The sequence below is a fragment of the Panulirus ornatus genome, chromosome 4 (genome assembly GCF_036320965.1).
Source record: "Panulirus ornatus isolate Po-2019 chromosome 4, ASM3632096v1, whole genome shotgun sequence".
Lineage (NCBI taxonomy): Eukaryota > Metazoa > Arthropoda > Malacostraca > Decapoda > Palinuridae > Panulirus > Panulirus ornatus.
The window spans coordinates 88,019,349-88,163,527 of record NC_092227.1 but is presented as its reverse complement, the minus strand read 5'-3'; the positions used below and the strand labels follow the sequence as shown (position 1 = coordinate 88,163,527).

General features: G+C 42.2%; 1 protein-coding gene and 1 long non-coding RNA gene across 2 annotated transcripts in view; one reads left to right on the top strand and one right to left on the bottom strand.

The window, feature by feature from the left end:
* Nucleotides 1-30,509: 30,509 nt before the first annotated feature.
* Nucleotides 30,510-84,979, top strand: LOC139764608 (uncharacterized). The gene is made up of 3 exons (XR_011716422.1): nt 30,510-30,660; nt 83,061-83,379; nt 84,405-84,979. It is a non-coding gene; the product is annotated as an uncharacterized lncRNA (long non-coding RNA).
* Nucleotides 84,980-109,937: 24,958 nt separating this feature from the next.
* LOC139746185 (uncharacterized) overlaps nt 109,938-144,179 on the bottom strand; it is a 248,172-nt gene continuing 213,930 nt past the window's right edge. Inside the window, exons 6-15 of the mRNA XM_071657107.1 lie at nt 142,370-142,514; nt 134,477-134,597; nt 133,272-133,450; nt 132,063-132,168; nt 129,186-129,326; nt 127,505-127,763; nt 120,769-120,881; nt 120,482-120,599; nt 116,640-116,764; nt 109,938-113,044 (exon numbers count right to left, since the gene is read on the bottom strand). Of these exons, the coding sequence (XP_071513208.1) occupies nt 111,296-113,044; nt 116,640-116,764; nt 120,482-120,599; nt 120,769-120,881; nt 127,505-127,763; nt 129,186-129,326; nt 132,063-132,168; nt 133,272-133,450; nt 134,477-134,597; nt 142,370-142,514 (3,056 nt within the window). The 3' untranslated portion in view covers nt 109,938-111,295. The remainder of the gene's footprint in view (nt 113,045-116,639; nt 116,765-120,481; nt 120,600-120,768; nt 120,882-127,504; nt 127,764-129,185; nt 129,327-132,062; nt 132,169-133,271; nt 133,451-134,476; nt 134,598-142,369; nt 142,515-144,179) is intronic.

Below are 144,179 nucleotides of genomic sequence, written 5' to 3'. Positions count from 1 at the left end.
CTGTCATGTGTAATGCACCGAAGCCACAGCTCTCTATCCACACCCAGGCCCCACAGACCTTTCCATGGTTTACCCCGGGCACTTCACATGCCCTGGTTTAGTCCAATGACAGCACGTCGACCCCAGAATACCACATCCAAAACGCTTAATTTCTTCCGATTTTTCTCCATCCAATCTCACACCCTAATGACCTGACCCTCAACCCTGCTAAACCTGATAACTTGCTTTTAATCACACTCACCTTTCAACTTTCTCCTTTTACACACTCTTCCAAACTCAGTCACCAACTTCTGCAGTTTCTCGCTCGAATCGGCCATCAGTGCTGTATCATCAGTAAACAACTTACCAAATTTCCAGTTCCTCTCATCCTCCGGAGGCTGCATACTCGCCCCTGCCTCCAAGACTCTTGCATCTACCTCCCTAACCACCCCATCCATAAACAAATTGAGCAACCATGATGACATCACACATCCCTGCCTCAGACCTACCTTCACTTGGAACCATTCACTCTCCTCTCTTCCAACTCGTAAACACGCCTGACACCCATGATAAAAGCTTCTAACTACTTCTAGCAGCTTACCTCCCACACCGTATATTCTTAAGACCCTTCACAAAGCGTCTCTATCCACTCTATCATATACCTTCTCCTGATCCATAAATGTCACATACAAATCCTGTTTTTCTAAGTATTTCTCACACACAATCTTCAAAGCAAACACCTCATCCACACATCCTCTACCACTTCTGAAACCACACTGATCGTCCCCAATCTGATGCTCTGTACATGCCTTCACCTTCTCAATCAATTCCCTCTCATACAGTTTTCCAGGGATATTCAACAAATTCATGCCTCTGTAGTTTGAACTCTCACTTTCATCCCCCTTGCCTTTATCCAGTTGCCTTATGCATGTATTCCACCAAGCCTCAGGAACTTCATCATGATCCATATATACTTTGAAAATACTAACTAATCAACAACACAGTTATCCCCTTTCTTAATAGATTCCACTGCAATACCATCCACTCTAGCCGCCTTGCCAATTCTCATCTTAAGCAGGTCTTTCACCATCTTTTCCCTCTTCACCAAACCACTCTCCATGGCTCTCTCACTTCGCATACCGCCCTGACCAAAACACCACACATTAGCCAGTTTATCGTCGAACTCATTCAACAGTCCTTCAAAATACTCACTCCACCTCTTCTTCACTTCATCACAACTTCTTACAACTTCCTCTTTTGCTCTCTTTTTTCGCACATTACCTCCTTCCAAAGCATCTTTATTTTTCCCTAAAACGAATAAGAAATAAGAGGATAAGAGAGAAGTGCGATAGTAAGGGTATTATGTATAAGGGACCTGAAGAGGGTGTGCTGAAATGGTTTGGACATATGGAGAGGACAAGTGAGGAAAGGTTAACTAAGATGTACTAGATAAAAGTGGAGGGAAGAAGGAAAAGTGAGGAACAAAGACCGAGATGGAAAAATGAAATGGCGACCTCTGAAGGTTCGGGGTCTGAACATGTAGGAGGATGCGAGACGTGCAAGGGAATAATATGTTGTCAATGGACTGAACCAGGGCATGTGAAATGTCCTGGTGAAGCCATGGACAGGTCTGTGGGGCCTGTATGTGGATAGAGAACTTTGGTTTCGATGCATTGCACATGTTAGCGGATGAGGCATTTCCTTGGTCATTTCCTGGCGCTACCGCGTTAATGCGAGAAACGAGGAACAAGCATGAAAAAATCTTTCTTTGATACAAGTTAGCCATTTCCCGTGTGAGATAGGTACTACCACGAGTAGAGTACTGAACCGTGGAGAAAAATTTTCCCTGGGTATTTCCTGTTTTCTTTCTTTTGGAAAGTAATAATACAGAAGGGGAAGATTTCCAGTCTCCCGCCCCAACTCCTTTCGATCGTATTCTACAACACGTGGGAGGAAGTACATGGGTAGTATTCTTTCTGCCATGTAACTCTACACACACACACACACATAGTCACACACACGATATCACAACACTTTATAACCCTCACTCTCGACCGTTGGACGTGGCTAGCTTCATGAGTGCTGCAGAAACATCATAAGGAGAGAAGAGACTCCTGAGGTGCAAAGTATATGTATGTATGTATGTATGTATGTATGTGTATGTATGTATGTATGTATATCCGTATGTATGTATGTTTACTGAAAACCACGAAAAACAATGAAACACGCCAAATCCCGAGCGCTGTCGTGTAATAAGACATCACCAGGGCAACGTACAGAACGCAGAACAAAAGTTCAGTTCACAGTCGATGTAAACAGACAGAGGAAATGATCAGTTTCCGGTCACATGCGTCTGGTGGGTGGCAGCAGCAAGAAGAACAACGCGTCTGTTGTGAGATGATATGACGCGGTCAAAACAAGTTAAACAGTTGACAAAATTTGCCTTTACTATCATTCACATTATAAGTCTTTGTATAATTGATGAAGGAAGGTTTAGTAATATTTCTATTGATAACAGAGTTACGAGGTTTAACAGAGAAAGTATATTTGTCCACTCAGTACTCGGGTCGGTATGTCTGACGTGTACAATCACGTTGCAGGAGGCCTGGCCTAGCCTGGCCTGACCTGACCTGACCTGGCCTGGCCTAGCCTGGCCTGGCCTGGTCTGACCTGACCTGTCCTGGCCTAGCCTGGTCTGGCCTGGCCTGGCCTAGCCTGTCCTGGCCTGGCCTGGCTTGGCCTGACCTGGCCTGGCCTTACCTGACCTGACGTGTCCTGGCCTGACCTGGCCTGACCTGACCTGACCTGACCTGGCCTGGCCTCACACACTGTTGATGTTGTTTAAGTCTACCACAAACATCCTCACCAGTCAGTCTATCCTGTATATATACACAACATGTAACACAGTCTCACACACGCTTCTCTGTACACACAGCCAACTGTATCATTGTGTCAGTAGTCCTAACGCTACCTTGCTAATGCGGGAAATGGCGAATAGTATGAAAAAGAGAGAATATATATATATATATATATATATATATATATATATATATATATATATATATATATATATATATATATATATATATATATATCACTTTCCTTTTTTCCTCATTAACATTCCTCACTAATAGTGTGCAGTGACGTCGATAGATACGTCCCCCACTGGGTGTGTCTATCGTGGGCGGAGTGCTCGAGCACTCTCGCCGCCGCTATTGTATAGTTTATCGACCTATTTTGCCATCTGAGGAGTGCCCTTCCCTCTGACGTCACCTAGAACTTGCCTTGTGACATCACGGTGACGTCAACATTGTTTTCCTCATGACTTGCCCAGTGACGTCACCTTTATATTTCTCAACTGTTTCATTGGCGTCACTGTGACGTCACACCCGTCCGCCTCTTCTACCTGGCGAGATCAGTCTGACGTCATATCTTACAGCAATAACCTGTCAGTTGAAAGCTGTGATAAGGTGGGCAGGGCTGTCAGCTCTAGCCACACGAGAGCTCGGGTTCGATCCTTACTCACGGCTCCACAAGGAACTAAACTATCTATCTATCTATTTGCTTATCTATCTATCTATCTATCTTTCTATCTGTCTGTCTGTCTGTCTGTCTGTCTCACTTGTGACGTAAAAGTTTTACTACACAACAAGGTAGCAAACTATCTATCTATCTATCTATCTATCTATCTATCTATAAAAGGATCAGTCTATGCTTCTATTCATTCATCTATCTATCTACATAACTGTCTATCTATCTATTTGTCTATCTATCTATCTTTTATCTATCTATCTATTCAAATATTTATCATTCTATCAATCTATTCATTCCTCCATCTATCTACTTATCTGTTTATCTACATAGCTATTTTTCCCTCTATCTATTTACCCCTACATCTGTATAACTATGTCTGTCCCTCTATCTGTCTATCTATCAGTCTATCTATCTATCTATCTGTCTATCTATCTATCTATCTATTCAGCTGTCTATCTGTATAACTATCTGTCTGTCTCTCTAATTATTTATCTCTGTATCTATTTATCTATCTCTTTATCTACCTACCCATCTACCTCACCAGGGACACAGGCCAGCCTCAGATCCCACAAGTCCAGGATCCAGTCAACAACCCAGCCCTCACAACATGACGTCAACAACCCAGCCCTCACAACACAACATGACGTCAACAACCCAGCCCTCACAACATGACGTCAACAACCCAGCCCTCACAACATGACGTCAACAACCCAGCCCTCACAACATGACGTCAACAACCCAGCCCTCACAACACAACATGACGTCAACAACCCAGCCCTCACAACATGACGTCAACAACCCAGCCCTCACAACACGACGTCAACAACCCAGCCCTCACAACATGACGTCAACAACCCAGCCCTCACAACATGACGTCAACAACCCAGTCCTCACAACACAACATGACGTCAACAACCCAGCCCTCACAACATGACGTCAACAACCCAGCCCTCACAACACAACATGACGTCAACAACCCAGCCCTCACAACATGACGTCAGCAACCCAGCCCTCACAACATGACGTCAACAACCCAGCCCTCACAACATGACGTCAACAACCCAGCCCTCACAACACAACATGACGTCAACAACCCAGCCCTCACAACATGACGTCAACAACCCAGCCCTCACAACATGACGTCAACAACCCAGCCCTCACAACATGACGTCAACAACCCAGCCCTCACAACATGACGTCAACAACCCAGCCCTCACAACATGACGTCAACAACCCAGCCCTCACAACATGACGTCAACAACCCAGCCCTCACAACATGACGTCAACAACCCAGCCCTCACAACATGACGTCAACAACCCAGCCCTCACAACATGACGTCAACAACCCAGCCCTCACAACATGACGTCAACAACCCAGCCCTCACAACACAACATGACGTCAACAACCCAGCCCTCACAACATGACGTCAACAACCCAGTCCTCACAACATGACGTCAACAACCCAGCCCTCACAACACAACATGACGTCAACAACCCAGCCCTCACAACATGACGTCAACAACCCAGCCCTCACAACACAACATGACGTCAACAACCCAGCCCTCACAACATGACGTCAACAACCCAGCCCTCACAACACAACATGACGTCAACAACCCAACCCTCACAACATGACGTCAGCAACCCAGCCCTCACAACATGACGTCAACAACCCAGCCCTCACAACACAACATGACGTCAACAACCCAGCCCTCACAACATGGCTCAGCAACCCAGCCCTCACAACATGACGTCAACAACCCAGCCCTCACAACACAACATGACGTCAACAACCCAGCCCTCACAACATGACGTCAACAACCCAGCCCTCACAACATGACGTCAGCAACCCAGCCCTCACAACATGACGTCAACAACCCAGCCCTCACAACACAACATGACGTCAACAACCCAGCCCTCACAACATGACGTCAACAACCCAGCCCTCACAACATGACGTCAACAACCCAGCCCTCACAACACAACATGACGTCAACAACCCAGCCCTCACAACATGACGTCAACAACCCAGCCCTCACAACACAACATGACGTCAACAACCCAACCCTCACAACATGACGTCAGCAACCCAGCCCTCACAACATGACGTCAACAACCCAGCCCTCACAACACAACATGACGTCAACAACCCAGCCCTCACAACATGGCTCAGCAACCCAGCCCTCACAACATGACGTCAACAACCCAGCCCTCACAACACAACATGACGTCAACAACCCAGCCCTCACAACATGACGTCAACAACCCAGCCCTCACAACATGACGTCAACAACCCAGCCCTCACAACATGACGTCAACAACCCAGCCCTCACAACACAACATGACGTCAACAACCCAGCCCTCACAACACAACATGACGTCAACAACCCAGCCCTCACAACACAACATGACGTCAACAACCCAGCCCTCACAACACAACATGACGTCACATCTCGTAGTACTGACGCTGACATCAGCCTGACGTCGACCCTGGCTGACATCTGGCTGACGTCGACTCAGGCTGACCTCAAGCCGTGGAAGGTGACCCCATTCACCGCCGTGACCTTCACTTTAACAAAGACACAAAAAACTATCAAATCACAACATCGTTCAATAATGAAGTTGGTTATTATTCTTTTTTAATCAAGATGTTTGACTTGTGAAAACGATGAGTAATTAATGAAATGTAGTTCACCTGTTTTTGAGGTAGGTGTGACCGTGAACAATTGTTAGATTAAGATAAATGAATTTGACTCAAGTGATGATCAGCCCATACGTCGTCATTAAGGGTCGTACTGTCCTGGTTAAAGGTCGTACCGTCGTGCTCAAGGGTCGTACCGTCGTGCTCAAGGGTCGCACTGTCGTGTTCAAGGATCGCACTGTCGTGCTCAATGGTCGTACCGTCGTGCTCAAGGGTCATACCGTCGTGCTCAAGGGTCGTTACGTCGTGCTTAATGATCATAGCCACATCTTTAAGGGTCGTAGCGTCGTGCACAATAGTCGCATCTTATTTCTCATGGGTCGTAGCATCGTGCTGAAGAGGTCGTACCATCTTGCTCAAGTTAGCACATTCGTACATAAGATAACCAGATCTCACGTTCGTGTTGCTCTATGTAATGGTTACAGCTGGAGGACGTGCTGCTGTCATTGTCTCGATGTGTGTGTGTGTGTGTGTGTGTGTGTGTGTGTGTGTGTATGTGTGTGTGTGTGTGTGTGTGTGTGTGTGTGTGTGTGTGTGTGTGTGTGTGTGTGTAGTGTAATATCCTTCTCATAGGATTTTAAAGTTTACTATGGAAGATAAGAATTATGATTGACGAATAAGTCATGGGTGATTCTCTCTCTCTCTCTCTCTCTCTCTCTCTCTCTCTCTCTCTCTCTCTCTCTCTCTCTCCACCACTTCAGTGGCTGTCGTGCGCCATTCCTTTTATTGTGGGCCCAGGTCGCAGAATGATATACCTCCTTCTCCCACCCACACGTAGGCAGCTGGTGGCTCCACACACCATCACGTCACGCATAACAGGTGGCCACACGTGGCTGGCACGTTCCGTTCCCCACATCCCCTGACGTGGAGTGAACACACATGGAGGCGGAACGGACCGAGGAAGACTGTGTTTCCATGATGGTCTTGCTTACGTCTTTCACTGTGGACTTTATAAGGTCAGGTTGCCATGTCATCCGAGGAACTGACGTAAGACGAAGCCATAAATCTACACAGATATATATATATATATATATATATATATATATATATATATATATATATATATATATATATATATATGGATGGGGTTGTTAGGGAGGTAAATGCAAGAGTCTTGGAAAGAGGGGCAAGTATGAAGTCTGTTGGGGATGAGAGAGCTTGGGAAGTGAGTCAGTTGTTGTTCGCTGATGATACAGCGCTGGTGGCGGATTCATGTGAGAAACTGCAGAAGCTGGTGACGGAGTTTGGTAAAGTGTGTGGAAGAAGAAAGTTAAGAGTAAATGTGAATAAGAGCAAGGTTATTAGGTACAGTAGGGTTGAGGGTCAAGTCAATTGGGAGGTGAGTTTGAATGGAGAAAAACTGGAGGAAGTGAAGTGTTTTAGATATCTGGGAGTGGATCTGTCAGCGGATGGAACCATGGAAGCGGAAGTGGATCATAGGGTGGGGGAGGGGGCGAAAATTTTGGGAGCCTTGAAAAATGTGTGGAAGTCGAGAACATTATCCCGGAAAGCAAAAATGGGTATGTTTGAAGGAATAGTAGTTCCAACAATGTTGTATGGTTGCGAGGCGTGGGCTATGGATAGATTTGTGCGCAGGAGGATGGATGTGCTGGAAATGAGATGTTTGAGGACAATGTGTGGTGTGAGGTGGTTTGATCGAGTAAGTAACGTAAGGGTAAGAGAGATGTGTGGAAATAAAAAGAGCGTGGTTGAGAGAGCAGAAGAGGGTGTTTTGAAATGGTTTGGGCACATGGAGAGAATGAGTGAGGAAAGATTGACCAAGAGGATATATGTGTCGGAGGTGGAGGGAACGAGGAGAAGAGGGAGACCAAATTGGAGGTGGAAAGATGGAGTGAAAAGGATTTTGTGTGATCGGGGCCTGAACATGCAGGAGGGTGAAAGGAGGGCAAGGAATAGAGTGAATTGGAGCGATGTGGTATACAGGGGTTGACGTGCTGTCAGTGGATTGAATCAAGGCATGTGAAGCGTCCGGGGTAAACCATGGAAAGCTGTGTAGGTATGTATATTTGCGTGTGTGGACGTGTGTATATACATGTGTATGGGGGTGGGTTGGGCCATTTCTTTCGTCTGTTTCCTTGCGCTACCTCGCAAACGCGGGAGACAGCGACAAAGTATAAAAAAAAAAAAAAAAAAATATATATATATATATATATATATATTAGGTACAGTAGGGTTGAGGGTCAAGTCAATTGGGAGGTAAGTTTGAATGGAGAAAAACTGGAGGAAGTAAAGTGTTTTAGATATCTGGGAGTGGATCTGGCAGCGGATGGAACCATGGAAGCGGAAGTGGATCATAGGGTGGGGGAGGGGGCGAAAATCCTGGGAGCCTTGAAGAATGTGTGGAAGTCGAGAACATTATCTCGGAAAGCAAAAATGGGTATGTTTGAAGGAATAGTGGTTCCAACAATGTTGTATGGTTGCGAGGCGTGGGCTATGGATAGAGTTGTGCGCAGGAGGATGGATGTGCTGGAAATGAGATGTTTGAGGACAATGTGTGGTGTGAGGTGGTTTGATCGAGTAAGTAACGTAAGGGTAAGAGAGATGTGTGGAAATAAAAAGAGCGTAGTTGAGAGAGAAGAGGGTGTTTTGAAATGGTTTGGGCACATGGAGAGAATGAGTGAGGAAAGATTGACCAAGAGGATATATGTGTCGGAGGTGGAGGGAACGAGGAGAAGTGGGAGACCAAATTGGAGGTGGAAAGATGGAGTGAAAAAGATTTTGTGTGATCGGGGCCTGAACATGCAGGAGGGTGAGAGGAGGGCAAGGAATAGAGTGAGTTGGATCGATGTGGTGTACCGGGGTTGACGTGCTGTCAGTGGATTGAATCAGGGCATGTGAAGCGTCTGGGGTAAACCATGGAAAGCTGTGTAGGTATTGCTACTCCTTCCCTTGCTCTTGTCCTCTCACTAACCCCTGACTTTACTCCCCAGACATTCCCAAACCACTCTTCCCCTTTACCCTTGAGCTTCGTTTCACTCAGAGCCAAAACATCCAGGTTCCTTTCCTCAAACATACTACCTATCTCTCCTTTTTTCACATCTTGGTTACATCCACACACATTTAGGCACCCCACTCTGAGCCTTCGAGGAGGATGAGCACTCCCCGCGTGACTCCTTCTTCTGTTTCCCATTTTAGAAAGGAGGGGAGGATTTCTGGCCCCCCGCTCCCGTCCCCTCTAGTCGCTTTCTACGACACGCGAGGAATACGTGGGAAGTATTCTTTCACCCCTATCCCCAGGGATAATATACATATATATGTACATATACACATACACACACATGCACATACATACGCACATATACACACACACACACATATATATACATATGAGAAATGTAAGAAACAATTTAGAAAACTGAAACTTCTAGCTTGAAATGAATGAAAAAAAAGGAATGTCACATAATGGTTCAACCTCTGGCTATGGAAAAAAGGAAATGTATAATTTATTTACACAAACGTCAATAGCAGTTCTCATCAATTTAACCACTGTATCAATAAGCTTCAATGTCTAAGCTACATTTTTCTCCAATTTCACTATTTTCCTTCACATTTTCAATTGTGTCTGAAGGTTCTACTTCAAGAGTGATTGTTTTTCCAGTAAGGGTCTTCACATCTTGGTTACATCCACACACATTTAGGCACCCCACTCTGAGCCTTCGAGGAGGATGCTTTACTTGTGGTGCTGACTTCCCTCTTTAAATTTGATCGCCGTTTCCCGCGTAGTTCACTTTCTGTAGATGATATGTATGTCTTGGTAGGAATGTAGATGCAGCTGTAGAGGATGTACTGCTCCACACCTGTTTCATCATCTGGCCTGCGCTTCGATCAGCACCAGGGGGAGGATGGTCTCCGTTCGAGTGACCAAGTTTTTCGGCGGGAAATCCTAGTTGTGGCAGGCGTGTCCACCATCATCTCTCGTTAGTGGCTGGTGAATAATACTGGCTTGGGAGGCGCAAGTGCCCGGGCGGGACACTGGCTCATCACCACTCGTCACAGCCACCTAAGGCATCAGGAGGAGGTGGTGGTGGTGGTGGATGGTGGGTGTCACATATATATATATATGTGTGTGTGTGTGTGTGTGTGTGTGTGTGTGTGTGTGTGTATGTATGTATGTTTGCGTGTGTGGACGTGTATGTATATACATGTGTATGTGGGTGGGTTGGGCCATTTCTTTCGTCTGTTTCCTTGCGCTACCTCGCAAACGCGGGAGACAGCGGCAAAAAAAAAAAAAAAAAATATATATATATATATATATATATATATATATATATATATATATATATATATATATATATATATATATATATATATACGCTGATGATACAGCGCTGGTGGCTGATTCATGTGAGAAACTGCAGAAGCTGGTGACTGAGTTTGGTAAAGTGTGTGGAAGAAGAAAGTTGAGAGTAAATGTGAATAAGAGCAAGGTTATTAGGTACAGTAGGGGTGAGGGTCAAGTCAATTGGGAGGTGAGTTTGAATGGAGAAAAACTGGAGGAAGTGAAGTGTTTTAGATATCTGGGAGTGGATCTGTCAGCGGATGGAACCATGGAAGCGGAAGTGGATCATAGGGTGGGGGAGGGGGCGAAAATTTTGGGAGCCTTGAAAAATGTGTGGAAGTCGAGAACATTATCTCGGAAAGCAAAAATGGGTATGTTTGAGGGAATAGTGGTTCCAACAATGCTGTATGGTTGCGAGGCGTGGGCTATGGATAGAGATGTGCGCAGGAGGATGGATGTGCTGGAAATGAGATGTTTGAGGACAATGTGTGGTGTGAGGTGGTTTGATCGAGTAAGTAACGTAAGGGTAAGAGAGATGTGTGGAAATAAAAAGAGCGTGGTCGAGAGAGCAGAAGAGGGTGTTTTGAAATGGTTTGGGCACATGGAGAGAATGAGTGAGGAGAGATTGACCAAGAGGATATATGTGTCGGAGGTGGAGGGAACGAGGAGAAGAGGGAGACCAAATTGGAGGTGGAAAGATGGAGTGAAAAAGATTGTTGTGTGATCGGGGCCTGAACATGCAGGAGGGTGAAAGGAGGGCAAGAAATAGAGTGAATTGGAGTCATGTGGTATACAGGGGTTGACGTGCTGTCAGTGGATTGAAGCAAGGCATGTGAAGCGTCTGGGGTAAACCATGGAAAGCTGTGTAGGTATGTATATTTGCGTGTCTGGACGTGTGTATGTACATGTGTATGGGGGGGGGGGGGTTGGGCCATTTCTTTCGTCTGTTTCCTTGCGCTACCTCGCAAACGCGGGAGACAGCGACAAAGTATAAAAAAAAAAAAAAAAAAAAAAAAAAAATATATATACACACACAGTATAAGGCCAGGTGGTAATCATACTCCGGAATAGTCAGGTCATCCTCCAGTAAGGTGATGCCGTCGTCCTCAAGTGTTTTATCTTCGTCCTCAGGGGGTCGTGCCGTTGCCCTTCAGGCTCGTACCACTCAAGGGTCGTTCTACCAGTCTCATGGGTTGCATCATGGTCCTCAAGGGTCGTTCTGCCAGTCTCATGGGTTGCATCATGGTCCTCAAGGGTCGTTCTATCAACTTCGAGGATCGTACCACCGTCCTTAAGAGTCGTCCCACTAAGGGTCGTATCACTTTCCTCAACAGTTTAACAGACGCTATGGGTCTTAACACCGTCCACGTTTTATACCACTGCCCTCAAAGGTCGTACCATCATCATGAAGGATCGTGTCACCGCCCTCAGTGGTCGTTCCTCTAACCCCAGGGGTCGTATCAACTTCCTCAAGGGTCGTTTCAGCATCGTTGCCACTTTCAAGGGTCGTACCACCGTCCTCAGTTCCACTGACCTCAAGGGTTGTAAGGTCTTCAAGGGTCGTAACGTCTTCATCAAGGGTCGTACCGTGAACTAGAATGCAACTGAATATGGAGAGAGAGAGAGAGAGAGAGAGAGAGAGAGAGAGAGAGAGAGAGAGAGAGAGAGAGAGAGAGAGAGAGAGAGAGCCCTAAACAGGCACGAATATGATTTTATGGTCTGACCACACTATTGAACCCCCACATGTACACATGGGAAAGGCATGCACAGAACCCCTTTTTAGGATTGAACGCGTATACTGGGCCCGTTCGAAGTCTCTCTCTCTCTCTCTCTCTCTCTCTCTCTCTCTCTCTCTCTCTCTCTCTCTCTCTCTCTCTCTCTCTGGGGTAGTATATATCAGTGCAACGTCTTCCGTTAGCAGTTGACTTACCAAGAATACAAATTTTTTGTGATACATATTCTCCAGTATAAATACTCTCAGTAATATCTATTCTCCTGTATATAAATTCTCAGTAATATATATTCTACAGAAGAATTTACCAATGCATATATTTTCTCCAGTATATCAGTTCTGAGTAAGATATATATACCCTCCAGTATATAAATTCTCAGATATTCTCCAGTATATAAATTCTTGGCCATGTACATCATCCAGTATATAAATTTTCAAGAGCAAGGTATCGTTGTGTGAAGCCTGAAGCCCGTGTAGTGAGCAGCTGGGGATTAACTCACCAGGAAGCATCACTAGACACACTTAGAATCGTCTCTTATTAAACACATATTCATACTTCACCTTCTAAAAGCTTCTCTTTATTCAAATACATATATTTAACTTTGCCTCTTCTATTTTTCCTTCTCTCTCCTTTATATTTTCTTTATCACTTATATAAGAATTATTCCCAGATAATGATGTGATATGAAGACTTAAAGATATATTAGGCATTCGAAGCGCAGTGACATAATCCTGTATTTATTTCCACCTAGAAATCCTTAATCTTATAAGTAGATTATATTCATTAATATGTTCTTATTGGTTGCAGAATTGAGTCAAATACTCGTTTATTCCTGCGCTTTGAGAAATATGATGAACGATCATTTCTGCACCAGCCTAGTCTTGACGAGCAAACTCACACAACGCGTCGGTTGGGACGTCTCGTATATCATCGGTCATATCGTTCATTCCCATCACATTTTCTTCCATACTTCCAGTCATTACTTCGTTGATGACACCGTTTGCTGTGTTTCTGTTTTCGATCACATTCTTCACAATAGCACTCATACAAAGTTACCTTGATATAGTGGATGATGTGATTCTGAATTCCTTTTTCATTTTCATATACGTTAAAGAAAAGGGTTGAAACAAAGAGACCGTTTAAGACTGTTGTAAGTTTGAAACAAATCGCGAACCGAAACAGAAAAGATTCGTCACAAACCTACAAAACACACACCATCGAATAAGGCGTTATAAACATTCACAAATGCTATATATAGTATTATTTTATATTTTCTTCAAGAAAACATAATAATTCTCATTTCTCTTGCAATAGTAATGCCAGACTGTGTTATGCTCCAGTTCATACCAGTTGTGAAATACTAAAGCCGAAGCTTCATATGTTTCAAAACAATTTTTCAAAACAGTTTGCTTCATTAACGTTTGAGTTGTGTACAGTGTAGAGTGTGTTGACGCGTGTGTCTTATTATAGTTAACTCAAATGAACTGTGTACATTTACGGTAGCACAGGACAATGATGTATATTCTTGAACTTAAGACACGTGACAAATGAAGTGTGAAGAGGGTTATATTTGTCTTGAAATAAAGAAATGAACCGACGGCATTTTTATGAAGACAGATGGGGCGTTCCGCTCTGACGCTCACAGCCACACTGAGGTAAGGCGTCCGTCTGCCTGACCGATTGTCACAAGTGCTGGTAGGGTAATGAAGAATGATACACATCCATCCCGTATGTAGGTAAACGCCTTTCAGGAGGCGTTCACATAGTTTTGTTTATTGAAACATTACCAGTTTCACGGAGGAAATCTGCCTCATCAGTGTAAACAATTCACAAAGTTTCAGCTCCCGACACCATCACACAAACCTGTACATCCTCTTACCGCCATAATAAAGTAGGAACTGTCTCTCTCTCGCCGTTAAAGGCAAAATAACTTAGCTGATTTAAGACAGGTGTTATAAAAATGTTTTTGATGTAGCTATACATTATAACAATACCATCAGTAAGACCTTAGTTAAAAGTAGGCCAATTTATTGGAATATTGGGAGTGTTTACGCCTTTAGATGTTGGGTATATAACGATGTATACATTGGCCAATCAGGTAAAACAGTGACTGAGAGATGCTATTGGCACCGTCATTCAGTACGCAGGGATGACCACAAAAATGCGATCGCCCAACACTTGTCATGAAAACGATCACCCTGTTGACCTTAACTACCCAGTCACATTGTTATACCCCTCATCTGATTATGCTCCCTGTAACGCCAGTGAAGCTCGTAATTGCTAATATCAGTAACTTTAATCTACTTCCGTGTAACTTTAAAGCACATCCTATTATCAACCAAATCACCATGAAAAGAATTATCAAGAAACAATTTTTTTAACATAAGAAGAGCAGCTGAACACGCGTCTCGCTACCTATGCCAACCTCCCCTACCGGTTAGTGGGCTGGTGTTGGGAGATGAACCTTTGTGAATTGTTTACCCCTGATAAGGTGGATTGCCTCCGTGAAACATGTCGTGTATTGTAAGTTTCATAAACTAAATTACCTGAACTCCTACTGAAGTGCGATTACCCCTTCATAAAATTATTATGAACTTGTGTGATCGTCATATTATTATATTATATGTTATATATATATATATATATATATATATATATATATATATATATATAGATAGATAGATAGATAGATAGATAAATAGATAGGGGGAGAGAGAGAGAGAGAGAGAAACTTAATGTGACTCCGTTTTGTTGTTATTAGTTACAACCTTCAGTTTATAAGGAAATATAACATAAAACCTGATGGCATCCGATGTAAGAACTTGAGACCAACAAACAACCTAGGAATTTTGTAATAATCGAATCGAACTCAACCTAACCTAACCTAAGCCTTAAATGTCAGGTCAAAAGCCAGACCACAGTAACTGAAGGGTCGTACCGTCGTGCTGGAGAGTCGTACCGTCGTGCCAGAGGGTTGTACCGTCGTGCTGGAGGGTCGTACACTGTATCATCATGCACTGGGTTAGTACCATCCATTATAGGACGGATACAGGACAAGCTGTAACTGGGACGGGATTATCTTACAGTTTCTTATGCTTCTTTCCAACTAATTTGTTTTTAGTATTAAGATCCTTCAATTGGTTGCCTAAAATAGGAAAATATGTTGGCTAAAATCATCTTCAGTGGAGAATGACATATTGATTATCGTTCTTCAATCAGATGTAACGATAAATTTAACTTTTTTTTTTAATTAGTACTCCCAAAATACAAGATATACCTTCAAATTAGGCTTCATTTTATGTACAAAAGTCTATATCAAGGGCAAGCCTTATTTGAAACGTAAAGAGGTTAATTAAAGGAAAAAGAAGAGAAGAAAAAGATTTGCGAGTTCTGAAGGAAGTTATAAACTTGACTTTTGAAGTGTGCCAGGATACAGCTGTTTAGAAGGACATGAGAGGATAGAACTTCAATTTCAAGGTGTTTGAAAAAATAATCAAAACCATCCTAAGATTTTCAGGTAGATTAGATATATTAAGTAACTCCTTTTATGTAACCAATAATTCAGTTAACCCACACTGAAAAAGTATCAAGGACTTAAAACATTATATGATCGTGTATGGTTTACTCATTATTCTAAACATAAAAAGGGTGTTCTTATAAAATCACGTTGATGGCCTTAATGACTTAGGCAGTCGATGATACTAAAACCTAATAATCACTAATCAGTAAATTATAAACTTAATGCTTTGGGCAGTGTAACTGCATCAGTAGGCACCGTTAGCAATATATTACACTAAACATCAGTCATAACTAGGCTAGATTTGCAAAGGCACGCAGCAAAATGTACGTAAATGCTTTCAAAGTTCATTATATTTTTCTCCCATGCTGGGTCCAGCCTAGCTGGAATCTGCGCATTCTTTTCGTGCCCTCATTTTTACTTATCTATTTTAGCCTTACACACAAATGCAGTCGTTTTCGATCAGAATTCTAACTGGAACGATGACGACAAAAAATGCGGTATGAATGGTAAAAATGAGAACGAATAAATTCGGAACGAGTTAGGAGAAAAATAGAGCAGGTTTGTCATACGACTTGAGAAAAATTATTTGTATCTTTCATATCACAGCGTAGTGGGAACGTGACGACGTAAACTTGGCACATAAGACTCAAAATAGAGGGTTGTCCACCACCTAACCATGGGTCGTACCGTCGTGCTCAAAGATGGTACATGAGTACATAACTCATACTTGCTCAGATTAAGGTTGCTTGGCCAGCACAAACCTCGTTTATGGAGAAAGATTATCTGGAAAATACAACACAGTTGAGACTTCAAAGTGGAACTTTTCGATGAAATGCTTTCGCACATCACTAACTGTATCGTGTTTATTCCTGATATCGTTAATCATTATCAATAAGTAGATTGTGTGAAATATTCAACTTGTATCTTACCTTATCTTGTATGTGTAGATAAATATACAGTGCTGGGAGAGAATCCAATGTGGCGAGGTCCTAGGAAAGAAAAATGGTCATGCTAAAAGCACAGTTTTTTCTTTTCATTTTGAAGTAAGGCGAACAAAGAATCTCAGGTTTCGAAGCCAAAGAATATGATGAATTGAAAGACCGATAACGATAAAAAATATTCCAAAAACTCTTCAGGTTAGAATAGCTCTTTGTGGTGCATCATTCGTCTAAGCTGAAATCCATCTATTTAACTGCCGTGTTGCCCACTAGAGCGTCAGGTTTTCTTGTTGATTCTCCCCTTCAGTCGTTAGTAACTTTAATCATTGCAAGATCTAGTCGCACTCGACCTCTCAGAGGAGAGAATAGAAACACGTAATTGCTCGTTCTTGCCCAAAACCTACAATAGTGTAGTTCTGATCTTAAAGGTGAAAATCCAGGGGCCTTAACGAGTAATCATAGAGCCAATCTCTCCTTCTCCCAGGATCATCTACCTCGTACATGGTGGCTTTCACACCCAGTGATCACTAACATAGCGAGTTATCAGATCTCTGTCATCGTGTCTCGGTTGCGTATAGAATGGCGAGTTTACCACAGGTCTGACTTGGAGTTACTGATGGCTGGCACCGACGTACGCCCAGTATCCAACCCGGTCATAGACCTCGAGGTCCACCTTGACGAAGCCCCCGGACCGAAGTGTCGCCTCCGCCCCTTTCCGGGCGTAGTCGCATGACATCACTTCCTTTCAGATGTATTTTCATATTATAACAATGACATGATGCAGCACTATTCATTATCGACAGGCTTTATCAAGAACTCAATATTAGAGTCCAATTATCGTTATAAAGAAAGAGGGGGGGGGGGTTGTAGCGTCATTGTTGCGTCGTCAACATGCATCAGTTTACGTCAAAGACCTCTCACTAGCGCGATGTCACTTACCTAAAACACAGATAGGTTATCACAAATTTACGAATTACGGCCATATGATGTTAACCACTCGTTCGACAGTAGCCATTTTGATATCAGGAGACAATCCTCCTTCTGGAACCGTCATCAAGATATCAGACACAGTGATGATGACTCAGATAATCATGGATGAAAAACGATGATATTTTAGTTTGTAAACGTATCGTATTCTGCACGCTCGACACAGCCATAGACTACATGAAATTCTTATATTTGCGAATCAGCTTTCAGCTTCATTTCATATGCACGATCTGACGATTTACACGAAACAGTTTAGGCAGAGATTTAACTACTAAACATAAAGTATAATGTCGCCAAAATGATCAGTCATTTTACTGTAAACTTTCAGAGTCTCCCACAACAATGTGATATGGCGAAGCGTAGTGCGATCTACACGTATAGACCCAACTTACTCTGGACGTCACATAATATTTACTGGGTGACTACAAACGACAGTGGCGAACTTAGATAAAGTTATATATTCATATATTCTAAAACGAATACTCGCATACAGATCAATTTAGTCATCATGCAAATGACACAACAGTAGGTAAAACCTTTGTTCTAGAACGAACATTAGCCATATAAAAAATATTTAATTTTTTGATACAAAAATCAAAAGATTGTCATAGCATAGAAAGATTTCACGACTTTTCGTTTTATTTCACCAGTTGCCATCACGCGTATGATAACAAGAGTACGAGGAAAGCCGTATTCATGTGTACAAATCAACCATTTTGAATGGAAACAGAAAAATAAAAGTTATCTGCAAATGACTTCCAACAGTAACATAAGGGAATCGACCAAACAGTTTCCAATTAACTGAGTGTAAAGTATTCACAAGTGAAAAGCTTTACTAAATTCATGATTTTGAACCAGTAGACGAAATTGGACATCCCTGTCTGTCACCAGTAGAATTATATACACGAGAGTTTTGTAAAATATAATTATTATATTTCAGTCTTCATAGAAATCACTCTCTTATGTAAGGAAATGTGAACTGTGCTAACGTGTTCTAAATAAGCGATATGTGTGGAAATAAAAAGAGTGTGGTTGAAAGAGCAGAAGAGGGCGTGTTGAAATGATTTGACATATGCAGAATGAGTGAAGAAAGATTGACAAAGAGGATGTATGTGTCGGAGGTGGAGGGAACAAGAAGCGGGAGACCAAATTGGAGGTGGAAGGATGGAGTGAAAAAGATTTTGAGCGATTGGGGCCTGAACATACAGGAGGGTGAAAGCTGTGCACGAAATAGAGTGAATTAGAACGATGTGGTATACTGGGGTCGACGTGCTGTCAATGGACTGAACCCGGACATGTGAAACGTCTTGAGTAGACCATAGAAAGGTCTGTGGGGCCTGGATGTGGATAGGGAGCTGTGTTTTCGTTGTATTACACATGACAGCTCCTATGTGGATGTGAATGGGTGTGGCTTTTCTTCGTCTGTTTCCTGGCGCTACCTCGAAAACGCGGGAAACCGGTCAAAAAAATGGTAATTCTGGATTTGTGGGGGTCTGCAGGTGGGGTCAAACTGAGTTATAGGTTAGATTAGGCTAAGCTTTAGCAGCTTAAGAATATATTAGACATGAAGATAAGCTGACCATGTTTTCCATACACTTCACGTCTACAACAGTACGACTTCTGGGCAGGACGGTGCGACCCTTGGGTATGGTGATGTGGCATTTCTCGTGGCCCTTAAGGACACGGCCAGCGTATCTAAGGGTCATACCGTCGTGCCCATGAGACGTGCCACCTCACTTGAGTTAAGCCTACTTTTTTACCATTGTAAATATGGTTATCTTTCTCCTTAAGTATTTTGCGCAACGTAGAGGAAAAAAAAAAGGGATATATCGCATTGGCAACTGTAAATTTGAATCTCTTCCGTCCTGTGTAAATAATTTACAATGTTTTAAATCATGTAAAAGTATTTCAGGACCGTGAAACGTTCTAGGATGTAGTGATATTGATGTGATATTGTTTTGATGTAAATTTTGTGCGCATACAGTTGCAAATAACATTAACGAATATTTATCGTAAATTGCACAGAGATGTAATTGCAAACGACATCAATTTTACAATAGCGTAGCTATCGTTGCTAATAAAGCAAATATATAATATTGCTTCTATAAAGCTTTTCAAGATGCCATGATATTGTTGTTTGTGTAGTAAATGTAATGCATTAAATCTTTCCCTTAATGCTGTATGCACTGTTGATTATGCTGAAAGGTAAACGAATGCTGCATATCTTGACCAAAAACTGGTGTAAATATTTCAGTTTATGTTTTAAATATAAAGAATAAATTGCTGAAAATCGTATCCCTGTTTTATGCTGTGAATATGAAGCATTCTTATAGATTTGGTTCCTATTATTTTAGCTGTTTATGCTGCAAATGTGATAAATGATGTTGTAAATCCTGCACTTGATGCTTTAAACAATGCTTTGAGTACGAATAATGATGCCTTAAATCTTGCTCTTAATGCTTTAGATAATGTTGTATGTACTGTGATTATGAAAAATAATGCTGTAAACATTGCACTTAAGGCTTTAAACAATTCTGCATATTATCACATTATGCTGTAAATCTTGTTCATGATGCTGTTAGTGCTATAACGCTATGCTGCAATGCTTGCAATTCATCCTGTATAAAAAAGCAATTCTCATGACTGCGAATATTTTACTGTTACTTCTGAGACATTTCGGCGTTTAGAGATGTAAATCCTATCCTGTTGCACGTGAACCTCGACCCTTTTAGCGTTATTATCGGTTTAAACGCCTGACCTACTGAGAGCTAACTCGGCCCGAGCTGGGGCGCGTGTGGAGAGAGGCACGTGGTAAGTCCTGTGAGGCGAGTCGTAAGTATGCAGGAAGCTTAGGTCGTTCGATACGACCACGTGTGGCCTCCTAGGTCACACACACACATACACACACACACACACACGGTAAAGACCCAAGTACACATATACAAAGTCAAGAGACGGGGCGAGACGAGTGTACAACTCTCTTGCTCCCAGTGATAAACATTTAGTGAAGAATATTCCTTACTACACCTTACCTTAACACATAAAGATATGGAGATTATACGAATATGTTTCACGGTACACCAGCTGGGGAAGGTGGTCATGTTATGATTCAGTTTGATGATGTGGTAAATAAGGACATTAATAAAGGATCAGGGTTGAAACTATGCTCAAAGAGGTGTTATTGTGGAAATTATACAGAACTGAACATTTTCTACAGTGACATGAATTGGGGAAGCGGCGTTCAGAACCAGGTCGCTGTAGTGGAAGTTTTCGTGGTATCTTCAGTGGTTTAGGTACATGGGTATCTCCCACTTAAGATACCGAGGGAAGGTGAAGAAGGAGGGAGGTGTGGCTCAGTGAAAGATATTAAGAAGCGAAGGAACTCAGTGATGAGGTGTGGAAAAGCAATACGCGGCCCTCCAGCCAGCCAGCACTTGTAAGGTATAACAGAGTAAGGCTCGAGTGTAGCAGGATAAGGAACGAGGAACATGGAAGCTTTGAATAGAATATTGTAGACAAGTTAGGAGGAAATCCAAAACTTTACCTTAAATGCATCAGGATACTTTGTAGTTAAAGAGCAGCCCACAAGATGAAGGGATTCATAGGATAGATGGTTCAGGATGAAGTAAAGATATGTGAGGAACTGATTAATGATTAGTTTATAGGTGTTTACACAGTGGTGGACACTGTAGCCACAACACCAGTGAGATCGAGTGAGGAAGAGATCTTGGGAATCACTGAAATATTCAGAAAAGACATAAACAAAATTACGAAAGGGTTTCAACCCATGTAAGGCTCTTGGTCCTGATGAAATTTTCACATATGCTGAAGGTGTGTGCAAGATACACAAGACAAACCACTGGAAATGCTCAAGATGTCACTGGAAAAGGGTAACGTGCAATGAAGACTGGTTAAGGTCATCAATGGAGTGCTGCAGGGCTGTGTTCTTGGACCATTACTCTTCTGGATCAAGTGAAACACTGGCTAGGACTAGGATCCGAATGCGTCTGCGGAAGATGCTGAGGTCATGTGGAAAGTATAAAGTGAGGTATACCACATCACCCTACAAGGTAACCAGGGAAAGCCTCAGAGTTGGTCTGATGCATGGTTGATGTGAAGCTCAACTGAAGTAGGTGGAAAATAATGAGGACTGAACACAGGTAATGAAAGCCTTTGTGAGAGTGACATGAAGTAGGACACAAGGCTGCGGGAATCTCGGCAATAAGAGGAATTTGGGAGATGACTGGTCTCCTAACCAGTGACCACAGTTCCGTCTGTAGAGAATACTTAAGAAGACAAATTATGGGCTGGAAAATATCAGAACTGCTTTCACGTATACTGATCACGAAATGACCAGACAGCTGTTCACATCCTACATAAGGCATTAACCAGAATACGCTTCTTAAGTTTGGTCACCGCACCTAAAGAAACACAAAGAGCTAATAGAGAAGTTCCAGAGGAGGTCATCAAAGATGGTACTAGAATTTAAAAAGCTGTGTTACAGGGAAGGCCGGAGGCCTTAAATTGGCCCATCATGGAAGAGAGAGGACTGAGGGGTGACCTGATCACAACCTTTAAGTTTTTAAACCAGATCGATGACGTGGACAGTGAACAGTTCTTCTGGAGAACAACCAGAGGTTATAACATGAAATAAAGCAAGACACTTGTGAAGATATAAGATGTAGAGAACCACTTGCCCAGTGTAAGAATAGTGGACGAATGGAACTGACTGACTGAGGATGTGGTTAATGCAGACATCATACTTAAGTCGACAATGTTCAACGTATGGGGACCCACGAGTGTGGAACTCCCTCCCCGTATTGTACAAATAAGTGATTACACACACACACACACACACACACACACACACTCACACACACACACGATGAATCCCTTAACATAAATTGATAAAAATAGACAGTCGAACTGACCTATATCTGTGCTCCTCTCCTTTCCCACGTGCTCTCTCTCTCTCTCTCTCTCTCTCTCTCTCTCTCTCTCTCTCTCTCTCTCTCTCTCTCTCTCACACACACACACCAGAGGTGTGGGCTGGAGAGCGGGCAGTCCCTGTGCTCCTTCACTTGGAGTGCCATTTAAGGCCACCATTCTCGTCCTTCGCTATAAATAAGCCTCTTGTCGCCGTAGAGCCGCCGTGTTGTCGTTCAGGGACCAGAGAGTGTCGTGGTCAGGCTGGGGGGGAAATGTCGTTTAAGTTCATAACGAGATGTATTTCAGGAAGTAGGAAGGTAGAGAGATCTTCAGTTAAGACCTGTAGAATACACCAAGAATGACTTTGACTTCCTCTAAGAATATCGATACAAGGTATGTCGAGATTACGTCTTTAATTTCTTACCTGGGAAATGATTAATTTGGGAGACAATTAGAGCCAGTGGAGTAATTAACTTGGTCGGTGCTCTGGTATACATTACAAGAACAGGTTTGGTCGATACGGTTTGGGTATGAGAAGCTGCTAAATCCCAGGTCATATATATATATATATATATATATATATATATATATATATATATATATATATATATATATATATTCATTTATATATTATCCCTGGGGGTAGGGGAGAACGATCACTGCCCGCGGATTCCCCAAGTATCGTAGAAGGCGACTAAAAGGGGCGAGAGCCGGTGTCTAGATATCCTCCCCTCCTGTATTACTTTCCGAAAGAAGGAACAGAGCAAGGAGCCAAGTGAGGAATTTTCCCTGTAAAGCTCCGTCATCTGTTCTTGACGCTGCCTCCTTCACGTGGGAAATGCCGTTTGAGCACGACGGTACGACCCTTGAGCATGGCTGTACGACCCATGAGCACGACAGTACGACTCATGGGTATGATATCCTAGCAGTTTGACCTGATTTAGGTTTTTCGACCATTTTTCTAAATTTAGATTCACACGTATGTGTGTGTGTGTGTGTGTGTGTGTGTGTGTGTGTGTGTGTGTGTGTGTGTGAATATGTTTGCTAGTGAGATGAATGTCTGTGTGGATTATCTGAGTATACTCTTATCGTACAAAATAGATATATTTCTATACTGGTTTGTGGGTAATGAATGATTTATGCTGTTTGACCAGACACATCAAGATGTCCTGTGTTCTGATAGGCGTCTGACTCGCTGCATCTCTCACCTGTCTGAGTTGGGAATCAGATTACCAGAATCTCTGATTGGCAAGCTTCTAAAAGTCTAAAAGGTTCTTATCCCTTTGTTGAGATGATAGTCTTGTGTCTGGTCGTCCAGATTTTCCCTCAAGCACTATATCAGTCGTGGCTGAGACCTGTATAGTCGCTGGAGTCGATGAAAAGATCATATATTCACATGAGACTGATTGGTGGTGCTGCTGAGTGACTAAAGAGACTAAAGACCCACTCAAGGGAAGGTCTTTGTCTGCTGAGGGTCTGCACGTGTGGACCGAGGACGGACCTTTGTGTCGTTGTGTGGGAGGTCGGGTTGTGTGGGAGCCTCGGGTTGTGTGGGAGCCTCGGGTTGTGTGGGAGCCTCGGGTTGTGTGGGAGCCTGGGGTTGTGTGGGAGCCTCGGGTTGTGTGGGAGCCTCGGGTTGTGGAAGAAGTCTCCTGCTTGTGTCGGGGAGGCGCACTCCTCGCCAGGATCAACTTTCACTTTGGGTGGCTTGGAGGGAGTGTAGTAGAGAAGGCCTCGTCTCGTGAGATGTCTTTTGTTGAGATAAGAGAGATAGATAGGCAGTTACCGCCCTGTGGACAGTTACCCGAGTCAGTACTGACTGACGGTGAGGTTTGGCCAACATGCAGGGCTGACGTGCGGCGCTCACCACACGTCAGCTGTGCTGTGCCTCTCCGCCTCCAGCCTGCTCAAGGAGTCATCAGTCATGGGTTGCAGAGAAGTCATCAGTCATGGGTTCCAGAGAAGTCATCAGTCATGGGTTGCAGAGAAGTCATCAGTCATGGGCTCCAGAGAAGTCATCAGTTATGGGTTCCAGAGAAGTCATCAGTCATGGGTTTCAGAGAAGTCATCAGTCATGGGCTCCAGAGAAGTCATCAGTCATGGGTTCATCTGGAAGTGACTCCATTCTTTCATCTATTGTTCGTCATGATTCTGTCTACTTACTGAGACGCGTTCAGGCTCAGGACAGTATTCATGATGTCGTCAATTCCCCGCCGAACATAGAGAGTATCGTACATGTTTCTGTCTCTTCTGTGTGGACAGTAAACATCCACTTCTTTCATTCTCTCACGACAGTCCAAGTGTCTCATTCCTTCTTTCGTTGGTGACTTTACGACACATCAGTACTCCAGTTTTGCTTTGAACATATTCACTGAACATTTTCCTTCATTATCTCTCTGTCTCATTACGTCTTCGCAGTGCTACCTCACCAGTGTGGTGACGTCTGCCTCACTGCTGGGCCATGGTAGGGCGTCACTGTTATCCTGGTAACCTCACCAAGACATACTTTCTCAAGTTCGTCATCATCAAATCACATCAGGTTTGGTTCTTCCCATCTGGAGATTCTAATCAATTCTTTTCGCACTTCTTTTTTCTGTGTTTGATCCTATCATTTCACTCCCTCTCGCGTCATATGGAGGAGGAGAGAGAATGTAGTACCTACTTATTCAAGAGTACCTACGAGAGAGTATCTACCAACATACGAGTACCTACGACGGTATTTTTTGCCATTAAGCGTGGGTGACGCGTGGCGCTGACCACAGGAAACAAAATCTAGAGATGATTATAAAGAGTCGTGTGAGTTACGTGTTGTCCAGCGTTATGTGTGAGCTGGAGAGGTCGTGTGGGTGAGGCAGGAGATAAGGGCAACAACCCGGGCCAGGGAGATAGGAACTTGAAAGCCACAGAAGTGCTGCCTCATTGCGCCGCAGCCGTCTTTAACCCTCTCGACACCCAGGCGCGATGGGGTGGTGGTGGGGGTGGGGGGGGGGGGTACCGGTAATATACCTCCCTGGTCGGTGGCTGCCTGCCACCTACCAGAGAGAGAGAGAGAGAGAGAGAGAGAGAGAGAGAGAGAGTGAGTGTTGAAGTGCATCATACATTGTACATTGTCGGGGGCAGTGTATAAAGATAGGTACGAAAGTCTTAGAAAAATGAAATATGAGAGCAAGAGAGAAGATATGGCAGTGTGTGAGGAAACGAGACACCGCCTGGTAAAATATATACGGGCGTGGGAAGATATATGAAGGAATGTTAAAAATTGCAAGAGCGTGAGAAAATATGAAAAATCCTGATATAATGTTAAAAAAGGGGCGAAAAAATCTGGAAAATCCTCTGTTGCCCTGGCAATAAGTGAGTGAGGGAGAGAAATTCAAAACTGAAAGTCATTACGTTAGCTGTAGAGTCTGGGCGTGCGTGGGAATTTGCATCCGAGCGTGGGAGAATCCTGTGCAGCGTGGGAGTCTCTGACGCAAGGCATCCCTGCAGCATACGTCAGTTTGAGTTACGACTCGCTTGCACATTCCTGTATATATATATATATATATATATATATATATATATATATATATATATATATATATATATATATATATATATATATATATATTTTCTTTCTTTCTTTTAAACTATTCGCCATTTCCCGCGTTAGCGAGGCAAAATTTGTAAACATTTCCCTTTGTTGTCCACATCAAGATTTTATGACAGTCATGATGTCAGACACGAACACCACCATCTGGAAAATCTTGTTTACCAATGACGTCTGAGCTCCGTCTCTTCCTTGTATATCAACTGTCTGTTCTACGTCTTGTATCTCATTCCTGAATCTCCCCCGACGATGTGATCATTACACGAAAGTGCACTTGGGAACTTACATCCCAACTAACTTTTCCCTCAGCCCTGCTGAACCTGATAACCTTGCTCTTATCTACATTTACCCTCAACTTTCGCCTTTCACACACTTTTCCAAACTTAGTTACCAACTTCTGCAGTTTCTCACTCAAATCAGCCAGAAGTGCTGTATCATCGGCGAACAACAACTAACTCACTTCCCACGCCTTGGCATCCCTAACAGACTGCATATTCGCCCCTCTGTCCTGAACTCTTGCATTTACCTCCCATCCATAAATGAATCAAACAGCCATGGTGACATCCCACGTCCTTGCCGCAGACCAACCTTCACTGGGAACCACTAACTCTCCTCTCTTCCTACTTGTACACATGCCGTACAACCTTAATAAAAACTTTTCACTGCTTCTAGCAACTTAACTCCCACACCATATACCTTTAAGACCCTCCACAAAGCATCTCTGTCATCCCTGTCATATGCCTTCTTCAAACCCATAAGTGCCACATACAAATCCTGTTTTTCTAAGTATTTCTCACATACATTCTTCAAAACAAACACCCGATCCACACATCCTCTACCACTTCTGAAACCACACTGCTCTTCCCCAACCTGATGCTCTGTACATGCCTTCACCTTCTCAATCAATACCCTCCCATATAATTTCCCAGGATTACTCAACAAACTTATGCCTCTGTAGTTTGAACACTCACCTTTATCTCCTTTGCCTTTGTACAATGACACTGTTCATGCATTCCGCCAATCCTCAGGCATTTCACCATTATCCATATATACAATGAAAATCCTTACAACTAATCAACAGCACAGTTACCCCCCTTTTTTGATAAATTCAACTGCAATACTATCCACTCCAGCCGCCTTGCCGGATTTCATCTTCCGCAAGTCTTTCACCACCTTTTTCCTCTTCATCACACCACTCTCCCTGACTCTCTCTTCGCACACCACCCCGACCAAAACACCCTACTTCTGTCACTCTGTCATTAAACACATTTAACACATCCTTCTCACTTCATCACTACCTGTTATTACTTCCCCACTTGCTCCCTTCACCGATGTTCCCATTTGTTCTCTTGTCCTTCGTACATTATTTACCTCCTTCCAGAACATCCTTTTATTCTCCCTGATGTTTAATGACACTCTCTCTCTCCTAAACTCTCATTTGCCAGGTGCCCTTTTATCGACAAACCTGAAGGGGAGAATGAACAGCTAGGTAGACTCTGGGCCAACTGCTGCAACCAGGATTCGAACCTATGCGCTCGACCCTAGGCGGCCCGTGATTGCGTCATGGTCAGGGGTTTAGAGAAAGATCTATCGTGTGATTTAGAGATATATTGAGGAAAGTTACTCGTATATCAAATGTCTTCCTTTTTTATGAATTTCACAATGAGGGAGAGTGTGTGAGAGCGAGAAGGAAATAGACATAAAGTGTAAGTGTGTTACGATTGTCTCAACATAATTACTTATACTTTAAGAAGTTTTCTCAAAACTCGCTTCACTACTCTGGCTGTTTACTACACTACCAGACGTTCTCTTCCCAGTATAAACCCAGGTGATCGTGACGTATTCTCAAATTTTGTTTCGTAAAAATAACTGAAACTATTTTATCTGAAGTATCACTGTCACCGTTGTATCTTATCTCTTATCTAGTGTGATGACGAAGATGGAACTTCCAGCAAAACTTCTCGCTATTTCTTTTATTGTACGAGAATAACTGAAGCGGTTACAAGTGATTAGAAAGATAGTTAACAATAAATGTGTTATCATACGAACTTTGGGACAGGTACAGCTTAATCAGGTACAGCTTAATCAGGTACAGCTTAGACAGGTACAGCTTAATCAGGTACAGCTTAGACAGGTAAAGCTTAGACAGGTACAAGATAGGCAGGTACAGCTTCGAGAGTTGCAGCTCAGGTAGTTACGGCTTAGACAGGTAGAGCTTAGGCAGGTAAAGCTTAGTGTACTGGTACAGTGGAACTTCTTTGCAGGCTTCCTGTTCCACGTTCTTTCTGATATTTGGAATTTTGTCGCTGGTGTAGAGGAAACGACTCTTGAGGAAGGGCGTGTCGTGCAGTGAGGTCTGGCCTCACTAAATTTCTTGGGAATAATTATCCTCAGGCATCGAGGCGGAGGTGCAATGGCTTCCAGCCAGACGCTCCGTGAAGATGGGGTTCTCCAAGGAGCCGCTGGATAGAGTTTTCCCCTTGATTACGATGGTTCAGTGACGCCTGGCTAGACAGACACACACATTCACAAGAGTCCTCAGGAGCCGAGTCGTTCAGCATTTTTCGGATATGTGTTGTTGTGGGGACGAGGCTCAAGGTGGAGTGGATGTGGGACTGTCTCTGTGTCGTGGTGATGGTGGACACACACACACACACACACACACACACACACACACACACACTCCCCCTCCTCAACGACCTGGAACAAGTAATTAAACATGCTACCCGAGTCCCCGACCGTCACGATCATTGACCTCGTCTTTTACCACTGAACCTGCTGCCCGCTGTGCACATGCCATCTCTACCCCTTCCGGATCCTCCGACCACAATCTTGCTCCTACCACTTCTGAGTGGACTCATCCATCCTCTACCCAACTCCTCCTTTGAACGCTAAAACTGGAACTTTGAAGAGAGTTCAGAGGTCGTCCCTGGGTTTATTTTTTTTCTTCTTTCTTTCTTTTTATTTTGACTTTCCCTGCGAGGAGTCCTGCTTCGCTAGCCAGGATGCCTCTAGCTGTGCTGATCGTATAGCGGAGGTGGTCTTGGCCAGGAAGATGTCCTGCGTCCCTGCCACCACCAGATCTTCCCTCCCTCCAGCCATGTTGTGATCCCTTCTGCTGCGATGCCTGTCGCACGAGCGACGGACCACGTACGTCGGGTCAGGAAACTCATCCTTCTTTCACCACTGCTCGGAATCACTACGAAGCTGTTTTTCGTAAAGTCAGGCACACCTTCATGAGGCGAGTGTGTGCTGACCTGACTTATTCTACCACCGGCTGATGTTTCTGGTCCTTAAACAAAAGTGCTTCTGATAACCTCCCCTCACCATACCTGTCATCCGACCTAACCAATCTATAGCCAACTGTCCAGCTGATAAAGACGCTCCTTTGGTTACGTTAGTTTCCTCCAGCTCAACTTTAGATGAGTGTGCATCTCCCTCTCCCGCCATCTCCCATCCCTCTCACTGACCCTGCATCGCCTCCTGTATTTTCTTTGCTCAGGATCATCTCTCATCTTTCCCGACGCCACGTGAAAAGGTGCATGACCCAGACTTCACACCCCTATATCTCTTTTTGTCACTCGTTTCCTTCTGTTCATTTCCAAAAACACCACAAGTCAACCCCTGTAATGATATACATACTTGTTGGGCATATGGATGGTGTATCAGTCCTTCTCATCCTACTGTCCTCACTGATACGTCGGTGTGGGATATCTTCCTGTATACACTCTAAACACTTGTGTTTCCATGACTTCCTCTCACCATGAGAATCCAGATCCCCCCTTCCCCCCCCAGTCTGTCTCTGTATACCTGACATCCCTCATCCTCAGTAATTCACCATCTCTGAGAAGTGAGTCCTTTACAGCTTCATGTACCGTCCTGACTGTTACTTCATTGTTATCATTGTATATATTTATCCTGGATCGTCACGGTTCAGTGGATGATGATATGATATTAACAACAATCTCCACTTATTTCCTATAGTTTCTCCTCCCATTATTTACCGTCTGAGTGGGCCATCCTCCACTATTTCCTGAAGCTTAAGGCTATCTTTTATCATTAGGGACAGATATACTGCTACTTTATCATCTGTTTCCCTCCGTACTACCATGTGTTATCGTGTGTGTGTGTGTGTGTGTGTGTGTTACGGGGAGAGTTGTACATTTGTGTTGCCTTGTTGTGTTTTTATCTGATTGGTTATGTGTTTCTGTGTGTGTTGCTCTGTGTTGTTACAACGGTCATTGACCCAACGAAGGAATCTAATATGAATTCTGTTTACCTGTTTCGCAGGCGGCGTGAAATTGTGGGCGGAGCCGCTCAAAGACCGGGAACCAACAGACGCCCGAGTTCCCTATGATGTCATCACCGGGTTTCTTAACAGGACAAATCGTCTCCCTCTCCTCCCATGACGTCACTGCCTCCCCTCAAGGAGGTAGCGAGCGGCCGGAACAGGTAACGTCAGTATGTGTTTGAGAGAGGAAGGTGGATGACCGTCGCAGGGTTTAGAGGCGGTGATGTGTGTTGTTGGCTGGTTAATGTAACTGACTGAGTATAACGAATTACCTCATTTAGCTGGGTATAACTAGGTATGATATAGCGGTATGACTGGGTGATGGAGCTGGCACTATAGCTGGCTGGTATTATAGCTTTATGATCGTATAGCTTCATAAGTCTACAGTGAAGTGATCAATTATTCGGTTTTCTAAAAAGATTCGAATGAAATATTGATATGAACAGTAGCGTTATAGCTATATCTGTCTTCCCATCCATGTTTGCTCTTTCCCTTGTAGGCGAGGTAGCGCCTGGAACAGACTACTTCCAGTAGCTGGGAAAGGATGGACTCTTGCAATGATATTATCATCTCGACAAGACCATATTCTCTCTCTCTCTCTCTCTCTCTCTCTCTCTCTCTCTCTCTATATATATATATATATATATATATATATATATATATATATATATATATATATATATATATATATATATATACATATATATATATATATATATATATATATATATATATATATATATATATATGTATAATATTCGATAAAGTTCCACATCCAAGGTTACTAACAAAAGTAAAGTCACGTGGTATAGATGGGTTGTACTTCAGTGGTTAACGAACGGGTTGACTGGCCGTAAACAGTGTAGTGATGAATGGTCAAGCCTCAGAATGGTTAGACGTAACAAGTGGTGTGCCACAAGGATCAGTCTTGGGACGTGTTCTCTTTCACACAGATATTGACGAAACTGATAACAAGCTTCAGTTCGCAGATGATACTAAGTAAATGATAATTCTACAAGAGTAACTGAACGTTTGCAGCTACACACCGATGTAGACAAACTGATGGAATGGGCTAACACGCGGCAAATGAACTCTAATATCTATAAGTACAAAGTTATATATATATATATATATATATATATATATATATATATATATATATATATATATATATATATATATATATCGCTAGTAAAAGTTGGAAAGGCCAGCTGTGTTGTGAACCTGATCGAGCTGCAATATGTGAGTGAGGTAAGGGAGTTGGTGGTGATAATGTCAGGTGACCTTCAGGTCAAGCAGCAGCAGCGGACACACACGCAGGAAAAAGGACGAACAATGTTCTTGGATTTATAAGAAGGACTTTATGGATTTAAGTCGCAGGAAACTATCCTCACACTTCACAACTCACTGGTGCGTCCTCATCTTGAATACTGTGTTCAGTTTTGGTCAACCTCCTTCTTGAGGAAAGACATAGACAGAATGGAGAGAGTACAGAGTCCAGCTACCAAGATGATTCCCGGACTGAGAAACCAATCTTAGGAGAGTCGATAAACGATTTAGATTTATTTAGCTTAGAAAAGAGAAGGTTGAGAGATGACCTAATACAAGTATTCAGAATCATTACAGTCTACTATAATCTTGACCTCGCTGCTACTGAAGGATATATTCGTTTGGTTTCACTGGTAGTAATGGTTACAAACTCGTGGACAAACGTTTTACCTCTAATGATGTGGAGTGCATTATCTTCAACAGGATTGTTAATATATGGAAGGAATTGCCAATCAGTGTAGTTTCGCTTCAAATCCACGACTGACCTTGTCTGCGTCTCTGTAGATCCGCAGTAACTTTACACGTCTTCCTCTGTAGAAATATCTGTTTGTCTTCCTACTTAATGATCCAGAAGTTTCTGTTATTTACCATTATCACAAATAACCTCGTTAGGTCCTGACTGTCTATTACTGTTTTAATTCAGTTACATTCAGTTCTATATACACGTGTGTGTGTGTGTTATTTGTGTTGCCCCGTCTCTTAACCTTGTATATATGTTCCATGTCTTTACTCTTATACATTTATTCACACACACACACACACACACACACACACACACACACACACACACACACACACACACATACACACACACACACCAGCCTAAACCAGGTACTCATTTATCGACCAGCCCCGAGGGGAGGATGAAAACCTGGTATGGGAGTAGGCCGACTGCCATGCCCAGGATTCGAACGAATGAGTCCATCCCGGACGTTAACCACAACACCACGGAGGCCTGTGTGAATGTATTCTTATGCGCTCGTGTTTTTGTTTGTATGTGGTTGTGTTTATGTGTAAACATTCATATGCAAAGGAATGCAAACAGCAACAACAAACAGAGTGCTGGATCCCTACAGAGGCCTGTTTGTGATCGTAGACGAAACCAGAAGCATAGATATTACCGTGGCGAGAGAAGGTAAGCAAACAGACGACTGAAGGAGAAATACCTGCGGGTATTATACGTCAATATGTAAAATGAGGACAAACTAGTGAATCAGAGAGAGAGAGAGAGAGAGAGAGAGAGAGAGAGAGAGAGAGAGAGGATGCAGGTCCTCAGACCTGAATTCGAATGGCCGACCTTTTGAAGCCTAGATGTTTGGTCGTCTCTTTTACAAGCTTGGACGCGATGCTTGTTTGGATCTGGATCACCAGAGAATATCACACCAAGTTCGTTTTCCTCCTGTGCCTCTCGTAGCGCGGGAGGATTCCTACAGTAGCTTGACCTGCTCGTAGCGCGGGAGGATTCCTACAGTAGCTTGCCCTGCTCGTAGCGCGGGAGGATTCCTACAGTAGCTTGACCTGCTCGTAGCGCGGGAGGGTTCCTACAGTAGCTTGACCTGCTCGTAGCGCGGGAGGATTCCTACAGTAGCTTGCCCTGCTCGTAGCGCGGGAGGATTCCTACAGTAGCTTGCCCTGCTCGTAGCGCGGGAGGGTTCCTACAGTAGCTTGACCTTCTCGTAGCGCGGGAGGGTTCCTACAGTAGCTTGCCCTGCTCGTAGCGCGGGAGGGTTCCTACAGTAGCTTGACCTGCTCGTCTTTACCACCATTTCTCGCTGGCTGATATCAGAACCCACTTGCCACCTCTGAGCCCAGTCTATTCGTTGTCTATTTCAGCCTCGCACGTGTGTGTGTGTGTGTGTGTGTGTGTGTGTGTGTGTACATACAGATGGTTGCGCTAGTGTGTGTGTGTGTGTGTGTGTGTGTGTGTGTGTGTGTGTGAGGGAGGGGGGGGGGGGGCACTCTCCATCACGCCACCTGTCCAGAAGGATGTGTGTCAACCGCGATATCTAGAAGCGGAATCTAATTTTGTTTGCGGCGAAACAGACCCCGCGTTTACTACATACAATATGTGCCCCACGTTTACTACGTACAATATGTGCCCCGCGTTCACTACGTACAATATGTGCCCCGCATTCACTACATACAATCTGTGCCCCACGTTCACTACGTACAATCTGTGCCCCACGTTCACTACATACGATCTGTGCCCCGCGTTCACTACGTACAATCTGTGCCCTGCGTTCACTGCGTGCGATCTGTGCCCCGCGTTTCATCATCGCCCTCCCCCACGCTTGTTAAGTCTCAACAACAATAGCGATATTCTAGTCTGTTTGGGAGGTTATGTATGTATATATGTATGTATGCCAATGTATGTTAACATGTATACGTTCTTGTGTGTTTGTTTGTATGTCTATGATTCTTTTGTTCAGGTATGTTTTTTCCTGGCTTTTTACTTATTGTTTTCGCTGACATGTCTGTTTGTGTGTGTGTGTGTGTGTGTGTGTGTGTGTGTGTGTGTGTGTGTGTGTGTGTGTGTTTCTTTTCCTCTTTGAATAATTCATCGTTCGTTCGTCCGTCTCACAACAATTGTTTCGAGTCTTCACCACTTGAGGACGACAATACGACCCTTGTGCACGACGATACGACCCTCGAACGACCTACAAGCACGATAATACGACCCTTGAGCACGACGGTATGACTCCTCTGCATGACAGTACGACCCTGTAGCACGAAGAGGCGGTTTTGTAATAATACAACATGACCCTTGAACATGGCGGTACGACCCTTGAACATGGCGGTACGACCCTTGAACATGGCGGTACGACCCTTGAACATGGCGGTACGACCCTTGAACATGGCGGTACGACCCTCGAACATGGCGGTACGACCCTTGAACATGGCGGTACGACCCTTGAACATGGCGGTACGACCCTTGAACATGGCGGTACGACCCTTGAACATGGCGGTACGACCCTCGAACATGGCGGTACGACCCTTGAACATGGCGATACGACCCTTGAACATGGCGGTACGACCCTTGAACATGGCGGTACGACCCTCGAACATGGCGGTACGACCCTTGAACATGGCGGTACGACCCTTGAACATGGCGATACGACCCTTGAACATGGCGGTACGACCCTTGAACATGACGGTACGACCCTTGAACATGACGGTAAAACCCTTGAACATGCGGTACGTCCCTTGAACATGACGGTAAAACCCTTAAACACGGCAGCCTAACCCTCGTGTACAGGACGGTGCGGACCCTGAGATGGTTCAGTAATTAATAGACCCACGACCTTTCGCTGTTGGCGCAATGACACATACCTAAAAGACATGTTTTTTCTATGGGTTGTCAAGTTTTTTTATCGACCATAATTTCGTTATCATAACCTTAACCTGCTTTCAAAGATGGGGTATGCGTCTGCCAAATTATTCTTTTACGTTAAGCATTCTCTTAACCCTGCAGTTAATTTACGAGGTCGTGATAAAGCACGACCACCACCACCGACCAGATTCATGTCAGGAAAGCGTACATATTTCTCCACATATAGAGAGTACCCCACACCCCATTTACTGTCGCTATCATGGCAAAAACTGCTGTCACAGTGAAACAAGACTCAGGTATTTAGATCAGGGTCGAGCCCACGTGCCAAATATTACCAAAATCAACGGAAAAGACGTGAAAAAACAAGCCAATCCTCCCACACGTGTTGGCCCATCGAGCGACATTTGTTTACCAGAGCTGATGCCATTTGCTACAATCATGTTTGAATTTTCTTTAGGAAAATATTATACTTAAAGTTGTTCTTATTATTCCTTATGCAACAATTTTATTCACTTAGATGAATTAATGAATTCCTAAGTGGATAGATAATTCAAAATATTATTTTTTATATGAAACTATGCACCAACAGCGCTTGTACTCGTGACGTCACTACTTTCACCATGGAATTGTGGGTATGACGACATATATGTGACGTCAAAGTAGGTTCAAGATTGCCGTTAATGGAAACAGACTCATTGTAAATCATGTCTTACAGGGAATTATCTAAGAATGAGGTGTAATAAGAGAGATGTAGAATGAGGGAAATGTGATCGAGAAGGGAGAGGGAGCGTTCGGGGAAGAGAGAGGGAGAGATAAGTTGAGAGTGATGGAAGATGTTGTCGTAACTTGTTGACAGACATGATGGATAACGGTGAGGTAGTTAGGCCTACGGTTTGTGGTTAGGGCTGGCTTGGGAGTTAGCAGTTAGGACTGTGGTTTGTGGTTAGGGCTTGCGTTGGGGTTAAGTGTGTGACAAATGGTATATACATGAGTGAGGTAGAGATACCTTGCGCCTATTAAACTTACGTAAATACATTAATGATACGCAACGCACGAAGGTAACGCGTATACATAATACATTTACATATTGGTATCATCAAGGGCATATTTACAAAGGCAAGGTGGACATATACGGCCAAAAACATAAAACAACATAGCGACGTCAGATGCCACCGCTAACGCCATCTGTGGAATGAACACCATATTAAGGAAGGTCTTAATACTACCGCCACCACCCCACAGAGAGTTGCCTATTTTTTTTTTTTTTTTTAATCACGACCTTATACGGTGATGTGCAACACTGTCAGTTCCTTCTATAAGGCATGATAGATGAATTAGAAAATTAATGTATATAATTTCCGCTGTGCCGTGCAGGGGCGACGTGTTGAAAGCGCACTTAAAGCTAACCTAGTTGTATAATGTGAATGTGGGCCAGTGATACAAACCGGCCATCTTTCCCTCCAAATATATACAAACGTTGTACCTGAGGTGAGGAGAGATATGGCGGCGGACGGAACAATGGGAGCGGAAGTGAGTCACTGCACGGTAGACGGGCAGGGCGGGCAAAAAGGTCTGCTGGGATGCAGTAAGGGGTATGTGATCTGGCGTCTTGACCTTATTTGTGATCGACAGTGGATTGTGAAGCAGTGGGTGACCGCCCAACCCTGCCGCTCCCTCGGCCCAACAACCAGTAAGAATGTTGTGAAGGAACAACATGCAGAATGGAAACAGTGCACTACCAGGAATTATATATATATATATATATATATATATATATATATATATATATATATATATATATATATATATATATATATATACCGCGTGAAAGAGGTAGAGCCAGGAAGAGACGAAAAGGCTTAATTCGCTCACATCCAGTCTCTAGCTGTCACGTGTACTACTCCGAAACCACAGCTCCCTATCCACATCCAGGCCCCACAGACCTTTCCATGGTTTCTCCCGGGCGCTTCACATACCCTGGATCAGTCCATTGACGGCACGTCGATGCCCTTATACCACATCGTTCCAATTCATTCTATCCCGCGCACGGCTTTCACCCTCCTGCATTTAGGTCTACATCATTCAAAATCTCCTTTCATTTTATCCTTCCATCTTCAGTTTGGTCTCCCGCTTCTCCTTGTTCCCTCCACTTCTGACACATATATCCCCTTTGTCAACCATTCCTCACTCATTCTCTCCATATGTCCCCACCATTTAAGAACACCTTCGGCTTTCTCAGCCACACTCTTTTTCATTACCAAACCTCTCTCCTACTCTTTTATTGCTTATTCGATCAAACCACATCACACCACATATTGCCCTTAAACATTTTATTTCCAACATGTTAACTTTCTTCCGTATATAATCGTCTGCAGCCCATGACTCGCATCCATACAACACCTTCAGGAGTAACATACCTTCTTCCATGCCTATCTTTGCCTTATCTTTCCACACATTCCTCAGTGCTCCCAGAACCTTGCCCCCCCCCCCCCCCCCCCCCCCCGACTCGCTTCCACTTCCATGGTTCCTTTCGCTGCCAAGTCTACTCCCAGATATCTAAAACACTTCACTTCCTTGAAGTTTTCTCCTACGAAACTTACGCCCCAGCTAACTTGTCCCTCCCTCTGCACTCCTGGACTTAAAAACTTTGATTTTATTATCAATTTTTTATGTTGAAGGTTCCAGTCACGGACGAAAGTCCACATCAAGACCAGCGCCGGGCTGTGATTGAAATATCCTGTGGAAAATAGGATTAGGGAAAGTACTTACGAGTTTTGGAGGAAGTGGAAAGCCTGTCTTTAAAAAGGTACCTGGTCATAGTAACTAGGAAAGACGTGAGAGGGATAGAGAATTCCAAAGCTTGGAGGTGCAGGAAAAGAAATATTTACATTTAGTCTTAATTTCCTCCTTTCGCACACTTTCGCGAATTCAGACACCAGTTACTGCAGTTTGTCACTCGAATCAGCGAACAACAACTGACTTACCTCCCACCCCACCCTCAACAGACTGCACATCTACCCTCTCTCCAGGACCCTTGCGTTCACACACCCCTGCCACAGACCCACCTCCACGTAGACCCAGTCACCCTACTCTATGCACATGCCTCACAAACGCGCACACATGCCTCACAAACGCGCACACATGCCTCACAGACGCGCACACATGCCTCACAAACGCGCACACATGCCTCACAAACGCGCACACATGCCTCACAAACGGCCACACATGCCTCACAAACGGCCACACATGCCTCACAAACGCGCACACATGCCTCACAAACGCGCATACATGCCTCACACTCTTGATAAAATCTTCTACTGCTATTGATACCTTACCTCCCACAAAGCATCTCTGTTAACCCTCTCCATGCTTCCTCATAAATGCCACATAGAAATCTCTGTTTCTCTGAGTATCTCTCTCTCTCTCTCTCTCTCTCTCTCTCTCTCTCTCTCTCTCTCTCTCTCTCTCTCTCTCTCACACACACACACACACACACACACACACACACACACACACACTTCAAAGCAGACACCTCTACCATCCCTACAGCCACTCTGCTCCTTCCCTGTCTGATGCTGTGTACATACCACCACCCTCTCAGTCACCATTCTCCCCCACACAACTTACCAAGTAAAGTCAACAGACTGATCCCTGGAATTCGAATACTCACCTTAGTCCCCCTTGCCTTATATACAGTGGCGCTGTACAGGCATTCCGCCAATCCTCAGGCACCTCACCATGATCCGTTTGTCCGTTGAACATCCCAACTAATCAATATACAAGGGTCACCCCTACTGGTAAGAAACACCCCATACCTGACACCCTATCATCAAACACATTCAACAATCCTTGAGTGTACTCACTTTATCTCTTCCTCATCTCATCACAACCTTACCACTTACCACTATTTGTAAGTGGTAACTGCCATGAAAATCATAAAGGAATTTGTGAACGTCAAAAAGTTCCCGACTGTAACTGTAGCGGGCTCCCCATGTAGGTAGATCAGATCTGAAGTAGAAGAACAAGGTGTTTGATATTTAGAAGGTAACATCATAATTCTTTAAACAGATTCGTTAACTCATAAAAGATAGGAACGTGTTGATGATGTCTGTGTCTACTGAGGCAAAGATGGGTGTGTCTGAGGTAGGGTTGTGTGGACAGTGTTACACGGTCGTGAGTCTTGGGTCTTGAACGCAGAGGTGAGGAAGAAGGTTGAGACGGTGATAATAAAATGCTTGAGGACATACCTGCAGTGTGAGGCAGGTTGATCGTGTATGGAATGAGAGGTAAGAGCGAGGTGTGGTAGTGAGGACCGTGTGACTGAGAGGGTCAGCCGAAATGGTTTGGAAATATGGAGAGGATGAGCGAAGAGAGACTAATTAAGAGGAGCCACGTGCCAGAAATGGACAGAGAAAATGGAAAGATGGAGTGAAGGAGAATTTGGGTGTATTAGGACCTGAACATTCAGGAGTGTGAGAGGCGTGCAAGGGATGGAATGATTTGGGTAGACGTAATATTCGGAGAGGCCGATTTGTCGTCAGAGACGAACCGTGACATACAAAGCTGTCAAGGAAAATGGCGAGATGGCCTGTGGGGCATGACTGGGAATGGTAGGCTCTGGTTCTCTAGATATGTATGAATGTATATCCCATCTTCGAATCCATGTAGTTGTGTATGATTTTTAAAGGTTTGTACCATGCTAACCCTTGTTATCCTCCCTTTGAATAGATTTGGTTGTCTTCCAGTCTGAATCGCCATTATTATTCTCAAAGCATCATAGTTAACCTCCCTTTGAATCATCTTGGTTATCGTCCACTTTTAGTCGCCCTGCTTATCCTGACACTGAGTAGACCTTATTATCCTCCCTTGGGATCACCCTGGTCAGTCTTCCTTCGAATCACTTTAGTTATCCTCCCTTAGAATCACCATAATTCTCCTCCCTTTGAGTCACCTTATTCTCCCTGTGAATGCCCTTAGCGTTGTTCCTCCGTTTGACTTACCTTATGATTCACCCTAGCGTTCCTTCTCTTTGAATCACCTTAGTTATCGTCCCAGCGAATCACATTAGAAATTATCTTTTCGGTGAATCACCCTAATTTTCTGTCCTTTGACTCGCCTGTGTCTTGCCTTACCTAATTATTTCCTGCCTACTTTGATATCATTTGTCCTGCTTTTTGTTATCTCATATCCTGCTCTGTTATCTCTTGTCCTGCTGTTATCTCTGCCCTTGCATTGTTGCCACTTGTTATCTCCGTTATCCTGCCTCGTCATCGTTTCCCCTTCATCATATCTTGCCCATCATTTTAATCATTTTCTGCTCCCTTGTTATCCCATGCCCTCCCTTACTGCTATGTCGCCATCTCAAATTCTTCCAGCACCAACAGCAACACTGCAGAGCTCCAGGCAACACAGGGTTCGAACCCTTCCCTGCTTCATGGTGATCCACAACACCTCCCAATAGGTCTCATGTTGTTCTGTGGTCGGAAATGAAGCAGTTATAACTCTTGGAAGACTCGATCTTCACGGGTCATGCATATAGTGAGAGTACGTATGGTCACTAAATTATCTTAAACACTTGAAGAAGATGATCAATTTTTCTTCGATTGGTGATTACAAGATGACGTTAACGGCTCTAACGACCCTGGTAGTTGGTGGGCCTAAACCGCAACTGACCAATCAACCGAAGCAGCGCCGTGCTTCACTCACACTTTGAATGAATTCCTCAGTTACAGGGATTGCTATACCCGACCGGTTGATCCCTTAACCACCAGGATGGTCGTGGTCTTCTGGTGTGCGAGCTGTTCTGCCGACAAGTATCCCATAAGATTAGGACTACGTCCCGGGTGTCGAACCCAGTGCCAGTACTATTGCAGTTAGCGCTCGGAGATCAAGTCGTATAAGATGTCTCACACCAGTTGAAGTTGAGATTGTTATCATTCTGTAGGACAGACGTAGCTTACGGTTGTCTCCCCAGGTGACATACTGTAAATAGAAACTTATAAAGGTGTCGTGTCTTCGTTACGCGTTGTTGGTGTCCTCCCTACACGTCGCTGGTGTCCCCGCTACACGTCGCTGGTGTCCCCGCTACACGTCGCTAGTGGCTTCGCTACACGTCGCTGGTGTCCCCGCTACACGTCGCTAGTGGCTTCGCTATACCTCGCTGGTGTTTTCGCTCAGTGTTCTCTAAATTCTGACCCTGTTCAGAGGCACTTGTTCGAGACGCATGAACCTCACACTCAGAACCTTAAACCTTCCCAAATAAAAGACACATATAACTATAACTTCCTCCCAGTCCTGCTTCATACTCAAGCCTCCTCTGACCCCTGACCCCTGACCCCTGACCCCTGAGAGAGAGAAAGGTGACCACTCGACAACCCTGGGCCAACAAAGGGAGCTGGTGGAACATCAGGGGTCAGCGAGCCACTCGCGTGACCAACCAACCACACGCACACACACACACGCACACACACACACACACACACACACACACACACACACACAGTAATCAGACAACCGACCTGACCACACTCATCAGCGTCACACACGAGACCCCCTACAACCCTAGCATGTCCCTCCCTGAGCTGGGATACCTCGACCCCCTACAACCCTAGCATGTCCCTCCCTGAGCTGGGATACTTCTCAATCATTAATTACTTCCTTATTACATCAACTTCATGTGTATTCACTTGCCATTCTCGCTTACATGACATATTGGGTCATTACTCCTAAACCTATCTCTAAAACAGACTTAACTTTAAGGCATTTTTCGATGTTTGGTATCTATTGCTTGTGGAGATAACTCAGAAGTGGAGAGGGTCGTATGTCAAAATGCACTCGTCCATCTTGATGCTGCATCACATGGTTATTTCCTGGTCGTTGTGATGTCTCATTCTTTCCTCACACCGCTAGGCTTCGAAACTCCAGGGTGGGTCGTTGTGGTGTCTCATTCTTTCCTCACACCAGTACTCTGAAAATCGAGCTTGATCTATGTCTATTGTGCTGTGTAAACTGTAATACAAGGGTCATCGTCCTAAAGACCTTAAAACAATTGGTTGACGGAAACCAAAGGTCAAACATCGACACCAGATGTTTATAGACAACAATGTCATACCAGGAAATTAAAACTGGCAAATATTATTTTTTTTTGTATGTCTCTGTGAAAAAGTTAAAAGCCACTACTATAGACTCATAAGCAAATCTCTCACTCTTAAACGCGTCAACAGTTTGCCTTAAGAACGCTTGAGACTCTTGTATTCCTGAGTCATGGAACTGGTAAGATTCTAACATCTTTAAAGGTCGTTATTAGAGTTCGTTGACCCACGAGGACCAGAGCGTTGTATCATACGTGTGTACCATGTGTTTACACTGCCATAATGGCCAATTACCTTATCGTGAGAATGGAGGTTTTGTTCTGGGTATTGCATGGGCCATAATGAGATATGTGATGAAGCGTTTGGTCTGCTGCTGAGTAAGGCATGAGACGGACCCCCGACGTCCAGTGCTGACTAGAGTTACGGATCAGAACTGTGATGTGTGATGTTTGACCCCTGGTGAGTGCTGTCTGACCCCTGGTGAGTGTCGGACCCCTGGTGAGTGCTGTCTGACCCCTGGTGAGTGTCGGACCCCTGGTGAGTGCTGTCTGACCCCTGGTGAGTGCTGTCGGACCCCTGGTGAGTGTCGGACCCCTGGTGAGTGCTGTATGACCCCTGGTGAGTGCTGTCGGACCCCTGGTGAGTGTCGGACCCCTGGTGAGTGTTGTCTTACCCCTGGTGAGTGTCGGACCCCTGGTGAGTGTCGGACCCCTGGTGAGTTTTGTCTTACCCCTGGTGAGTGATGTCGAACCCCTGGTGTGTGCTGTCGGACTCCTGTTGAGAGCTGCCTGATCCCTGCTGAGTGTCGGACCCCTGGTGAATGATGTCTGACCCCTGCTGAGTGTCAGACCCCTGGTGAATGATGTCTGACCCCTGCTGAGTGTCGGACCCCTGGTGAATGATGTCTGACCCCTGCTGAGTGTCGGACCCCTGGTGAATGATGTCTGACCCCTGCTGAGTGTCGGACCCCTGGTGTGTGCTTCTGGCTCCTCACTCGGTCGAAGTCAGTCATTACCTAAAGGTAAGACAGAGTCTGTTGTCAATGATATTTGAAGATCATACCTTGACCTCTGGCCGTTGTTGACATTTGGACGTGAAAGCCTTTGTCACCCAACACCAGTGATATTTGACGTAAAGTCTCGTCAATAATTCATCCCTGACCTTAGCTTGTGGTCACTATTATGATAATTGACAACAAATTGTATCTTTATTAGTGCATTAATCTTTATTATTACCTTCACTAATTGCGTCTGATTTAATACCTTCAAATGAATTCTTACTAAAAGTGCATCAGAATTAAGCGACTTTTGTGGCCTTCATATTTTCTATATATATATTTGTTATTTTACGATGGAGGCTGCAGGCAAGGACGTAAGAAAGACCACATCAAGGACGTTCCATGATTGAAATAAGAGGTTAATGAAAGGGAAGAGAAGAGACAAGGAAAAGTATTTACAAATTTCTTGAGGAAATGAAAAACCTATCTTCTAAAATATGCCAATCAATGTTACTGGGAAAGATATGAGATGGTAGAGGGTTTCAAAGCTTCGAGATGAAAGGAAAGAAACAGTTATCAAAACAGCCCACCCTTGAGTTGCCAACTGTCACACAGTAATCATGTGACACACACAAGCAGCCGGCTCTTGGGATCAAAAACCAAAGTAATACCTATAGAAGAGGGAAAGTGAACCAACTTTACGCCGTAAAGGAAGCCGGTCAAATTTTGTAGTTAGCCTGGGAGAGTTTATAGTCAGACCGCTTTCTACTCAACTGTCAAGTAAGGATACAGAGCTAGAACCACCACAGATGTGAGAGCAGTACTCCATACAAGGATGGATCATTTCTTAATATAAACACGGCTGCTATTCGTTAAAAAAAAAAAGTTCCACACCTGAACAAGACTCCTGCCTGAACAGGATTCCTAGTCCCTTCGAGGCAGACTTAGCTGTTTCAGTAATGTGGGGTTCCCAAAATAGTGTGGATGTAATAGTAATACCAAGTATGTTCATTGAGTTAAAGGAGAGAGGAAAGTTGAGAAATTTTCGAATACGAGATAAGTAGAAATTGGGTCTTGGAGGCATTAACCTTAACCAGACTTCGTCTATCCCACCGAGATATCATGTCGGAGTTTATTGAGGTACTTGTGTCGAGACGAGATGGAGATTAAGTGGGAGAAGGAGTAGAGTTGATGGATGGGATGAATGCAGTGTTGAGTCGTCAGCACATGAGTGCACTGGAGTATGTTTGTAGGAGAGGAAATAGTTGAAAAAAAAGAGTGTAGGGGACAGGACAGAATCTTGAGGAACACCGCTGTTTATGGAGGAAGTGAGAGAGTATGATCCGTCAACAACCACAGAGATAGATCGGCCAGAGAACAAAGTGAGGGAGACCCCCATGTCACAACCTGTGGAAACCTTCGGTTATGTCAAGGGCAACGACACATGACTGGCCGGAATCTCTCACAACGGATCTCGCCTTACACGAGTCGTACTTTCCAAGATGTCTAAGGATATGAGAGTTGAGGAAGGATTCAAAACTTTGGAAATGGTAAATGTCAAAGCAATGGAACAATAGTCGAGGGATTATAACGGTCACTCGTCTTAGGGATGGAAGGTATCAATGCACGTTTCCAAGAGGAAGGAAAAGTTTTGATTTATACAGTGACAGAACAGACGAGCAAGCACAGGTGCAAGTTCAGAGGCACACGTTTAGTACACGGGGATGGATGCCATCAGGACCATAAGTCTTGCTTGTGTCCAGAGAAAGAAGTGCTGTTCGGACAGCCCGAAAATAGATTACGAGAAGAGACATAGCATTAGTATGAGGAGCATCAGGGATGAGGAATGTTAGAGTCATCCAAGATGGAGTTAGAGAAGAAACGGGAACCAAAGTTAGTTGCTTTGTCTACGGGAGAGACAGCTGTAGTATTGTCAGAACAGAACAGGGAAGAAAGGTAGAGCGACAGAAGTTGTTAGAGATGTCCTTAGCTCAAGACCAGAAAGACCTGTCAGTGGATGACGAGGAGAGGTTATCACACTTCCTTTGAATAAAGGAACACTTCGCCTCCCGGGTAACGTGCTTTCAGCGACTGCGGGCAGTGATAAATGCTGAATGGGAGCAAGAGGAAGGAGAGTTTTTCCAAGCCCGATATGCCTGATCCTTTGCCTGAATGGCCTCAGAACAGGAATGGTTGAACCTTGGATTGGTTGAAGAGGTCGTCTTGGAGGAAGAGAGGATAAACGCTTCCACTGTCGCCAGGAATCATTCTATCGACCAGCCACTAGGGTAGGATGAACAGCTGGGTGAACACAACCAGGATTCGAACGTACACGGAGTTGATCCGAGGCAGCTTTTACGTGTGTGTGTATGTGTGTGTGTGTGTGTGTGTGTGTGTGTGTGTGTGTTGCGTCTAATGCAGTACTCAGGTATTCCATAAACAAGCCATTGCCGTGTGTTGCGTGTGACTTCATCATCATCATTTGCTGTTGTGTTCCATGTGACGTCAGGACCTGATGTTTTCCAAGTGATGTCATATGTAGGTGTTGAGTGGTGACGTCACAGCTTTGTGTTGCGCGCGATAAGCATAACTAAGGCTCCTTGAGCACGACGGCACGACCCTTGAGCACGACCGTACGACCCTTGAGCAAGACTGTACGACCCTTGAGCAAGACCGTACGACCCTTGACCACTACGGTACGACCCTTGAGCACGACGGTACGACCGTTGAGCACGACGGCACGATCCTTGAACACGACGGTACGACCCTTGAGCACGACGGTACGACCCTTGAGCACGACGGCACGACCCTTGAGCACGACGGCACGACCCTTGAGCACGACGGCACGACCCTTGAGCACGACCGTACGACCCTTGAGCAAGACCGTACGACCCTTGACCACTACGGTACGACCCTTGAGCACGACGGTACGACCGTTGAGCACGACGGCACGATCCTTGAACACGACGGTACGACCCTTGAGCACGACGGTACGACCCTTGAGCACGACGGTACGACCTTTGACCATGGTGAATAATCTTTGATCTAATTCCAAAGCGTCAGGTCAATGGCGAGGCTATCATCATAGTACATTTGTGGTTATAAGATCGTACCGTCGTACCATAAGGACTGTACCGTCGTACCATAAGGACTGTACCGTCGTACCATAAGGACTGTACCGTCGTACCATAAGGACTGTACCGTCGTGATCAAGCAGTTGAGAACGTCCGACAAGCAGTGGTGTTGACGTGTCCTTCCTTGTGGGACAGTGTCCAGTCTGCCTCGTCCCGCTTGCCACGCCTCGTCCCGCTTGTCAAGCCTCGTCCCGCTTGCCACGCCTCGTCCCGCTTGCCACGCCTCGTCCCGCTTGCCACGCCTCGTCCCGCTTGTCAAGCCTCGTCCAGCTTGCCACGCCTCGTCCCGCTTATCAAGCCTCGTCCAGCTTGCCACGCCTCGTCCCGCTTGTCAAGCCTCGTCCAGCTTGCCACGCCTCGTCCCGCTTGCCACTCTAAGGTCGTGAGAATGTCATGTAAAGGTCACGCTGAATGCTTGCTGGTTCTGGACGGAGCCGCCGTGGATAAGAGTGCAAGGAGGCTCCACTTCTGCGATCTCTGGTCCTCGGTTCGAACGTGGGGGTAGGGGAAGACAACCCGTTTTCCAATTTTCTCTCAGTTGTTCGCTAAACATAGCGATTACCGTAACATCATCTTTCTCTCTTCCAGTTTATGTGCATTGATAACACACGTATTTCAGATCTAATATTCACTGAAGCCGAGGATAATCTTCTGCTTGATAGACTGAAACTCTTGTTGACCCAGGGTCGAATCCCGCTAAGTTATCGCCATGCAGGGAGGGGTTAAGGCAGTAGTAAGATACAGGGAATGATGAAGCGATGTGCGCTAGACACACACACACACACACACACACACACACACACACACACACACACACACACACACACACACACACACATACATACACACACTCACACACCAGCCTTCTGTCGTAGGGCAAGAGGGAATATATATATATATATATATATATATATATATATATATATATATATATATATGGACATTTTCCCTATATCTTACGGTCATGTTCCTCATAGTTTGCGGTCATATTCCGTGACATGTTCCTTATCTCTCCCGATCATGTTCCATGTCATGTTCCTTCATGATCAGTAACACGATCCTTGTATCTAGCCACAGGAACTAAGTCATCAGGAAATAATCGATACAATTGCAAGATCATTTTACTAATATATTATTAAGTCTTTACCAACACATGTAAGTTGTTTTTTTCATCTGTGAATTAATCATGTGATTTCGTCATTTTCATTGTAATGACGTAGTGAGTGTGTGATGTGATCATGAGTTACACATAAGGTTGAGTCATATGACCCCAGTGTGATATAGAGGGACAGACTGACCTAATCAGCTATGTAACATCTGTCACCCTCAGTGACCGAGTTAAGTAACTAAAATCAGCTGTACATTTGTACAGTATCTCTTTAGATATAGTTACTGTCTATGTACCTACCTGTCTATCTGTCAGAGTATATGTCTATAGATCTGTCTACCAGTCATCCGTCCCCCCCTCCACCCCCCTCCCCCCCCACTCCTCACGTTCATATACCATGGTACGTTCCCTGACCAGACCCCCCCTCCCCCCCCCACTTCCCTCCCCCCACTTCATGCACCAGTGAACGACCCCCCCCCCCCGCCCACCCCTCCCTCCCTCCACCGTACCCTGAGCCCTCGTATCCTCGTGGTTCAGGAGACAAGGTACATTTCTTATCGCATTTCCATGCGATAACGACCTTTATGTATCTCCCTCTGTACCAGGCAGGATCTGAGGATTCTTATATATATATATATATATATATATATATATATATATATATATATATATATATATATATATATATCCCTGGGGATAGGGGAGAAAGCATACTTCCCACGTATTCCCTGCGTGTCGTAGAAGGCGACTAAAATGGGAGGGAGCGGGGGCTGGAAATCCTCCCCTCCCGTATATTAATTTTCCAAAAGAAGGAAATTCCCTCTGAGGCTCAGTCCTCTATTCTTAACGCTACCTCGCTGACGCGGGAAATGGCGAATATGTGGCCTGTGTTGTCTTTTCTTAGCGCTGCCTCGCGCGCGTGCTGGGGGAGGGTGTTGTCCTTTCATGTGTGGCGAGGTGGCGACGTGAATGAATAAAGGCAGCAAGTATGAATTAGGTACATGTGTATATACGTATATGTCTGTGTATGTATATATGAGAATACGTTGAAATGTATAGGTATGTACATGTGCGTGTGTGGACGTGTATGTATATACATGTGTATGTGGGTGGGTTGGGCCATTTCTTTCGTCTGTTTCCTTGCGCTACCTCGCTAACGCGGGAGACAGCGACAATATATATATATATATATATATATATATATATATATATATATATATATATATATATATATATACACACACACACTTATCCAAGTATCAACACGCTTTGTAAATATGCATCAGTAAGTCATTACCACTTTTAAAATAGAAGAGTAGCGTTGCTTCCCAGTGACAGTACACAATTGTCCTGCATAATGCCTCTGACTGCGGCCTTATGTTATCCAGCCGCCATTGACATCAAATAAGTATGACTTTACCTGTGACATCTCTCCAAGAACCTGAGCAAGTCCACCGAACCCAGACTCCTCCCACCAGTTATCGTCCTTCCTTGATGCCTTAGTTGATCCTACCGTTTCTGAATTGACGACCACGTCCACACAATTAACCCTATCGGCGTGACTGACTCAGTTGGCTCATAGGTACTCGTACTGTGACCACGTCCATCGGTTAAGCGATCAGGTAGTAAGCTAGTCCACTGACTCCGGGTCACAGTGGTGCCATCTCCTCCTGCAATCGTCCTTGATGTGAACCCAAGCTCACCACCGTCCTCGCTGAAAGCTGTTGGGGCCTCACCTCATCAGCAGGAACCATGTGAGTCTGGCTTCTTCCCCTACTGGCAAGGATCCAGTAGAATCCTTATAGCATCCCGTCTCCTGCAGACGCTACCGTAGCTCGACCACACAATCTCCCTCCTACACCATAATTCAGCCATGTCAACTGCCTGATTCCTGCTGGTCTACAGAACCTCGGCAACGCCTCCTCCCTCCTGTCGCACCAGCAGCACAGCCACAGGACACACGACAAACTCCTTACGTCTGCTCCACAACCTCGGCTGCCCCTCCTCCACGAAAGCAAGCAACGTCTCACGTCTCCTGAAGAGGGACACCTGCCCTACCTTGCATCATGACACATCAACCTTCACACCTACATCTCCACCGCCATCACCAGCTCGCCCTGGGCTGCACCGCCTCTGTCCCTACCCAGTGAAGCTCTCTGGCGTTCCCTCGCTCACTCCACCATCACCACCACCACAGAGATACGAGACCAATAAAGAAAACCTCCGCTAAGAGAGACATTACTGCTGTATCAACACGTGTTACTGGCATTACAGAATGTGTTTGTCTCGTCGTCTTACCGATTAGTCAAACGCCATCGTGTCTGTTCCATTGTCCGTCCGTCCATGCGTCTGTTCGACGTGTCCGCTTTAAACGTCTCTGTTAAATTCATGGCCAGCGGGGTGGACATTCCGGCCTCGGCCGAGTTACCTGGCTTTATAGAAGGTTTTTGATGTTTTCTCTGGTGGATATATCCCCTTTACTCTATTTCCCCGACCGGGAATGGAATACGTAAAGGCGTTTAGAATACAGCGTTTAATATCCCAAGTTATATATCGCAGTCAATTCTGCTCTATATACGTCTAATACATCAAAGTAGTCCACTGTTTTCTGAATAAAGAATTTCACAAACTCACCTCACACGTCTTGCAAATTCTCCGTTTTCTTCGCTGCATTTACGTCTCTCTGGACTTGATGATAACTCGTTTTCTATGCTTCGCAGACAATAGGGGAGTCGAACTGAAAATTCTTTCCCCTTTTTCTCTCCTACTGAGAACACCGTCTTAAGCAATTGGCTTTCTGTTAGTTTATTATTATTTCCTCTGGATTGTATTTGAAGTCATACGGGGCAGTGCGACGCCAGTACGACCCTTGATCACGATGGTACGACCCTTGATCACGTTACTATCCTTGAACACGACGGTACGACCCTTGAGTAAGATAAAGAGAGAGAGAGAGAGAGAGAGAGAGAGAGAGAGAGAGAGAGAGAGAGAGAGAGAGAGAGTGTCCTTTCTGGCCACTGTGAACCTACCACCATCACATCAAGTCCCGAAATAGGAAACATTCCACAGGATTCCAAGTGAGTGACGAGCAGCATCCTTGAGGGTCATTTACCCCCCCCCCCCCTTGTGGCTCCCCCCGAGCAACGTGTGTCGTGTAGGATCCCCCGCTGGGGAGGAGAGACGGTCAAGGATGACAGTACACGCAAGGATCACCATCTCTCTCCTCGTCTCCTGCTGAGGACGCTGATTGGCCAGGACGCTGGCGTACTGTGGTGCTGTGAACAACCTAACTTAACCTAACCTAACCTAACCTAACCTAACCTAACCTATCCTATCCTAACCTAACCTGCCCTACCGTACCCTACCCTAACCTAACCTAGCCTAACCTAACCTATCCTATCCTAACTTAGCCTAACCTAACCTACCCTACCCTACCCTACCCTACCCTACCCTACCCTACCCTACCCTAACCTAAACTAAGCTAACCAAACCAAACCTAACCTAACCTAACGAATGTTCTGGGGAGCCGTGTGTACCCAGGCCTTCACCGGGAGACATAATGTGTTGTACGTTTTTCTATAGAAAACGATGGAAAGGTGTCCATCAAGGTTCACACAGAAAACGATGGAAAGGTGTCCACAGACCAGTTAGGTTGAACGGGATGTGATATATACGGGGAGACGTGCAGCACCTAACAGCCTGGTGGACCATGCCCGCCTCACTAGGGAATCTCTTGTCGCAGACGGAGCCACGGGGTTAGAAGCCTGCCCTGTGTACAGGCGGGTGTAGCGAGGAACCATCATGAACGGTCACTAGCGGGTCATGGCCGCCAAGCCTGACTGGTTCAACTAAACCAGGCTTGCTTGCTTGAGGGGTCCATATTCAGGTCTTTTTCCCGTAATATGACCTTTATCATCAGTTTAGTGTAACCTTCTCTTGCCCGTTCGAATCCCCTCTCTGACGGACGTCAAGTATTCAGCATGGCGCAGAACGAACATCATCCCATGTTCTATATTTTCTTCACCGAAATTCTTCTTAGTGTTGTCACACAGTGAAGCTGGGGGGGGGGGGGGTGGAGGGGGGGGGGTTCCTGGAAGGCCCAGTGTATGGTTGTGAGGACGTGCTGTTACCTCGCCCCGGCTCTGTACACAACAAGAGTACATATATATATATATATATATATATATATATATATATATATATATATATATATATATATATATATATAAAAGGTCGATCCTCTGGTTTCTCATTTCAGAACTTTGATCTTCTGAAAACCTGAAGTTCTTTAAAAGCTTATAGTGAGTATGTAGGATATGGGAACGATAACACAAGACCTGGTGGTCTATGACCAGGTTATCTGCTGGAGGACAGTACTACTGTACATGGCAGTACATGGGAAGGACAGGTAACACAAGACCTAATGGTCTATGACCAGGTTATCTGCTGGAGGACAGTACTACTGTACATGGCAGTACATGGGAAGGACAGATAACACAAGACCTGATGGTCTATGACCAGGTTATCTGCTGGAGGACAGTACTACTGTACATGGCAGTACATGGGAAGGACAGGTAACACAAGACCTGATGGTCTATGACCAGGTTATCTGCTGGAGGACAGTACTACTGTACATGGCAGTACATGGGAAGGACAGGTAACACAAGACCTGATGGTCTATGACCAGCTTACCTGTTATCATAACCTCATCTGTCTTCAGAAACAAGGAGAGCATAGCAGGAGGTGTCCACACTTCGTCAAGGATGCGTCTCTGTGGCTGTTGGCTCCAGCAAGGCGACTTCCCAATCCCAGGCTGATTGTACGAGAGACGTCACTCACGACAGTTACGTCAGATATGATCATGCCAAGATCTTTCACAATCCACTTTATTATACTCGAGTGTTTCACAGCACATGACACTCAGCCAGACCCCACTGAAGCTCACACGTATACCACTGCTTAACTGGTCTATCAAGTGGTCATTCTCTGTTGACGTCTTTACTCATGATGTCACAGTGTACATCATTTACATTCCCTACGGTAAAGTAAAACCTTGAGACGCAAATATGAATATTTTTTCTGTATTTCTTGAAATGATTTCTCCACACTGTAGTTCATTCACAGTGGATTCTCGGTGCCCGTTTTTGTTTCCCAACACTTCACTCTGATTACCATGTTCTTAATGCCACTGTTCATATGACACATATAATGGTACGTTGTTCATATTAAAGTTACCCTTATGGTCACTCTGATATCACACTAATAGTATCATATTGGCTGGGTACAGAGTTTGTACAACTGTATTGCATCCTTCCTACCAGTAAGGGTCAGATCAAACCACTTCTTCCCGTTGTTTTCTCCTTAACGCACGTTAAGATTACTGACAACAGCAATATGATATATAGATAGCAATATGATACATTAGCAGCTATATGATATAGCAAAGCTTGTATGATATAGCAAAAGTCGTATAATATAGCACCAGCAGTGTTATACAGTATAGCAATATAACAGAGGAAAAGAAATATATTATGATAGAATCATAATAATATAACAGTAGGAACACAATATCCAATGTAACAGAGCAATATAGTAATATAGCGATATCAATATAGCTTTAACACAATACGAAATCAATACGAGACAATTGCAGTGTCATATAACATTTTATAATGATATAAAAGTGACGTTCTTTGATATAACGTGACGCGTGTGTGACGGACAAGGTTACGCTTCTCTTGATTCTTCCTGGTTCTCGTCTTTTGTTCATGTTGACTGGTCGTTCACACGACCCCTCAGACCAGTCGTTCTCCTCACCACGACAGTCGTGGGGTTGGTCACCTCAGTATCAGCCCCCACGACCTGTCGTTTTTATAAATTCAGAGCCTTTAGTACGACGGTACGACCCTTGGGTACGACGGTACGACCCTTGGGTACGACGGTACGACCCTTGGGTACGAAAGTACGACGGTATGACCCTTGAGCACGACGGTACGACCCTTGAGCACGACGCTACGACCCTTGAGCACGACGGTACGACCCTTGGGTACGAAAGTAAGACGGTATGGCCCTTGGGTACGACGGTACGACCCTTGAGCACGACGGTACGACCATTGAGCACGACGGGACGACCATTGAGCATGACGGTACGACCATTGAGCATGAAAGTACGACCCTTGTATATGATGTCGTGGCCTTTGGCCTGACTCTCATGAGTCAAGTCAAACATCCAATAGTCGTGCCATCTTGGCCAAGAATCTTACTATCGTATTTAGTCGTACTATGGTGTTCAAGAGTCATACCATCATGTTCAAAGGTCGTACCATCGTGTTTAAGGGTCGTACTATCGTGTTTAGTGGTCGTACTATCGTGCTCAAGGGTCTTACTATCATGTTCAAGGGTCACACCATCGTATTTAAGGGTCGTACTTATTTTAAGTATCACATCAGCAAATATCCCAGTATATATATATATATATATATATATATATATATATATATATATATATATATATATATATATATATATATATATACACAGCTATTTGAGAGCCTATTCCTGTAATAGCCAATTGATCATTTGTTCATTTGTTAAATCATGTTTGTATACCTATTTTGGAGCCTATTACTGTGATATCCAATTATTCTCATTCATTTCATTACGTTTATATATCCTCTACTTTGATTCTCAATTACTATTTTTTCCTACAAGTTTATATACCTTTATCAGAACCTATTACTATGATAATCAATCTCATATCTATCACCCAGTATCATACTCCTGTTTCAGAGCTTATTACTGTAATACCCAATGAATCTCTTTCCTTTCATCAAGTTCAATGCCCATTTCAGAGCCTATTACTGTACTCCCCAATTAATCTTATGTATTTCATGGAGCACCAGAGATCGCCTCGTTGCTTCTGTGTCTGTAATTCATGAATTTTTCTTTTTCCACTTTCGTCTTGCCCGTCGTTGTACTCTGAGTTGCCCGCGTATTTCCCACACAGTTTCCTGTCTCTCATTCCTGCTGTGTGAGCCAGGAGATGTGATCCCTGGCTGGCTACACCTCACGTCTAAGTCTGGTAAAGGTTTGTGTCCGTCTGGTTCGCCTCGTCTCCACACTCGTATGTGTCTTGTGCTAACTGGAAAGTAAACATGGGGAGTCAGGTATGACTCGAAATCCAGGCTTTACATCAGCCTCTCGTGGTAGCTATGAAATGGTTATTTGGTAGTACGAAGGTGTGGTGTTTCCATGTCTAGTGTGTGTGTGTGTGTGTGTGTTTAATGGGTCATATTTTATATCCTTCCATGATGATGGTTAGATCAGGTTGCATCAGCTTCACAATGACGTGTTGATATTAAGCTCAAATTGCAAGCAGTGTAGATCAACAGAAGGCCATGTTGACTGGGATGATGTATATATATATATATATGGCCCATAAAGTCCTGGGCAGATGGGTTGTCTTGATGACCATTGGACCGTCTTAATTACATGTTGGTATACAGGCGAACCAAATCTTCCATGTTTTGCATGACTGTCTTCGTCAAGGGTCGTACCGTCGTGCTCAAGGGTCGTACCGTCGTGCTCAAGGGTCGCACCGTCGTGATCAAGGGTCGTACCGTCGTGCTCAAGGGTCAAAACAGAACAAGAATTTCATGTAAATGAAAGCAAACTTAATTCCTACAGTTAAGCTGTCGTAAATTGGTAGTTCCCTTCTATCCAGATCTTAAATCAGAGTAATGAAAGATAACTGCATGATATCTGCAAGAAGGCAGATACACAAATGAAATATCTGCCTGCCAATAGGGTAATAAGGATCATAAATAAGTCGTATAATCTTACAATCTTAAATTCGTCGCAGGAATTTTTTTTTCTTCTGAAATTGACACTAATGAGGCTAAAGTCGACATCTTATAACCTTGAAATATATTTTCCTCATGTGTTGTAATTTCTCGAAAATCACGTCTTCGTGTTATTGAAGCTGGAGTATGTGTGTGTGTTGTGTGTGTGTGTGTGTGTGTGTGTGTGTGTGTGTGTGTGTGTGTTGTAGAGAAGATTGTTGACCAGCACGACGGTGTTATTGGTTGATGAGTGAGGTGGTCAGAGGGATAGTCATGTGCTCCTCCCACAGCGATGCCATGACCTGTTCCTATGATGACCTTGATGACCTGGGGTGATGTGATGATCTGGGGTGACCTGTGATGATCTAGGGTGACCTGTCATGATGAGGTGACCTGTGATGATCTGGGGTGACCTGTGATGACCTGTGATCTGGGATGACCTGTGATGATCTGAGGTGACCTGTGATGATCTGAGGTGACCTGTCATGATGTGAGATGATCTTTGATGACTTATAATGACCTGTGATAACTTGTGACGACTTCTGATGACCAGTAATGACCTACGTTGACCTCTGGTGACACGTGACCTATGAAAAAAGCCTAGGATGACTCATATGTCATGAATTATGATAACCTTGAATGACCTTTTGATATCTCATGACGACATTTTGGAGACTGTGATGACATGTTATTATTACATCTGCTGACCCAAGATAGCCACGTGTGGACTGATGCATAATTAGCCAACCTCATTACCCCAAGATAATTGATTACTGAACCACGTGTTGTATACGTGGGTAATGTGTGGATCATTATCAGTGGGTAATTAAGGATGAAATTGACAGTTTAATGGGTAGTGAAAGAGAGACGTTAGATTTTAAGCACGTCAGCACGACCCCTGAGCACGACGGTACGACCCGTGGCCACAACACACAACAGCACGACCTCTGAGCACGACGGTACGACTCGTGGCCACAACAGCACGACGGTACGACCCGTGGCCACAACAGCACGACCTCTGAGCACGACGGTACGACCCGTGGCCACAACACACAACAGCACGACCCCTGAGCACGACGGTACGACTCGTGGGCACAACAGCACGACCTCTGAGCACGACGGTACGACCCGTGGCCACAACACACAACAGCACGACCCCTGAGCACGACGGTACGACCCGTGGGCACAACAGCACAACCCCTGAGCACGACGGTACGACCCGTGGCCACAACAGCACGACCATTACGGAATGATGATGGCCTTGTTGAATCATGACCAGAGCCCTTAAGGATCAGGTCAAAGGCCAACAAGGCCAAGGATCGTACCGTCGTACTTAAGGGTCGTAACGTCATACTCGATGGTCGTGAAGTCGTACTCAAGGGTCGTACCATCAATGTGTCGCACTGTCGTAATCAACAGATTAGAAAATATTTTTAGTCTAAAGAAGACAGACATATTAGAAAACGGGAAGTTGCAATCACCAAGCAAGGTATCATTACGTAGATTAGGAACAACTGTTGTGTGTGATGAAGAAAACGTAGCCACGGTTGACGCACGTTCAGGCTACACTAGCCTGGGGCACACAAGTAGAATTCGAGGATATGTCCCAGAATTATTTTCAGGTCCCGATGGTTTATGCATTGAACACACACACACACACACACACACACACACACACACACACACACACACACACACACACACATTCTCTCTCTCATCTGCTGCCAATAACGCGAGATATTGAATTGCCTTATCAAGTGAGGGAGGGAGGGAGTGAGGGAGGGATCTTCTACCGACACAGCACAGGTCAGCAAGGTGAGGCCGGCCAGCAAGATGTCACAGCACAGCACCGGAAGCAAGCCTCAGTTTGATCCTTATTGTGTATTTTCCATGTGAACACAGAGACGGATGATCGAGGTTTGTTACCTTCAGTTGTATCATGAAGAACCTGCTCTGAGCGAAATGATGTTAATGATAGTAATAATAGTAATAATAATAATAATAATGATAATAATGATGATGATAATGATGATAATAATAATAATAATAATAATAATAATAATAATGATAATAATAATAATAATAATAATCCATAGTAATGATGATGGTAATAATAATAATAATAATAATAATAATGATAATGATGATGATGATAATGATAATCTTTTACATGTAATTGCCTTTCCCACTTGTACGAGGTAGCACCAGGAACACACGAACGTTGCCGTCATGTGCACATCCACGTCTGATGTGCCGAAACCATAACCTACCTTACGTATCTAAGCCCGAAAGACCATTCCATGATTTACCCTCACTGTTACGTATGCCCTTGTTAAGCACAGTGACGGAACCTCGCCTCCCTTCTCCCCCTATATACCACTTCGATATATCTAGTTCTATCCAGTGCTCGCCACTCGCCTTCCTGAATGTTTAGTCTGACCCGGTACCCCGAAGCTTCCCTTATTCCATCTTTCCTCTGCTCTATCTCCGCTGCGCCCTTGCTCCCTCCTCTTCTGACACATAAGTCCTTTTAGTCACCTTGAATGGAGTATCACGCCCCCTGAACAAAACACCAGCCATTCCAGGCATCACCTACAACACACACATGCACGCCCCACACCAGGAAGTCAATACAATAGCAACACACACGCACTAAATGCTCTCAGAACACAAACTGGCGCCAGATTCAGACATGAGAATGAATTCCTCAACATATTAACCAAACAATTCATCCGCTCCACTTTATACTTCGCTTCATCTACATGGTCTTCCACCTTCTCAGAGCTATATATGATTAAGACACAAACCACACAAAATAGAGCACTCAGAACAATCACCGGCTGCTAGACTAATTAGGCATTATGTTCCAGGTAGTGACTTTTAAACAGGATGGACAAAGGCAATGCACATTCCTCGAGATAATCCATAATATTTCCTTATAGTGATAATGATAGTAATAATAATGGCGTAATGGGTGTTCCGTCAGACTGTTATAGTTTGGATTATCATTCGTGACTTTATGATATGTCCAGAGATTTCCTGGTAATTATATTATCCATAGCTGATGATGTATCAACTCCTGAGGATAAACTGTTCTATAATTTGTTGGTACAAACTCTTTCATACAGTCAGGCTTCGAAAGTCTGTCTCTGTTTCTCAACCTTCATGTGGATCCAGGAATTCACGATCGTAATGTTCACTTTCAGTTTAATATCCTTCATTAACCCATTAATGACACTTTTCTCTCATCCAGGTCAGTTGTTTCATGTTCTAATCTGCACTGTGTAATGATGGTGTTCTAATTACCTTGGCCGTGTGTTTGGTCTGGTGTGTTAGAACTCGTTGCACGATCATTGTATGTTATCATAAACATCAGTTCTTATTTAGGTTACTTTTTTCTTCCATTGTTTATTCTTATGAAGATTCATGACAGGTTTGGATCCTACATTCATGTCTGTATCATGTGTCCGTGTGTTTGGGTCCTGTCTTGTTCAGTTTGAATGCCAATTTTTACTTCATTTACGTTGTTTTATTGTGTTTTGATTCTGCTTTGAGATGTTCGGTTCCAGATTCTATGTTTTTTGTAGCCTATTGTAAACTGATTTTGTTTGATCGTTTGAACGCTGTTTTCATACGCTTGTTTCCAACTCTATTGTGTTTAAACCATATTTTCAGGATGTGATCCTGTTTTAATATCCTGTATGACTCATGGTGAGGTGCCTGAGGATCGGCGGAATGCGTGCATAGTGCCATTGTACAAAGGCAAAGGGGATAAGAGTGAGTACTCAAATTACAGAGGTATAAGTTTGTTGAGTATTCCTGGTAAATTATATGGGAGGGTATTGATTGAGAGGGTGAAGGCATGTACAGAGCATCAGATTGGGGAAGAGCAGTGTGGTTTCAGAAGTGGTAGAGGATGTGTGAATCAGGTGTTTGCTTTGAAGAATGTATGTGAGAAATACTTAGAAAAGCAAATGGATTTGTATGTAGCATTTATGGATCTGGAGAAGGCATATGATAGAGTTGATAGAGATGCTCTGTGGAAGGTATTAAGAATATATGGTGTGGGAGGCAAGTTGTTAGAAGCAGTGAAAAGTTTTTATCGAGGATGTAAGGCATGTTTACATGTAGGAAGAGAGGAAAGTGACTGGTTCTCAGTAAATGTAGGTTTGCGGCAGGGGTGTGTGATGTCTCCATGGTTGTTTAATTTGTTTATGGATGGGGTTGTTAGGGAGGTGAATGCAAGAGTTTTGGAAAGAGGGGCAAGTATGAAGTCTGTTGGGGATGAGAGAGCTTGGGAAGTGAGTCAGTTGTTGTTCGCTGATGATACAGCGCTGGTGGCTGATTCATGTGAGAAACTGCAGAAGCTGGTGACTGAGTTTGGTAAAGTGTGTGGAAGAAGAAAGTTAAGAGTAAATGTGAATAAGAGCAAGGTTATTAGGTACAGTAGGGTTGAGGGTCAAGTCAATTAGGAGGTGAGTTTGAATGGAGAAAAACTGGAGGAAGTGAAGTGTTTTAGATATCTGGGAGTGGATCTGGCAGCGGATGGAACCATGGAAGCGGAAGTGGATCATAGGGTGGGGGAGGGGGCGAAAATCCTGGGAGCCTTGAAGAATGTGTGGAAGTCGAGAACATTATCTCGGAAAGCAAAAATGGGTATGTTTGAAGGAATAGTGGTTCCAACAATGTTGTATGGTTGCGAGGCGTGGGCTATGGATAGAGTTGTGCGCAGGAGGATGGATGTGCTGGAAATGAGATGTTTGAGGACAATGTGTGGTGTGAGGTGGTTTGATCGAGTAAGTAACGTAAGGGTAAGAGAGATGTGTGGAAATAAAAAGAGCGTGGTTGAGAGAGCAGAAGAGGGTGTTTTGAAATGGTTTGGGCACATGGAGAGAATGAGTGAGGAAAGATTGACCAAGAGGATATATGTGTCGGAGGTGGAGGGAACGAGGAGAAGAGGGAGACCAAATTGGAGGTGGAAAGATGGAGTGAAAAAGATTTTATGTGATCGGGGCCTGAACATGCAGGAGGGTGAAAGGAGGGCAAGGAATAGAGTGAATTGGAGCGATGTGGTATACCGGGGTTGACGTGCTGTCAGTGGATTGAATCAAGGCATGTGAAGCGTCTGGGGTAAACCATGGAAAGCTGTGGAGGTATGTATATTTGCGTGTGTGGACGTATGTATATACATGTGTATGGGGGTGGGTTGGGCCATTTCTTTCGTCTGTTTCCTTGCGCTACCTCGCAAACGCGGGAGACAGCGACAAAGCAAAAAAAAAAAAATTATTAAGAAATACATGTTTGAATCCTTTTTTTTTACTCGTGTATGAATCCAGTCTGAACGTGTTTGATCATGTTTATTTTTTTTGGTTTGGATCCTGTTTGCATGCGATTGGCTCCGGGTCTGGTCGTAGTAGACCTGGCCTGGCCTGGCCTTCCTCCTGACCGTGTTATATGGGACATTGGGGGAGGGGGGGGGGAAGCCTGGGATGACCTATTATCTTCAATCAACGATCGATAACCTTATTACCTTCTTCTTCTTCTTCTTCTTCTTCTTCTTCTTCTTCTTCTTCTTCTTCTTCTTCTTCAGGAACATCATATTGGTGTTATCATTATCATTATGATTATCATTATTATTATCATTATCAGTTATCTCTTCGTCTTTATCTTTTGGGAAAAATCAGAAGATGATAATACAACTTTTGTTGATAAAGTAATTATATATTTAATTGTTATCAAAAACTACTATTGGTAGGAAAATGATAAAACATATCATTAAACTACGTCATGCAGTACAAGGTCGAGTCGTTAATGACTGTAATCACTGTAGGTCTTCTTTATGAACCACAGTGCCTCACACAACACGGGGAAACACAAGACTCAATCATGCATCTCGGATGTTACAAGATATACGTAAAGGTTGTGAGAATAATACAGTTGTAGAGATTAACCTGAGCTCCCGAGGTGGTTGTAGATGTGACTCTCAGATGTGTCAAGGGTACAGTAAGGGAGAAGGAGGAGGAGAACTCAATGGTCTTAGTGAGGAGAGAAAGAGGCAAATAACGGTCGATCCTCGTGTGGTTGGCCTTCACACGGAAACATTGGGAAGCAGCAGCCGGTCGCGTGTGGCTGGGGCACACCCACACAGCTCACGGGAGCAGTGGCACACTCATCAGCGAAGTATCATGCATATAATTTACGTAGGCAGAGTGAAGTGGCACACTCAGGAGCAAAGTATTATTATCCATATAATTTGCGTCTCCAAAGTGAAGAGTCATAGACACGCAGGAAGGACTCAGCAGGTGTGTGTGTGTGTGTGTGTGTGTGTGTGTGTGTGTGTGCCTCGGGTGCAGTGCTACAGAATCATCTGCACTCAGTACTACCCCAGAGTGAACGTCACTGGTACATCTGTCATGATTACCTCATTAAGAAAAAAAAAAGCAAGGCTTATAATTCACCCATGTCTAGCATGGAAGTTGCTGACTCCCTCATTACGATCGGTCGACCCTCGAGCACGACGGTACGACCCTTGAGCACGACGGAACGACCCTTGAGCACGACGGTGTGACCCTTGAGCACGACGGTACGACCCTTGAGCACGACGGTACGACCCTTGAGCACGACGATGTGACCCTTAAGCACGACGGTACGAGCCTAGAGCACGACCGTAAGACCCTTGAGCACGACTGTACGACCCTTGAGCACGACGGTACGACCCTCAAGCACGACGGTACGACCCTCGAGCACGGCGGTACGACCCTTGAGCACGACGGAACGACCCTTGAGCACGACGGTACGACCCTTGAGCACGACGGAACGACCCTTGAGCACGACGGAACGACCTTTGAGCACGACGGTACGACCATTAAGCACGACGGAACGACCCTTGAGCACGACGGAACGACCTTTGAGCACGACGGTACGACCATTAAGCACGACGGTACGACCATTAAGCACGACGGCACGACCCTCGAGCACGACGGCACGACCCTTGATCACGACGGTACGACCCTTTAACCTGACTTATTTGGGTCATGATAAGTGATGTACCCTTACCCAGGGATCAGTATCATACACTCTTACCTGTCGAGGAGGTAGGCAGGTGGGGTGAGGGTCAACGCTGTGGGAGGTACCTCCACCAGGACACCAGGTACTCCCAGGTACTAAGCAGGTCAAAGGTCGTATCCCACACGATACACACACAACACACTTGAGCTTCACACCTTCACAGCTGTGTCATCACAGAGCCTGGGGTTCTCAACCTCACAGTGGAGCCCAAATCTGGTTCTCTGCTTCGCATCACCTTCACTGAAAGTAGTCCTCCTCTTCACTACACCTCGACACAGCTTGGGGTCTCCACCTTACCACACAGCTTGACCACAGACACCACAGTCGGGCACCTCCTGCAGGGCGCCAGAGAGGCGGTGGTTCTCCACTTCAGAGCGGAGGACTTCGTGGAGAGGCGTTCCTCCTGCAGGTCCAGCTTACACTGCCTGGGGCAGGGAGGGAGGGCTTCCGTGAGGACCCGGGCAGGGGGGAGGGGCGGGACGTGGCAGGGCGGGCGGGTGCAGGGGAAGGGCAGGCAGGGGGCTGAGGAAAATGGGTTGATGGGAGAAGAAAACGATAAGAGAAAGGAAAGTGGGAAAGAACTGGTGAAGATAGAGAAAATGGGAGAAGGGGATGATGAAACGGGAATGAGAGAATATGGAAGGAGGTTATTATGATAATGAAGACTCACTCGGTCAATAATGGTGAGCTATACAAGATTATAACTGGAAGATCAAACATCGATTGACTGGATTTATTTCAGTGGAGGTATAGGGAGGTAGGCTGGCTGGCTGGCTGGCTGCCTCTGCTCCACACCCCACACCAGGGGAGCTAAGTTAATTTCGTCCCTCCCCATGACTTTAATCCTCGTCTACATTATACATATCTGTATACTCGTACATGAAACCTCATGGCATATATGCTGCATGATCCTGTGTGTGTGTGTGTGTGTGTGTGTGTGTGTGTGTGTGTGTGTGTGTGTGTGTGTGTGTGTGCCTCATCGATCTGTCCCATTTCTCCTCTCCTTATATAGGTTGTCTCCCAGATCAGACACTGTCCACGTATATAGCCATGATATACATATATGGGTAGTGCACACACACACACACACACACACACACACACACACACACACACAGTTCAAGGTAAGGACCCCACGAGTTTACACCTGCCTACTTATGCAGTACAAATAGGTAATTACACACACAGATGCAGTTCTTCCTGCCTTCATTTTACATACCTTCTCTTTTAAAGTTATCTCTCTCTCTCTCTCTCTCTCTCTCTCTCTCTCTCTCTCTCTCTCTCTCTCTCTCTCTCTCTCTCTCTCTCTCTCTCTCTCTCTCTGTACAGCTTTGTCTGTGGTCTTCATTTGAGTCTTTCCTCTTGTGTTGCTTTTCTTCCTTAACCACAGCCACACAACCCCGACCCCTGCTGTCCTTTCCTCCTACCGTCGCAGGTGCCTGGTGTGCGCTAGGAATCTCTCTTCGTCCTGTAAAGAACTTCGTTCTTGTAATACACCTACCCACTCCGGTGCTTTGCCTCTTTATGTAAAGCCTTCTCCTTCTTCCGTTAGCGTCTGTGGTCTGTTTCTTTCATGCAGGAGGTGGAGGAGGAGGAGGAGGAGGAGGAGGAGCGTGTCTGTGGTGTCCTCCTGGGAGCGTGGCATCTCTCCGAGCCATCAGAGACTCGGCTGTGATGGGACGTGTCGATAGTCGAGGTACCACAGAAGGTGGTATCCTCCTCCCTACCTTCCTCTGAGCCGACTATAAATACACCGGAGGAGCGCCACCTGCTCCTTCTGCTCCTGTCATTAAGAGGTCACGTCGTCCATGTTCGTATTTCTGAAGCTTTTCCTTTGTCCTCTCTTTCTCTTCCCCTGATGTAGCTCGCTGTATCGTGGACCCCCTGGGCTAATTTCAGTGTAAGCGTAATAACGCCTTTATCACAGAGGGAAACTCCTGGTCGTACGCAAAGAAATCAAGACGCTGAGGTCAAAGCTGATGTTGGCTTCAGTCATTTAACTCACTTCATCCTTGCGACACTACTGTGTTGGAATATATATTTGCTGGACGAGTCATCTGTTTGGGTCAGGTGTATGTTGGAGATGTCATCAGCGTATTGGACATACCACCAGTGAACTGGACAAGTCATGTGTGTGTCTTGAAGGAGGAGATGCGAGTGTGGCTTAGAATACCTGGGAACTGCGGCAGTGTTGCCAGCATCTTGCTGGCGCCCTTGTGGTAATGATGACAAGAAGATCGTGTCTGACACGCCTGAATGGTTTTCTGAATTAGAGACAAGAACTTCCACTGACGTTCTGCAGTAAGTATTGGTTTTGTAGCGGCATGCGAAGTCCTTCCACGAAAATGTCCTCTTATCCAATAGTCGTAGTTCCATGTATAGTCCACCTAGATGGTGTCCAGCACTTACAACTGTTATTATCGATAGGTATACACAAACGAAGACCTCTTACCCTTGGGAAACTGAATTTCTTCCTAAGCCGACAAACTACATGACTACCTCCTTCCTACCTCTCCAGTCTGCTGGTAGAATGTAAGGCAGCAATTATACGTCACCAACAAAACCCCTCCTCACACTTCATTAATCCTACACCATTTCTCCCTTGCCTTTTTACAGTGGCACTACACATGCATCTTGCCAATCCTCAGGCACTTCACCATGATCCAAACATACATTGAAAATCCTAAACAGCCAATCAACAATACAGCCAACCCTTTCTCAATAAATTCAACTGCAATGCCATCCACTTCAACCGCCTTATCATATTTCATCTTACGCAAAACTTTCACAAACTCTTCTTTTTACGAATCCACTCTCCATGACTCTCTCACTTCGCATACCACCCCGACCCAAACACTCTATATCTGCCATCCTATCATCAAACACATTCAACAGTCCTTCAAAATACTCCACCTCCTTCTCACTTCAGTACTAGATTCTCTTCATATAATCCCAATTAGTGATGGGACGTGCTGGAAAGGCTTACTACGTACTACTGTGCATCTCTTTTTTGATCTAATGGGGAGTTGTCAGCAAGTGACCTAAAACTACATGTTGATAGTGAAAGTTGTTAAGTGAAGGAAGGAATGTATAGATACACCAAGAGGAAGATGGTAGATCAGACTGCTGATAGCATAGATAGAAGTAAGTTGAGAAGCGGCAGTTAGACGATGGTTCGATACCTCACCTTACTGACACACACTGAGTAGACTCCAAGCACCGCTAACCTTCCAGCGCGGCCTGTCGTACAGGAGTAGCAGACGACCCCGCCAAGGCGCCCACCGCTCGCTACGACAACCCGCCCTCAGGAACTGGTACCTGCCCTTGGGGCTTTGGGAAAACAGCCTAATCCCGCTCACCACAAGCGCACAAAGCGGGAACCATCCTCACCAGCCCGACGGCCGACACCAGATGTACAAGGCAGGCCCGATTGCTAACCTGTGCTCTTGGACCACATCCTGTAAAGGGAGTGGGTCAAGGTTAGGGCTTTTACTGAGCACACCTCTAGGTTCCGGTAAGTAAGCCCTAACCCTCTGAGAGCATTCGCACTTTCTTGGCACCATGCGTCACGCCAGTTTAATGTGGCAGATGTTACATGCACGGTGCCTTTCCCGGTGAAATCCCGTACGGCCTGAAGGACTTCCGGAGTGCCGTAATAGCTGCACTTGTACTGATGTGCAGCTGAAAGTGCGAAATGGACGCCAGAGACTTTAGTGTCGATGATGAAAGCCTCTGTGCCCTTTGGAAGTCACGATGTCCGGCTTCCTAAAGGACCCCAGAATCGGAATGCGAGGCTCGCAGGACACCTCGTACCCCCCGTCTCAATCGTCCGGCCAAATAGGCACTGATGTTATCGTGCCTCTTCACCCTCCCACCATGGGTACGTGGGCACATCTGAGCGATATGCCCGAGCGTACTGGGCTTAAGACGTGTGTCACAGAGGCCTTTGATCTCGGGCCGGCCTCTGGAAGCCCTGGCGGGGGTGGGTAAAGCGCCAATCCTCACTTGGACGGCCCTCACATAATCAGACCCGGACAGGAAGCGGTTCCCACTACTAACCCATCCACACTAACCTGAGGCACGGTAGTAGATGCAGCGAGACCCGCACCGTCAACAATGCTTATCAGATTAGCCCACCATACGCGGTGTTACCATTCCCCTTTTGCCCCCTTTCCCGGCCTTCTTATTTGTTCTATTGTTTTTTTGCAAATTATTAACCTCTTCCTAAAACATCTCCCTAAAGTTTACTGATATTCACTCACCCCAGCTCTCATTTGCCCTCTTTTTCATCCACTTCACCCTCCTCTTGACCTACCGCTGTCTCATATACATACCCCAGTCATTTGCACTCCTTCCATGTAAGCACCGCCCAAACACCTCCCTTTTCTCTTTCACTGGCAACTTTTCTTCTTCATCCCACTAATTCTAATCTGCCCATCTCCCACCTCTCGCATGCCACATACATCTCTTGCACATGCCAGCATTGCTTCCCTAAATACCACCCATCCCTCATCCACTCCCATTGCATCATTTACTCTCACCTTCTGCCATTCCACACTCAATCTCTCCAGGTCTTTCTTCTAAGCTCACTTACTTTTATCACTCATCATACCAATACTGTTTCCTCTTTTCCAAAACCTCAACAAATCTTCAGCCTTGCCTTCACAAAATAGTGATCAAACATCCCACCAGCTGCTCCATCAGCACATTTACATCCAAAAGTCTCTCTTCTACACGCTTATCAATTAATATGACACATAAATGCCTGCTGACTATCTTTCCTACTCACATATGTACACTTGTGTATGTTACTCTTTTTAGACTAGGTATTTCCAATCACCAGTCCTTTTTCAGCACACAAATCCACAAGCTGTTCACCATTTTCATTCATAATAGTGAATACCCCATGCCCCAATTTATACCCTCAACTGGCCACATCACACCTTCGCATCCATATCACCCATCACTAATACTGTCTCTTGCATCAGAACTGCTGACACACTCGCTCAGCTGCTCCCAAAATACTTGCCTTTCATGAAGTTTCTTCTCATGGCCAGGTGCATAAGCACTAACAGTCACCCATCTCTTACTATCCACTTTCGTTTTATCCACATAAGTCTAGAATTCACGTCCTTACACTCTCTCACACACTCCCACAACTCATGCTTCAGGAGTAGTGCTATTCCTTCCTTAGCTCTCGTCCTCTCCCCAACCCCATTCTTTGACTTTACTCTTGAGCTTTGTTTCACTCAGAATCAGAACCTCCAGATTTCTTTCCTCAAACATACTACCTCTCTCTCCTCTCATCTTGGTTACATCCACACACATGTGGACACCCTAGTCTGAGCCTTTGAGGAGGATGAGCTCTCCCTGCTTGGCTCTTTCTTCTGTTCCATCTTTTAGAAATTGAGATATAAGAAAGGGAGAGTCTCCAGCAGCCCCCCCCCCCCTCCTTTGCTCCCACTCCCTTTAGTATCCTACAGTATGCAGGGAATATGGAGGTAGAAATTTTTCTCCCCTACATCTAGTCTATAACCATTTGGCCAGTGTTCTAGAGAGCTGCAGTGTAAAGTCCCCTGCTATACCTTCCCATAGTTTGTGTGTGGGGAACAGCCATACAAGGATTGACCATTATGATATCCTTTTCTTCACCGGCAAAGCTTTGAAATTCTATACCTTTTTTACATTTCTCTATTCCTTTAATATTTCTATCTTTAAGTGTTAAATCTACATATATATATATATATATATATATATATATATATATATATATATATATATATATATATATATATATATATATATATATATTTTTTTTTTTTTTTTTTTTTTTTCATACTATTCGCAATTTCCCGCATTAACGAGGTAGCGTTAAGAACAGAGGACTGGGTCTTAGAGGGAATAACCTCACCTGGCCCCCTTCTCTGTTCCTTCTTTTGGAAAGTTAAAAAAAGAATGAGAGGGGAGGATTTCCAGCCCCCCGCTCCCTTCCCTTTTAGTCGCCTTCTACAACACGCAGGGAATACGTGGGAAGTATTCTTTCTCCCCTATCCCAAGGAATAAATATATATATATATATATATATATATATATATATATATATATATATATATATATATATATATATATATATTGTAACTATCCACATATAATGTTCCACCTCACACATATGAATAGATCTAATATATATATATATATATATATATATATATATATATATATATATATATATATATATATATATATATATATATATATATATATATGGTGTGGGAGGCAAGTTGTTAGAAGCAGTGAAAAGTTTTTATCGAGGATGTAAGGCATGTGTACGTGTAGGAAGAGAGGAAAGTGATTGGTTCTCAGTGAATGTAGGTTTGCGGCAGGGGTGTGTGATGTCTCCATGGTTGTTTAATTTGTTTATGGATGGGGTTGTTAGGGAGGTGAATGCAAGAGTTTTGGAAAGAGGGGCAAGTATGAAGTCTGTTGGGGATGAGAGAGCTTGGGAAGTGAGTCAGTTGTTGTTCGCTGATGATACAGCGCTGGTGGCTGATTCATGTGAGAAACTGCAGAAGCTGGTGACTGAGTTTGGTAAAGTGTGTGAAAGAAGAAAGTTAAGAGTAAATGTGAATAAGAGCAAGGTTATTAGGTACAGTAGGGTTGAGGGTCAAGTCAATTGGGAGGTGAGTTTGAATGGAGAAAAACTGGAGGAAGTGAAGTGTTTTAGATATCTGGGAGTGGATCTGGCAGCGGATGGAACCATGGAAGCGGAAGTGGATCATAGGGTGGGGGAGGGGGCGAAAATCCTGGGAGCCTTGAAGAATGTGTGGAAGTCGAGAACATTATCTCGGAAAGCAAAAATGGGTATGTTTGAAGGAATAGTGGTTCCAACAATGTTGTATGGTTGCGAGACGTTGTGCGCAGGAGGATGGATGTGCTGGAAATGAGATGTTTGAGGACAATATGTGGTGTGAGGTGGTTTGATCGAGTAAGTAACGTAAGGGTAAGAGAGATGTGTGGAAATAGAAAGAGCGTGGTTGAGAGAGCAGAAGAGGGTGTTTTGAAATGGTTCGGGCACATGGAGAGAATGAGTGAGGAAAGATTGACCAAGAGAATATATGTGTCGGAGGTGGAGGGAACGAGGAGATGAGGGAGACCAAATTGGAGGTGGAAAGATGGAGTGAAAATGATTTTATGTGATCGGGGCCTGAACATGCAGGAGGGTGAAAGGAGGGCAAGGAATAGAGTGAATTGGAGCGATGTGGTATACTGGGGTTAACGTGCTGTCAGTGGATTGAATCAAGGCATGTGAAGCGTCTGGGGTAAACCATGGAAAGCTGTGTAGGTATGTATATTTGCGTGTGTGGACGTATGTATATACATGTGTATGGGGGGGGGTGGGCCATTTCTTTCGTCTGTTTCCTTGCGCTACCTCGCAAACGCGGGAGACGGCGACAAAGCAAAAAAAAATATATATATATATATATATATATATATATATATATATATATATATATATATATATATATATATATTATGCTTTTCTTTCATCTGGGATGGCAATGATTGGAGCATGGTTTTGCTCAACCCATGTTGCTTAGTATTAAGAAAACTCATGTTATCACTTGCTCTGTACCCTTCTATCGTTCTGAGAGTTCTGTGTCGAATTGTTCAGGGTTTCAGCGAGATGATTTCGGATATGGTGTTGAACTAACATGGAGAGGAATAATATTCTGTCATCATCACTATCATTATAATCTCAGGTCCCCTTTCTCCTGTGCTACTGCCAGTGGCAGAGAAATGAAAGATGTTTAATGTTCCTCTATATGCGTTACAATTTTGTCCCAAATGATGGTTTCCTCAAATTTCCCAACTGCAGACATTATGTTAATTGGACAACAATTTCCAGCCAGTCATTTGTTACCTATCTTGAATATCAGTGTTATATTGTCAAACTTACTCTGGTACATTTCCCATAGCAAGTGACCTATTGAAAAGAGTAGTGAAGAGTTTAACTCTCTCATTTTTTTGTCTTTCATTGTCCTCATATAAACCTTATTAGGGCTACCATTTTGTTTACTTTCACTTTCATTCCATTTATTACAGACAGTATATCTTTAACATTTATGTGTATTTGTTGCAGAAGGTTCTCCTCACTTGACAGTGAAACTGGATTTGGGATATGAGCAGTGTCTTCAGTGGTAGATACAGATGCAAAAAAAAAAAAAAGAAATGATAATAATAATAACAGTAATGATAATGATAATAATGATAATAATAAATGATGATAATGATGATAATAATAATAATATGAATGAGAATAAGAATATTAATAATTTTGCCATGGCTTCATTGTTTTGAAGTAAGTCACCATTTTATGTTATTAATGGACCATCTCCTGTCTGACAAAATGCACTTCATACTAACATATAGTTTGTAGCATACATCACTGATTTCTCTCCACTTGTTTACATAATTTACTATATCATGTTTGTTATTGGTCTATTTGAGTTTTGTCTGTGCTACTCTGTTAGAGAAAAACACTTCTTTCATCATTTCACCATTTTGGCTTTGTTTTGAAAAAGAGCATCTACTACACATTGGCACATACATTCCTTCTACTCCTTTGAATGTCTTACTAAACGTTTTCTAAGCTATGTCCGCGTCATTCTCCCTGACCATATCGTCTTAGATTTGCCTCTCAACAGCAGTATAAAATCGTTAGAATTTGCAAATCAAAAATTTGGTACATTTTTAGAACTTTTGTGTTGGCCAATGTTACATGCAGTGTTGCAAGTTAATTAAGAAATTTGTTAGTGATTACTTGTACCAAAATTTTCTCCCTCTTCAACATTATTAACAAGATCCTTGTTCAGAGCTAAAATTAAGTCTAATATGTTCTCGACACAAGTAGATTTCTCAAGTAATTGGATTAAGGCTCAGTCAAACAAATTCAGGTTAAGTCCATGCCTGGAGCACCTGGAAAAGAATCTCCCCCCTCATTAATATATGTATGTTTAAGTTTCTTGTGAACAAATCGATTTATTTTCAGGTTTCTGCTAAATGATCATAAAGTTTCTTATGTACCTCTAATATCTGTCAGGGGAGCCTATAAACTAGTCCTACTGTTATTATCTTGCAAAGCTTATCTTTGATTTCTACAAAACTAAGTCAATGTAATCAACAGACACAACACATTTTTTATCACAGGATGAAGATATCCTTTAACTGTGAACAAGACACTACTGTCTAAATTATTTTCCCTGTCACTATTAAACAGAGAATGACCTGGTATTGCACAATACAATAATGATAATAATAGTAATGATATGATTTATTAATTTATATCTTTTTACAATTTCCTATCTACAAGGTAGCTTCAGGAACAGATGACCAAACTTTTGAGGAAAATCCTCACTTTGTTCCTTTCTCTGTTTCTTCCTCTAGAAAGGAATGGTATGGGACGGGAGGATATCTAGCTCCCTTACTGCTGCATCTCTTTGTTGTATTCTGTGACAGTGGGATGATATGGCATGTAGAGTGGAAAAATCCTGGTGAAAGGTTTGGTGAAAAGGTCAAGTGTGGCACAGTGGAAGGCATAAACATTATTGCCGTGGAGTTTCTTATGAAAAGGTTATACAAAAATTGCAAAATACATAGGAAAATAAATCGCAACACAGCATTAGGTCTTTTCAAGGTATCTGTGACAAGAGATTAGATAATTGGAGATTAGTGTGGTAAGAGTAGAAAAGCAAAAAGATGACTTAAGAAGAAATAACTGTAGACATTATTACATTTCATATGGGATGATAGGGGAGAAAGAATACTTCCCACGCATTCCCCGTGTGTCGTAGAAGGTGACTTAAGGGGACAGAAGCGAAGGGCTAGAAACCCTCCCCTCCTTAAAAGCACAGGTTGGGGTGTCTAAATGTATGTGGATGTAACCAAGATGAAAAAAAAGGAGAGATTGGTAGTATGTTTGAGGAAAGGAACCTAGATGCTTTGGCTCTGAGTGAAACAAAGCTCAAGGGTAAAGGGGAAGAGTGGTTTGGGAACATGTTTGGGATAAAGACGGGTTGGTGAGAGGACAAGAGCGAAGGAAGGAGTAGCACTACTCCTGAAGCAGGAGTTGTGGGAGTGTGTGATAGAGTGTAAGAAAGTAAACTCTAGATTGATATGGGTGAAACTGAAAGTGGATGGAGAGAGATGGGTGATTATTGGTGCCTATGCACCTGGGCATGAGAAGAAAGATCATGAGAAGCAAGTGTTTTGGGAGCAGCTGAGTGAGTGTGTTAGCAGCTTTGATGCACGAGACTGGATTATAGTGATGGGTGATTTGAATGCAAAGGTGAGTAATGTGGCAGTTGAGGGTATAATTGGTGTACATGGGGTGTTCAGTGCTGTAAATGGAAATGGTGAAGAGCTTGTAGATTTGTGTGCTGAAAAAGGACTGGCGATTGGGAATACTTGGTTTAAAAAGAGATGTACATAAGTATACGTATGTAAGTAGGAGAGATGGCCAGAGAGTGTTATTGGATTATGTGTTAATTGATAGGCGCATGAAAGAGAGACTTTCGGATGTTAATGTGCTGAGAATGGCAACTGGAGGGATGTCTGATCATTATCTTGTTGAGGCGAAGGTGAAGATATGTAGAGGTTTTCAGAAGAAACAATGTTAGGGTGAAGAGTGGTGAGAGTAAGTGAGCTTAGAAAGGAGACATATGTGAGGAAAAACCAGGAGAGGTCGAGTGCAGTCTTGCACAAAAGATGCCTGTGGCATGAAAAAGGTGGGTGGTAGGCAGATTAGAAAGAGTAGTGAGGGTGGGATGAAGAAGTAGGATTGTTAGTGAAAGAGAAGAGAGGCATTTGGATGATTTTTGCAGGGAAATAGTGCAAATGACTGGTAGATGTATAAAAGAAAGAGGCAAGAGGTCAAGAGAAAGGTGCAAGAGGTGAAAAAGAGGTCAAATGAGAGTTGGGGTGAGAGAGTATCATTAAATTTTAGGGAGAATAAAAAGATGTTTTGGAAGGAGGTAAGTAAAGTGCATAAGACAAGAGAACAAATAGGTACTTCAGTAAAGGAGGCAAAAGGCGAGAGCAAATGATGTAAGGGGAGTGGGGGAGGAATGGGATGTATTTAGGCAAGCAGCAATGGCTTGCACAAAAGATGCCTGTGGCATGAAAAAGGTGGGTGGTAGGCAGATTAGAAAGAGTAGTGAGTGGTGGGATGAAGTAGGATTGTTAGTGAAAAAGAAGAGAGGCATTGGATGATTTTTGCAGGGAAATAGTGCAAATGACTGGGAGATGTATAAAAGAAAGAGGCAAGAGGTCAAGAGAAAGGTGCAAGAGGTGAAAAAGAGGACAAATGAGAGTTGGGGTGAGAGAGTATCATTAAATTTTAGGGAGAATAAAAAGATGTTTTGGAAGGAGGTAAATAAAGTGCGTAAGACAAGAGAACAAATGGGTACATCAGTAAAGGGGGCAAATGGGGAGGTAATAACAAGTAGTGGTGGACTGAGAGGGAGATGGAGTGAGTATTTTGAGGATTTGTTGAATGTGTTGGATGATAGAATAGCAGATATAGGGTGTTTTGGTCGAGGTGGTGTGCGAAGTGAGAGGGTCAGGAAGAATGATTTGGTAAACAGAGAAGAGGTAGTGAAAGCTTTGCAGAAGATGAAAGCCAGCAAGGCGGCAGGTTTGGGTGTTATTGCTGTGGAACTTATCATAAAAGGGGGTGACTGTGTTGTCGACTGGTTGGTGAGGATATTCAGTTTATGTATGACTCATGGTGAAGTGCCTGAGGATTGGTGGAATGCATGCATAGTGCATTGCACAAAGGCAAAGGAGATAAAGGTGAGTGTTCAAATTACAGAGATATAAGTTTATTGAGTATTCCTGGAAAATTATATGGGAGGGTATTGATTGAGAGGGTGAAGGCATGTACAGAGCATCAGATTGGGGAAGAGCAGTGTGGTTTCAGAAGTGGTAGAGAATGTGTGGATTAGTTGTTTGCTTTGAAGAATGTACGTGAGAAATACTTAGAAAAACAGATGGATTTGTATGTAGTGTTTATGGATGTGGAGAGGGCATATGATAAGAGTTGATAGAGATGCTCTGTGGAAGGTATTAAGAGTATATGGTGTGGGAGGTAAGTTGCTAGAAGCAGTGAAAAGTTTTTATAGAGAATGTAAGGCATGTGTACAAGTAGAAAGAGAGGAAAGTGATTGGTTCCCAGTAAATGTTGGTTTGTGGCAGGGGTGCATGATGTCTTCATGGTTGTTTGATTTGTTTATGGATGGGGTTGTTAGGGAGTGAATGCAAGTTATGGAGAGAGGGGCAAGTATGCAGTCTGTTGTAGATGAGAGGGGTTGGGAAGTGAGTCATTTGTTGTTTGCTGATGATACAGCGCTGGTGGCTGATTCAGTTGAGAAACTGTAGAAGTTGGTCACTGAGTTTGGTATAATGTGTGAAAGAAGAAAGCTGAGAGTAAATGTGAATAAGAGCAAGGTTATTAGGCTCAGTAAGGTGAAGGACAAGTCAATTGGGAGGTAAGTTTGAATGGAGAAAAACTGGAGAAAGTGAAGTGTTTTAGATATCTGGGAGTGGATTTGGAATTAGATGGAACCATGGAAGCGGAAGTGAGTCACAGGGTGGGGGAGGGGGTGAAGGTTCTGGGAGCGTTGAAGAATGTGTGGAAGGTGAGAACATTATCTCGGAGAGCAAAAATGGGTATGTTTGAAGGAATAGTGGTTTTAACAATGTTATATGGTTGTGAGGCATAGGCATAGTTGTGCAGAGGTGGGTGATGTGTTGGAAATGAGATGTTTGAGGACAATATGTTGTGTGAGGTGGTTTGATTGGGTAAGTAATGAAACGGTAAAAGAGATGTGTGGTAATAAAAAGAGTGTGGTTGAGAGAACAGAAGAGGGTGTATTGAAATGTTTGGTCACATGGAGAGAATGAGTGAGGAAAGATTGACAAAGACGATATATGTATCAGAGGTGGAGGGAATGAGGAGAAGTGGGAGACCAAATTGGAGGTGGAAGGATGGAGTGCAAAAGATTTTCAGCAATTGGGGCCTGAACATACAGGAGGGTGAAAGGCATGCAAGGAATAGAGTGGTTGTGAGGCCACCCTGCCACGCATGAAATGCATCCCTCTTCCCATGGCAAGGCAGTGCTAGGAAAGGACAAAAGGCCACATTCGTTCACACTCAGTCTCTAGCTGTAATGTGTAATGCACCAAAACCACAGCTCCCTTTCCACATCTAAGCCCCACAAAACTTTCCATGGTTTACCCTAGACGCTTCACATGCCCTGGTTCAATCCATTGACAGCATGTTGACCCCGGTATACCACATCGTTCCATTCACTCTGTTCCTTGCGCGCCTTTCACCCTCCTGTATGTTCAGGCCCCGATCGCTCAAAATTTTTTTTCACTACATCCTTCCCCCTCCAATTTGGTATCCCACTTCTCCTTGTTCCCTTCACCTCCGACACATATATCCTCTTTGTCAATCTTTCCTCGCTCATTCTTACCAAGTGACCAAACGATTTCAATACACCCTCTTAAGCTATCTCAACCATACTCTTTTTATTACCACACCTCTCTTACCCTTTCATTACTTACTCGATCAAACCACCTCACACCACATATTGTCCTTAAACATCTCATTTCCAACACATCCACCCTCCTCCGCACAACCCTATCTAAAGCCCATGCCTCGCAACCATATGACATTTTTGGAACCGCTATTCCTTCAAACACCCATTTTTGCTCTTCAAGATAAGGTTCTCACCTCCCACACATTCTTCAACGCTCCCAGAACCTTCGCCCCCTCCCCCACCATGTGACTCACTTCTGCTTCCATGGTTCCATCTAATTCCAAATCCACTCCTAGATATCTAAAACACTTCACTTCCTCCAGTTTTTCTCCACTTAAACTCACCTCCCAATGTACTTGTCCCTCAACCCTACTGAACCTAATAACCTTACTCTTATTCACATTTACTCTTAACTTTCTTCTTTCACACACTTTACCAAACTCAAGTCACCAGCTTCTGCAGTTCTTCACCCGAATCAGCCACCAGCGCAGTATCATCAGCGAACAACAAATGACTCACTTCCCAAGCCCTCTCATCCACAACAGACTGCATGCTTGCCCCTCTCTCCAAAACTCTTGCATTTACCTCCCTAACAACCCCATCCATAAACAAATTAAACAACCATGGAGACATCACACATTCTTGCCACAAACTGACATTCATGGGAACCAATCACTTTCCTCTCTTCCTACTTGTACACACGCCTTACATCCTCGATAAGAACTTTTCACTGCTTCTAGCAACTTACCTCCCACACCATATACTCTTAATACCTTCCACAGAGCATCTCTATCAGCTCTATCATATGCCTTCTCCAGATCCATAAATGCTACATACAAATCCACTTGTTTTTCTAAGTATTTCTCACATACATTCTTCAAAGCAAACACCTAATCCACTCATCCTCTACCGCTTCTGAAACCACACTGCTCTTCCCCAATCTGATGCTCTGTACATGCCTTCACCCTCTCAATCAATTCCCTCCCATATAATTTTCCAGGAATACTCAACAAACTTATACCTCTGTAATTCGAACACTCACCTTTATCCTTTTTGACTTTGTACAATGGAACTATGCATGCATTTCGCCAATCCTCCGGCACTTCACCATGAATCATACATACATTGAAAATCAACAACACAGTCACCCCCTTTTCAAATATATTCCACAGCAATACCACCCAAACCCGACACCTTGCTGGCTTTCATCTTCCGCAAAGCTTTCACTACCTCTTCTCTGTTTACCAAATCATTCTCCCTAACCCTCTCGCTTTGCACACCACCTCAACCAAAACACCCTATATTTGCCACTCTATCATCTAACACATTCAACAAACCTTCAAAATACTCACTCCATCTTCCTCTCACTTCACCCTCACCATTAACCAAAATAATATCTGTATAACCGGAAGAGGGCAGCAAGATCATGAAGGACTGAAAAGTATGGTTAGAGAGAGGTGATGCTTGGAGAATCAATGAGAGTGAGAAGGCTTTTGATACCACTCTGGCTGATTTAGAGGCAGAGGTAGAGCCATCCCAAATATATAAGCAGTTTCCCATACCTGGGCAAAAAAGGTCCCTGTAGATGCTAAAAAGCTTTTCACAAGAGAAATATTTAGTGCACCTTAAGAACACCCCTAGCTTTTGGGAATCAGATTGTGTAATGTTTACCATGTGGGATTTCCAGGAAAAAGTGAAAGGTATGGGAGGTGATAACAAGTAGTGGTGATGTGACAAGGAGATGGAGTGAGTATTTTGAAGGTTTGTTGAATGTGTTTGATGATAGAGTGGCAGATATAGGGTGTTTTGGTCGAGGTGGTGTGCAAAGTGCGAGGGTTAGGGAAAATGATTTGGTAAACAGAGAAGAGGTAGTAAAAGCTTTGCGGAAGATGAAAGCCGGCAAGGCAGCAGGTTTGGATGGTATTGCAGTGGAATCTATTAAAAAAGGGGGTGACTGTATTGTTGACTGGTTGGTAAGGTTATTTAATGTATGTATGACTCATGGTGAGGTGCCTGAGGATTGGCGGAATGCGTGCATAGTGCCATTGTACAAAGGCAAAGGGGATAAGAGTGAGTGCTCAAATTACAGAGGTATAAGTTTGTTGAGTATTCCTGGCAAATTATATGGGAGGGTATTGATTGAGAGGGTGAAGGCATGTACAGAGCATCAGATTGGGGAAGAGCAGTGTGGTTTCAGAAGCGGTAGAGGATGTGTGGATCAGGTGTTTGCTTTGAAGAATGTATGTGAGAAATACTTAGAAAAGCAAATGGATTTGTATGTAGCATTTATGGATCTGGAGAAGGCATATGATAGAGTTGATAGAGATGCTCTGTGGAAGGTATTAAGAATATATGGTGTGGGAGGCAAGTTGTTAGAAGCAGTGAAAAGTTTTTATCGAGGATGTAAGGCATGTGTACGTGTAGGAAGAGAGGAAAGTGATTGGTTCTCAGTAAATGTAGGTTTGCGGCAGGGGTTTGTGATGTCTCCATGGTTGTTTAATTTGTTTATGGATGGGGTTGTTAGGGAGGTGAATGCAAGAGTTTTGGAAAGAGGGGCAAGTATGAAGTCTGTTGGGGATGAGAGAGCTTGGGAAGTGAGTCAGTTGTTGTTCGCTGATGATACAGCGCTGGTGGCTGATTCATGTGAGAAACTGCAGAAGCTGGTGACTGAGTTTGGTAAAGTGTGTGAAAGAAGAAAGTTAAGAGTAAATGTGAATAAGAGCAAGGTTATTAGGTACAGTAGGGTTGAGGGTCAAGTCAATTGGGAGGTGAGTTTGAATGGAGAAAAACTGGAGGAAGTGAAGTGTTTTAGATATCTGGGAGTGGATCTGGCAGCGGATGGAAACATGGAAGCGGAAGTGGATCATAGGGTGGGGGAGGGGGCGAAAATTCTGGGAGCCTTGAAGAATGTGTGGAAGTTGAGAACATTGTCTCGGAAAGCAAAAATGGGTATGTTTGAAGGAATAGTGGTTCCAACAATGTTGTATGGTTGCGAGGCGTGGACTATGGATAGAGTTGTGCGCAGGAGGATGGATGTGCTGGAAATGAGATGTTTGAGGACAATGTGTGGTGTGAGGTGGTTTGATCGAGTAAGTAACGTAAGGGTAAGAGAGATGTGTGGAAATAAAAAGAGCGTGGTTGAGAGAGCAGAAGAGGGTGTTTTGAAATGGTTTGGTCACATGGAGAGAATGAGTGAGAAAAGATTGACCAAGAGGATATATGTGTCGGAGGTGGAGGGAACGAGGAGAAGAGGGAGACCAAATTGGAGGTGGAAAGATGGAGTGAAAAAGATTTTGTGTGATCGGGGCCTGAACATGCAGGAGGGTGAAAGGAGGGTAAGGAATAGAGTGAATTGGAGCGATGTGGTATACCGGGGTTGACGTGCTGTCAGTGGATTGAATCAAGGCATGTGAAGCATCTGGGGTAAACCATGGAAAGCTGTGTAGGTATGTATATTTACGTGTGTGGACGTATGTATATACATGTGTATGGGGGTGGGTTGGGCCATTTCTTTCGTCTGTTTCCTTGCGCTACCTCGCAAACGCAGGAGACAGCGACAAAGCAAAAAAAAAAAAAAAAAAAAAATGGATATTCCTAACATGCTAATGTTATTGTAGGGATGAATTATAGTGCATTGAAAATGAACAGAAGGACAAGGGAGGCATATAGAGACTTACAGAAAACAAATTTTTTTTAAAATTTTATTTTTGAATTTTAACCAGGTTTCTATTACCTATTCCAAGATATTTCATTTGTCTAGATTAAGAGAAGAGACATATTCAGTGAGAAAAACAGAAATATATGAGTGAGGAAAGCAATACATGGAAAAGAGAGAAAACAGGAGACCTGATGGTCTGTGATGAGGTTATTTGGTGGACAGTACAGGGGAAGGACAGATAAACAAACCTGATGTTCTCCAATGAGTTTACATGCTAAATCTAGGCCAAAGAAATTAGATGGTAGTAGAAACAGGATAGCTGGGCAGATGGTACCTTCCCACCCACCTCAGGCTAAACTGCTGGCAAGAAAAAGATGAGGACGATACCATATTGCATGAAGGGAGGGGATCCCATACTACTGTGGAAATGTTATAGGAAAGTTTGGATGGGAAAAAGAAGCTTTTCTGCCACTTCAACACTGATGGCATAGAGACTGGATTCTGAAAAAGAAAGATAGTGTAAAGATAAAAGATGAAAGTAAAAGATTAAGGGTAAAAGATGAGCAGTATTATTAACTGATAATAGATATCAATAAAGTATTTGTCTAGTCTTAATTTAAAGATATTAATGGTCTTTGCATTTTCATCATCTTGAAGGTAGTTTATTCTAATGTTTAAGCACTCTGCCAGTAAAAAAGAAAATGCCCACTTTGCATTACATGTCCTTCCTTTCATGGTCAGTTCTGTTATTTCTGGTCATTGTATGTCTGTCATCAAAAAAAAAATTCATATGTTGTTTTGTTTGATATCTTGACTCTATTAGATCTCCTTGCGGTCTGTGCTCCTTGAGAGAAATTTTAGGTGTTGAGTCTTTCTTCATAAGGCTTATTTTTGAGTGAAGGGATAAGTTGATTGCCTTTCTTTGAATATGTATTTATCTTTAAATAGTAGGAATAAGTGGAGAATTTCACTCCATTAGAGACTATTGCGGTGAACCGACAAGATGGGAAGCAAAGTATTAGAACAGAAAAAAGCAAAATTCTGAGGATAAAAGTTTAGAAAGCAAAGACGTGTCACGGCTTGTCAAATATTTTGATGTTTAGGGCTACAAAGAAAGATTTATCAAAATCAATGATGAAAGTTACAGATGTGAGCCACATACGAGAGATCATTGGTAGGCTTTGCACTGTATATTTTGTGATCAGAAAGAAGTGGATGGGATTCTAAGTGTTTGAGAAATGAGATTTAAGGAAAGTTTGAAAGTCTTTAGAGACATCAGGAGTGAGAGAGCTATGTCAGAACAGTCTTTTTTTTAGGTATGAGCTGCACCATAGCATGCTTTTATGAAGATGGAAAAGTCTGGGTTTTGAGTAACAGACAAAAAGTGCAAATATGGGTCAATGCTACCTCAGAGACAGGATTCAAAATGGTATGCCTTTTAGGCCACACACCTTGTTCACTTGGAGCTGGGAAAGTATTCAGAAAACCTGGCATGGGGAAGATATAGGAGATGGCATAGATTCAGTGGGAGGTGATGGAGACACAGAATTATTCAAGAAGAAACAAAGGTGATTCAGGTATCAAAAAGAGCAGCTTTATCATCTGGAGAGTTAACTATAGATTGATCAGGTTAGAAGACTGGATGAAAAGTTGAATTAGAAAAGTTAATGGAAATGCTTTTGGCTACAGACAGATAGATTTATCAGTGATAAAAGAAGTCAAGTCTGCACACTTTCTGTTTATGAAGGTGTGCCTGATTTAAATAGCCCATCTTTACAATGGTTCGAAACAGATATTAAACCAGATTGGGATGCAGGGAAGGGAAGAGTTTCATGATCCAATACACTCCATTTCTGATGTAAATGGCACCAGAGCAAGAATGATCAAAACATGGCAGAGGGGAGAAAGACCTGGTAGAAGAATGGGTGTAGGACTCCATCCCAGCTGAGATAACCTACTCTACAACAGAACAGCTGGAGACATCTCAGCCAGCAATGCAGTACCACACCCAAGGAAAGATAGTGACTGCTGAACTCGTGTCTTTCATAGGCATGTCCAATCAGAAGTGATGGAGATAAGATTATGGTAGAAGACAGGAGAGCCCTCAGGGGAGCAGAAGTAGTGTATATATAAATGGGAAAGTTCAGAGATAGAAAAAAAAGATGGAGTCTATTGAAAGAGTGGTTGTGAGGGTTGGTAACTCATGTTGGGCGTTTCATTATATGTTCCAGATTATTAAGCAGGGAAAATTAACGAGCATGAACTCCACCAGGATCGTCTCAAGTAGAGCCTAACCAATCCTTGTGGTGTACATTGAAATCTCCTGCATAGAGGCTTTCAGCATATGGTTGTGAACAGAGCAGTGCTATGTGAAAGGAGGTCAGACAATCAAAGAGTGGTACATGGTTGTTGGAATTACAAGAAGTATTCAAAAAATAAAAGCTAAGTCAAAAATCATAAAGAATTTTTTAATCGGATGGCTTCAAAAGTGAGACACAAGATCTACGAGGTGAGCAATAAATGTTCTTATACTATAGTAAACATAAACACTGCCCTTGGGGCAAATAAAGTGTCTTGGATTTGAAGTGAACAATTTGTCTAGTCATGCCCAAGATTGGCATTATGTGCAGCTCTTTACAGATAACATTTACAAGTTATCCTTAAGTCATCTTAATGCTTTCCTACCCTTACCACACTAATCTATCTCTTCCATACCACAAATAGCCTCAAAAAGACCCATTGGTCAGTAGCTGTCTGTATTCCTTGGTATTTTGAATTCTTTGTATTACTTACTATCTTAAGAAACTTACTGTAATCCCATCCACAAACATCTCTGCCACACTTCATCTTACACAACAACTTCGCTAACTCCACTACACAATTCCTCAGAAATTTCCCTCCCCACTAAACATAAAGAAAAACTCAATCTTTTTTCAGCACAGAAAATACCCTACAAAGAATGTTTTTCTCTGAGTTGGTGTGGAAGGGTGTTGTGTGGACAGGAAAGGGCCTGAGATAGCAGCGTGGATGCTCCTCATCTATGAATGATAATTTTGGTTTACCCAGGCATTATTTCATTCTGTTTAAACAAACAATAAGTTTTATCCAAAGTGTAACTTAATCATACACAAATGCAGTATTCATGTACTGGTATTTTTTAAAGTCATAACTGTATTTTATGTTGACATTTAAATGTTTAAATTTTTACCCAGAACTTTCTCTACAAGACTTATGAGCAAAAAATTTTCTGCTTAAATTATCAGTGCCACTACCATGGAAATTGTTTCTCTCATTCTTAAATAACTATGGTAGTGACTGCATATATGTGGCAACACACCCACATAACATATATGCACATCCTCTATTGTGCTGTAGGTGACTGAGATGCATATTTTTTTTTCAGCTGTGACAGTAAACTACCAGTAACATCCATGGGTGACTAGTAAAGGCAAGCATCAACTGTGATTCTTTGATGGTGGGGGCCAATAAACATCATATGACTCATGGATCTGTAGCTTCACAAAACATCATATGACTCATGGAACTGTAGCTTCACAAAACATCATATGACTTGAGGAGCACTGAAAGGATTAAGTGTTGCTGATTGGTCAATCAGGCTATTCCACATTAGTATGGTTTAAGATGAGAAGCATGAAGAATAGCACCCTGCATTTGTACCGGAATGCTCTTATAAAATGTTAGTTGGGGAAAAAATTTAACAGGTGAGAAGTTTCTTGAGTATACCTGGTAAATAACAGAATACTCTGTGTAACTTATCTGTGGATAGTAGGCTCTTGGTTTCCATATATTGTAGATAACAATTAGGGAGTGCAGGTGTGTTAATGAGGCCACTGTTCATTTGTTCGTGATGCTACCTCACTTAGGCAGCAAAAGAATTTGTGTATAACAGTAATAATGGGGGTAACACAGGGGGTAATAATGGGGGTAATAGTGGCAACAGGCATAAAACATGTGAAGAGATAGATTATTTTGAAGAACTAATGAATATGTTAAATGATTGGATGGTGAACATGATGTATCTGGGACAAGGTGGAATGCAGAATGAGGGTCCTGGCAAACAGTTTGGTGAACAGAAAGGAGGCAATGAGAGTCTTGTGTGCATATAATGAAGTGTGACATGAATGGATGGAACTGCAGTGGAATTTCTCAAGAAAAGAGAGAACAATGTCGTTGAGTATTTAGTAAGGCTAATCAACAATTGTATGACCTAAGGTGAGATATCTAAAGACTGGCAAAATGCATGTATAAAAGCAAGGGGAAAAAATAGTGAATGCCTGAATTACAGAGGTATAAGTCTGAGTTTATTTGGTAAGGTGTATGGCTGAGTGGTGACAGGGAGGTTGGTGATATGCAAACACTATCAGATTGGAGAGTAGCAATGTGGACGAGGCGTTTCCCTTAAAGAATTCGTGCATGAAATACTTTGAGAGTGAATTGAATGTGGCCTTTTTATGAACTTAGAAAAAGTATACGATAGGGTTGACAGGGAGTCCTTGTGGAAGGTTCTGTGACTATATAGGGTAAAGACATAATTACTAAATGCAGACAGTTTATACCAGTAGATTAGGAAAGAATAAGGGAGAGTGATTCACTGTAATTACCTACTTGTACTGTAAGGGGAAGGAGTTCTACACTTAGGCCATGTGTTGAATTTTCTTTACTGTTGTACTTTTTAAACTTCTGTATGCTACTCACATTCAGTTACAGCTATCAGTTTATTTCATAGGCATATGATGATAGGAAGTGCAGGAGGTGGAGGAAACATTAGCAGAAAGAGGACTTACCATGACCGGGAACTGGAGGACCTAGAGTGTAATCTGCAGTTGCATTCTGTAGATCTAGCTATTCCAAGGGGCACCCCAGGCCTGACCAAAGATGGAACTTCTTTGTTGGTTGCAGTCCAAAGTTTACTCATGCTTATGACACAGGTAAGCCGTGCTGGAGTTGTAAGCCCAGTATCCCAGCTGGTAGTGAACATTCTACATGAGTTGATTGCTGCCCCATATAGCCACACTCTTCTTACCCTCACTCCACCAGCACTGCTGCCTAACTTGGTGCCACTTCTGTCCCCACCTGATGCCTTTACTTATGCTGAGCTCTTAGCTATAACTGCCCCCAAGGCTCCATCTCAGCCTGATCCATCTAGAGAATTTGTAAGTGATTTTGTTGGAGCTCAGACTCCAGCTCAGGCAGCTGGAGCAAGGAGAGCAGCAGCAAAATTGTTGTGTGTGCAGCGCAGCTTAGCTTTAGCCAATGAATCTGCTTTAGAACCTGTGTTATAATGAGAGTTGGGGTGAGAGAGTATCATTAAATTTTAGGGAGAATAAAAAGATGTTCTGGAAGGAGGTAAATAAAGTGCGTAAGACAAGGGAGCAAATGGGAACTTCAGTGAAGGGCGCAAATGGGGAGGTGATAACAAGTAGTGGTGATGTGAGAAGGAGATGGAGTGAGTATTTCGAAGGTTTGTTGAATGTGTTTGATGATAGAGTGGCAGATATAGGGTGTTTTGGTCGAGGTGGTGTGCAAAGTGAGAGGGTTAGGGAAAATGATTTGGTAAACAGAGAAGAGGTAGTGAAAGCTTTGCGGAAGATGAAAGCCGGCAAGGCAGCAGGTTTGGATGGTATTGCAGTGGAATTTATTAAAAAAGGGGGTGACTGTATTGTTGACTGGTTGGTAAGGTTATTTAATGTATGTATGACTCATGGTGAGGTGCCTGAGGATTGGCGGAATGCGTGCATAGTGCCATTGTACAAAGGCAAAGGGGATAAGAGTGAGTGCTCAAATTACAGAGGTATAAGTTTGTTGAGCATTCCTGGTAAATTATATGGGAGGGTATTGATTGAGAGGGTGAAGGCATGTACAGAGCATCAGATTGGGGAAGAGCAGTGTGGTTTCAGAAGTGGTAGAGGATGTGTGGATCAGGTGTTTGCTTTGAAGAATGTATGTGAGAAATACTTAGAAAAGCAAATGGATTTGTATGTAGCATTTATGGATCTGGAGAAGGCATATGATAGAGTTGATAGAGATGCTCTGTGGAAGGTATTAAGAATATATGGTGTGGGAGGAAAGTTGTTAGAAGCAGTGAAAAATTTTTATCGAGGATGTAAGGCATGTGTACGTGTAGGAAGAGAGGAAAGTGATTGGTTCTCAGTGAATGTAGGTTTGCGGCAGGGGTGTGTGATGTCTCCATGGTTGTTTAATTTGTTTATGGATGGGGTTGTTAGGGAGGTAAATGCAAGAGTTTTGGAAAGAGGGGCAAGTATGAAGTCTGTTGGGGATGAGAGAGCTTGGGAAGTGAGTCAGTTGTTGTTCGCTGACGACACAGCGCTGGTGGCTGATTCATGTGAGAAACTGCAGAAGCTGGTGACTGAGTTTGGTAAAGTGTGTGGAAGAAGAAAGTTAAGAGTAAATGTGAATAAGAGCAAGGTTATTAGGTACAGTAGGGTTGAGGGTCAAGTCAATTGGGAGGTGAGTTTGAATGGAGAAAAACTGGAGGAAGTAAAGTGTTTTAGATATCTGGGAGTGGATCTGGCAGCGGATGGAACCATGGAATCGGAAGTGGATCATAGGGTGGGGGAGGGGGCGAAAATTCTGGGGGCCTTGAAGAATGTGTGGAAGTCGAGAACATTATCTCGGAAAGCAAAAATGGGTATGTTTGAAGGAATAGTGGTTCCAGCAATGTTGTATGGTTGCGAGGCGTGGGCTATGGATAGAGTTGTGTGCAGGAGGATGGATGTGCTGGAAATGAGATGTTTGAGGACAATGTGTGGTGTGAGGTGGTTTGATCGAGTAAGTAACGTAAGGGTAAGAGAGATGTGTGGAAATAAAAAGAGCGTGGTTGAGAGAGCAGAAGAGGGTGTTTTGAAATGGTTTGGGCACATGGAGAGAATGAGTGAGGAAAGATTGACCAAGAGGATATATGTGTCGGAGGTGGAGGGAACAAGGAGAAGAGGGAGACCAAATTGGAGGTGGAAAGATGGAGTGAAAAAGATTTTGTGTGATCGGGGCCTGAACATGCAGGAGGGTGAAAGGAGGGCAAGGAACAGAGTGAATTGGAGCGATGTGGTATACCGGGGCTGACGTGCTGTCAGTGGATTGAATCAAGGCATGTGAAGCGTCTGGGGTAAACCATGGAAAGCTGTGTAGGTATGTATATTTGCGTGTGTGGACGTATGTATATACATGTGTATGGGGGTGGGTTGGGCCATTTCTTTCGTCTGTTTCCTTGCGCTACCTCGCAAACGCGGGAGACAGCGGCAAAAAAAAAAAAAAAAAAATATATATATATATATATATATATATATATATATATATATATATATATATATATATATATATATATATATGGTTGCGAGGCGTGGGCTATGGATAGAGTTGTGCGCAGGAGGATGGATGTGCTGGAAATGAGATGTTTGAGGACAATGTGTGGTGTGAGGTGGTTTGATCGAGTAAGTAACGTAAGGGTAAGAGAGATGTGTGGAAATAAAAAGAGCGTGGTTGAGAGAGCAGAAGAGGGTGTTTTGAAATGGTTTGGGCACATGGAGAGAATGAGTGAGGAAAGATTGACCAAGAGGATATATGTGTCGGAGGTGGAGGGAACGAGGAGAAGAGGGAGACCAAATTGGAGGTGGAAAGATGGAGTGAAAAAGATTTTGTGTGATCGGGGCCTGAACATGCAGGAGGGTGAAAGGAGGGCAAGGAATAGAGTGAATTGGAGCGATGTGGTATACAGGGGTTGACGTGCTGTCAGTGGATTGAATCAAGGCATGTGAAGCGTCTGGGGTAAACCATGGAAAGCTGTGTAGGTATGTATATTTGCGTGTGTGGACGTGTGTATGTACATGTGTATGGGGGGGGGCCATTTCTTTCGTCTGTTTCCTTGCGCTACCTCGCAAACTCGGGAGACAGCGACAAAGTATAAAAAAAAAAAAAAAAAAAAAAAAAAAATATATATATATATATATATATATATATATATATATATATATATATATATATATATCCCTGGGGATAGGGGAGAAAGAATACTTCCCACGTATTCCCTGCGTGTCGTAAAAGGCGACTAAAAGGGGAGGGAGCGGGTGGCTGGAAATCCTCCCCTCTCATTTTTTTTTTGATTTTCCAAAAGAAGGAACAGAAAAGGGGTCCAGATGAGGATATTCCCTCTAAGGCCCAGTCCTCTGTTCTTAACGCTACCTCGCTAATGCGGGAAATGGCGAATAGTACGAAAAAAAAAAAAAAAAAAAAATGTTTATTCTATTATTGTATCTTTTGAAAAAATTTTCGTTGTTGACTTCATCAAACAGGTCACCCCCTTGCACTTCTCTCCTCCATGACAGGCAAGTTCAAGGCCTCTAACCTTTCCTTGGAATTAAGCTCTCTTACTTCTTACTTTATCCCTGGGGATAGGGGAGAAAGAATACTTCCCACGCATTCCTCACGTGTCGTAGAAGGCGACTAAAGGGGACGGGAGCGGGGGGCCAGAAACCCTCCCCTCCTTGTATTTTAACTTTCTAAAAGGGGAAACAGAAGAAGGAGTCATGCGAGGAGTGCTCATCCACCTCGAAGGCTCAGATTGGGGTGTCTAAATGTGTGTGGATGTAACCAAAATCAGAAAAAAGGAGAGATAGGTAGTATGTTTGAGGAAAGGAACCTGGATGTTTTGGCTCTGAGTGAAACGAAGCTCAAGGGTAAAGGGATAGAGTGGTTTGGGAATGTCTTGGGAGTAAAGTCAGGGGTTAGTGAGAGGACAAGAGCAAGGGAAGGAGTAGCACTACTCCTGAATCAGCGAGTTGTGGGAGTATGTGATAGAGTGTAAGAAAGTAAATTCTAGATTGATATGGGTAAAACTGAAAGTTGATGGAGAGAGATGGGTGATTATTGGTGCATATGCACCTGGGCATGAGAAGAAAGATCATGAGAGGCAAGTGTTTTGGGAGCAGCTGAATGAGTGTGTTAGTGGTTTTGATGCACAAGACCGGGTTATAGTGATGGGTGATTTGAATGCAAAGGTGAGTAATGTGGCAGTTGAGGGAATAATTGGTATACATGGAGTGTTCAGTGTTGTAAATGGAAATGGTGAAGAGCTTGTAGATTTATGTGCTGAAAAAGGACTGGTGATTGGGAATACCTTGTTTAAAAAGCGAGATATACATAAGTATACGTATGTAAGTAGGAGAGATGGCCAGAGAGCATTATTGGATTACATGTTAATTGATAAACGCATGAAAGAGAGACTTTTGGATGTTAATGTGCTGAGAGGTGCAACTGGAGGGATGTCTGATCATTATCTTGTGGAGGCGAAGGTGAAGATTTGTGGGGGTTTTCAGAAAAGAAGAGAGAATGTTGGGGTGAAGAGAGTGGTGAGAGTAAGTGAGCTTGGGAAGGAGACTTATGTGAGGAAGTACCAGGAGAGACTGAGTACAGAATGGAAAAAGGTGAGAACAAAGGTAAGGGGAGTGAGGGAGGAATGGGATGTATTTACGGAAGCAGTGATGGCTTGCGCAAAAGATGCTTGTGGCATGAGAAGCGTGGGAGGTGGGTTGATTAGAAAAGGTAGTGAGTGGTGGGATGAAGAAGTAAGATTATTAGTGAAAGAGAAGAGAGAGGCATTTGGACAATTTTTGCAGGGAAAAAATGCAACTGAGTGGGAGATGTATAAAAGAAAGAGGCAGGAGGTCCAGAGAAAGGTGCAAGAGGTGAAAAATAGGGCAAATGAGAGTTTGGGTGAGAGAGTATCATTAAATTTCAGGGAGAATAAAAAGATGTTTTGGAAGGAGGTAAATAAAGTGCATAAGACAAGGGAGCAAATGGGAACTTCAGTGAAGGGGGCTAATGGGGAGGTGATAACAAGTAGTGGTGATGTGAGAAGGAGATGGAATGAGTATTTTGAAGGTTTGTTGAATGTGTTTGATGATAGAGTGGCAGATATAGGGTGTTTTGGTCGAGGTGGTGTGCAAAGAGAGAGGGTTAGGGAAAATGATTTGGTAAATAGAGAAGAGGTAGTAAAAGCTTTACGGAAGATGAAAGCCGGCAAGGCAGCAGGTTTGGATGGTATTGCAGTGGAGTTTATTAAAAAAGGGGGTGACTGTATTGTTGACTGGTTGGTAAGGTTATTTAATGTATGTATGATTCATGGTGAGGTGCCTGAGGATTGGCGGAATGCCTGCATAGTGCCATTGTACAAAGGCAAAGGGGATAAGAGTGAGTGCTCAAATTACAGAGGTATAAGTTTGTTGAGTATTCCTGGTAAATCATATGGGAGGGTGTTGATTGAGAGGGTGAAGGCATGTACAGAGCATCAGATTGGGGAAGAGCAGTGTGGTTTCAGAAGTGGTAGAGGATGTGTGGATCAGGTGTTTGCTTTGAAGAATGTATGTGAGAAATACTTAGAAAAACAAATGGATTTGTATGTAGCATTTATGGATCTGGAGAAGGCATATGATAGAGTTGATAGAGATGTCCTGTGGAAGGTTTTAAGAATATATGGTGTGGAGGCAAGTTGTTAGAAGCAGTGAAAAGTTTTTATCGAGGATGTAAGGCATGTGTACGTGTAGGAAGAGAGGAAAGTGATTGGTTCTCAGTGAATTTAGGTTTGCGGCAGGGGTGTGTGATGTCTCCATGGTTGTTTAATTTGTTTATGGATGGGGTTGTTAGGGAGGTGAATGCAAGAGTTTTGGAAAGAGGGGCAAGTATGCAGTCTGTTGTGGATGAGAGAGCTTGGGAAGTGAGTCAGTTGTTGTTCGCTGATGATACAGCGCTGGTGGCTGATTCATGTAAGAAACTGCAGAAGCTGGTGACTGAGTTTGGTAAAGTGTGTGAAAGAAGAAAGTTAAGAGTAAATGTGAATAAGAGCAAGGTTATTAGGTAAGTTTGAATGGAGAAAAACTGGAGGAAGTAAAGTGTTTTAGATATCTGGGAGTGGATCTGGCAGCGGATGGAAACATGGAAGTGGAAGTGAATCATAGGGTGGGGGAGGGGGGCGAAAATTCTGGGAGCCTTGAAGAATGTTTGGAAGTCGAGAACATTATCTCACAAAGCAAAAATGGGTATGTTTGAAGGAATAGTGGTTCCAACAATGTTGTATGGTTGCGAGGCGTGGGCTATGGATAGAGTTGTGCGCAGGAGGGTGGATGTGCTTGAAATTAGATGTTTGAGGACAATATGTGGTGTGAGGTGGTTTGATCGAGTAAGTAACGTAAGGGTAAGAGAGATGTGTGGAAATAAAAAGAGTGTAGTTGAGAGAGCAGAAGAGGGTGTTTTGAAATGGTTTGGTCACATGGAGAGAATGAGTGAGGAAAGATTGACCAAGAGGATATATGTGTCAGAGGTGGAGGGAACGAGGAGAAGTGGGAGACCAAATTGGAGGTGGAAAGATGGAGTGAAAAAGATTTTGAGTGATCGGGGCCTAAACATGCAGGAGGGTGAAAGGTGTGCAAGGAATAGAGTTTATTGGAACGATATGGTATACCGGGGTCGACGTGCTGTCAATGGATTGAACCAGGGCATGTGAAGCATCTGGGGTAAACCATGGAAAGTTGTGTGGGGCCTGGATGTGGAAAGGGAGCTGTGGTTTCGGTGCATTATTACATGACAGCTAGAGACTGAGTGTGAACGAATGGGGCCTTTGGTGTCTTTTCCTAGCGCTACCACGCACATATGAGGGGGAAGGGGGTTGTTATTCCATGTGTGGCGTGGTGGCGATGGGAACAAATAAAGGCAGACAGTATGAATTATGTTTATGTGTATATATGTATATGTCTATGTGTGTATATATATGTGTACATTGAGATGTATAGGTATGTATATTTGCGTGTGTGGACGTGTATGTATATACATGTGTATGTGGGCGGGTTGGGCCATTCTTTCGTCTGTTTCCTTGCGCTACCTCGCTAACTCGGGAGACAGCGACAAAGCAAAATAAAATAAAAGAATATACCTCTTACCAAAAGTGAGAGGGTTAGGGAAAATGATTTGGTAAACAGAGAAGAGGTAGTAAAAGCTTTGCGGAAGATGAAAGCCGGCAAGGCAGCAGGTTTGGATGGTATTGCAGTGGAATTTATTAAAAAAGGGGGTGACTGTATTATTGACTGGTTGGTAAGGTTATTTAATGTATGTATGACTCATGGTGAGGTGCCTGAGGATTGGCGGAATGCGTGCATAGTGCCATTGTACAGAGGCAAAGGGGATAAGAGTGAGTGCTCAAATTACAGAGGTATAAGTTTGTTGAGTATTCCTGGTAAATTATATGGGAGGGTATTGATTGAGAGGGTGAAGGCATGTACAGAGCATCAGATTGGGGAAGAGCAGTGTGGTTTCAGAAGTGGTAGAGGATGTGTGGATCAGGTGTTTGCTTTGAAGAATGTATGTGAGAAATACTTAGAAAAGCAAATGGATTTGTATGTAGCATTTATGGATCTGGAGAAGGCATATGATAGAGTTGATAGAGATGCTCTGTGGAAGGTATTAAGAATATATGGTGTGGGAGGCAAGTTGTTAGAAGCAGTGAAAAGTTTTTATCGAGGATGTAAGGCATGTGTACGTGTAGGAAGAGAGGAAAGTGATTGGTTCTCAGTGAATGTAGGTTTGCGGCAGGGGTGTATGATGTCTCCATGGTTGTTTAATTTGTTTATGGATGGGGTTGTTAGGGAGGTAAGTGCAAGAGTTTTGGAAAGAGGGGCAAGTATGAAGTCTGTTGGGGATGAGAGAGCTTGGGAAGTGAGTCAGTTGTTGTTCGCTGATGACACAGCGCTGGTGGCTGATTCATGTGAGAAACTGCAGAAGCTGGTGACTGAGTTTGGTAAAGTGTGTGAAAGAAGAAAGTTAAGAGTAAATGTGAATAAGAGCAAAGTAATTAGGTACAGTAGGGTTGAGGGTCAAGTCAATTGGGAGGTAAGTTTGAATGGTGAAAAACTGGAGGAAGTAAAGTGTTTTAGATATCTGGGAGTGGATCTGGCAGCGAATGGAACCATGGAAGCGGAAGTAGATCATAGGGTGGGGGAGGGGGGCGAAAATCCTGGGAGCCTTGAAGAATGTGTGGAAGTCGAGAACATTATCTCAGAAAGCAAAAATGGGTATGTCTGAAGGAATAGTGGTTCCAACAATGTTGTATGGTTGCGAGGCGTGGGCTATGGATAGAGTTGTGCGCAGGAGGATGGATGTGCTGGAAATGAGATGTTTGAGGACAATGTGTGGTGTGAGGTGGTTTGATCGAGTAAGTAACGTAAGGGTAAGAGAGATGTGTGGAAATAAAAAGAGCGTGGTTGAGAGAGCAGAAGAGGGTGTTTTGAAATGGTTTGGGCACATGGAGAGAATGAGTGAGGAAAGATTGACCAAGAGGATATATGTGTCGGAGGTGGAGGGAACGAGGAGAAGTAGGAGACGAAATTGGAGATGGAAAGATGGAGTGAAAAAGATTTTGTGTGATCGGGGCCTGAACATCAGGAGGGTGAAAGGAGGGCAAGGAATAGAGTGAATTGGATCGATGTGGTGTACAGGGGTTGACGTGCTGTCAGTGGATTGAATCAAGGCATGTGAAGCGTCTGGGGTAAACCATGGAAAGCTGTGTAGGTATGTATATTTGCGTGTGTGGACGTGTGTATGTACATGTGTATGGGGGGGGGCCATTTCTTTCGTCTGTTTCCTTGCGCTACCTCGCAAACTCGGGAGACAGCGACAAAGTATAAAAAAAAAAAAAAAAAAAAAAATATATATATATATATATATATATATATATATATATATATAATATATATATATATATCCCTGGGGATAGGGGAGAAAGAATACTTCCCACGTATTCCCTGCGTGTCGTAAAAGGCGACTAAAAGGGGAGGGAGCGGGTGGCTGGAAATCCTCCCCTCTCATTTTTTTTTTGATTTTCCAAAAGAAGGAACAGAAAAGGGGTCCAGATGAGGATATTCCCTCTAAGGCCCAGTCCTCTGTTCTTAACGCTACCTCGCTAATGCGGGAAATGGCGAATAGTACAAAAAAAAAAAAAAATGTTTATTCTATTATTGTATCTTTTGAAAAAATTTTCGTTGTTGACTTCATCAAACAGGTCACCCCCTTGCACTTCTCTCCTCCATGACAGGCAAGTTCAAGGCCTCTAACCTTTCCTTGGAATTAAGCTCTCTTACTTCTTACTTTATCCCTGGGGATAGGGGAGAAAGAATACTTCCCACGCATTCCTCACGTGTCGTAGAAGGCGACTAAAGGGGACGGGAGCGGGGGCCAGAAACCCTCCCCTCCTTGTATTTTAACTTTCTAAAAGGGGAAACAGAAGAAGGAGTCATGCGAGGAGTGCTCATCCTCCTCGAAGGCTCAGATTGGGGTGTCTAAATGTGTGTGGATGTAACCAAAATGAGAAAAAAGGAGAGATAGGTAGTATGTTTGAGGAAAGGAACCTGGATGTTTTGGCTCTGAGTGAAACGAAGCTCAAGGGTAAAGGGATAGAGTGGTTTGGGAATGTCTTGGGAGTAAAGTCAGGGGTTAGTGAGAGGACAAGAGCAAGGGAAGGAGTAGCACTACTCCTGAATCAGCGAGTTGTGGGAGTATGTGATAGAGTGTAAGAAAGTAAATTCTAGATTGATATGGGTAAAACTGAAAGTTGATGGAGAGAGATGGGTGATTATTGGTGCATATGCACCTGGGCAAGAGAAGAAAGATCATGAGAGGCAAGTGTTTTGGGAGCAGCTGAATGAGTGTGTTAGTGGTTTTGATGCACAAGACCGGGTTATAGTGATGGGTGATTTGAATGCAAAGGTGAGTAATGTGGCAGTTGAGGGAATAATTGGTATACATGGAGTGTTCAGTGTTGTAAATGGAAATGGTGAAGAGCTTGTAGATTTATGTGCTGAAAAAGGACTGGTGATTGGGAATACCTGGTTTAAAAAGCGAGATATACATAAGTATACATATGTAAGTAGGAGAGATGGCCAGAGAGCATTATTGGATTACATGTTAATTGATAAACGCACGAAAGAGAGACTTTTGGATGTTAATGTGCTGAGAGGTGCAACTGGAGGGATGTCTGATCATTATCTTGTGGAGGCGAAGGTGAAGATTTGTGGGGGTTTTCAGAAAAGAAGAGAGAATGTTGGGGTGAAGAGAGTGGTGAGAGTAAGTGAGCTTGGGAAGGAGACTTGTGTGAGGAAGTACCAGGAGAGACTGAGTACAGAATGGAAAAAGGTGAGAACAAAGGTAAGGGGAGTGAGGGAGGAATGGGATGTATTTACGGAAGCAGTGATGGCTTGCGCAAAAGATGCTTGTGGCATGAGAAGCGTGGGAGGTGGGTTGATTAGAAAAGGTAGTGAGTGGTGGGATGAAGAAGTAAGATTATTAGTGAAAGAGAAGAGAGAGGCATTTGGACAATTTTTGCAGGGAAAAAATGCAACTGAGTGGGAGATGTATAAAAGAAAGAGGCAGGAGGTCCAGAGAAAGGTGCAAGAGGTGAAAAATAGGGCAAATGAGAGTTTGGGTGAGAGAGTATCATTAAATTTCAGGGAGAATAAAAAGATGTTTTGGAAGGAGGTAAATAAAGTGCATAAGACAAGGGAGCAAATGGGAACTTCAGTGAAGGGGGCTAATGGGGAGGTGATAACAAGTAGTGGTGATGTGAGAAGGAGATGGAATGAGTATTTTGAAGGTTTGTTGAATGTGTTTGATGATAGAGTGGCAGATATAGGGTGTTTTGGTCGAGGTGGTGTGCAAAGAGAGAGGGTTAGGGAAAATGATTTGGTAAATAGAGAAGAGGTAGTAAAAGCTTTACGGAAGATGAAAGCCGGCAAGGCAGCAGGTTTGGATGGTATTGCAGTGGAGTTTATTAAAAAAGGGGGTGACTGTATTGTTGACTGGTTGGTAAGGTTATTTAATGTATGTATGATTCATGGTGAGGTGCCTGAGGATTGGCGGAATGCTTGCGTAGTGCCATTGTACAAAGGCAAAGGGGATAAGAGTGAGTGCTCAAATTACAGAGGTATAAGTTTGTTGAGTATTCCTGGTAAATTATATGGGAGGGTGTTGAATGAGAGGGTGAAGGCATGTACAGAGCATCAGATTGGGGAAGAGCAGTGTGGTTTCAGAAGTGGTAGAGGATGTGTGGATCAGGTGTTTGCTTTGAAGAATGTATGTGAGAAATACTTAGAAAAGCAAATGGATTTGTATGTAGCATTTATGGATCTGGAGAAGGCATATGATAGAGTTGATAGAGATGCTCTGTGGAAGGTATTAAGAATATATGGTGTGGGAGGCAAGTTGTTAGAAGCAGTGAAAAGTTTTTATCGAGGATGTAAGGCATGTGTACGTGTAGGAAGAGAGGAAAGTGATTGGTTCTCAGTGAATGTAGGTTTGCGGCAGGGGTGTGTGATGTCTCCATGGTTGTTTAATTTGTTTATGGATGAGGTTGCTAGGGAGGTGAATGCAAGAGTTTTGGAAAGAGGGGCAAGTATGCAGTCTGTTGTGGATGAGAGAGCTTGGGAAGTGAGTCAGTTGTTGTTCGCTGATGATACAGCGCTGGTGGCTGATTCATGTAAGAAACTGCAGAAGCTGGTGACTGAGTTTGGTAAAGTGTGTGAAAGAAGAAAGTTAAGAGTAAATGTGAATAAGAGCAAGGTTATTAGGTAAGTTTGAATGGAGAAAAACTGGAGGAAGTAAAGTGTTTTAGATATCTGGGAGTGGATCTGGCAGCGAATGGAAACATGGAAGCGGAAGTGAATCATAGGGTGGGGGAGGGGGGCGAAAATTCTGGGAGCCTTGAAGAATGTTTGGAAGTCGAGAACATTATCTCACAAAGCAAAAATGGGTATGTTTGAAGGAATAGTGGTTCCAACAATGTTGTATGGTTGCGAGGCGTGGGCTATGATAGAGTTGTGCGCAGGAGGGTGGATGTGCTTGAAATGAGATGTTTGAGGACAATATGTGGTGTGAGGTGGTTTGATCGAGTAAGTAACGTAAGGGTAAGAGAGATGTGTGGAAATAAAAAGAGTGTGGTTGAGAGAGCAGAAGAGGGTGTTTTGAAATGGTTTGGTCACATGGAGAGAATGAGTGAGGAAAGATTGACCAAGAGGATATATGTGTCAGAGGTGGAGGGAACGAGGAGAAGTGGGAGACCAAATTGGAGGTGGAAAGATGGAGTGAAAAAGATTTTGAGTGATCGGGGCCTAAACATGCAGGAGGGTGAAAGGTGTGCAAGGAATAGAGTTTATTGGAACGATATGGTATACCGGGGTCGACGTGCTGTCAATGGATTGAACCAGGGCATGTGAAGCATCTGGGGTAAACCATGGAAAGTTGTGTGGGGCCTGGATGTGGAAAGGGAGCTGTGGTTTCGGTGCATTATTACATGACAGCTAGAGACTGAGTGTGAACGAATGGGGCCTTTGGTGTCTTTTCCTAGCGCTACCACGCACATATGAGGGGGGAGGGGGTTGTTATTCCATGTGTGGCGAGGTGGCGATGGGAACAAATAAAGGCAGACAGTATGAATTATGTTTATGTGTATATATGTATATGTCTATGTGTGTATATATATGTGTACATTGAGATGTATAGGTATGTATATTTGCGTGTGTGGACGTGTATGTATATACATGTGTATGTGGGCGGGTTGGGCCATTCTTTCGTCTGTTTCCTTGCGCTACCTCGCTAACTCGGGAGACAGCGACAAAGCAAAATAAAATAAAAGAATATACCTCTTACCAAAAGTGAGAGGGTTAGGGAAAATGATTTGGTAAACAGAGAAGAGGTAGTAAAAGCTTTGCGGAAGATGAAAGCCAGCAAGGCAGCAGGTTTGGATGGTATTGCAGTGGAATTTATTAAAAAAGGGGTGACTGTATTATTGACTGGTTGGTAAGGTTATTTAATGTATGTATGACTCATGGTGAGGTGCCTGAGGATTGGCGGAATGCGTGCATAGTGCCATTGTACAGAGGCAAAGGGGATAAGAGTGAGTGCTCAAATTACAGAGGTATAAGTTTGTTGAGTATTCCTGGTAAATTATATGGGAGGGTATTGATTGAGAGGGTGAAGGCATGTACAGAGCATCAGATTGGGGAAGAGCAGTGTGGTTTCAGAAGTGGTAGAGGATGTGTGGATCAGGTGTTTGCTTTGAAGAATGTATGTGAGAAATACTTAGAAAAGCAAATGGATTTGTATGTAGCATTTATGGATCTGGAGAAGGCATATGATAGAGTTGATAGAGATGCTCTGTGGAAAGGTATTAAGAATATATGGTGTGGGAGGCAAGTTGTTAGAAGCAGTGAAAAGTTTTTATCGAGGATGTAAGGCATGTGTACGTGTAGGAAGAGAGGAAAGTGATTGGTTCTCAGTGAATGTAGGTTTGCGGCAGGGGTGTATGATGTCTCCATGGTTGTTAAATTTGTTTATGGATGGGGTTGTTAGGGAGGTAAATGCAAGAGTTTTGGAAAGAGGGGCAAGTATGAAGTCTGTTGGGGATGAGAGAGCTTGGGAAGTGAGTCAGTTGTTGTTCGCTGATGACACAGCGCTGGTGGCTGATTCATGTGAGAAACTGCAGAAGCTGGTGACTGAGTTTGGTAAAGTGTGTGAAAGAAGAAAGTTAAGAGTAAATGTGAATAAGAGCAAAGTAATTAGGTACAGTAGGGTTGAGGGTCAAGTCAATTGGGAGGTAAGTTTGAATGGAGAAAAACTGGAGGAAGTAAAGTGTTTTAGATATCTGGGAGTGGATCTGGCAGCGAATGGAACCATGGAAGCGGAAGTAGATCATAGGGTGGGGGAGGGGGGCGAAAATCCTGGGAGCCTTGAAGAATGTGTGGAAGTCGAGAACATTATCTCAGAAAGCAAAAATGGGTATGTCTGAAGGAATAGTGGTTCCAACAATGTTGTATGGTTGCGAGGCGTGGGCTATGGATAGAGTTGTGCGCAGGAGGATGGATGTGCTGGAAATGAGATGTTTGAGGACAATGTGTGGTGTGAGGTGGTTTGATCGAGTAAGTAACGTAAGGGTAAGAGAGATGTGTGGAAATAAAAAGAGCGTGGTTGAGAGAGCAGAAGAGGGTGTTTTGAAATGGTTTGGGCACATGGAGAGAATGAGTGAGGAAAGATTGACCAAGAGGATATATGTGTCGGAGGTGGAGGGAACGAGGAGAAGTGGGAGACGAAATTGGAGGTGGAAAGATGGAGTGAAAAAGATTTTGTGTGATCGGGGCCTGAACATGCAGGAGGGTGAAAGGAGGGCAAGGAATAGAGTGAATTGGATCGATGTGGTGTACCAGGGTTGTCAGTGGATTGAATCAGGGCATGTGAAGCGTCTGGGGTGAACCATGGAAAGCTGTGTAGGTATGTATATTTGCGTGTGTGGACGTATGTATATACATGTGTATGGGGGTGGGTTGGGCCATTTCTTTCGCCTGTTTCCTTGCGCTACCTCGCAAACGCGGGAGACAGTGACAGAGCAGAAAAAAAAATAAAAATAAAAAAAAAAACCTCTTACCATCTTTGTTGCCCTCCTCTGGACCATTTTGTTGGTTTTTTGTACTTCTTTAAGTGTAGTGACCAAACTTGAATGCAAATCCCAGTTCTGACCTAATATAGGAAGTCGACAGCTTGCTGAATATTTCTTAATCCAAATATATAAATGCTATTTTGATATTTGTCGGCAGATATTTTGTATCCTTTACTATTTTACTAACTGGGACTGGCATAAGGATAGGGATATTTTCTACTCTCAAGTCCTTCTCACACAAAGATTCCAGCAGCTTATTTTCTGCAAGGTAATATTCATAGTGAGGTCTTTTTCCACAGTATCCCATCATCATTACAGTGTACCATTGGAGTACAATGTTGTCAGAGGACATCTCACTCCAAAGGAGTCCATCCTTTCCATCCTACTGATTGCAATGCAACCTTGAGGCTCTAGGAACCCCTATAAGAGGAGTCATGGGGTTATATAATAATGAAATTATTATTACATTGCATTTGCTTAAGTTGAATTTTAATCAACCATGCATCAGACCAACTTTGGATTTGTCTACGTTTCCTTGTAGCTCAGTGCAGTCTTCCTCATCTTTATCTTCCTTGTGACTTCAGTACTATCCACAAACACATTGAGGCAAGAGTCCAATCCTTCCAGCGAGTCATTTGCATAAATCAAGAACAGCTGTGGTCATAAAAGAGACTCCTACAGTATGCCTGTGATGACCTCAACCAATTTTGAGAAGGTTCCCCTAACATGCGCCCCTTGTTCCCGACCACAAAGATATTCTTTACATTAAAGCAGTCTTCCCATGTTTCTCTCTAAAGATCCAACTTTCTGGCAGTCTAGATACAGACAATCTACATAACCTGCTCTTGTCAAAAATGGAGCTCACTCCCCCATAAGTCATAAGAAATTCCTCACCCATGATCTTTTCCTTAAACTGTGCTTGCTCTCACCTAGGGGATTTCTTCTGGGCAAGAATACTTCCATCTGCTTTCTGATTCTTTTCCAGTGCTACATGGACTACATTTATCAGGAAGACTGGTTTGTGGTTCACAGTATCCTCCCAATCTCCTGTCTTAAAGACAGATATGATGTTTGTCCTCTTTCATTTGCTTGGTACTTTACCCTTCTCTAGACATATTTTGCTCCATATTTTAAGTGGTTTATTAAAAGTATATGAAAACATTTCCTCAGGAAAAGCCCCTTAAGTATTGTTAAGACACTTTAGTACTGTTGTCTTTTGTAGATATTTTAATGCTTTCCAGGACCTTGTCCCTATTTCATCTCGCTGGTGGGGCTTCTTCCACTGTAAAAATACTTTTGAGGTTGAGGTTGTAGCTCTTAGTTCCTTAACCTCTGCCACCATGCTTAAACGTAATCTTTCTTAAAACTAGCCACTCACCACATCAACACCGTCGACCGTCACAGCCAATAAGCAGTGGTGAATGCATAAAGGGTTGCCTCTTCCGGTCCTTGCTCAGATTGAAGGGCATGCCTTTTTTTGGTATGAAGGGATGCCCCATGTCACCAGCAACTAAAGCTAGGATTGGAAAAATTCCTGCTGTCTTATTTATCCACTTAACACATTCCTCTTTAAGTGTTTGTGTTCACTAATATCTGTCACAGCCACACAGCTGTGCATGCTCAGGCAAGCAAATTAGTGGTTACCACTGAGGCACTATTGATAATGAAGCTGATTCAGTAGATGTTAACCTTGATTTTGATCATAAGAAAATTATTTTGATTATGATTTAGAAAATGAAAGTGAAATAATCTAGAAAAACAATGCAGGCAAATTTGTAGATAGCCATTGTCGCCATTGTCATTGTGCAGTATGAAAGTGAAATAATCTAGTGCAACAGTGCAGGCTAATTTGTAGATAGCCATGGTCATTGTGCAGTGAATGACGAGACTGTGAATAAAGTACATATGTAAAATATATTAAGTAAAATGCAATGAATATGTGATCTGGAAATTATGTAAACAATTTATATGGAAAAATCCATTGGTGCATTGTGAAATATTTCACTGAATTACTATCCATTATTCATTGCATATAATGTTACAAAGAGTCTTCAAAAGTGTGATGTAACTAAAATGAAAGCTAACATACATTTTCTTATGTAAATACCACATGTGAAGCGTCTGGGGTAAACCATGGAAAGTTCTGTGGGGCTTGGATGTGGAAAGGGAGCTGTAGTTTCTGTGCATTATTACATGACAGCTAGAGACTGAGTGTGAACGAATGTGGCCTTTGTTGTCTTTTCCCTAGCGCTACCTCACACACATGAGGGGGAAGGGGTTGTTATTCCATGTGTGGCGAGGTGGCGATGGGAATAAATGAAGGCAGACAGTATGAATTATGTACATGTGTATATATGTATATGTCTGTGTGTATATATATGTACACATTGAGATGTATAGGTATGTATATTTTGTGTGTGTGGACGTGTATGTATATACATGTGTATGTGGGTGGGTTGGGCCATTCTTTCATCTCTTTCCTTGCACTACCTCGCTAACGCGGGAGACAGCAAAAAAAAAAAAAAAAACCATATGTGTTGGTGTGTGGGTACCGTGGGTGAATGTCCGCAATGATTACTCAGCTTCCATCACCCAGTTCGATGCCAAATTCCATTTTCTTTACCACACTAAATATGATTAGTTTGCCAGATATTTTTATATATTTTTCTTACCTTTTGTTGAAATTTTCTCTCAACTGATAAGAACAAAATATTTCTTTGAATCTTTTGATAAGTCCCTGTTCTGGCCCCTAAATTTGGGGGGCTTCATTGTTTAAGGGTTAATGTCTTTAAATCATCCTTTTTTAGCTCTTCCCTCTGAATCCTAGAGCATTATTAACTATAATTCAACTGACAGTATACTCCTAATGCCTTAAAGGAAATGTTTTGGAATGTTCCCTGCCTTGTCCAACATATTTTGTTTCTTTGCTCCTCCTTTCTTATCCTTATCCTTATCCTGTTTTTGTCGTTTCTTGGCTCTTATACCTCTCAAATGGCTTTATGGGGTGCCACCTACATCTTCTCCAAAGGACACTGCTAAGCTCCATTGCTTTTTGGACATCTTTCATTGAATAATCCTTCCCTTGTTACCCTTCATTCTACATTTAAAAGTACCACTGTTTATACTGCTTTCTTGGACAAAATGAGAGGATCTTTCCCTGCAATGCCCTAGTTCTTGTTTACTGAACTTCATTTCCCAATTCATGTCACCATAAAAATTATTGAATTATGTATATTCACAATCATATCTCCTCTCTCAGTTAGATTTCATCGCTGCTTTTTTTCTCCACATTTACCAGCATTACGGTCATTTTCAAACTAGTGTACCAGGTCTGGTATTCCTAATATCCATGATATATTGCATGAAGACAAAATCTAATAATGATGGTGTATCAGGTCATTTGATAAAAGTGTGTTTATTGAATGTGTTTTTCATCAAGAAAGTGGTGCCACCATAACTGTTTAATCTTTTTATAGACAGAATGGTGAGGGAGGTGAATGCACAAGTCATATGAGCGCAGGGCAGGTCTGCAGCATACTGGGAGTATTGGGGCAAGGTAGGTAAATCAATTTTTGTTTTCAGAAGCAAACTTGTGGCAGACTTCAGGGAGAAACTCCAGAAGCTGGCACCAAAGCTTAGAAAAGTGTGTGAAAGGAGAAGAGTTGAGAGTTAATGTACACAAAACTAAGGTAATAAGATGCAGCACAGGAAAAGGGCACAATGCTTTGAAAGTCAGTTTGAACAGGAGGACCTGGAATAAGTGGAGTGCTTTAAAAGTGGACTTTGCAACAGATGGAGTCATGTGGATTGAAAGTCATAAGGTGGAAGAGGGACAGTAAGGTCCTAAATGCACTAAGGAGTGAGAAGTCAGTGTAGGTTAGGGCAACAGTGGGTATGTTTAAAAGTACTGCAGAGTGAGGCAGGTTGATTGTGTAATATATTGCAGAGTACCTTAATACAATGAAAGCAAGTTGTATGGTACCAAGTGCAGTATGACAGAGAACTGACCACAGAATGCTCAAATGGTTCAGATATAAAAGAGATTGAGCAAAGAAAGACTGACGAAGATGATCCATGTATCACATGGAAATAGAATGCCTGAGGATAATATGTAGAGTGAGGCAGCTAGCTTGTATAAGGAATGACAGAGTACCTACCAACAATGAAAGTTAATCGAGTGCAGTATGACAGAAAGCTGACGAAGGTATGCTCAAATGGTTCAGGCATAAGGAGAGATTGAGAAAAACTGACAAAGAGGATCTATGTGTCACTTCGGAGAAAACAAGGGGGATGGCAAAAGCCAAGATGTCCGGATAATGTGGAAGAGGCTTTGGGTTGTCAGGGCCTGAATATTCATGAGAAAAAAAGAACAACAGAATGAATTGGAGCTGCATGGTATATGGAAGTCATGTACTGCTGATGGGCTGAACCAGAGAATATAAAGCTGTCAAGGTAAACCATGGGATAGTTTGTGGGGCTTAGGTGTGGATTGTGGATTCTGTTTTTGATGCATTATACATGATGGCCAGGGAAGGGATGTGAGCTGAGACCATAATTTGTTTGTTCTTGGAGTTACTTCACTAAGGTGGGAGCGCAATTATGAAAAAAAAAAATCATATTTGTCACTATTTCCTGCCACACCAGGAACAGACAAACAAAGGCTTCATCCAGACACATCCTCTCTTCTAGCTATCATGTATAATGTACCAAAATCAGAGCCCCTGTCCACAGTCACGCCCCACCCACCATTCCAGGGTTTCCCCAGACCACTTCCTATCCCCTGGTTCCCCTCAGTGACACCATGTTGCCCCCTGTACACCACAACATATTTCTTGCTCTTCTCTCTCTTACACTGTCACTCTTTCTATGATCAATCCATCTCACACCATATGCTATCCTCAGGCATTTCATATCTAACCCATCTACCCTCTTCTATTCTTTTGCACTCAGGGCCCAAGATTTACATCCATACAACACTGTTGGATCTACCATACCTTCAGGCATGTACTTCATACGCTCCTCAGTGCAACCATGATCTTAGCACCCCATCTCCCACCCTATGATTCAATTCAGTCTTTTGTGGTTCCATTTGATGTCTAATCCACTCCATAGTATATAAAACACTCCACTTCCTTCAGACTTTCAGTCTAACTTGTCTCATCTCCCTGCTGCATCTCATCATCTTATTTTTGGTATCACCTTTCTCCTTTCACACATTCTTCCAAACTCTGTCACCAACTATATGAGTTTCTCTCTTGAGTCTGCCACCAGAGCCCTGTCATCTGCAAACAACTGACTCATTTCCCAGGCCCCCCTACCCCAACTATGCTGCAGACTTGCCTCTTGCTTTAAGAACCTTGCTTTAATTTCCTTCATACATCATACATGACAGATTAAACAACTATGGTAACATCACACATCCTTGATACATAGCCATCTTGACCAAACACTTTCCCTCCTCCCTTCCTTCTAATCTTACAGTCCTGCATTAATTAAATTTCCATTTACCATTTTCTAATAGGAAACAAATCATAAAAATTATAGCAGCTCTGGCTTCAGTCCATTATACATGACAGATGTGGATGTGAGCAAATGAGGCCATTTTACTTGTATGTTCCTGGTGCTACCTCCTGAACATGAAAAACAAGGAACAGGTATAAAATAATTTTGTCTTCATACATGTTCGCCATTGCCCGTGTTAGCAAGGTAGTGTCAGGAACAGATGAACAACCAGCCTTCATAATAATATGGCTCTGATGTCAAACTCTAGAGGTAAACTGAAGGTGATAAGAAGAAAGTTGAGAGTAAATGTGAACGAAAAGATCATGAGACAGGACAGTTTGAGAGTAAATGTGAATGGGGGGCACCTAAGGTACCTGAAAATGGATGAGGCAGTAGATGGGACAATGGGGGCAGAAGCAAGTCATTGGTTCTGGATGCACTGAAGAGTATGTGGGGCAATATGGGTACATTTGATGGTATAGTATCTTGCTTCCAACAAGAAATGATCCAGCACTCCACCTGTCACCCTTCTAAGTAGATTCACATCCAGCAATCTCTCCTTTCCACACCTATCAGTTAACACCTAAGCCAGTAAGATCCATTAACCACAAAGTATTATCATGTAGAGACAACTTTATATACCATGTATTCCTGTGGCAAACTCAAAATAGAAATCACAGAAACTGGTGATAAAGTTTGGTACAATATGTGAATTGAGAAAGTTAAGAGTAAATGTAAAAAAAGTAAGGATTAAAAAGTGATGGGATGCAGTAGAGAAATGAAATAGGAGATTTAAGAGTAAGTCTAAGTGAGGAGAGCATGGAGAATGTGGAGTACCTTAGATATCCAGCAAGAATGGGCAGCATATAAACTAAGAGGGCCAAAATGAGTCACAGGGTGGGAGAGGGAGTTAAGGTTCATGGTGCACCAAGTGTGTGAAAGGGGAAGTCAGTATCTGTTAAGGCAAGGATAGGTGTATTTGTAGGTGCATTATTCTAGTCTGAGCAGAGAAGGCTGACTATTTTGGAAATGGAATGTCTTAGGTGGTGTGAGGTAGTTTGATTATGTAAGGAATGACAGTGCAAGTGGAGTACGATAGATAGTGGTGATTAGGGTGTGCTGAACTGGTTTGGACATATGGAAAGGATGAACAAAGACACTCACAGAAATGATATATTCATCAGAAATGGAGGAAGCAAGGGGAAGTGGAGACCAAGTAGGAGAAGAAAGAATGATGTGAAAGAGGCTTACAGTTATTGGGACCTGCATGTTCTGGTGAGAAGTATGAATAGTATATGATATAGAGTAAATTGGAGGGTTGTGTTATGTAAGGGTGACTCGCTGTCAATAATAGGCTAGACCAGGACATAGGAAGTTGTCCTGGGAAACCACAGATTAGTTTCTAAGGCTTGACTGAGGATGGGTGTTGGCTTTTAGCAGCTAAAGTTAGCAGATGAGGTCATTGTTCATCTATTCCTGATGCTATCTCCGTAGCAAAAAATGGCAACTGTGTACTTGAAAAAAATATTCTCATCATGGGTGGAAGAGGAGGCATAGTTCCTGGGTGCACTAAGGGGTGCATAGGAGAGTTCATTCTGTATGGGAAAAGATGGCTATGTTTGAGGATAGTGTAGTCCCTATAATTTTGTATGGATGCAAGGCCTGTGCTTTGAATGCAAAAGGAAAAAAAAGGGTAAACATTACTTATGACTGTTGTGTTGAGTACTTACTTAACCAAACATAGAAGCTGCAGCCTGCAGGCCCATGTAACCATCTGGCTGGTCTGGTAAACTTTGTAAATACTTATTTTGGCCTTCTTAAATTTCTCCACTGTGCATCCCACAGTGTTTCTGATGGTAGTATGCAATGTGATCAGTAGTCCTGTATCCCAGAAATTCAAAATGCATTCTTTTAATTCTTTTTCTTTCTTTCTTTCATACTATTCGCCATTTCCCGCATTAGCGAGGTAGCGTTAAGAACAGAGGACTGGGCCTTTTAGGGAATATCCTCACCAGGCCCCCTTCTCTGTTCCTTCTTTTGGAAAATAAAAAATTCTATCACACCTTATAATTTAAGCTGTCATATTTTACTGTGTCTTCCATGCCTGATACGTATGTAAAGTAGGGGATTATTTTTGAGTGTAGGCTGGGAACTGTGCCTTCAACATTTTCCAAGTGTGAACATTGATAAACCTCTTTCATATGGACTCCACAGAATAAGACCTCAGTGATTTCAATCATTCCTAATACAGTTTTAAAGATCCCTTATTTCATCAGTACAAGCCATGAGTGATCATTCCACTCTTTCTAACTGCAGTTTTGCCCCATGAAAAGATGACAGCTTACAACAGAATTCAGCTTGGGAGACTGTTTGTGCCCTGAAGAGTATCATCATAGTATTTTCCTCTTTTTGTCTTGGAGGACTGCAGTATCTAGCCTACAATCATTTCTTTAGGGGAAAGGCAGTTGTTGACTTTTGTTTGCTAAAGGTAAGGTCATAGCACATCATTACTTAAAAATCTTTCGCACTGTTTAATAGCGATATGATGATGTCTGTATCCTTACTGTCTTCTGCAGGAAATGCAACTGTGGTGTGGTACGATGCAGAGTTAAAGTGCAAGAGCAAACCTTGTTGTGCTAAAATGGAGAGAATGGGTAAGGAAACACTGACTAACAGGATCAACATGCCACAAGTTGAGTGAAAGAGGGATGGGATGACTGAGCAGGAAATGGAAGGAGAGAGCAAGGGAGGCTTTCAAATATCAAAGCCCAAATATTCAGGTAAATGACAGGTATGCATGGGATGAAATGAAATGTTTCTGTGTAGCATTTTGGGGGTAAAATGCTGTCCATGGGCTAAACCAAGGCACATGAAGCTGTGCAGATATATCAGATTTTAGTCTGTGAGGCTTGACTATGGATGATAGGTTCTGGTTTCAGTACATTCTATGTGACAGTTAGCAAGTGGATGTGTAAAAACGAAGCCATTACTCATTTGTTCCAAATGCTACCTAGCTAAGATATGAGGAGTACTTACATACAAAAAAAATATCCTAATCACTTTATTCTATGCAAACAGCTCAACAAGCTTTTCCCAGTTCTCAGTCACATTAGAGACCCCATGTCCTGACATAAAATAATTATGTGCACATAACCAAAAAACAATGTGGCAGACAACAGCAATGGAGTAAGTTTTTATAGTGACTAATCTGGCACAAGCATAACATTACCCAATCAAAGGGCATTTTGAAAGAAAAGAAGAATTGTAAAAAAAGTGTGGATATTAATTAGGGTTCTACTGGTGTTTATAGACTTAGACGCATAAATGTAGAAAGGTCGTAAGAAGAGGGAAAGATGAAAGGAGGAAGGGAATTCAACAGCTTAGCTGTTTGAGGAAAGGAGGTATTACAACAGTCAATCCTCAGGCAACCAGTTTCAACGCAGAAACTGTGAAAAGCAGCAGCCAGATGCATACCTCAGGTCCAATCCTTAGTGGCACAAACACAAGCAGACAGCTCACAAAAGCAGTGGCCAAAATAATATCCGTGGAACAGAAAGAGAGTAACAGCATGATGACAAATAGAAAGGGGTGGCTGATGAGAGGTGATACTAGAAGTATTAAAGATGTGAAAGGCTTTTGATTCCATTCATGCCAATAGAGAGAACAAAAAAATCATCCAGTGTGTGATCAGCACTCCATACTAGGACAAGTGAAACCTTATATAGATATGAAATATTCACAAAAATAATTGCAGCAACTGAAAATCCCCAGCTTTTGGGAAGCAGACTCTGGGATATTGGTCATGTGAGGCTTCCTGAATAGAGTGGAGGATATACCCCATATGTCTTTCCTGTCACAGTTGAACTGTAGTTTTTTGAAATTCAATGAGGGAGACAAATGATAGGTAGATACGGAAAGATACTGTATTTTACAACTTTCATCTTTAACCATGTTATTGTTTTCCCATTCCAAGGTATTGCACAGGTCTCAAATGAGAGAGGAAATATGTTCAATATGAGAAAGGGAACAAGTATTAGAAGAAACAGGGAGGGAAAGTGAATTTAGGTGTGTAAAGAGGAATTATCAACATAAGAGCAAATAAGATTAGAAGCTAAAGAGAGGTGATCATTTATGGAGGGAAGAAAGAGAAAGAATAGGCAATTGGGCAAAACCCTGAGAGACATCATTCACTTCATCAACAATGGAACAACCTGAGAGGAAACTAACCCTGAGAGACATCATTCACTTCATCAACAATGGAACAACCTGAGAGGAAACTATGTATTAGGGAACAGCAAAAAGCATAAAAAACAAAGGAAGTTTAGAAAGCAAAGACATGTGCTACACCTATCAAATACCTTGGAGATAGCAAAGGCCACAATAAAATTTCACCTAAATTCCTTAGAGAAGAGGTCCAGAGGCAAGTTCCATTGGAGAGATAACCTGTAGACCTGTGCAGCACAGGTGATCAGATAGAATGGAATGGGATTCTCGGTATATGAATGAAAAATAAGAGAAGGCAAGTTTCAAATACTTTAAAGATGGCAAAAGTGAATCAATGGAGCAACAGTTGAAAGGGTTAGAGTGTCTTGTTGTTAAGGATGGGTTGTGCCACTGCACGCTTCCAAGAAGGAAAAGTCTGAGGTTTTAGAGAGATGAAATACACAAGCAATGATTGGTACAAAGTCATAGGTTTACTCCATTACACTTTGAGGAAGTATGCCATCTGAGCCATAAACCTTATCCATTTCGAGCCGAGAAAGTACTTGGAAGAACTAGCATGAGGAAAATATAGATAACTTAGGTTCAATGGGAAGAGATGGGGTGGATGATTAGATACAGAATTATCAAAAGGTAAAGTTGAGGAATATACGGTACCAAAATAGGCAACTGTTTCACCTGGAGAGTTACCTACAGACTGATTAGGTTGGGGGGGACATGGTTAAATTACAAAAGTTACCGGAGACACTTTTTCGCTAAACTGGAGAGATTTGTGAGGAGTCAAATCAGCACTTTCTTTTTATGAAGGTGTCCCTGACTTAACAAAGACCAGCTCTGCATTGATTCCAAGAAGGAATGGATGTGGAGTGGGAGGATATAAATGAGACAATACAATGAAATGTCTTATGCTCATTATCTATGGAGCAGACTTCTGTTGGGATATCCTGCTGAAATGAAGGAAAAATAATGACAGATCTAAGTCAGATGTGAGCTTTGCTCTTTCAATTCCATATCAAGGAAAACTATGGAAATTCCAGATTCAATGAAAAATGGATGTAGCAATTGTATTATTATTTGACCAAATATATACAAATCAAGTGCCTCCATAAAATAACAAAACTGATATGTTTTAATGTCAAAAACATTACCTTTGGGTTGATATTCAAACACAGCAGCCATAAATACAAAATAAACAGCATCAAGCTCACCACAGCCACATTAAAATCCATACACAAGAAAAATAACCAAAGAATACATTCGCATCACACTTATTAAACCAATATTCACACATGTGAAGAAGTATCTACACACCCATTGACATATACAAGGTGTTAGTTACCACTTGTCAGCATAACAGTTTTCATGAAATTTTAAGAGAACATAAGTGGCATGAGCAAAATATGGAGTAAAGCCTGTGATGAAGTAGTGAGTAATTCACTTTTATCACCTGAAATTGGGCCATCAAATGAAGTAAAAGATTGTAACTGCAAAAACAAAAATGCATCATTTATCTCTAAATTTTGCCAGTAACACTTTTCTCCATCTGAAACATTAATGAACATCCATCTTAAGGCAACTTACATACACATGCATACATTTCACAACTGTCAACATGTAAGCAAGACAAACACACTAAACAAGCAACAAACATTCACACACACATATTAATGATCTCAGGAATTTTTAGGGTTTTGTGCATATTTGAAATGCAACATCTCTGCTGAAATACTATTTTTGTAAAACCAATATTTAAGTATGGATTACTCCTGTCTGTTCCACTTCATGAGAGACTGAAGTTTGGTATGGTCTACAGATTGTCACTGGCACAAGAATCCCCTAACATATTTGAGCTGCCAGTGGTCAAACTGGTCAAAGCCAGCTGTTACATTCTGCCAAACCTGCATAACTACACTTAATATTATTTATATATTTATATATGTACTAAAACTCATTTTAGGCACATTTTATAAAAATTTTAATAAACATTTCTTTAGTAAAAATTATTTACATATCTTCTATACGTATGAAATCTGCAAATATGGAATGTATAAACAGCACGTGCATGTGAAAAAGCATATGTGCATCATAAAATTTATATTCAACGTGAATATCTTTAAATGCTAAAGATTTGCATGAAAGATAATAAACATGCACCATATAAATATTTCAAGAAAAAGAATATCTTGCATGCTTTCTTCAAAAGCAATATCAAACTCTATGTCACCAATCAGTCAAGTGGAATGAATGGCTACCATTTGGGACATAAGACCATTAATCACCATGGTAAGATGAAATAAATTATATCACACTTGGCTCATAAAACCTTTGGTTTTATGTGTATTTTGTGAAAAAAATACAATCTGCTAAAAATTAATTGACTCTGGAAAGAAGTGCAAACAGCACTGTAGGGGATATCATACACTAGACTCCGTAATTACTGGGGGGTTGGTGGCAGTGTTATTTAGTCCCTTTGGATAGTCCTGGGAGGGGTAATGGTCCCGACTGTCACACATTCTGCTCTTTCCAATCACATCTCTATCATATATACAGTCTCGGTCACATCTACTTTCTCCTCTGTTATACTTGTAGTCATAATCTCTCTCATATATAAGATCTCTATCATATATAAAATCTCTATCACCCTTGGATTCTCCATCATACACATACTCATAGTCCCTCTCACATCGACCTTCCCTGTCATATTTATAGTCCCTGTCACAACGGTTTCCTCTCTCAAATTTATAGTCTCTATCACATCTAACATCTCTATCATACTTACATTCTTTGTCATATTTAGTCCCTCTTTCAAGACTGAGATCACTATCATATATTGGTTCCCTATTATACTTTATATCCCAATCATATCTACAATCCCTATCATAGTTGGCTCCTCCATTTTCATATTTCATTTCTTGATCATACAGAGAGTCTCTATCATATAGCTGGTCTCTCTCATACCTATCTTCTCTGTCATACCCTATATCTCTCTCATCACATATAGTATCCCTACTATATTTGAGATCTCCTCTTTCAAATCGGTTAGATTTGGAATTACCACTATAACAGTTCTTAACTGAGCCACAATAACTAACTGATGGTAACAGATTCTGGTTCTTGCAGTTAGTCACAGGCTGTTTTGTTGTAACTCCATTTTCCTTCCTACTGACACCAGATCGCTGATTTTTGAAGGAATCTGCAGAAGAGTCTCTTGATTTCACAATATTTCGTGGAGCATACGGTCTTGGTGAACCATTAAAGGTACCACCAATAGGAGTTTTTGGTCGCGACGCTCTTGGACTCACCATTGGTGTATTTATAACTACGAAGCTTGCAGTCTTGTTAGTATTTGTAGACCTTGTTGATATTCTGGAGGGAGGGAGGTTACCTGGTGACTCACATGTCTTGGATAATGGCATGATTCTGACTTCTGGTGTTGTATCAGATGCAAGGCTTAACATTTTTTCTCTGTGATCATCTATATTACCATTCTGATACACATGATCTACACCATTTACTGCTGGGGTACTACTGGTGCTTGAGTTACTACAAGAGCTAACCATGCTTGGGGTACGGGACACAACTCTTACACGGGATTCGTTCATTCCCCCATTTGAGGACTCACTAGGGTTTCTTGGCCGGAGAGTAACAGTAATGACACTACGTTTGGGCTGCACTTCAGTATGACCCTGGTGAGCTGCAAGCACTTCTGGTGTGGCTGGGTGGATTCGTACTTCTGGAGTTTTCTCTTCTTGTCTACTCTCAGTCTCTTGGTTGTCTAATAAAGGCACACTGGTCTCCTGTTTCTTCATCACTCTTTCAGCCTGTCCACATTCTGCATATCCATTCATGGCACCTTGAACTTGTGAGGGTTCACTCACATCAGTCATGTCTTGGTCTCTCAGGGCCTGACAGCGAGATATCAAAACAGTTTTGCCTGATGAACTCCTTGGGATCTCCGACATTTCCTGATCACTATCCTGTGGACTGGAAATACCATTTTCACACTCCATATGAAGATCTCCATTCTCAGTTCCATTTTCAAGAGGCAGTACTTCCACTTTTATTGTTTCTATCTTCAAGTTAGATTTAGAACTATCATCACTAGGTATATCTTCATTCTCATGCAATGTGTTGGTAGATCTCCTCTTCATAATAGGCGATTCCTGAAAGAAGGAAAATTTTTAGTTAACAATGTATATGAAGACAAGACGATAAACTAGTCTACTAAGTAGGACACAATATAATGAACATATTCCAAATAAAAAGAGTGTGGTTGAGAAAGCAGAAGAGGGTGTGTTGAAATGGTTAGGACATACGGAGAGAACGGGAGAGGAAAAGGATATGTGTCAAAGGTGGAGGGAACAAGGAGAAGCGGAAGACCAAATTGGAAGTGGAAGGATAGAGTGAGGAAGATTTTGAGCGATCAGGGCCTGAGCACATAGGAAGGTGGGAGGCGTGCAATTTTTGTTAACAATGTAAATGAAGACAGGAAAATAAACTAGTCTACTAAGTAGTACACAATATAATGAACACATTCCAAATATAAAGACAGTGGTTGAGAAAGCAGAAGAGGGTGTGTTGAAATGGTTAGGACATATAGAGAGAATGAGTGAGGAAAGATTGACATAGAGGATATATGTGTCAGAGGCGGATGGAACAAGAAGCAGGAAACTAAATTGGAGGTGAAAGGATGGAGAGAAAGATTTTGAGTGATCAGGGCCTGAACATACAGGAAGGTGAGAAGCATGCAAGGAATAGCGTGATTTGGAACGATGTGGTACACCGGGGTCAACGTGCCGTCAATGAACTGAATCAGGGCATGTAAAACGTCTGGGGTAAACCATGGAAAGGTCTGTGGGGCCTGGATGTGGATAGGGAGCTGTGGTTTTGATGCATTACACATGGAAGCTAGAGACTGAGTGAGAACGAATGTGGCCTTTTTTGTCTGTTTTCCTAGCGCTGCCTCGCTGAAGCAGGGTGTAGCAATGCCGTTTCCTGTGAGGCGGGGTAGTGCCAGGAATGGATGAAGGTATATGTGTATATGTTGATATGTATATGTATGTATATATGTGTGTAAGGGCATTTACATAAATATATTCATGTCTATAGGAATGGATGGGCCATTCTTCGTCTGTTTCCTGGTGCTACCTCACTGATGTGGGGAAACAGCGATCAAATATAATAAATAAATGAATAAATAAATCTTCCAAATAGCATTTCTTTTTTCATACCATTTCATCTTTTATCTATTAATTACATGCTAATGTGCACGACTGGGAGAAAACTATAAAATTTTAACAAGATGAGCAACTACTCTTTGATGATACTGTTAAAGGATTGTATCTTAATCTTTATTACCCTAAGTAATCTAATTTCAACTCCAAGGCTTGAATAATGGGTACTAGTTGATAGGCAGAAACGACAAGGGAGGTATATTACCAGTACTACCCATCTGAATATGAGGAAGGTTAGTGATGCCTGTTTAGTAAGCTAACTTCAGTGGTTATCAAGTTACACTCCTTGGACACATAAGTTGTCTTTTGTCTCTGACTTACCCAAATGTGGACTTCAGGCATTCTGTCCACAAGCATACAATCTCTCCATATCATACATCACACATGACAACACTTAACTCAGAGCTCATTTTTCATAACTCTAGATTTTCCTGTGGTGAGCACTATGCACTAGCCCTGACTTTTGGCAAAATGTTAGGAGCAATAGAAAGAAGTTGCAGGTAGGAACATTTAGACGGAAGCATCAGGTAGAAACATTAGGAAGAAGTAGTAGATAGGAACTTTAGACAGGAGCATTAAGTAGTAGTAGTCAGTACAAATGTCAGGTAGGAGCCTCTGCAAACAGTAAGCGAGAGTTGCCCTCTGCCAGTTAAGGGTGAGGCACTAAAGGCTAAACAGTGGCACTGGAGTTCACTACTTGTGAGGCACTGGAGATCAGTCCCTATGGAGACTAATGCCATTACCACCCCATGAGGAAGTTCCAGTTGGGAACAAGTGTCAAAGTAATAGATAGCTAGATAGATAGGCTTCTGTCAGTCAGTTACAGATTGCTATGTCCTTCCACTATCAAACTGTATGAGAGATATTATGTCATCACCACTGCACCTGACTGTCTGTCTTTGGACACATTAGCATGCTAATTTAAGATCATTATAGAATACAAACCTCATACTTGAGGTGATTTACTAATCAGATTTGCATCAAATATGTGTTACAGCTGTGCATTTTTTAACTGGAAATTTTTTTAAGTCAAGTGCTATAGCTCATGAGCAATGAATGATGGAATGTTCAAATCTATAACTTACATGTATTAGACAAAGAAAAATATCATGGCATATAAATTTTCTTGGATGTTTTATTGATGTCAAACATGTTCTGTTTTTGTTGCAATGAGGTTAACACAACTTCTTTAGCTGTCATTTTGATATCAAAAAGGTGTTAAAGCAAGAAATAACCCATTGTAAGTAACCCTTGTTTCATCTTTCCATCATTTATAATAGAGGCCTATGGTGTATATACATTTGTCTTTCTACAGATATGTTTGTTATACCATGAAAGACACGACAGATAAAAGGCAGGCATGTTAAGCTCACTGAGCTGAAGTTGAGACATGGCAAAAAAACACAAGGTGACTGGTGGCTGTCTTTTAAGCTCCAAGTGGCCAAGGTGGCCTAATGCCCCTCCAAGGGTTCAAATCCAACCTATGACCTTTGTACATCTCTCAAAAGTTAAATCTGTCATACCATCAGTGCCATGATAGATTAAAATCTATGTTACCTTCAATGAGCAAAGATTGAGACAGCATAAAAACACCCCTCCCAGGGTTCAAATATATATTTGTAACATCATCAGTGCCACAACAGAGTAAAATCCATTTTAACCTCAATGAGCGGAGGTTGGGACATGACGAAAAAATACTAGGCGATGGAAGGCTGTCTTTTAACCTCCATGTGGCCCAGGTGGCCAGACGTTCATCTCAGGGTTTGAATCTGACCCATGATGTATGTCCATTTGTCTTTCATTACTTATCTTAGCAAAAGTTTTAGAGAGTAAAGAAATTTTGAGCACGGATAGCATTCAAAACTGAGATACATCAAGCTTTAGCAGCAGGCACAAACACACCATTGGAGGGGAAACAGCAGTAAAGATTACAGTAGGATATTTGATACTGAAGAGGGAAAGCAACTTCAGAAAATTGGGCTTCTATGGGAAGAAGATCAGGTGAAGAAAAAGCAGGTGGTGTTCTACTACGGGGTGACTGGATTTGAGAATGCATATACACCCATACTGGTGGCATGATTTGTATTCTGTGCACAACACTTTCAATTACAAACTCTGAAAAGAATGGAAACTACTTTATCCACTTACTAATATCGTCTGCCATTTTTCATTATACAACAGCGGTCCACAAAAAATAACATTCTACAAGCATCATCTTCCATTGTCTATATCCATTCATCCATGCCGATCCTTACGGGTCACTTCATCCTTTCACCTTATTTCTGGTATTCTCATGTACTTGTTTCAACAAGCACTGCTCAAAATATCCTTTTCAGGTATTTCTTTCAAACACTTTCACTCCATATGAACTTATCATTTTCTTTTATTCAAACTGTTCCCTTTACAATATTTTACAATACTTTATCTCCAGGATCTTTTATTTCTCACTCATTTCTCACATCAACTTTTATAAACACTACCAAAGAAATATATTTAAAAGGCCCATAACTGATGTACAACATACGTCATGTGATGCTAGCGGTGCCTCTGTGTCAGAGGCATGATCCCGTTCTGTAGATGACTGTCTCTGGTTTCTTACATTCACTGGCAATGTCCCATATGACCGGCCTCTCTCAAAGGGTGGTGGTGCTGAAAGAAAATATATATGCTACATAAAAAGTCAAAAATCCATTACATTCCTACTAGATGCTTTGAGAATGTCTTAAAGAAAAAATAATATCAATGAATAACATCAATATATTGATAATATGATGATGATAATAATAATAATAATAATAATGAATGGAATGAGTGATCGGGGCCTGAAAATGCAGGAGGGTGAGAAGCATGCAAGGAATAGACTGAATTGGAACAATGTGGTATACTGGGGTCGACGTGTTGTCAATGGACTGAACCTGGGCATGTGAAACGTCTGGGAAAACAATGAAAAGGTTTGTGGGGCCTGGATGTGGGTAGGGAGCTGTGGTTTTGGTGCATTACACATGACAGCTAGAGACTGAGTGTGAACAAATGTGGCCTGTTTTGTCTGGGGGTAGCGATGCTGTTTCCTGTGGGGTGGGGTGGTGCCAGGAATGGATGAAGGCAGGCAAGTAGGAATATGTACATGTGGATATATGTATATGTGTATATGAGTGGATGGGCCATTCTTTGTCTGTTTCCTGGTGCTACCTTATTGATGTGGGAACAGCGATCAAATATAAAAGAAAAAAATAATATCAATGCATGCTACAAAAAGAAAATTAATGAGTAAAAAAAGAGAAGGGACACCATCCAAGATTAAAATAAATTCCTGGCATATGTCTACTACCATTTTTGTATGGGTTGTATGTATGGAAATGCCCTTAACTCTTCAAGCACTTGATGCATATATCATAAAGAATTAGTATTATATAACTGGACCCTAACACTGTTAAACTACACTCACTGATTGACAAAGTAAATGACATCATCACTAGTTGCCAGTATATTAGCTCAGCAGACTAGTTTCAGACCAGTATTCAAAAAGTTGCAAATTCAGATGTAGCAATCAAATATGACCCATCAATGACACTGCACAGGAAATATTCTTAGCATGTATTCACATATATGAACATTATTCACCCTCATACCAATCTATCATTATAAATTTCATCAGTACCAAGATCATTCCAACAATCAACACCTATACAAGCTCGAGAAAGTACTGGGCTATATCCTCAAAATGACTTATACTACTTGCAAAATAATACTGCATCTGGAGGCTGAAGTTTAGGGATCAGCATTATATGGATATCGAGATGTGAAAACTATGGAAATTTGTTCAAATACTGTAAACACCTGATCCAAGACATGTGGATTTATGTTTAGCCATCCACAACAAAACAAAAACCTATTTAAAACAACTGTAAAAGGAATTTGGCAAAAACTGAATAACTAAGTCAGTGGTTAACCAGTGAAATCCCTAGATTATTCTAATATAAGGCATTAACCATCATTTATGACCAGGAAAACAATTAAATGACAACATTATTCAAACTCTCAGCAAATGGCTTAAAGAATTATTTCTTTTATATCTTTTTGTCTTTTCCACCATGGCCCCTTCATGAGATAGTGATAATAAAAAAGTAAAGCTGAATACTGCTTTCTTATAAGGTTGCCAGTAAAGCAGACAGATATAATCAAAACAGAAAGCTATTACAACCAGAGGAGTTTTTATCAAGATAGTAAGGTATGTGTAAAGTAGTTGGCAGAGAGGAGGGCGAGTGGTTCCAGGTGCAGGTGAGTTTATAATGGGTGAAAGTGGAAGATGCTTTGGAGGTTAAAGGCCTGAATGCAGGAAAGTGTGAGGTATGCACAGGATAGAACAAACTGGAGTGATGAACCAGGACATTTGAAGTGTCTGGGAAATCACAGAAAGGTCAGTGGGGCCTGAAATTGGATAGGAGGCTCTAGTTGTGGTGCATTATACATGAAAGCTAGAGAATGGATGTGAGTGAATGAGGCCATTTCTTCATCTGCTCCTTGTACTACCTTGCTAAAAGGACAAACATGGATGAAAAATACAGAAATGTTTCACAAATCAATGGTCTGATGCATATGAACAACCAGAAAAGACTAAAGAACTGTCATCTAGAATGATGAAGAGAGATACAAAATGTAAGCCTGACAACAAGGATAAGCAATAAAGAACAATGTTTTAAACCTGAAAGCAATCTTTCAAGGCAGATACAGAACCATGAAGTCAAGTATAGTTCCTAACCCACCAAAAAAAAGAAAAATTTCTTTGCACATCTTTCCCATGCTAACAAGCACACCAACCCTATTAACCATACTCTTATTACCACACCTCTCTCTTCCCCAATCATTTCTTAGAATCAACCCTCATCACATCACATACTGTTACCTAATTACCTCTTCCATACATTCTCAACTATAGCCCAGCCTAACATCCATACAACACCTTTAGGACTTTATACCTTTACACATGCCCATCTTTGGCCTAACCAAATAGTGACCTCTCTTTCCAAAGATTCCTCAATGCACCCACGATCTTCAACCCCCACCATGACTCATTTCAACCCCTACCATTTCATTCACTGCCATGTCTACTCTCAGGTATCTAAAACACTTTACTTCCACATTTTCTCCATTCATACTCACACCCCAATTGACCTGTCTCTCTCCATGGATAAACCAAATAACCTTGCTATCTGCCTATCAATCTATCTATCTATCCATCTATATCTTTGGTGCCCATTCCCTTTGAGAACTCCCTCCAGTAGGTGGCCATGGCAAAGAGTCTCCATAACTGCACAACTTCAGTGCTGCTTCTTATTCTTTAGTGCTTCACCCTTAACAGGCCACTGGCAGAAGGCAACTCTAGTGCTGTCTTTTAAGAGGCTTCTACCTAATGTTCCAACATACTACTTCCAGCTAATGCTTCTGCTACTTCTTCCTAATGCTCCTGTCTAATGTTCCTACCTACTACTTCTGTCTATTGCTCCTACCATTTTGCCAAAAGGCAGAGCTAGCACATAGCACTTCCTGCAGGCCAATTTAGAGTTATGAAGAATGAGTTATGTGAGTTAAGCATTATCAAGTGTTTTGTGTGACAAGGAGAGACTGTATGTTTGTGGACAAAATGTCAGCAGTCCATATGTGGGTGAGGCAGAAAGAAAACACAGCTGCCTGGGTCAAAAGAGTGCAACTTGATAACTAGTAGAGTACTGGCTCACTACGCAGCCATCACTAACCTTCCCTGATTATCTTGCTTTTATTCACATTAACTCTCAACTTTCTCCTTTCATACACTCTTCCAAACTTAGATACAAGCTTCTTAAGTTTCTCTCTTGAATCTAACATCATCTCCATGTTGATGCAAACAACTGACTCATCTCCACGGCCCCACAACCCTCAATTGACTGGATATGTACCCCTATCTCCAAGAGCTTTGCATTCACTATCCTCACTGATTCATTCACAGTAAATAGCCATGGTGACATTACACAACCCTACTGCAGACCCAGCTTCACCTGGAACTAATTACACTCTTTTACCTACTTACATGCACACACACCTTACTCTCTTGGTAAAAATTCTGAACTTATTCTAGCAGCTTTCCTCTCACACCATATATTCGTAACACCTTCCACAAAGCATCCCTATTAACCCTGTCTTATGCTTTTTCCAGGGCCACAAATGTTCACATACAAATCCTCTTATTTCTCTAAGTATTTCTCACACACATCGTACATTTCCAAATCATTTGAACTCACTCTCTGTAAGTAATGTCCATACACTTATTCTAAACAAACAAAGGCCCATATGACAATTTTGAAACAGACTTGAGAAGCAACATGTTCATACCTTTATTTTCCTTGTTAGCCTGTGGTATGAGAGCAGGAGGCAGGTATGAAAGGGGTATTCTGTAAGCCCAGTGCTCTGTAATACTACCTTCACTGCACTGGCTTGCATCACTCCGCCTCTGCAATTCCAAAAAATTTTAACAGTAAATTTTGGGTAATAACAGTGACAGTTTCTATAGGTATTTCAGTTCACTTTCCATCACAACTCATTAGTATAATATGCTTCAGAGAGTGAAATAGACTGCAGTGTTATACAAATCTGGTAACAAGCTCTGAGTTCATCTTCACCTGATAAAAAAGGATGTACGCATCAGGTGTAACTACTTGATCTTCTGACGCTGCTTCAACTTTGCTATCATCATAACTATACCACTTGTTGTCAGCAGTGTTCTTGCACATGGCTGAAATAGAATATCTTACTTTTAGAGTCAGCAAATATAATATAATAAAAATCATAAAAACAAATATGATAGATCAACTTAGAGGGTATACATGTCAGAAGTGGAGGGAGTAAGGAAAAATGGGGAGGTGGAATGACAGAGTGAAAGATGTTTTGAAGGCTCAGAGCTTGAACAAGCAGTAGGATGCAAAGGATAGTATAAATAGGGGCCTGACTGATGCGTTATACATGACAGCCACACTTTTTAGCTAAATTCCTTAGCATACAATTTATCTATCTATATCTAACACTCATTCCCTTTAGGAACACCCTCAAAGAGGTGGCCATGGTAAAAGAGTCTCCACAACTGGGGAACTCCAGTGCTGCTTCTCAGCATTAAGTGCCCTATCCTTGACAGGGCACTGGCAGAGGGCAGCTTTAGCACAAAAGCTCCTACCTAATGATCCTACCAACCACATCTACTGAACTTGTCTGACTAAAGTTCCTGCCTGATGTTGCAACCCAATACTTCTACCAAATGCTCCCATCTAATTTTTTTTTTTTTTTTTTTTTACTTTGTCGCTGTCTCCCGCGTTTGCGAGGTAGCGCAAGGAAACAGACGAAAGAAATGGCCCAACCCCCCCCCGTACACATGTACATACACACGTCCACACACGCAAATATACATACCTACACAGCTTTCCATGGTTTACCCCAGACGCTTCACATGCCTTGATTCAATCCACTGACAGCACGTCAACCCCTGTATACCACATCGCTCCAATTCACTCTATTCCTTGCCCTCCTTTCACCCTCCTGCATGTTCAGGCCCCGATCACACAAAATCTTTTTCACTCCATCTTTCCACCTCCAATTTGGTCTCCCTCTTCTCCTCGTTCCCTCCACCTCCGACACATATATCCTCTTGGTCAATCTTTCCTCACTCATTCTCTTCATGTGCCCAAACCATTTCAAAACACCCTCTTCTGCTCTCTCAACCACGCTCTTTTTATTTCCACACATCTCTCTTACCCTTACATTACTTACTCGATCAAACCACCTCACACCACACATTGTCCTCAAACATCTCATTTCCAGCACATCCATCCTCCTGCGCACAACTCTATCCATAGCCCACGCCTCGCAACCATACAACATTGTTGGAACCACTATTCCTTCAAACATACCCATTTTTGCTTTCCGAGATAATGTTCTCGACTTCCACACATTTTTCAAGGCTCCCAAAATTTTCGCCCCCTCCCCCACCCTATGATCCACTTCCGCTTCCATGGTTCCATCCGCTGACAGATCCACTCCCAGATATCTAAAACACTTCACTTCCTCCAGTTTTTCTCCATTCAAACTCACCTCCCAATTGACTTGACCCTCAACCCTACTGTACCTAATAACCTTGCTCTTATTCACATTTACTCTTAACTTTCTTCTTCCACACACTTTACCAAACTCAGTCACCAGCTTCTGCAGTTTCTCACATGAATCAGCCACCAGCACTGTATCATCAGCGAACAACAACTGACTCACTTCCCAAGCTCTCTCATCCCCAACAGACTTCATACTTGCCCCTCTTTCCAGGACTCTTGCATTTACCTCCCTAACAACCCCATCCATAAACAAATTAAACAACCATGGAGACATCACACACCCCTGCCGCAAACCTACATTCACTGAGAACCAATCACTTTCCTCTCTTCCTACACGTACACATGCCTTACATCCTCGATAAAAACTTTTCACTGCTTCTAACAACTTGCCTCCCACACCATATATTCTTAATACCTTCCACAGAGCATCTCTATCAACTCTATCATATGTTCCTGCTATTTCTACCTAACATGTCTACCTTATGTTTCTGTCTAATGTTTACCCACTAATTCTATCTAACGCTCTTACTATTTTGCCAAAAAGCAGGGCAAATGCATAGCGCTCATCGCAGGAAAATCTAGTTATGAAGAACGAGTTGAGTGTCGTCAAAGTGTCATGTAAGACAAAGATATCATCATATGTTTGTTAACAGAGTGCCAACAGTCCACGTGTGGGTGAGGCGGAAAGACAAGACCACTATCTGGGTAAGAGGGGTGCAACCTGAAAACCACTGATGTGCTGGCTCACTAAGCAGTCATCAATAACCCTCCCGATACCCAGGCAGGTAGTACCAGTAATATATATCCCTGGTTGGTGGCTCCCTACCTACTACTACTTACTATTATTCTCTTATCTCAGGATACCACATCCCATGTTAGAAAAATACCAGTATCAGCAAAAACTGAAACAATATATCTATCCAAAGCAAAAAAGAAACCCCTTTTTATAATGCAAAAAGACAGTAATCATGGGTAAAGGTGCCCACATCAAGGTGAGGCTTCATGGGAACAAACAGAAAGTGTCATTTATTTTTCTGCCTCTTGAGATAGAGTGCAGAAAGCTGAAAAAATGCAATAAGTTTAGTGCTGTATGGGCTACCAATGAACATCTGATGGAAGAGGACAGGCAAATATCAAACTAACTAATCCTCATGCGATCATTTATTTATTCATTCATTATACCTTGTTGGTGTCTCCTGCGTTAGCGAGGTAGCACAAGGAAACAGACGAAAGAATGGCCTAACCCACCCACATACACATATGTATACATACACGCCCACACACGCACATATACATACCTATACATTTCAACGTATACATACATATACATACACAGACATATAAATATATACACATGTACATATTCATACTTGCTGCCTTTATCCATTCCCATCACCACCCCACCACACATGAAATGGCACCCCCCTTCCCTGTGTACATGCAAGGTAGTGCTAGGAAAAGACAACAAAGGCCATATTCGTTCACACTCAATCTCTAGCTGTCATGTGTAATGCACCAAAAACACAGCTCCCTTTCCACATCCGAGCCCCACAAAACTTTCCATGGTTTACCCCAGGTGCTTCACATGCCCTGGTTCAATCCATTGACAGCACGTCGACCCCGGTATACCACATCATTCCAATTCACTCTGTTCCTTGCATGCCTTTCACTACTCCTGTATGTTCAGGCCCCGATCACTCAAAATCTTTTTCACTCCATCCTTCCACCTCCAATTTGGTCTCCCACTTTTCTTCGTTCCCTCCACATCTGACACATATATCCTTTGTCAATCTTTCCTCACTCATTCTCTCCAAGTGACCAAACTATTTCAATACACCCTCTTCTGATCTCTCATCCACACTCTATTCATTACCACACATCTCTCTTACCGTTTCATTACTTAATCAAACCACCTCACACCACATATTGTCCTCAAACATCTTATTTCCAACACATCCAACCTCCTTCACACAACCCTATCTATAGCCTATGCCTCGCAACCACATAACATTGTTGGAACCACTTTTCCTTCAAACATACCCATTTTTGCTCTCCGAGATAACATTCTTGCCTTCCACACATTCTTCAATGTTCCCAGAAGCTTTGCATCCTCCCCCACCCTTTGACTCACTTCCACTTCCATGGTTCCATCTGCTGCTAAATCAACTCCCAGACGTCTAAAACACTTCACTTCCTCCAGTTTTCTCCATTTACACTTACCTCCCAGTTGACTTGTCCCTCAATCCTACTGAATAACCTTGCTCTTATTCACATTTACTCTCAGCTTTCTTCTTTCACACACTTTACCAAACTCAGTCACCAACTCCTGCAGTTTATCACCCAAATCAGCCACCAGCCCTGTATCATCAGCAAACAAGTGACTCACTTCCCAAGCCCTCTCATCCAGACTGCATACTTGCCCTTCTCTCCAAAACTCTAGCATTCACCTCCGTAACAACCCCATCCATAAACAAATTAAACAACCATGGAGACATCACGCACCCCTACCGCACACCGACATTCACTGGGAACCAATCACTTTCCTCTCTTCCTACTCACACACATGCCTTACATCCTCAATAAAAACTTTTCACTGCTTCTAGCAACTTACCTTCCACACCATATACTCTTAATACCTTCCACAGAGTATCTCTATCAACTCTATCATATGCCTTCTCCAGATCCATAAATGCTATATACAAATCCATTTGTTTTTCTCAGTATTTCTCACATACATTCTTCAAAGCAAACACCTGATCCACACATCCTCTACCACTTCTGAAACCACACTGCTCTTCCCCAATCGGATGCTCTGTACATGCCTTCACCCTCTCAATCAATACCCTCCCATATAATTTCCCAGGAATGCTCAACAAACTTATACCTCTGAAATTTGAACACACCATTATCCCCTTTGCCTTTGTACAATGGCATTATGCATGCATTCCGCCAATCCTCAAGCACTTCACCATGAACCATACATACATTGAATAACCTCACCAACCAGTAAACAACATAGTCACCCCCTTTTACAATAAATTCCACAGCAATACCATCCAAACCCACCACCTTGCCGGCTTTCATCTTCCACAAAGCTTTCACTACCTCTTCTCTGTTTACCAAATCATTCTCCCTGACCCCTCTCACCTTGCATACCACCTTGACCAAAACACCCTAGATCTGCCACTCTATTATCAAACACATTCAACAAACCTTCAAAATACTCACTCCATCTCGTTCTCACTTCACCACTACTTCTTATTACCTCCCCATTAGCCCCCTTCACTGATGTTCCCATTTGTTCTCTTGTCTTACACACTTTATTTACCTCCTTCCAAAACATCTTTTTATTCTCCCTAAAATTTAACGATACTCTCTCACCCCAACTCTCATTTGCCCTCTTTTTCACCTCTTGCACCTTTCTCTTGACCTCCTGCCTCTTAATTTCATACATTTCCAAGTCATTTGCACTACTTCCCTGCAAAATTTGTCCAAATGCCTTTCTCTTCTCTTTCACTAATAATCTTACTTCTTCATCCCACCACTCACTACCCTTTCTAATCTCCCCATCTTCCACCTTTCTCATGCCGCAGGCATCTTTGTCTCCTTTCCAAGCTCATTTACTCTCACCACCCCAACATTCTCTCTTCTTTTCTGCAAACTTCTACAAATCTTCACCTTCGCCTCCACAAGATAATGATCAGACATCCCTCCAGTTGCCCCTCTCCGCACATTAACATCCAAAAGGGTCTCTTTCACACGCCTATCAATTAACATGTAATCCAATAACGCTCTCTGGCCATCTCTCCTACTTACATATATGCATACTTATGCATATCTCTTTTTAAACCAGGTATTCCTAATCACCAGTCCTTTTTCAGCACACAAATCTTCAAGCTCTTCACCCATTCCATTTACAACACTGAACACCCCCATGTACACCAATTATTCCTTCAACTGCCATTTTACTCACCTTTGCATTCAAATCATCCATCACTATAACCCGGTCTCATGCATCAAAGCTGCTAACATACTCATTCATCTGCTCACAAAACACTTGCCTCTCATAATCTTTCTTCTCATGACCAAGTGCATGGGCACCAATAATCACCCACCTCTCTCCATCCACTTTCAGTTTTACCCATATCAATTAGAGTCTACTTTCTTACACCCTATCACATACTCGCACAACTCCTGATTCAGGAGTAGTGTTACTCCTTCCCTTGCTCTTGTCCTCTCACCAACCCCTGACTTTACTCCCAAGACATTCCTAAACCACTCTTCTCCTTTACCCTTGAGCTTTGTTTCCCTCACAGAGCCAAAACATCCAGGTTCCTTTCCTCAAACATACTACCAATCTCTCCTTTTTTTCTCATCTTGGTTATATCCACACACATTTAGACTCCCCAATCTGAGCCTTTGAGAAGGATGAGCACTCCCCGCATGACTCCTTCTTCTGTTTCTCCTTTTAGAAAGTTAAAATACAAGGAGGGGAGGGTTTTCTAGCTCCCCACTCCCATCTCCTTTAGTCGCCTTCTATGACACGCGGGGAATGCGTGGGAAGTATTCTTTCTCCCCTATCCACAGAAGATCAATGCTCGCATAATATCTGGGGGATACTGTGACTTGTTAGGTGCTGTGTTCCCTAACCTAAGGGAGCAAGCATGCATAAGTCCAACACTCAGATCCAAAGTTCTACCAAATTCACATTCTTGAGGTAGAAAAAAAAAAATGGTGTGATCTTCACTATTGCAGCAAATGCTCAAGAACTGAATCCATGAAATTTTGATTAACATAAAAGTTAATCTTGCTTATTTGCAACCTAAACAAACACATCTTGACACTCATTAAAATCCACACTAGTTATACCACTATGAAAAACAAAAGCAGGCTCATAATGCATGACTGATGTGGATCTGGTCAAGTTTTAAAAGAATAAAAACTATCAACAGATGTAAAATTAACAGGTGGCTTCATTTGTGGGTAATTGGTTTGGCAAGATCTTAATGGAACTACTTGCTTCTGGCATGATTTAGAGTTCAAATAATACCTGTAGGTTTTAGTAGTAGTTTATGTAAGGTATGACAAGATTTGATGTGTGCAAATGAAGCCACTTCATTTGTTCCTGGTGTTACCTATCTAAGACAATAAAGGCAATGAGGTATCAAAAACAACTCTCTTTTGTCAAATCATCTCATAGTCATTCTTGATCATTCTAATACATAAAGTATAAATCTGAAAAGCCATGAAATTTATAACTCACCGGTGTAGTGTCCTCCTTGCATGTCCTTGCCATGATGGTAGCACACCGCATACAGATCATACACATTATCATCACTGTGAGGTATTAACCGCTTTGGTCTTTTCCAAGGAGACCACACACCACCTAATACACTTGAGTCAACACTACTGTTACTATGAGTGTTGTTAGGTTTGCTAGCTACATGTTCAGAGATGTCAAAACCACTTAGTGGAAATCTAACTGCTGTGGAGAGCTTTGATGAATTGCTCTGCAAAGTGCCCTGTCAAAAAGAATAAAAAGAGATTAACTTACCTTAAATTTAGAACTTAGTTTACTTTATTTTACATGAAAGTCATTACGATGATTAAGCTATCAATGCTCCTTGGACCTATTCACTTCCATTTAGTGAACACTATTTACTTTCTTGTGATGCAGGAAAGCAAATGTTCCAGTTATGAATAAACAAACCAGTTTATATAGACAGGTGTATATATATACATGAAGCCCTTACTTGTCTGTTTCTGGTGCTCCCTTACTAACACAGGGAAGAACACACAATTATAGAAAGAAGAGCGCACAATTATAGGAAAAACTTTACCTTCATGCTTCAGGCTACACTTCTATGGAACTCTCACTGTGATTAAGACTATATCTATATCTGTATCTTTACACTGTGAGAAGTGAATAATTCTAAATGCTTATGCAACTGGTAAAGAGAAAAGTGAAGAAAAGAGGCTAGTTTTCTGCATGGAACTGAAGGAATGCTTAGCAAAATTCAGGTGAGGGATCAAGTAATAGTGATAGGGGATTTGTAGGCAAAAGTGCATGATCTGACAGTTGAGGATGTAACTGAGGGTCATGGCATACCCACCGTGATTGAAAATGGTATGCAGCTTGTGTTACAGAAAAGGACTGGTTATTACGAATAACATACATAAAAACAGGACTAAATGTAAGTGGACGAGAGGAATTAGTGGTACATAGGAATTCCTGGCTTAATTCCAAATTGACAGGTGTGCATAACTGATACCCTTGGATGTATATGTGCAGAAAGGGGCAGCTGATAGGTAGAGAGTAAAGGTCAACTTTGGAAAGCTGATTAGTTTCATTTAGTTGCTTTACAATCAAATTTATCAAATAAGTGTATGGAGTCAGAGCTGCCTCTAATACAAGGGCAACACTCAAAGCACTTTGGATAACTGGAAAAACTGTAGAGGAAAAAAATCTTTGGCACATGCATTTAACTGACAATTCTATGGAGTATACTTAACTATTTGTGTTACAAGCATTTTCAAAGACAGATATTACAGTGGTACAAATTATGCTTATGTATTCAATGATGAACTGCAGAACCACTCAATGGGAAGGGAATGTCATCAGTTGTTTTAAGCACAGAAATAAAGATATATGGAGTTTTGATTAGAATGCACACAAACACTCTTTACATGACAATCTTCAAAAATACACAATGTAAGAATAAAAGACTGTTCAATTAAAGAAACCCAAAGGGATATAAAATGGTTAAGAAAGAGGGTAGGTTTGTTAAAGACAACAGTAACTTTTTGTAAAGTGATGCATTGCCATATGTTGTCCAGAAACAGTCTCAAGTAGGGTTCCCATTTCACAGGACAAGATCCATTCACAAAGTAAGTTAAACACAACTAATGCTAATAAACAACCAATTCTAAAAGTCTCAACTTACTTGTCTAAAGCGTTTAAGATGTATAACAAGGATCTGTGGTGCTGACCAAAGCATGAGTCTCTTCACCACCTGCTGCTTGCGGTTACAAGTCGGGCAGTGCCATGCATCACCACACCCAAGCTTCTCTGCTGATGTGTGAAGCTGTGGGGGATCCTTTTCGTCAGAATAATGTATAGTAATATTTATCATAAAAAACATTCAATAGCAGCAAAAAGAAAACATAACTATTTATCACCAATATCTGTTTCCAATTCTATGTAATGAATCAGGTTCATACAGCATCTCAAATCAATAACACACATTTTTAGCCCATGGCCAATGTTAAGGTGAAACATGGACTTTCACAAATGCAAAAAAGCTTCCTACTTTATAAAAAAAAACTTGCACACTATGTTGATGTGTCATGTGAAACAAATGTTTCCATTCACATCCCACCACACATTATACCTTGTGAATACCTGGTGAAGTCTTCAGGAGTCTTCACCCCTACAGCCTGGCCTGATGGGTTGGGTTGTTGGTCCACGAAGCTGTTGGAAGCCATGACTCCCAGACCTACAGAGCCCCCAGAGCCTGGCTGGTCTGGTACACTTTCTAGGTACTTGTCCAGAGCACTCAAAGTTTTCTAAAGTGCATCCTGTGTAGTGTCGAAGAGCTTTTGGCTCTGGCTATTTAAGATATTCTCTCTTTTTGTGCATATCGCATCTCTGGATTTTAGAGTCGGTATTCTAAAGTCTCCCATGCCTACCGTGCAAGCAGGATGTTACTTCCAACTGTAAGTTGAGAACCATACCTTCTAATATTTTTCTAGGTATAGATGATGAAATACCTCTCCCATCTGTGCTCCATGGAGTATAATTCTGCTGCCTTGTGGGGTGATGTTACAGTGCAACAATATCAGTTTGTGAAAGAATTAGCACCTCGAATAATATCATCACTGGCTTTTCTTCCTTTGTCTCGAAGGTCTGCAGGATCCAGCCTACCATCCCTCTGCATGTGACAACATTGTTTTACCATATTCTCTGAAGATTAGGCCTTACACATTATTCAACTGGTTTATGATATTGTCTCTGTCTGTCTGGTATTCTGGGTTGTTTTTGACTTTTTCATTTTCCCCATACCTGAGGAGCTGAAACTGATCACCATTCAAAAGAACGCTGTTCTCAGTTGCCCAGTTCAAGATTTCATTTTCATCTGTAGTTTTTCAGCATCTTCTAATGATGTGATTTAAATTTATACTTATTTTTGTATCATCTGCAAAGGATGATATGAATCTGTGGCTCATGTTTGCATCAATGTTAGATATAAGAATGAGAAACAGGAAGGGTGCAAGTACAGTTCCTTGAGGGACTGAGCTATTTACCATCCCACTGGAGATGGGATGGTTTACAACTCTGTGTTGTGATCTAATAGTTAAAAAGTTGCCTATCCATCTACCAATTTCCAATCATTTCCATCTTTCACACTTTATGTGCAAAAACACCATGGTCAACTTTGTCAAATGCTTTTGCTTGCAAAGTCTATGTAAATCACATCATCATTTTCTTAGTTTTCAAGAGATTCAACAATCCTATCATGATGGTCAAGTTACTGAGTAAGGCAATATCTTCCTGCCCTAAGACCATGTCTTTCTGGGTAATGTAGACTGTCCACCTCCATAAATTCAGACAGCTTGCCTCTTTGGACTTTTTCAAAGATTTTAATGATATACAGTGTTAATGCTATTGGTCAATATTTTTTTTGGAACTGCTTTGCTTCAATCTTTGTGGAGGAGGACGATGTGAGTCAGTTTCAGACTTTCAGGATATCTAATGCTTCTGTTAAAGGTGTCTTACATTTCTTTATAAAGAATGAGTTCAGGCCTGGAGCCAAGAGCATGAGCAAGCTCTATCAATGGCCCTCTCAAAATCATGTGGTGAGGTGTATGTACTAGGGGATTACTGTTTAGGAAGAAGTCAGTTGGGTTACTCTAATGTGATTTTTGACTCAATGAGTACCTATTCATATAACATTTCTTAGAATCTTACTCATATCTCTTGATAGTCAACTGTAAAAATATCTTCCTCTGTTTTATGTGGGCTAACTAGGTTTGTGGTCCTTGTTTTGTTCTGCATGTAAATATAAAATTTTGGATTATTTCCTAGTTCATTAATGGCTTTTTCTTCTTCTTCCTGTGTTTCATATAACAATCTCAGTTTAAGGTTTATGTCCTATAATTCGTTTGATAGGTTTTCTTTCCTTTGCTAGGTGGAAGGTCTGCAATTCTTTTCCTCCTACCATAAATAGTTCATCTTTCTCTTTCTAACCCAGACCTTAGAATATTTACATATTCCTCCTCTGCTTTGGTGCTCAACTGTGTTTCCTATTGTGTCACAGAATTTGTTGTGTGTAGTGTACTTGAATTTACTTACTGACCATTTGCTTGTTTCTTTTAAAAGTGCAAAGGCAAAAATATTGATGCAGGATGGGGGCTTCCTGCCACACTGCTAGGGCTGTTACACAGTGGCTGAATGATAATTAGGTGAATCATTTCAAGGACTGGGCAGGAAATAGCCCCAAAGCCAAATGAAAACATTAGGTCCACTGTGAAGCAACAACTACATGATATGGACACATGTTCTGTACCTAAGCTTGAGGCAGCAATTAAGCAGCTATGAAGTAGTTTTCCCTGGAACTATTCAAGAATTTTACTGACAGCATTCCTAACAGGATACAGGACTCCATCATGAAGAAGTGGAATGTAGCAAAGTATAATTTCTATTGGCAAATGTTACTTACATTTTTTTAGGACACAACCAGCTCGCAACTTAACTTTTGGTGCAAAATGTACCTTCAAACACTGGTATAGGGAAACTAAGGAATGCTAGGGTAATGAATTACCTGCAAACACTGGTGCAAGGAAACTGAAGCACATTGTTGTGGGTTTTCCTTCAGGTCCTTCACACTAGAGTGTACATCCACATGATCAACATCATCAACAATATACCTAAAAAGATAATGGCAGGTATTTCAATAAGTGAGCACAATTCTAGGAGTATATTTTATGCCAAGTCAACATGAAAATATAATCTGAGGTAATATTATATTTCAATACTTAAAACCAAATTGTAACCTTCAACATGTACTCATCTGAACAAATCAGCTGCATACTTCTGAGCCTTCTATTACGTATAACAATATAGAAAGCATGCAGTTCTTGATATTGAATAACCTTTATAAGCGCTGCTGCAAAGGTTACATCCAAGCCTAATGGAGATTTCTACAGTCTATACTCTCACAATTAATGGAAAAGAATCCACAGAGTTTATACATATCACAGCTTTGTACTGTAATTTTCATATACTCAATCTGAAAAGTTCTATCAGCCTACACAAGCAGTGCAACTGAAAGTGGTGTTCTACAAAACAGCCAATCTCAATGTATTATGAAAATACTTTTGGATTCTTATCATATGCAACACTAGTCTAGGTCAAGTAACAGGAAACTAATCACCACTATCACCATCACTTATGCTTTTTCCCATATTCAAAAAGAGATGGTGTATTATCATCTTTACAAAACATTTCATTTAAGAACTATCTCCAGACCTTAAAGATAGAAGGTCTCACAGCAACACAAAATATCCACTTTACAAGATCTTTATAATATGATAAATGTGAAGAAACTGCCATCTACTTATACTAAGAAAGGATGTGTGAAAAGATTGAGGTCTACCTCAAAAGTATGCACAAGGGGGAAAGGAGAACAGCGACATGAGAAGAAAGAATGAAGTTTAAAAGAAAGTATTCAAATATTCATATGCAAATAAGTAGGAAAACTTCAAACCTTGACAGGAGCTAAGTTAAAGAATGTGAAATAGACCACCAAGTTGAGCTAAAGTAAGAATGTGCCCAAATAAAAGAATCAGTAACAAGAAAAACATCACTGCTTTACTTATTGGGAGACTGAAGTCAACCAGTCTACCTACAGCAAATTCAAATAGTTTCAATTTCAGTTACAAAGCAAACTATTCAATCTATCAATCAATATTCTGTTTGTCTGAAAAATTTTCATGTATCTTATCAAACAATTTCAAGTCTTAATACCTACTTTTCTTTGGCTTCTAAAGACCACTGCAGAACAAGCTTAATGTGAGGGGGTCCAGCAGAAGGTTCACAAAGTGCCAAAGCCTGTTCCACACTCTCATGGAACAGTGGAACATCCAAGGCTGGGTCAAGGCAGATCACACAACTTCCTCCATCATCAACACCAATTAGAAACAGTCCACTCTGTTATAAAAGATGAAGCATTGTATTTAATCAAAATCTGATATTTATTTTATACAATTCATTATTTTGAGTTAAAACACTGTAATGAACTGCATCTAATAACAAACACCTGTCTTGATAAAGTGCTATTCTTACATGACAATCTTTATTAATGTAAACTGACTTTTGAACAAAACACAGAATACCTTCTTGTTCCTACAATTTTTCATGTATCACAAAACTGAAAAAAAATAGTTTCAATGAAAGAAATGTATAATAAGAAACAGAATTACTGAGATCATATGTCAATCAATGGAAGGTCAGATGAAGCATTCTCCATGATTTATATTCCACATAGACTTTTCAGCAATGTTGCATAAGACTCAGGCTTGCTTTTTGCACATGAAAATAACATTTGCCACACTACATTAGAGGATCTTTAAAAGAATGCAATCTCTGAAGGAAAGCTTTGAGTCTGAAAATATATGGCAAGCCACAAAGGTGCACTGGTATCATGAAATTGTTCAAAGGAAAAATCCATGACTGAGAAAATACAATCCTCCTTTTCCCACAGTAGTATCTAACGAGTATTGAAAAAAGAAAAAAAGGACTATAAACATTTAGTGATACAGAAAGCTACTCAGTAAACTTAAAAAAAAAAGAAGGAAAATCTAAGATTTTTAATGATTTGATCAAATCCTGCTTTGACAATTTTGGGGGCATCACATACTTAACTGGCACAATTCAATGGACAACTTGCAGCTGTGGCATATTACTGACCTCTGATAAAAGAAATTCAGTAAGGGTATCAGGGAAACTATGGCAAAAACTAATACTGTGAAATGGTATAACAGTACTTAATTTGATATATTTGACAATTCTGCTTCAAAACAATAAAATCATATGATAACTATATACAAAAAATGCATCATAAAGCATTTTTCGTTCTCACACTCGCTACCCTCATAATGAATGTATAAGACTGATTACAATGAAACCTAAGAAAATTATCACTTTGCAAGGTCATATGTATTTATGAATTCTTACTTCCTGTTCAGACGTTAGTGTATCATTGGTAACCATTGTAGTCATCTCCTTGAGAAGCAGCTTTTGCAGATCTACATAGGTGACATCTCGCACCACTTGACTTTGGTACACACCACCAAACCTGAAGCAACAAGGAAAGAATGAAGTTTATCCCACTTATACAACAATGTGGATAATACAATATTTCGTACAAACACATGTAAAGTTCATCCATACTTGACTCCGTCTCACATACACACTCTTTTTATCTTTCTTTCCACTTAATCTTATACAACAATGTGGATAATACAATATATCCTACAAACACATGTAAAATTCATCCATACTTGACTCCGTCTCACATACACACTCTTTTTATCCTTCTTTCCACTTAATCTTTAAATTATCCCTAATGGAGTGTTTGGGAGACTTTACCCCAAAAGCCTGGACTAAGACTGAGTAACTGGTCAACCAAACTGTTGGAAACTGCAGCCCTCATGCCTGACTAGCCCCCACAGCCTTGCTGGTCTCATACACTTTGTAGGTACTAGTCTACTGCACTCTCTCTTAAACTTCTCTACTGTGCATCCCATGCTGTTTCTGATGACAGATGGCAAGGTGTTGAAGAGTCTTGGGCCCTGAATATTTAATGTTTTCTCTCTTTTTGTGCATATGGCACCTTTGTATTTCAGAGGTAATATTTCACAGTCTTCCATGCCTGTCTTGCAAGTAGGATATTATTTCTCAACGTAGGTTGGGAACCTAACCTTTTAGAATTTTCCAGATACAGATGATGATATGCCTCTCCAATCTGCACTCCAAGAGAATAGCCTCAGAGTTTTCAGTCATTCCCAGTAATTCAGTTCCTTTATCAATATGACCAAAAGTTTCAGCATGCGGGTGTGAGGCAGGGCTGTGTGATGTCACCGTGGCATTTTAAGATATATATATATAATATTATATTAAAATTATCATACTCAAACGCTGTCTCCCGCATTAGCAAAGTAACGCAAGGAAACAGACGAAAGAATGGCCCAACCCACCCACATACACATGTATATACATAAACACCCATACACGCACATATACATACCTATACATTTCAACGTATACATACATATACATACACGCGTTTGATGACAGAGTGGCAGATATAGAGTGTTTTGGTCGAGGTGGTGTGCAAAGTAAGAGGGTTAGGGAGAATGATTTGGTAACAGAAAAGAGGTAGTAAAAGCTTTGCAGAAGATGAAAGCCGGCAAGACAGCGGGTTTGGATGGTATTGCATTGGAATTTACAAAAAAAAGGGGGTGACTATACTGTTGACTGGTTGGTAAGGTTATTTAATGTATGTATGACTCAGGGTGAGGTGCCTGAGGATTGGAGGAATGCTTGCATAGTGCCATTGTACAAAGGCAAAGGGGATAAAAGTGAGTGCTCAAATTACAGAGGTATAAGTTTGTTGAGTATTCCTGGGAAATTATATGGGAGGGTATTGACTGAGAGGGAGAAGGCATGTACAGAGCATCAGACTGGGGAAGAGCAGAGTGTGGTTCCAGAAGTGGTAGAGGATGTGTGGATCAGGTGTTTGCTTTGAGGAACGTATGTGAGAAATACTTAGAAAAGCAAATGGACTTGTATGTACCATTTATGGATCTGGAGAAGGCATATAATAGAGTTGATAGAGATGCTCTGTGGAAGGTATTAAGAATATATGGTGTGGGGGGCAAGTTGTTAGAAGCAGTAAAAGTTTTTATTGAGGATGTAAGGCATGTGTACGTGTAGGAAGAGAGGAAAGTGACTGGTTTTCAGTGAATGTTGGTTTTTGGCAGGGGTGTGTGATATCTCCATGGTTGTTTAATTTGTTTATGGATTGTTATGGGGTTGTTAGGGAGGTGAATGCAAGAGTTTTGGAAAGAGGGGCAAGTATGCAGTCTGTTGTGGATGAGAGAGCTTGGGAAGTGAGTCAGTTGTTGTTCACTGATGATACAGTGCTGGTGGCTGATTTGTGTGAGAAACTGCAGAAGCTGGTGACTGAGTTTGGTAAGGTGTGTGAAAGAAGAAAGCTGAGAGTAAATGTGAATAAGAGCAAGGTAATAAAATATTAGGTACAGTACGGTTGAGGGACAAGTCAATTGGGAGGTAAGTTTGAATGGAGAAAAATTGGAGGAAGTGAAGTGTTTTAGATATCTGGGAGTGGATTTGGCAGCAGATGGAACCATGGAAACGGAAGTGAATCATAGGGTGGGGGAGGGGGCGAAAGTTCTGGGGGCGTTGAAGAATGTGTGGAAGTCGAGAACATTATCTCGGAAAGCAAAAATGGGTATGTTTGAAGGAATAGTGGTTCCAACAATGTTATATAGTTGTGAGGTGTGGGCTATACATAGAGTTGTGCACAGGAGGGTGGATGTGCTGGAAATGAGATGTTTGAGGACAATATGTGGCATGAGGTGGTTTGATCGAGTAAGTAATAATGGGGTAAGAGAGATGTGTGGTAATAAAAAGAGTAAGGTTGAGAGAGCAGAAGAGGGTGTTTTGAAATGGTTTGGTCACATGGAGAGAATGAGTGAGGAAAGATTGACCAAGAGGATATATGTCGGAGGTGGACAGTACGAGGAGAAGTGGGAGACCAAATTGGAGGTGGAAAGATGGAGTGAAAAAGATTTTGAGTGATCGGGGCCTGAACATGCAGGAGGGTGAAAGGCGAGCAAGGAACAGAGTGAATTGGAACGATGTGGTATACTGGGGTCCATGTGCTGTCAATGGATTGAACCAGGGCGTGTGAAGCGTCTGGGGTAAACCATGGAAAGTTCTGTGGGGCCTGGATGTGCTGGATGTGGAAAGGGAGCTGTGGTTTCAGTGCATTATACATGACAGCTAGAGACTGAGTGTGAACGAATGTGGCCTTTGTTGTCTTTTCCTAGCGCTATCTCACGCAGATGCGGGGGTAGTGGGTTATTATTTCATGTGTGGCGGGGTGGAAATGGGAATGAATGAAGGCAGACAGTAGGAATCATGTACATGTGTATATATGTATATGTCTGTGTGTATATATATATATATGTATATGTTGAGATGTATAGGTATGTATATTTGCGTGAGTGGACGTACGTATATACATGTGTATGTGGGTGGGTTGGACCATTCTTTCGTCTGTTTCCTTGCACTACCTCGCTAATGCAGGAGACAGCAACAAAGCAAAATAAATAAAAATATATAAGTAGGCTTTCTTTCCTTTGCTGGATGAGTTGTGGCTTGTTTACAATATCTGCAATTCTTTTCCATCTCCTGTATAGTGTTTGTCTTCCTCGTTTTAGCCAAGACTTTTTGTGCATTCTTCTCCCAGGTATATCTTTGTTGCATGTTTGGAGTACCAAAGTGGTCATGTCATTTACACATTCTTCCTCTTCTCTGGTACTCAGTAAGGTTTCTCATTGTGCTGCAGATATCTCATTCATCACATCCTCACTATTCATCCACTTACTATTAAAACTGAAGTTACTGAAAACACCTACACTGTTTCGTGTGTTCTGACTATGCGGTCGAGCATCAAAGTTTGTTTTTACTTCAATCAGGTTGTGATCACAGTATGAGGTGTTTGAGGTATTTGCATCACCTATTCAAGTCTATACTACTTGAGAAGATCAAATCCACGATGTTATTTCCTCAGGTTGGTTGGGTTAGGTTAGGTTCCCTTTTTTGGAAAAGTAAAAACCGGAGGGGAGGATTTCTAGCCCGCCACTCCCTCCTCTTTTAGTCGCCTTTTACAACACACAGGGAATACGTGGGAAGTATTCTTTCTCCCCTATCCCCAGGGATAACAAGAGAATATACATGTACTAAACCAAACTTCACCACAGCTGAGGAAACAAGGAACAGTTGATCAGATAAATATGGAAAGGTTGACTAGAACAGTAAAGTAACCCATCCCTCTACCTGGCAAAGGACATCAGGTCAGCTACTGCTTTCTTATGTTTGCCACATTTCAACATAATTTCACTGATATCTAATCCATACACTCCTTCATTACATTTATGGTGCTGTTAACTCTAACAAGAGAGGAGTTAATAACAAGCCTCTCTATAAGTGACACACGTGTAAAAAAACTTGACACTCCAATTTACTGGATGTGAATAATCTATGTCTGAATATTGGGCTTGATTTCAAGAATATTTCTAACGCTGAATCCTTTCCTTTAAGGGTATACCCATTTTGCCAATATACATCCTATTACAGACTTAACATGGAACAGAGTAGACAACTGATTCTTCATTAGATGATGGGTTTGTTCTTTATTAAGGGATGCTGTATAGTGCTTTCATACTTAACAACAACAGTGTTTCAACATACTAGTTAAGAGGTGAGAATTCCTATGACAGAGTAGAAGCAAAATATTTTTTGTTGTTGAATTTGTCTTCCTTTTCATTAATAGGTTTTTCTTCCTTTTTTGTATGTGTCAAAAACCTTCTCAAGGATCATTAAATTTTCATGCAATATCATAAATATGATCAGTTTCTTCAATTAAAAATTCAAGATCACAAATTCTTAGGTCCTTTGGAACATACCCATAAAAATATAAATATTGACAGAATCATAATGGTTTGAGAAATGATGAATGAATGCAACAACTTGGGTAGAGTTCCTATAAACTTTGAACCCAAGATCCCAATCTGATCTTAATATCAAAGTGTATTATCAGTCTAAAAAAGGTAATGAATTATCATTGTTGAATCCTACCTGATCAAATCAATAGCATCATAAACATAAATGAAGGCACGTTTAAATCAGAAAATACCTAAATACAGTCTCTAGTGAAATGTAGCAAAATTAAGAAAGTAGTAAATAATCTAACATCCCTTGCCAGTTAGAGGGACAGGTAACTTTATCATTCTGGTCAAGCTTTCCATGTTTCTCATATCAATTGTTCCTTGCTTCCTCAGCTATGGTGAAGCCTGGTCTTGTATATATTCTCTTGTTCATACTGATTTCGTATCCTTGAAATGGCTTGAATACAGCTGAAAACTTGGAGCATCTCTGTTTATTCTTCTAGCGACTCGTATACTTATGTATGCCCCTCTTTTTTAGCCAGATATTTCAGATCACCCCATTTTAGAAAGTTAATACAAGGAGGGGAGGTTTTCCGGCCCCCCGCTCCCGTCCCCTCTAGTCGCTTTCTACGACACGCGAGGAATACGTTGGAAGTATTCTTTCACCCCTATCCCCAGGGATAATATACATATATATATACATATACACATACACACACATACACATACATACGCACATATACACACACACACACATACATATATATACATATGAAAAATGTAAGAAACAATTTAGAAAACTGAAACTTCTAGCTTGAAATGAATGAAAAAAATGAATGTCACATAATGGTTCAACCTCTGGCTATGGAAAAAAGGAAATGTATAATTTATTTACACAAACGTCAATAGCAGTTCTCATCAATTTAACCACTGTATCAATAAGCTTCAATGTCTAAGCTACATTTTTCTCCAATTTCACTATTTTCCTTCACATTTTCAATTGTGTCTGAAGGTTCTACTTCAAGAGTGATTGTTTTTCCAGTAAGGGTCTTCACATCTTGGTTACATCCACACACATTTAGGCACCCCACTCTGAGCCTTCGAGGAGGATGCTTTACTTGTGGTGCTGACTTCCCGTAAACGGTGGTTGTTTAATTTGTTTATGGATGGGGTTGTTAGGGAGGTAAATGCAAGAGTTTTGGAAAGAGGGGCAAGTATGAAGTCTGTTGGGGATGAGAGAGCTTGGGAAGTGAGTCAGTTGTTGTTCGCTGATGATACAGCGCTGGTGGCTGATTCATGTGAGAAACTGCAGAAGCTGGTGACTGAGTTTGGTAAAGTGTGTGGAAGAAGAAAGTTAAGAGTAAATGTGAATAAGAGCAAGGTTATTAGGTACAGTAGGGTTGAGAGTCAAGTCAATTGGGAGGTGAGTTTGAATGGAGAAAAACTGGAGGAAGTGAAGTGTTTTAGATATCTGGGAGTGGATCTGGCAGCGGATGGAACCATGGAAGCGGAAGTGGATCATAGGGTGGGGGAGGGGGCGAAAATTCTGGGGGCCTTGAAGAATGTGTGGAAGTCGAGAACATTATCTCGGAAAGCAAAAATGGGTATGTTTGAAGGAATAGTGGTTCCAACAATGCTGTATGGTTGCGAGGCGTGGGCTATGGATAGAGTTGTGCGCAGGAGGATGGATGTGCTGGAAATGAGATGTTTGAGGACAATGTGTGGTGTGAGGTGGTTTGATCGAGTGAGTAACATAAGGGTAAGAGAGATGTGTGGAAATAAAAAGAGCGTGGTTGAGAGAGCAGAAGAGGGTGTTTTGAAGTGGTTTGGGCACATGGAGAGGATGAGTGAGGAAAGATTGACCAAGAGGATATATGTGTCGGAGGTGGAGGAACAAGGAGAAGAGGGAGACCAAATTGGAGGTGGAAAGATGGAGTGAAAAAGATTTGTGTGATCGGGGCCTGAACATGCAGGAGGGTGAAAGGAGGGCAAGGAATAGAGTGAATTGGAGCGATGTGGTATACCGGGGTTGACGTGCTGTCAGTGGATTGAATCAAGGCATGTGAAGCGTCTGGGGTAAGCCATGGAAAACTGTGTAGGTATGTATATTTGCGTGTGTGGACGTATGTATATAAATGTGTATGGGGGGGGTTGGGCCATTTCTTTCGTCTGTTTCCCTGCGCTACCTCGCAAACGCGGGAGACAGCGACAAAGTATAATAAAAAAAAATAATATTTCAGATCACCACTTCTTTTTTGCACACAACTCCACAAGCTGTTCACAGTAATAACAATAATAACAATAATCACAATCATCATTACTATCTATTTATATCTGCAACACCTATTCCCTTCATGAACTCCATTAGGAGGAGAGGCCCACAGCAAAATAGTTTCCATAACTGGTGAACTCCAATGCCACTTCTTAGCATTTACTGCTCGCTCTTAACAGGCCACTGGCAGAGGGCAGATCTACAGCAGCATTTTCTGAGGCCCCAACGTAACATGCCTACTTACTACTTCTACCTAATGTGCCTAACATTCTAACCAACTACATCTACCTAAGGTTCCCACCAAATGTTCCTACCTACTACTTCTACCTATTGTTTCTACTAAGGCTCCTGTTTAATGCTCATACCTATTAGTTCTATCTATTATTCCCATATTATTGCCAAATGGCAGGGCTAACGCACAGCACTCACTGCAGGAAAATCAAGACACAAAGAGTGAGCTGTTTGAGTTAAGTGCTGTCAAATGTTATGTGTGACAATGAGGGACTGTATGTTTGTGGGTCAGAGTAATGAAGCTTGACAACCACTAAGTACTGCCATCACTACCCCTTCCTATACCCAGGTGCGCAGTACTGGTAATATATCTCCTTAGTCAGTGGCTGCCTACCAAATACTACCTACTATTATCTATCTACCTATATCTCTGATGCTCGTTCCCATCTAGAACTCCACAGCTTAATTTATGACCAAATTGCACTGCTGCTTCTCAGGTCAGCCTGACACTTTCAGGCTCCTGATTAAAGGTTTATTATGGTGATTTGTTATGGGGACTGGTCTTTTTATTTCATCATCTCAGGAACTGCTCAAGTATAATCTGTAACTCCTAGAAATGATGCTCAATTTTTCAAAACTAGTTCTAATAGCAAAATGGCAGAAAAACACAGTATCATTAGCTCTTTGCTTTCTGATGCAGCCTTAATGTTGCATATAAGACATGACTACAAATGAGAATTCTTTATACCATGAAAAAGACTAATATCTCACATTGTCCGTATGACACTTATGAACAATTATTTCATATCCCTGGAAAAATCACCACGAAATCTTATGTTTCCTGCTCAGATTCAAAAAGTATATTACCTTATGTTGTCAGGTTCAGCAAGGACCACACTGACCCACGTTATGAGGATGAAGGCACCACTCTCTTGCGTGGGTGGCTTGTGTGGAGGCAACTCGATGGCATAAATAGGGTCATTATCACTAATCACATTTACTGATGCACCATCTGTAAGCAACAGATATATTAGTATAAGTGCTCTTTATCTATTCATCCATTCATATCACCGTGCCTTTACATGAACTCAAACAAGAAGAGTGGATGAATTTCTTCCTAACATTTTAGATACAAACAATTTCCATACTTTTAACTGTTAAAGATCCACCAGCAAAAATCACATTACTGACTAGAGGATTCTTTAAGCCTAGCTATTGATTACATGAATAAATCAGCAGTTGTCTGCACCATGTACAAGAGCATGAACAGAAGTTGCTTCATTATCTAAATTTAATACAAACAATCTCCATACTTTCAGCTGTCAAAGATGCAAAGCTCACATTACTAGCTGAAGGATTCTCCAAGTTAACCTGGCTAGTGATTAAGAGAATAAATTAACACTTGTTTGCATCATATATAAGTGCATGAATGGAACTATAGCTGCTTCACTATTTAAGCATAAACAGTAAACAAATACGGAAGAGTATCCATTGTATATGACAGATACTCTACTACTGTATTTGCTTGTGTATATTCAACTGTGAGTATGAAGACTGTGAGAGATGAGGATGAAATGAAGTGAGTCTCAAAAAATTCTAATGACTCTATACTTGGCTTTAAGAAGGAGAGAAAGGTGATTGTAATGAGTGATATGGATACAAAGGTGAGGTGATGAAACTGGCAAGATGGTAAATGGGGATTGCCTTGAGTAAATGAAAATGGAAGTGATCTTGTGGATGTCTGTGCTGAGAGTGGTTTATTCCTTGTAATCACATTTCTCAGGACAAGATGATCCACAGACATACATGGATGGGGAATGATGGAAGAAACAACATGAGTATTTGATTGACTATGTGGCTGTGCTGGATGCTAGAGTTGTCAGAGGATTCTTCGAAGATTTGGACCATTTTGCAGTTTTTGTGGAGGTGAGGATCAGGAAGAAGTGGAAATAGGAGCAAGGAAGAATGAAGAGGTAAAAGTGTTGGCAAGTGAGATGAACCAAAAAGAATACAATGATATGAAAGAAGGGTGAAAGAAAGTTAAAATGTAAGTGCAGTAGAAGCAGGGATACAGTCATAAGTGAATGAGGTGTTTAGAATGTTTGGAGAAAGATTGTCAAAGGTTGAAGAAATAATGGTGGGATACAAGGTTGTGAGATATAAGAATAAAAGGGAAAATGCATAGTATAAAGATGAGGTTAGTAATTCAGTGAGAGAAAAAAAAAGGCATATGGTATATCACTTGTGAGGAATGTACCAGTGGAAGTTCAGCAAAGGTGATAAAAATATAAGATGTTTAAGTGGAATGCTAAGAAACTGATAGAAAATGCAAAGAAAGAGCAGATGAAGATTTTGAAAGCAAGTCTAATGAAAAATTTTGCAAAAATAAGAAATTGTACTGAAAGGTGAAAAAAGAAAGAGACGGACGTAAGAGTGGGAATGAAAATGCGACAAGTAAGGAGACGGAGTTGCTAAATCAAAAAGAGGAAGTGAAAGAAAGATGGAAGGAGTACTTTGGAGAACTGATGAATGTGGGAAAAGGTGATGCAACAGTTGTTACACGCATGGGTATGGAAGATGGAAGGAAAAGATATAAGAGCTGAAGCCTACAGCAAGGAGGGAGGTAAAAAGGGTGATAATTAGGTGTGGATAGGATTACTGCTAAAATGATGATGTG